Raw genomic sequence first — 127538 nt, 5'->3', positions numbered from 1 at the left:
CCAAATTAAAAGTGTAATAATGCGTCACATGGACGCCCATTTTTCCCCATTTCATACATGCAACAACACCTCCTCATCAGTAGCAACGGTAATATTCGGAACGTTCGTTTTTGTGAACCTTGTTTGCATATTCCACTCCCTGCACTGAAGCACGAACGAATTAGTTTATTGCTTTTCTTCGTCCGTCAGGTGCAATAGGTGTAAATGGCGTGACGATAACAAACTATTCCAACAGGCGCCACCATGAAGTCATCATCAAAGAATTAATGTTCAAACCATGCGACATTTCGTTTTAATTGCCTCTTCGTATCGAGGGTAGAAAAGAACCGCATTCGGATTGGAAAATACGCAGTAATAGATTCAGTTAGTTTTTGATTTTTCAGTTTTTTTTTCTCAATGAGGAACTCAAAATTTTACTATCTTCCCTTGGTCGACCTTACATAACTTCCATTTTTTCTCTTAGTTCTCGCAGGTATAAAGAAGTATGGTGCTCTTCTTTATGCCTGCGATGGCGATTTCATTCATTAAGGACCACCATTAAGGTCCGTAATTTGGAAGTTGATCCGCTGAGCGCGGAAAACAATCGATCGATGGTGTAATAACCCTGTTTAATTTTCCACACAGTCATTCAGTGTTGATGAACATAACACGGCGGTCGTGTAGATCAACAGGTACGAAAATAGATTTTGTAAGTACTTCACTAAAGCACCAGCCCAAGGCACAGGGCAAACATATCAGTCATAAGGAGAACCTTTTACGGCATTCCTATATATTAAAATCTATGTTCGGTTCGATCTGTTTGTATACGTCGCACCGTAGCACCTTCAACCGCCCATGTTAAATAAAAACAGACCGATTAATAGCCTAGGGCAGACTTTTTCCATACCAATAGTTATAGCATTATTTATTCGACCGGTCGTAAAGTTAGGAAAAATGCGATATATAAGATGTGTTCAAAAATTATCGCGACTTTTGAATTTCCGTGGGCTACGTATATCCGATTTTTGATTTGATTTGATTTTGTCTACTTCAAAAATAATTGATCACGAAGTTGTAATTTCAGTTTAGAAAAAAGGAAAAAACAGGTAATAGTCACAGGAGGTCAGATCTGAAGAATACTGTAGCCTTGCCATCATTAGTGTGATGTTTTGGCCAAAACTTCAAGCAGAAACCACGATGTGTTAGCAGGAGTGCAACAGCCAATTTTGGGTTCCCCACGAATCCGAGCGTTTGTGTCAGATTGCTTCGGTCAAATTGCGCATAAGTTACAGGAAGTATTCTTTATTGACTGTTCTATCCTTTGGCATCAACTCATGATACACCACGACCCTGCAATCGAAGCAAACTGTAGGCAAAACTGTTCACATTCGACCAAACTTGGCTTTTCGACGTTCACATCTTCTAGGCGCTCTGAAATATGTTTGAACCACCGATAAGCGCTGCTTTAAGCAAAAGCGCTGCTGCTGGTCTGAAAAACTTCACCATAAGCCACAGTCAACATTTCTATTGTATCTAATCTCTTAATTTCGTTTTTCACACAAAATTTGATAAAAATTCTTTGCCATCCATTTTTTGGTACAGAGAAAAATCGACGATGAGCTAAATCTTGTCCAAGCAAAACAGCTGAGAAAAATTGAATGATTACTCAAAATGGCCGAACTTAACCATACGTCAGTGACATGTGTAGCAACAAAAAAACAGATATACGTAGCCTGCGGAAATTCAAAAGTCGCGATACTTTTTGAACACACCTCGTATTCATACTCACGGATCCGTGAAAACACACAGCAAATATCATAAAACAAAAACCATTTTCTCTTGACACGCAAACAATGCCCATTAACGTTTCACAGAGGGCGAAAATGCTGAAGCATAAAATGCAATGAAAACATTGCAATCTGTGTAAAAAAATACGCTTTTTCCTCGGGTTCCAAGGCTTGGCCACAATGGCGAAGTGTCGAATTGTTGGAAATCTATTTACAAAATATTAATGAACTTCCTGCATAATTTAATCGGTGTTCGATGCAGTCGTCAGCCAGCCTGGCCAGTCTGGTCTTGTCTAGCATCACGGTACAGGGAATGCATGGAACGTTGCTGGTTTGGAAGGTATACGTATCCCACAAAACTTAAAAGTACCTTAAATCAACTGCTCACCTCGAAGCTAAACAGTCTTCACTAATCTTAAATCCACGATTGATCCGGTTTCCTGATTTGGCTCCTATACCTTGGCTCAGAAGTTGAACTGACCAGATCGTTATTTAACCACTCGATGCAACATCTCAATTCCTGCCTTTCGCATCCAGAATTTTGCACTTGAACCAATCCATTATCTTAACCCATTTGACCTCGGAACTATTTCAGAAACCCATCAAAACGTGGCGTAAGATATTTGCAGAGCAGCCACCACTCAACCACAACCGCCACACTAATTAATGCTCATTAATTTACGCTCGATGCTAGACCGACCATGCTAAGAACGCCACCGTCCCAAAAAGCCCCATCAGCCACTCTTCGCAGCACGGAAACGTTTGATAATGATTTTTAAAATCAATTTGCACGCTCTTTGAGCCCTGGCCGCGATTCCGCCTGGCTGCGCTGAGTTTCTTTCTCGAAGTCGGGAGCATTTGTCGAAAGCTCTTCATAATTTAATTAGACAATGTTCCCGACTTCAGATGAATAATGAGAACCGACTAGAGTGTCCATTCTTGGATACTTGTCCAGCTTTGGAAAAAGGGAAGCAAGAGGTTCCCAGTGCCACTTTACGAGACTTTCGTTAAATGTTAAGCATAATTTTGGAGCGATTTTCTTAGTTGGCTTGTTGTCAATAGAATGTTCCCCATTTCCCTACTATCCATTAGCTCCGTGTTCCAGTCGTGAAGAACACTAATCAACTATTGTGCTGGAGCGAACTTAACAATGTTATCTGAATGGAGTAACTCAATCACTAATTGCCAGGACCGTCCGTATTAATTGTGTTATGGTCCGGATCTAACCGATAGCGTTGAAATGGTCGTTAATTGAATATCTTGCAGAGACTGGCTAAAAGATCCTGTTGATTCAATTTTCCCCAAAATCACGATCCAAATCATTCGTTTGGAAGGTTCTAGTGGACCAAGAGAAATCACTTATCGCTCCGGAGAGCAATCAATCTTATTCTGGGGTTTTCAACATTTTGGCAGCCTCATTATTTAATTATGCTGCTCTTAGCGACACTTGCACTTAAGCGTTACGGTTACTTTGAAGTCTGGCTTTGCGTTCACGTGGCGCAGTTTTACTGAGCTTTTTTGGGGCCTGTGGTAGAGATAACGCACTTTTCAATTTTGTTATTAGAGTTTTCTTTATTTGAAATCTCAACCTTGCCAAATTTTACATATTTGTTGATACGTAGTTTGAGTTGTCATAACGTAGATTTAATCCAACATATTTTTGAGCTATTTGATAGGGTAAGCGACCAACGTACGCAGTTTGCTGCTAGTTTTGTTGAAGAGGCATCCGAAAAATTTAGCTTCTGAGCCGAACAAGCTGTTGTTCGGGAACAAGCTATTGAACGTTTCTTGGGTTTACGGTGGATATGTCTCGAGTGTAACAAAGTATTTACTCGCTGTACTTCAGAACAGTATTAATTTTAAACCGTTATTTATAATTTAGAGTCATTTTTAATTCGATTTCCTCGCTCACGGCTAGATGGCGCTGCTATCTCTTTATGAATCTTGCACGCAAATTCGATTACTCGGTCAAAATTGTATGCAATGGAATAGAGTTGTCAGAAACAGTGGTAGCGCGGGTTTAGGCAGAATGTCTAAACGATGTAAACAAACGCAAATACCGCACGATGGAGGTAAAAGCACAGTGTTTAATCGATTTGTAAATCCTTTTACCGATTATAAATCTTTTTTTCGCAGAATAAAATTAAAACCAACATACGGGAACTCTTCGAGTCGGCAGCGGAGCGTCGAACCTTTCTGAAGATGTGTGCTCCGATGGTGCGATACAGCAGGTAAGATGGACCAAAAGATGATGCTCGCCCCTCGGAGAATGAATCTAACATAAGTTTACGCTCCACCCAAGGCTCGAATTTCGCAATCTGGTTCGCTCGTTTGGCACTGACCTTGCGTTCACCAGCATGATTATGGCTGACTCGTTTTGTCGGAGCGAAAAGGCGCGTTTGAATGAATTCACAACCAACAAAGGTAGAGCCGGCATTCCAAAGCCTACGTAAGATAGTTACCAAAGTACCTTTTTAGACGACACCCCGCTGATAGCACAGTTCGCGGCGAACAACGCGATCGACTTTCTGTCCGCCACCGAAATGGTCTATCCGTAAGCAAGTAGCAAACCGCACCCATTCGGCGCATATCTAAAATATCTCCATATTCTCGCTATCTCCCGCAGATACGTCGACGGTGTCGATCTAAACTGTGGATGCCCGCAGCGTTGGGCGATGGCCGACGGTTACGGTAGTGCAATGCTCAAGACACCCGAACTAATTGCCGATCTGCTCGCCACGGTCCGACGCAACATGCCTAGCAGCTTCAGTGTTTCGGTGAAAGTGCGATTGCTCTCGAATCAAACGATCAAACACACGGTCGATATGTGCCGCCAGCTTGAGGCCACGGGGATCCACTTCCTGACCGTGCACGGACGAACGGCGGCCGAAAAAACGAACGTTCCCGTACACAAGGAGGCGATTCGGGAACTGAAACAGTCGCTCACGGTTCCGCTGGTAGCGAACGGTGATATTTTCACACTCGAGGACGCCCAGGAAATGCACCAACTGACCAGATGCGATGGTAAGGCGAATGGAAACTCGGAAAGTGTTGCGGAACAACCCGCTTCAATCTATTCATCACTCAATCTATGCTCATGTTGGACATTTGCGACGCCAACGAGTGCCCCGAACCGGATGGTTGCTCCGCTGGCTCACCGAGAGTGCTGATGTCCTGGTTGAGCTCCGTGATTGACTGCTGGTGTCCGTTGATCTTGCGGATTCCTTCCTTCAGATCGGATAGCACTTGAAAAAATTTACCCAACTCCGGAATGTCCTCCATGCTCCGACGTGGGTCCAACTCTTGCGGCAAGGTTTCAAGCTTCTTGATCGATTTTCCCAGATCGACACGGTTGTTGCCATCGCGCACCAAAACGAAATCTTGTGGCACCGTGTCCGTAGGGGTAGCTAGTGTGGTGGCCGCTCCGAGATGCTCGTCTAGATTTTCGAACGATATCGACGAAAGCACTTCGCGAGCGTTTACGAAAATGTTGTACGTATCGTCCAGCTGCATCCGTATGTCGTTGATCCGTTGCTGGATTAAGTCTTCGCCCGTACTATCGATTCCGGATTCTAGCAGCGAACGGGCCGAGGCCTCCTTGCCCGTTTCCCGGCTGGTGTCCATTTTTGCTACCCTTCGGGACACGGACTCAATGAACATTGTTTGCTCTGATCCACCGTTTTTAATGTCGCCATCGATAGACGGTGTGGTTGGTTTCCAGGGGCAACGCAAACACGCCGGTCGCAGTAGCAACAACAGTTTGTTAACCGAATCGAGTGTAACGAGGTTGTGTTTTAACCCCTCTCCATTCCAGGTGTGATGGCAGCCCGTGGCATACTCTCGAATCCGGCCCTGTTTTCCGGCAGCAAAAGCACACCGCCCGAGTGCGTGGCACGATGGCTGAACATTTGCGAGCAAGCCGACACCGACATGACGTTCCAGTGTATGCATCACCATTTTTCCTTCATGACCGAATCGTTGCTTGCCAAACGGGAACGGGTGGTGCTGAACAATCTGGGAAAGGACAAGAGTAAGGTGTACGATTTCATCCGGAAACACATACCCCTTCCCGAAGCAGCTCCCGGAGGAGGTACGTTCGAGTTCCCCTCCAAACTGTGCTGCACGTACAGCGAAGACAAGTTCCGAGCGCGAAGCCGCGAATCCCGGACGGCGCTGGATACCGAGCGCGCCGATGGCAACGAGAACTACAACCCGGATGCAACGGATGGTAGCTTCTTCCAAAGCAAACGTGAGGAACTGGGCCACCAGCCTCAGTTTGCAAGCGATGGGGCCGATTTTATGGACGGAGGTTGTATTCTGTTTGACGAATAAACAATTATTTGACCTGAAGCCTTCGAGGTTGCTGCGATTGCAAAAACGTCTGTACAATAAAGAAAGCGATCCGATTGGCATTTGACACTCGGTTTCATTCGCAGGTTCAGTAAAGAGCGCAAACGGAAAAAAACTTCGTCGGCCTTCATGAGTCTGCGACCCTGTTGCAATCGCTGGCCCAGAGCAGTAGACATTGAGTGTGATTTCGAAGTAGACGGGAACGGAAAAACGTTTTTGAGGTATAAATAGTGTAACTACGACAACTTTCTTTCATATTTATAGATTTCTTCTTTGGACCGCGTTTGAAACGTTGCTATTTTTCTGACCACCGCAAAGATGAGACTGCTGCTTTCGGAACAAAACCAAGATTTGTTTTGCTTTTAACCAGTTTAACCGCACACGCAAACACAACAACGATAGCGATCCGATAGAGCGTCACCTCGGTTGGTTTTTTTATTTTACTTTTTATTTAAACATTGGTTTTTCATCTTTTTTACTGCTGTTTCCATACATGTACATCGTCGGACACACGCAACACTCGTCCACACCCAATCGGGGAACGTTGTGATATTGTTGTTTATTGGTTTGCTGTTGTTGTTGTTGGACTTTTCTTCCTCCCGTTCGTCACCCGATTGCCATTGAGAGAGTGTATCGCAATCCTAACGATTTTCCGAATTCCCTTCACTCCAGAGCCATGCCACAAACTCTCTTTCTCTCTCGTTCTCTCTCTTTCTCTTTCTTTCTGTCTCTCTATGGCTCTGCCTTGCCACCACCAAAAAGGATACTCAACCAAAGGGGAGACACCACACACCGGGAGGGTAGCTGCTGTACGGTCAAAGATGTGAATGAAAAGAGTGTGTCTGTATGTGTGTGGGGTTGGGTGTGTTCGTGTACACTTTTCCGGTTTCCGGCCACGTGGGCACCCAGTGTTGGTGGTAAGTCGGGCCAGCGCCGGGCCATTTAGAGAGCGCTCCAGCGCTTTTCGATCCCCTCTTGTCGCTGGCTATCAAAAACCGGGAATACTAAGTGCTCTCGGTACCGTTTACGGCGCGCTTTACGTAGTAGTAGTAGAGTGTGTAACAACAGTGTAGCATCAAAAAACTGGGAAAAAGTTAGTATGCCGTTTGTATGCTTTGCTTCTCAATCTCGAACACAAAAACCAAGCGGAATATTTTGATTTAGCATCATGCGCTCGCTCTCTTTCTCTCTCTCTCTCTCTCTTCCTCTCTCTCTATATATGCACTTCTTCTTTGCGTTTGCGTTAAACACTTTGAGTTTTTGAGTATAGAGTTTTGTCTTAAGTTGCTTTCATGGTTCCATTGTTCGGGTTTCTATTCGTATGCCCCCGCCGGAGTATTATTGATTGTTGTAAAAGGGACAAACTAAGCACTGGCGTACGGGTTTTCCACTTTCCATCCTTTACGCTGCTGCTTCTCGCTTTAGCTGGTGCAGACTTCAATTATTACTTTTTGGTTTTCATCCTAGAAGGCTAGCAGGGCTCCTGTGGCGACTCCATGAGGAGCACGAGTGTCACGTGTGTGTTTGTGTGTGAAAGGATTAAGAACGGGTGCTATGAACGGGAGGGTGTAGCCTGACCTGACGACGGTAAGCGAAGTGTCGGGTCTCGTCGGAGAAAAACTCAACCTGTGGAAAGTGGAGTATCATGCCTTGCGTCCCGCCTTATTGTTTAACTATAGACAGTGCGCAAACACTACTATCGGGCTCTGCGTGTACAAACAACGTCTGCTTCGCCTGCGGCTCCTCGGCTTGACATTGCGCTCCTTTCCCCGTTCGCTTGCCGTTTAATTTAATTACACCGGTTGGACAGTTTTATTCATAACTTCTCTCTCGTTTTTTGTGTATGATCACCTATTAAAACTAATATGTAAATGTTTACATCATTACACTTATATGTGTTGTATATAAATATATCCATACTTATTACATGATATATAATCTAATCTATGTCTCCATTCTGAGTTCTTTTGCCCCTTCGTTCTCGGTCCCACTTCCTTCGCCCATTTCCTCTTCTCTCTCCCCCTTACTCACTCTCTCTCCTCTGTCTCTCCCGCTCTCGGTGCCTTTTCCGCATCTCGAGTGTTCTTCTTTGCTCCTTCATTCCCACGTTTCTTTTCTTTATTGTGTGGCTGCGTGTGGTTGTGTCTGTATGCTTTATAGTGTTTGCTGTAGTTGTTGTTGATTACGTTTCTTTCTTAGTTTTTTTGTTGCTTTAAATGTTCTACCATTTTCGGTCTTTTATACATAGATTATATGTTTTTTTTGCTTGCTTGCTTGCTTGCTTGCTGTTTTGCTTCATTTAGTACGTCTCTTGGTTGGTTTATGCTTATTTCGCACTCTGCAGAGGGCATTTCTCTTTAAACTTTGTTTTTTCTTCCAAATTTCATTTAATCTTTAATGCGTGTTCGGATCGGAAAAGAAAGAAAGGGTACAATCCCGACCGGGAGTGATCCCGTCGCGGCACGATGCAGAGAAACCCATACAGGAGAGGAGGACCAACAACGTCGGAGGGGTGGGGCCTGTTGAAACACTTCGCCGTGTATCGCCGGCGGACCCCCAACAACCACACCGAGGGAGACCCCCGTTCGTAGTAAACCTTAGCACTAAGAGAGCGTCGTGCGAACGAAAGCGAAGCATGTTGGCGGCTCGAAGCGATGTTATTGAGTATTGAGTAGAATGTTGGTTTGTTAAACGTTAGCCTCGGTGTACGATTGTTCAGCGCTGCTCAGCTACCTATGTGTATGGTGTGTGCACTGTGTGCCTGTGTGTATCGATGGAGGGGTTTTATATGTGTGGAAACCTCGTCCAGTTCTGACTGTGTAGCAGCAGTGACTGCCCCTAGTGTCGGCAGCTATCCATCCGCCCGTATCCGCCTCGCCAATGGCGCGACGGATGACGGTTGCACGTGTTGGGGATGGTGTGGTGGTGGTGGTGGTAGAACGGGGATTCAAATGACACACTATCGATAAGATTTGTTTGCTTTTTGTTCTGTTTTCTTTTGTTTCACTAACACCTATGTTTTTAACGCGCGTCGCAAAATCCTACAAAAATGGACGAATTTTCTTTGCCTAGGAATGCAATTTTCCGACCTCCCTACCTTCCTTCCTTCCGCCTGCCGGTTGCTGATGATCGGAGTGATTGTGGGTTGTGTTGTTGTTTCTCTTCCTCGTTCCCTTTTTTTTTCTTCTGCTATCCCTAGTTTGTTCTGTTGTGGCGTGTTCACCGGTTCACTCTTTCGTTTCCGTTCTGTTGCCACTGTCTGCGCGGCTGATCGCGGTTTTTCCTTGCAGACGAATGCAGGGTCGCGGGAAGCAAAAAACCGGGGGCTATAAAGAGAGAGAGAGGGCGCGAGAGTGCTGTCTAAAACTAGTATATCTTAGCCCTTCCGGAAGCCCGCTCTCTGGTGGCTTCCGGCAACCTGACAGGTGTGATCGGTTGGTTACTGGTGTCGTGTGGATGCGTGACTGTGTAAATGTGATTACGCTATGTTGATGGGAAGAAGCTCTCGTTTGTTTGTTTTATTTGGGGAAAGGATGGCACACCCACACACCACGGTGGTGGCTCGGAGTGGAGTGGTCCTGACGGTGCTTTGCGGGTCAGCCAAAGCCAAAGGGCCGCGTTTCCTATGTGTGCTGTGTGTTTGGTGATGTGTTTGGCTGAACTGACGCTGTTCGCTTTCCACTTGGTTGTTTGGTACACTTTTGTTCATTTGTAAATATATATATATATGTAGCGCAGCTGCGTGCTTCGTGCTTTCTTTTAATGTCCTCTTCCTGTTCTGCTTCCTTCGCTTTTTGTTATTGTTTTTTGTTCGTTAGGTAGGTATAAATATGAAATTTCATGAAAGCGTATAGCAGGTGTGTATTACAAAAAATATATGTATACAATACTTCAAATAGTTGTGTTTTGCTTTACTACGTGGCGTTGTGTCCTCCCTTGTTCCACGCCACGTGTTATCGGTTGTTGCGGTTGTTGCGGTTTGCTTGCTATTGTTTTCCACTGTTGCTGTTTCCATTGCAGGAGCCCGGCGGGGAGGGGGTCCTTCGCCGAGCCGGCCGCACCGTCGATCGTGGTGTGAAGCGAATATATAATGTTCTAATGTGGTTTCTGTTGTATATATACGTTTATTTATGCATGTATATTCTTACAAGCTTATCAAATGAGAAGTAGTGTTCGTGTGTGGGTGTGTTGGCTTCGTGTGTAAGCGTTGCTGCGCTGCGGTTGGCTTTTTTTTTATTATTTCGGCTGCTGCTTCGAATGCGACTGATCCTTAAACGGTTCGCTAGTGTACGCTAGAGCTCTGCGAGTGACCAACTTGCCTATAGAGAGCGGAGAGTTGTAGGAGAGTCGGCTGTAGCGCTGAACCCCCCGTGAGGTGTGTGTTTGTGTGTGGGAGTGTGTGTGGGGTCGACCGTAGAAAATTAATAACTATTTAGCTACTTAGCTATACAACTATCCCGTGTATCGTGTTCGAGTGTGTGCCATCGATCACACGCCTTCTGTCGCCGGACAGAACCGCGCTTTGCTATTGCTCTCAGGACTAGAGGATGCGTATTCAGAGAGAGAGAGAGAGAGTAAAAGAAACAGAGTATGCGTGTGTTTGTGTTTGTGTTTGTGTTCGCCTTATTGTTCCTTACTAACGAGAGCCTCTAACGTAGCAGCAGCACAAGAGTTTCGACTATACTTTTAGTGACTGTGACTTTCTTCATATTCTTTGGTAGCATCGCGCCCTACATTTTTCGCATGCTCGAGGACAGCCGCGAGATGCGTGAGACAAAACTGGGGGGAGGCGCGTTCTTAGATTACGACGAGACTCGAAGAGGAAAGGAAACAGAAAACGCAGCAGCGTAAGTAGCGGGTGCAGCGGTCTGTTACCAGCACCGGAATCGTAACGGGGTGCTGCGCAGGGTTCTGCCTTCCATGCCGCTACAAAATCACACTCTCATCAAAACACAAACAATTTTACAACTCACCTCACCGGTTCGGCTATCGTCTTCCGCCAGGACATGGACAGAAACACAAAAGGCTACACTTGGAACCAAATCACCATTCGGCGTCGTCAGCGCGCGCCTCTGCTTGTGTGGACCGATGGCTACTTAGATTTTAGTCATTACATTACGTTACTTAGATAACTGTGTGAGTTTGCGTGTGTCTGCTCGTTGTGTGCTGTTGCCACAAACGCGTCTCACGCGGCAGGATGCAAGCTCCACCAGCGCATCCTTTGATTGCCTCCATCCCACATGCACACTGATACTCAATTCTACGCTCCGTTCCGTTTTTAGTACAAGCAGAGTTTGTTTATACTCGCCTCGTCGGCGCGTTTTGGGGGGGGGGATACAAAAAATGGCCGTATTTAGCTGTCCGTTCGTTTGTCAAAATGTTTGCCACCCGCACGGGCTACTTCCTGGAACTTTGGTTGGTTGTGTTAGGTTTGTGGTACCGACCAGCCAGCCAGCCAGCCGTTTTTAGTACTTCCGTCTGCTTGTTCGCTCGGTTCGCCTACCGCTGACTTCTACTAATACGTGTTTTGTTTTGTCTTTTGCTGCCCCGCTGCTCTTGTCTCACTTACCAGGATCTTCACTGACCGGGCTGCGCTTCCCGGCTGCGCTTTAGCTTCGCACGTGTAACGACGTGACACTTTACTCCTTGATTTCGAAGTACTTGTAGGTCGGATTTTCGTACCCGTTGATCTGCATGTTCGCCACGTGTCGCTCTTCCGGGGTGACCGGTGCTCCGACAGCCTGCGGGACAGAATCGTAACTTGGTTATTGGACTGTCGTCACGGACGGACTGGCAGGTCAATCGTTCACCTGATCAACCTCGACAAAGCCTTGAGCGTGCGGCGATCGGGAGGCTTTCCACTTGGCCACGGCCACACCGACGAAGACGGCCGCCATCAGAGCGACACCGGCGAATCCTACCGTGAAGTAGACGTTCTTGCTGTCACGCGAGCTGTACACTTCACGCCGCACCGAGTAGCTCTGTCCGGGTGTGTAGAAGAGGGGGGATCATTAATTTCCATTCAAGCGCACTTCCTTGCGGCCTCGGCCTCGCATCGAACTTACCGGTTCACCGTGGCCAATATCGTGGGCGAGCACGTGCTGCATCTTTGGTTCCGCCTCCTGGTGGGCGACTGCTGCGGCTACCTCCTCCACGGCCCGCTGTACGGCTTCGTCGTCGACGGTCGGCAGTGCCGTCGGCTGTGGGCTTCTGTAACACAACCATCCCCACACCATTAATTAGTCATATGGAACAGATGACTCCTACCAGCCCCCACCCCGGGCTCGTCAATCGTTTGCCCATTATGGGGCGAAATCCCCGCACTTACGTGATGACCACATCCTCGCTGTAATCCTTCGTGGTGTCGGTCTCCTTTTGCACGTCCATGTCCGACTGTTTCTGAGTTTGCGGTTGCTCCGACAGCGACGGCTGCTGGGTTTGTATGGACTGCTGTTGCTGCGCTTGTTGCATCTGCTGCTGCTGTTGCTGTTGTTGCTGTTGCTGTTGTTGCTGCAGCTGCTGTTGCTGCTGTTGAGCCTGCTGCTGCTGCTGCTGCTGCTTGTAGGCGGCCTCCATTTTCTTCGCCTCCAGGCGCAGCTTCTCTTCGCGGATCTTCTCGCGCTCCTGCGCTCGCTGCTCCTTGCGCTGCTTCTCGGCCAACCGCTGGCGCTCCTTCTCGCTGACCTTACGCTCGATCTCGGCACGGTACTTGTCGAGGATGGTGGCCTCCGCTTCCTCGGTCATGGCCAGCATCGAACCGGGCGTTTCGTCCTTGGAGCGCAGCGCCTGGATGTAGTCGTCCATCAGCTGCGACAGCTTCACCGACAGCTCCGGGTAGCGCTTCAGCATCGCCATCGACTGGTTGACGGCCCGGTCAATGTCAACGAGCCGCTCCAGGGTACGGGGACGCTCGGAGGCCGCCGCCTCCAGCCCGCCGGTGCCGCCCGAGCCCAGCAGATGGCGATAGTGCGATAGGGCATGGGCACGATCCTTGTGCAGGGCACGTAGCAGCTTCTGCAAACACTTCTCCACGCGATGCGACTGGATGTAGTTGGTGCCGAGGTACCGAGAAAGAGGAAGCAAAAATCAATACTTGCCGGCCTGGCCACCCCCCGTTACTGTTTGCAGTCTGAAAAGTATGTCAGCAGCTACATCTTGCTATCCGCACCGAACGGTGCCCTGCAATCAGCCAAAAACAATCTCCGAAGATAATTAAACAATGGCAAAGTTTGCACACTCGCTCGGCGCAGCACGGCCACCGGGGCACGTGCCCGGGGAGCATGCGTAGCGAGAACGTGACCCATCCATCTGACCCGGATTCGATCCGGAAAGTTCGGCGGTGGTCCACACGTACAGGGACCGACAAAGTTCATTAAAATTTCGCCAAACGCCATTGCATCATATGTGACGATGCATCGGGCGACATGTGCATGGGGTCGCGGGCAAAAAAAGGACACTCCCCCCCACCCAACGTGTTCCGGCGACACGAAACACGACGGGGGAGGGCTTACGGAAAACTTCTACCCACCCATTAGCAGTCGGCGCTGTGGAAAATCCTCCACCATGCCACCACCGGTTGCCATTTTAATGGCGCGCCGAGAGGGCCGCAGATTATCGTTGGCGCGGAAAAAGTAATCATTTGTTTTACAATTAAAATTTCGTTTCTGTTTCTTCGAGTTTTAATTAAATCTGGTCAACACCGGCTCGGGTACCAAGTTTTGCAATCACAAGTGTCTCAGCTCTACACTTGGATTCTCCATATCTGTGAAAAGCATCATCTATTTATCTGCAATGCATGTAACGGACACTTTGCATAGGGCAAGGGAAAGCGTAATCGGATTGGCGACTTCTTTCAAAGCACTAGTTGCGAGTTTTGCGAAATGTTACAAGCGACACGGTTCAAGGGGCTTATGTATTCGCTTATTCGACCGTCTTGTAAGTGCACAAACTCGTCACTTGTCACTGAATTTGAGACCCTCTAATTGCGAGTGCTGCAAACAGTGAAACTTTTTGGACCGACTTTTTTCAGCAGCAAAGAGCCGGGAGCCTTAGCAATCAGTGTTGTGGCACTCAAAGCCCAAAAACGCCTGAAGGTATGCAAAGGGAAAAGACAGAAAACAGAGTCTGGTCGCCTGTTAATTTCTTTATGGCATTGTCTCTTAGCATTGAGACATGTTTTCAAACTTCATCAAAACTGGGACGGAACCGTTGGTGGTCCTGTGCGGTAATACTCACGCTCGGTGGCTGCTCGGTGAGGGCCTGCGTGTAGCACGTCATCGCCTCCCGTTTGCGCTGGTTGATGTGGGCGAGGACGCGCTGCTGGTGCATGGCCGCCAGCTGGTGCTTCTCGGAGTTGCCTTCCTCTTCCAGTGCCTGCACAGAAGTCTAAAATATTACACCAAAACCAGAACGGAGGCCACCATTGCGGGGGGCCCAGAGTTTAGTTACGAACGGGACCGTTAAACTCATGTCACCATTTTTTTTAAGTTGTTCTGTTTTTCTAAATCTGTGTGGATGTGCTACTATTTGGTCCGTCGGACGGAATGCACCACTACGAAACTAACACACCGCCTCATGTCTAGCACAAAGCACATGCCGAACAAACGAACGAACACTTCACGAAACAGGCAAAAAAAACACGGTGGCCGCGTACGTGCGAAATATTCCACCATCGAGCTCAGCGAGCACGACCGAATCGTTCGGATATGATCGCCATAATCGTTAGCTTTGGTTGCCGCTCGCGTTTTAGATTGGACGAAATCCGTGATGTGGATAAGGCTTTCGCGTAAAGCGAACCCAGGATGGACGATAAATTGGGCCCAAGCGTATAGCTAGAACTGCGGACAGCGCGCCAGTGAAGTATTCGTTTGTTTGCCAAACAGATTACTCTATCTACGGCTGTTGGCTCTATCGAAAGTGCACTACTCCGCGAATGTCGCATGCTCTCGTGTCCAAACTATCGCTTTTGAGTGACTCTCCGGAGGTCGAGGGATCGAGGGATCCGTGCCATCCCGGTCCGAATCTCCCAAAAGCGGTGCGACGTATGATCGAAGAAGAGAATGAAAAATCATGACATGGTTTTACTGGCAACTACACACCACAGTGTACAATCTACGCCGGACAATCTGCATCGGCCATCCGGGCATGCAACGGGGAAGATGATGGCCGACGGCAGCAAGTCCGACCGGGACGTAATCTGAACGAAAGCCAGCTTACCTGGAAACGGGCCGTCATACGCTGCTTGAACGTTTGCGCCGATTTCGGGTCGGCCAGCCGCATGTCCTGGTACTTCTCCTCCAGATCGGACCAGTCCTTCATGACGCGCGTCACCTTCTCGCGGTGGCTTTCCTCGAGCCGCTGCTGGGCTTCCTGAAATTCGGCGTGCAAATTCTACGAACAGTATATACTACGCCAACTCCGGGGCTCGCACATACCTTGAAGCTCTGGTGCTCGTTGCGCGGGTCGAAGTGCGTAAAGTACGGGTCCGGCGTCGGGATCGCGGTGATGGGTGTGGTTATCAGGTCGGCAGCCGACACCTTCTCGGTCGTACTGGGCAGCCCCCCACCGTACACGCCGCCGCCACCGATCGGACCACCGATGTCCTGTTTCTTCGAGTCCTTCAGCGGTGGCGGCGTTGTGAAGCTGTCCCAGGCCGCCGACCCAGTGTCGGCCGACCCGGCGTCCGACGGCTTATCGCTGCCACTGTCAAAGTCCTCCTCGGAATCGTACTCGTCGTCATCGCTCTCGATCGGCTCATCGCCCATCATCTCTTCGTCCTCCTCGTCGTCGATATCGTCGTCATCTTCCTCGTCCTCGGAGTTGTTGTCCGACGAGACCGAACCGTCGGACCCATCGTCAAGCGGTGGCAACATGTCGGTGTCCTGCGGCAGCACCGGCAGATCCGTCTTCTTCACCTTCATCGGCACTGCGGAGGTTAGAGCGAAGACAACATAATCTACGGTTAGTAACTGCGGTCTGCCAGGCACAGAAACCCCATTTTAAATCACGTGCCCAAATCACTATTTGAAGGAGCGGACTCCCGGAGAACGCGCTCCTAATTTAGAACCCAACCGAAGACCGACGACGATGATGCTACTGATGATGATGATGATGATGGGTTTCGATTAAGCGATAAAGTGTTGACCATTAATCAGTCACCCGCTCGTCATTAATCCCGCCCTCGGTGGGAGGCCGAGTACAGGAAGTCCTTCAGGTCCACAGGACCCAGACACCCAGCCATTGCTACACAATACTCATAAACACGAGGAATCCCACGGAACGGCGCGAAGAGGGTTCAATGTCTTTATAACCTTCCACCGCAGGTCCTGCCCTTTCCTAATGACCTTCCCAGCGGTGTCAGCGTCCGGTGAAAAAAAAAAATGACTGTGGATTGGCGCAAAATGGCGGACAAAGTGGCGCAAGTCAAAGAGCAAGAACCAAAAAAAAAAAACGAACAAATGTCAAGCCCATTAATCGTTTTCACCCGCCCCGGCCCGGAACCGGAACCGACCCACGCAGGGACAGGTCGTACGAAAATCGGTTGATTTTTTCTACCAAATGGCCTCGCACACACGTTTGGGACATTCGCCGGCCATCTATCGCCAATCGATTCGTTAGGCTTACGGCGGGGCGCACCGGAAGCGACCGAACCGTGGCACGGCCCGGGTTGCGGGTCATTCGGCTAGAAAATAGTTGACCAACTTGGGACACTTGCAGCACGTCGCGCGCTGCTGGTTCCGTGTAGTTGGTTGCCATAGGTTGGTCTTTTTTTTCGCTCGTCCTCCTTTGCAACTAAGCCGTGGCCTGGAGTGGTGGTCGTCCATTTTGTTTTCACGTTGCCAGAGCCGCTGGGTCGGAAAAGTGAACACACATTTGTTATTTATCCCTCTTTTATTGGCCAGAAAGTGTGGGTTTTTCCTTCCGGTAGCAGAGACTCGCTGACTGATAGCGCGAGTCGTTTTACGATCGCCAAACGGGGCCTCGAAGATGAAGGCCTCGGTAGCCGGGAGTGCTCATGCTCTTGCGTGGTGCTCAGAATTTTAGCCATCATCATTGGGCGTTTCTGGGCACGATCCAAAGAGCTCTGCCGAGTCCTCGCGCCGGCAAACGGTAAGGGCAATCGTTTCTCGATCGATTACCTACAGTGGAGGTCAAAAGTTTAGAATCACTGCCGTTCTGCAGTGAATCTTGCCGGATAGCAAAAATCAGAACTCTATAAACTCACTCGTATCTCAGAAAATCGGAATACGGCTTTTGAGGATTGTTTTCTAATTCATTTCTTTAAAGAAAAGAATTTTTTCACGGCAAGAAAAAAGCGTTATTGGATGTCACTTTCACGTTTTAATTCATCGTTAATTATCTTTTCTAAGAGCTTCTTTTACTCCACTACACTTAATTCAACATACACTTCAATTCGCATGCTCATTCTCTTAAAGCCATCACTAAGTTAAGTCGAATTCTTGTTTTGTTCTACGAATTTGTCCTTTATGGTATTGAAGCTGGAATAAATATTAGCCACGCAATGAATGTGAACTTTAGTAGCTCTAACAAGAACATGACCAAATAATATCGAAACTATCGAGTCAAATATTTGAATATTTTTCTCCGAACTCGGAAAAGTTTACACATTTTCTAACTCTTATGAGCATTTGCTCTCTGCTCAACACGTCAACAGATTCAGTGGTCTGAAAATTATGACCGTCACTGTATATTTGCCGGTGCATGCAGGATCTACATGATATCTGTTGTTTTTTGTTTGGCCCATCCACACCAGTCGGTTCGGGACCTCACCTAAGGCCAAAGTGCTTGGGGCTGGTCAAAAGAAACGGAGGACACATCCGCCGCTTTATGGATTTCCCGGTGTCTAACCATGGTATCCCTGCTGGTGGTGTGTTCGTTCGCGTGCCACAGTTTTACTGGCTGATGATAATGACCTCCCGCCGCGCGTTGATGTCGTGTGCCACAAACGACGGTGCTGCCCGCCGAGAGAGAGTTGAAAAACATTCGCCAGCAATCTGCCACCACAGAAATGGGAAAATGTCAAACTTTTACAACCGACCGTTTTTCCGATGTGTGTCTGTGGGTGTATGCTGTCATCAATGGCTCTCGTTAGTGGATATCGGTTTTTATTATCATTACACACCCGTTGGCGGTGCTGTGTTAATTTTTAGTGCCACAAAAAACCCGTGATGCCATTCTTTTCGACTTCCGACTTCTTCCGAAATGGTGGCCCCATCGCATTGATAAGAAATTAATAACCACCATTTGGTGCGCGATTCGGTAGAGTTTTCCTTTTTCGTTATCTGCACTTTTATGCTTTCCGTTCCGGTGCATCAGTCGGAGAATCGTAGTCGGCGAGTCCGCTGCCACTTTTCATTGCCCTGTCGTTCATTGCCAAATGAGGGAAATCCTGTTACCTACATGAACGAAGCACCCTTTCGAAGCTCCATCGGTCAGCTGGACGTTTTGAAGTCCTTACGCTGACACCGACAGCCCAACCGAGTGAAGGCCGCTCGGAATTTGCATCGACTGCAGGTTTGCAACTTGCACCGAACTGCGCCCACAGAGAGAGAGAGAGAGAGAGAGAGAGGGCGGCGTTGCGGTTGCGGGGTCGACCTGGGTTGTGCACAAAAACAATCACCAGCGGTCCCCATCCCGTCCGATGGGTGTTGCAGCACCGATCTGGTAAATCTGGAACTTCCGGTTTCCGGTAATGCTCACGACACGAAAACTCCATCCACTCCGGCGTTCTGGCGTTCTCGAAAGTTTTACTTCCTCGCCTCGGCGGTTTTCACTGCGGGGCCGCCGCCCGGGAAGCGAACGAAAGCCTTACCCACGGCAAGATTGACGGTTAACGAACCAACCCCGGCACGGGTGGAAGTTTTAGAGTTCGGCCACGGGAAAATAAAAAGCTTCGCATCGAAAGTACATAAATTGGCGGGGCACAGCACAGTACGCTGCCACATGAGTTTCTCCTTCGGCAAGCTCGGGTCGGAGTTGAGGGTCAACAAATATAAAAGAGTTACGTTCGAGCTTCACTTCGTTTGGAGCAAATGGCGCACCGCTGTAAAAGGAGCAAGTTGCACCGGTTCCATTACCGGCCCACCTCAAGGACCCTCGGGTGGAATTTTCCGGGCCCTGCTTTTCGCAGGGCTTCGGACAAAACTTCGTTTGATTTGCTACGCCGTCGTGGGGCGGGGGGCGAAAAAGAAAGACCCAACCACCGCAAACACGTAAGTCTTTCACTTCCGGTGCCCGGGAGTGTCCTTACGGTGAGCGCCCCGTACCCACTTCCGGGGATCTGGGGCCTCGTATTTTCACGCTCGTTTTTTTTTTCAAGGAAAACGCAAAGGTGAATGCGGCGGAAAATGGAAATGGGCGCGTGATAAAATCAATGCCATGCGTTCTCAACACAACTCCCAGCAACAAATCGGTCCGTTAGTGAGCGAAGCGTTGGAGGTCGCGGTTCGAACCGGAAACCGAGGGCGGCCGCGGTGGTGCCCCCGCTTTCGGGCACGATGTTCCCTTCGGAATTCCCAACGACGATGTGGACGAGATGATTTCCAAAGAAACGGTACATCGTTCCATGTGCCTACCGGAAGCCGTTGTTGCTGATTGACGTTTGTTTGGCGCTCAAATCAGGTGGCGTTTTGTTATTTACATTTAAGATTTGGTTCCATTCGATGACACCCGGCCCAAAGGGTTGTTCTATCCAAATATTTCAAATCACAAGTAATGAAGGTGTTTGTAAATTAATGAATGTTATTATTATTATTATCATGACAACTTTATGTTGTTACAGTCAATAGCGTAGACTGCAGCCAACTGAACTAGAGCGTTAATGGTCTAGAGCTTAACATACTGGTAACTCGTTAGACGGTAGTATCGACGTAGAGCCGATACCGAGAATCGCTTTCGGGGTGGTTCCTTTTTGCGAAGCGCCAACTCCACGGAAACTTATCGCAAACGAAGTCACGTGCGCTCCTGATTCCCGATGTCGCTGGTGACCAAATCGGATTGCAGATTGCTATCGGATCCGTTTTGTCGCGCTCCCCGGGAAACCCCAGATCTGGCGATCGAAGCTGCTCGTTAGTGCAGACCATTGAAGGCAACGGTGAACGCTCAGGTAAGGCTCGCTCCGATAAGTATGGCATTTGCTCCGGTGGTCACTGTTGAATGTTTAAAATTGGATTTCGCCCCCATTTAAGTTGTTCGAAACGATCCGTTTTTGACCCACGACGCAGAACTGAGCGCCGACAATAATTGAACCAGTCGTGTCGTGTCCTTCCGGGGTCCTTCTTTTTTCGCTTTCACCTGCTTTCCTACTTTCCGGATTACATTAGCGTCGTGTTGCGGTTGCCAAGGCATACCGGAGAAGCACCTTTTCCGGATGCGCGGTGCGTGGCGAAGTTCCAACGGGTGAGAACCGCCAGCACCAGCAGCAGAAGGGAAATGGCTTTCCGGCGTGGTCGTGCCCTGGCCCACGCCCTTGCATCCTGTCGATCGGATCGTCTATGAATTGAAGAGCATCTTTAAGACGTCCTGCAATCCCCCGGAACCACTGCCACTTCCCTCTAGAGAGAACCGGGGTCAGGGGCAAAAATTTATGGCATTAAATTACTGCACCAACCGACCACAAGGACCACAATCCTCGCTCCGAAAGTCTTTTCGATATGAGATATCGTGTCCTCGGGACCGAAGCCTCGGTCGCACACCACCACCGTCTCATTTCCGGAGGTCGACGCCCACCAACCCAACCCCTGCCCGGCCCCATTATCGACGAGGTGCACCGTAGTGTGTACATCCGAAGTTGTGGTAGTTTCAGGATATCAAACCCAGGAACCGTGGCCACGGAAATGGGTCTTCTTCGTGGGTCTCCGAGGCATGTTCTCTCTCTTTCTCTCTCTCTCTCCCCGTCTCTCTTTATAGTGCGCGCCTCCAGAAGACACCTGCGGACCCCCCGCGGGAACTCTTGCGTCATGAATTCTTAAGTATAAATGCACATCAATTCAGCGGAAGGCAACCCAACCTAACCGGTTCAACGGTAACAGGGGGCCTGATTCATGGCCCGTCGGGCCAAGGCCGTGTGCTGTGTGTCTGTGTGGATTACAACTTTCTACATTTCCACCAGTGCGCCCCCGTGTTTGCAAGGTTAAGACCATTAGGCACGGCCAGAAACTGTTCGGTTCGGTTGGCGCTTCAACGAAACCAGGCTTCGTCGCGGTTCTTGGGTGAATTTGGACGTTGTTTTTTTTTCGGTGGTCTTCTGAAAATGAAAAATGCCATAACCCTCCGCCAGCGAACCAACCTCCAAATCTCACATGAGCGTCGAACGACGCCTGGAAAATCTCGCTCGGTGCGTGATTTATGGGGGAAACTTAGATAACTTTTCCTGCATTTTCTTCGCCTTGTTTTGTCCGTTCCTCAAACACACTCTCTCTCCCTTTTCGCCGGCCGGCTCCCGGTACACATGTTGAAGTTTGAAATGTTACCCCAACACGTTCCGTCGTTCCTTTTTCGCGCGTGCTGAGTAATTCGTTTTGTGTAAACGTTAAAAAATCGCTCGTTGCCAAGTTGGGCGCGTTTAACGGCGTCACTGCCGGTGCCCGATATTAACAAGTAAATTGCTTCACGAAAAGTTCCCATCCGGTCGCAAAGCACACAAGCCCCAGGCCAGACGAGAGAGCTTTTCCCTGGCAATGGCAGAGAGCTAAGAATTAGTTTTTGCTCCGTTTTTTTTTTCTTTCCTTCGGTTCAGAAAACTTTCGAAGCCACCGAAAGCAGCAGCGACGATTTCTGGCGATAGTTACCGGATTGCGGCGCCCGATTGTGCCCGGGAATCTGGGAGAAACTTTTCTGATTGGAATTCAATATTGTGAGTGTCCACTTTTTTTTTTCTTCTATGATGTACTTGCCACAGAATGGCGAATGGCTCTGGCGAGATAGCCGGGAGCCAGAAGAGAACCGGCTTTACATGGACCTAGAGTGACTTATATCGATAACATCCTTCGTAAGTGGAAAACTTAAGCCGTCCATCAAAGGGCCAGAGAGCGACGAGCGTACGACTTGTGATCGCTTCTCGCGGGCGCCGGCGGCGTTCGAATTACTGTTTAGCAATCACAATCAATATGCAAATTTCGGGCGCCGGCGATGCCATTTTGCCGTAATTAAATTAACCCATTAAGAAGCCACAGCCGCAGCCAGTGTGCCGGTAAGCTGTCAAAGTACATCGACAACATAATTTGTATTCCAAATCTTTCTCCCCGTTCGCCGCCCGATCTGGAACCCTCATTAGTTGTTGCGGGGTCGGAAAACTCTTTCGGTGGTTTTGTGGCAAAACTCCGATCCCGGTGGAGGCGCCAGGTGGCTTAGGGATCTGCCTGCGGGCTGGGAGTGGAATTTAATGAAGAGTGCAAAATCGAACGAAACGCCAACGCCATCGCCATCACCAGTCCGTCAGCCGGTGAAGTGAGAAAAGTTCGGCACAGTAAGGTTTCCCTGAACACCGACACCGGGTAGGTGGCGATGTTTCGAGCTGTAGCAGCTGCGTGAAGGAAGCGTTCAGGAGCCAACGTTCTTTGCAAGCTCAGCATAAAAATATTTAAACCAAAAGGGTACCGCTCATTTTTTCGCTTGTTCTTTCTCACACCGGGGCGAGCAGGTGAGTCGCTGGAACTCGCCCTCGTCATGAATAAAAATCGATAGCCCGGCGCTTCTTCCCACAAGGGCGCGCAAGTTTTCTGGCACACTTTTCACCGCTTTTTTGTGTGTCTAAAAGGCACAGTGTAAAGGGTATTCGCGGTCCACCATCTTTCTTTCGAGCTTTTCACCATCACACACGGCTTGAATAATATGCAATAGCGTTCAATGGGCTGGTGGTTCGAGTTGACTTCACATTCTACTCAGGCAGTGGTGCGGCACCGGTGCTCAAGAGCCTCAATCCAGTCAGGCAAGTTCTGATGCCGCGGTACGAATCGGAGGACAGCGGAGAAGAGACCCTGAACCATCGCGCACTTCGACGAATGAAGTGGCGGTCGGTGTCTGTTGTGACCTAAAAATGTTCGTTAAAACGAGAGAAAGGAAGCGAAAAGGAGGTTGCCACCGGAGCCACCACCCCTGTCAGGGGCTGCTATTAAACCCCCTCTGCATACTATCTGCCATACTCCATATAGTGCCATAGTGTCATGAACGTCAGTTCCATCCATTTATTGAAAGCACCCAGCGCGCTATTCAGTGGCCGGCCTTTACCCTGGCTTTTTTCCTCTGGGCTGGGCTGGGGTTATGCTTTTTTTTCTTCCTTCCATTACTGGTTCCGAGGCAGAAGCTGTCCTGCATCGCGCCCCCGACACGGACGGCAGGCTTCTGTAAAGCGCCCTCACCCCCAGAGCGGAGATTGAGAAGCGCAAGGACACCCATACACAAAATAAGCCCGATGGCTTGTGGTTCCCCTTGCAGCCTTTTGCTCTGCTCTTCTTTTTCCACCAACCCATTGTGTCGGTGATCTTCAAACGTTTTGTCTGAATGAAACGCGGACGGTGAAGAACAGGAAGTGCCGAGCCGATACCGATACCGGCAATGAGCTCTGGTCCGAATCGATTTTCCATCCCACCCACTCTCGGTGGCCGGCCACGTGGTCGCGTCCCGTTGTCCGTTTTCATAATCCACTCGAGAAGCTCACACGCCGGTAGCTGGTATGGGCAGGGCGATGGTTCAGCACGGTGCTCAGTGGCAGTGATTACGATGATTTTGGGCCGTCGGCCAATTTATAGACGTTTGCCGTGAAACCGACTGTCGGCTGTTGGGACACGAGCAATTCGACGTGAGATAATCGTGTATGTGATGGTGCTGAACGAGATAAAACAGTGACCCTACGGTGAACTGCACCCGGAAAAGTATTGGAAGCGAAAGTCTAGTGAACCGGAAACGGTACAAAAATACGCCCGATCGGTCTCTGCTACTCCTGCGGAAATCCATTCCTATGACGTCAATCGGGCACGAGGAGCTCCAAACTTTCTAGGGAATCTTGTGCGCTCGATTGTGATTTGCTCGAACGAACTTTTCAATTGCGTCAAGCATAATATCGCCACGGGCTGATTTGCTCATTTGCTTATTGGCGCAAAAGTTTCTAGGTTCGGAATATTGATGACCTGTCGTCGTCGTCGTCGTCGCTCATCCTACGATGCCGACTCTGTCCGTTTATGCGGCCAGGTATCGTTATGCCGCTTCCTAAGAAATGAAGCTCTGTCATTGGCTGGTGCGGCCTTCTGGTGAGATACTCGGACGATTTCCATTCCGAAAGGCGGCTCATTTTATATGGCCTGGCCACCACCTACTTCATTAGGCAAATTTGGACGGCGTTACGAGGCTTGTTCGCTAATGGTTTGTTCGCTAAAACTAACACATTTCACGCCTTGCACATTTGGCAGGTTGTTTGTCTTCGATTAGGTCTGTCAGCATCGCACAGTTCAATGGAGTGTGCCGCTGCCGACGAGGAGTCGAGTCTCATCTAAAATCGCTAATAATCGATACACAAAAATAATTGGATCATAAATTACAAACATTTTCGCCATCGTAGAGACCATAATGAAAGGATCTCAACGTTCCGGGCAAGGGCTTTGATTAAAACCAATCAAACGTCATCCGGAAACGTTAAATACGTTCGCTCGGTTTTATGATCTACTCCATTAGTTTTATATTTTCTATTTTGTACCTTTTTTGTCGCAGATGCAGCATCAGTGGTGTGAAGTTTTCGCACACATTTAACTGAATAATAATTGAGTCAATCGGTGGCAGTCAAACGTTCAAAACGGCAGCGGGTTAGAAGTAATTGAAACGGTCACAAACAACAATATCTGTGCTTTTTCCGCTTTCCTGCGATTCATATCAACAACCTCATTCATTAATCAACTAACAAACGGGAATAGACAAAACACGTTAGCAAACGACTGACTGAATGCCGGGCAGGCGGCACCGGTAATTAAATCCACACAACGGCGGCTATGGAGTTTAGCTAAAGCTTTTTACAGCGCATAAGCCATTTGTGACCACCACTTATGGCGCGCTTATGGTTTGGGGTGCCTTTTGCATGGTTGCATTTCGGTGTGCATGCCCCCCGACCGACCGCCGAAACGTCCATGAAATCATGCGGCTGGCCGCGTTAACACACTAAGGACCCCGGCCCGCAGCTTGACCGGTGGCTGTTGTGTCCTTGTTTTTATTACTCAATTTAATGTACGTTAACGGGGTGGCCGGCACCCAGCAAAGTGCGTAATAATGCACCACCGACGACTGATGCTGCGCTATGCTGCGAGGTCAAGCGACACGATGCAACACAAAAACCGAACCCCGGCACAAAATGGTAATTAAAAACGATTTAAAAGCAACAAAATAATTTATCGCCACCGTTTTTTTTTCCGTCGACCCATTGTAGCCACTGCACAAGCATTGCGTGAAAACGTGGGTAATTTCGCATCCGAATCGGTGCACACGGCGAAAACATTTTTTTTTTGGTTCGCCTTTCGCTTTCGGGACTTCTGTGGGGGAATTCATTCATTTGTGTTTTCCTGGCTTTGCTTTGGAAACGAACAACCGGAATTAAATAAAATCAACTCCCGTCGTGGCCATTTTCACGCTCGGCTACCCGCGTAACCCTTGCGTTTTCACAACGCACCCACCCGAGAGGGCGAGCCATAATCTCCGTTCCACAGGGTGGCAACTGCAAAGCTGTTGCAGAAAAGTGGCTTGCGTTTGTGTCGAAAACTATGTCGAAAAGCACGAAGGCCGCGAGGCAAAAAATCACCGGCAACCACCGGATGTCGAATGTCGGACCGACGGCACAGCAAACGAAAGTCAACGAAAGAGCCTCTTGCGCCTTGGAGTTCCTTTTTTCCCCGCACACAATGCACACAACATGTTTCTTCTGCAGCAGCAAAACGGGTTTTGTGAGCAAAAGGGCAGGGTTGTGTGTGGTCGGTGCCATGTTCCCGGCAGGGCATGAAATGAATAAATCAAACACACCGACCGAGGAGGCCAAAACGAGAACGGACGCGTTACAATGGGGGACGAGAGAACCGGGGCGAAAAACAATTAATGGAAAACAAATGAAAGAATTGTTGCTCGCCTTGCGCCCGATGGTGAACGGATGTGGGACCAGAGAGCAACAGAAACAACATTTTGTCCAGTCCGATGCCAATCTCGCAAACGGCATGATTTAGAGCACGATCATGCACAGCATCGGCCGTGTTGTTTTATTTATTTCAACCTCCACAACCAACCCAACGGCTGCCGGATCGTCACCTCGCCCTCGGTGTCGGCGATATCCTGGGAGTCCCATTTTGGGGTGGCCAACCGATTTGTTACCGACAACCACCGAAGACTCTGTGGCTGTGGCGCCCTTTTGAAGAGGTCCTCTTGCTGGCTTGTCCGAACGGTGAGAGGTCCCTCGGGGGGGTTGCGTAAACAAAACGGTCCAATGGGCGGTAGGGCGGAAGAAAAGGATTTGGTCGGCCCCAAAAAGGGGAACTCTGCAGGTGTTGCTGTCGGACGGACGGACGGACGGTCGGACGAACGTAATGTGTCCCTCGAGCAAAGGCGGCCAATTTCAAGGCACATGGCGGTGCTACCGCCTTCGACTGACCGGACCAGATGGGTCAACACTACGCTGGCTCTCGGAGTCCCCTTTCGAGGTCCTCCGGGTTGATGTTTGTTCGGGTAAAGCGAAAAGATATGAGCTTTAAAAAAACGAAAATAAACCAGCCAGAGAAAATGAAATGAACTGGAAAAAAAGGCGGACGTCCAGTGGCCGGCAATTTTTATACACTGCACTCACACGCCATAAAACAAACAGCTCTGCGTTCGGCGGGCTATGTTTGAAGAGACAGAGGGAGGGTGTGTGACGGGGACAACAACGCGGGTGACGGGAGAGGGAGAGAGCGTTTGCTGATGACACATTCAATGTGCAATTATGTTCCATTTTGCATTCGAATTAATCATTCCACGTCAAGCGCTTCGCCCGATGGCGACAGGACTCGTGGTGCCGAGTGGTATGTTGCACGGAGGAGAAGCGGCCGACGGACGGGGGTGAGAGGGGCGCCAGAAACCCGCGTCTAGTTCGCAACGAGCGCGCCAAGTGCCAGGACCACCAAGTGGACCAAGATTATAAGGGTCCACACATCGGCACCGCACGGAATGTGCAACATAATGTTGGTGCGCATGCATCGCACACACCCGGCGCGGGGCGATGGGGAGAGAACCACGCCAGGCTACACGTCGGTCAACGTCGGTCGGTCGGCCGGTTGGTCGGTGTGGCCAGTGTTGTCTTGCTTCGATGAAACTGACCCCATTCTCTGGATCGCCCGTTCGGATGCGCTGTCGGCCGTGTGCTGTGTGTGCTTTATGCGAGGCTGCCACATCGCACATATCACCCCGTCGTGTGGGTCCCGTTTCAACGCGAGAGCCGAGCAGGGGTCGACCAGGCGAGTGATTGATGCTATTTATGCCTTCAACTACATCTGCGAGCTTTGCGAGCCAACGATGATAGGACGTTGTTGAGCTTCACCGAGCTCGAAACGCCTTTCGCTCGATATTCTCTCGGCACACACGCTCACTGACCGGTTGATGACATTCTGGCGTCACTCGGTGCGAGCTGAGTGATGGGTCGACAGATGCAAAAAATGGCTCCGGCTCTCAGCCAGTGCTTTAAGCGGCGCCATAATATACATCATTAATTCACGCCCGACGATTAGTGTGTGCCTAACGGTGCCTGCTGCAGCCTCATCCTCCGACGCATTCGGTTCTATCGAGACGGCTACTGGAACTGGTGAACGTTTCAAAATTAACCTGCTAGAGTTCTTCCAATAAATGGAACAAGGTGAGCGTAAGGTCACCAAGTCACTCCCTTGGCTTTGCACGGCGGCATAAATAGCGCTTTTCAGAATGAGCGCTCCAATTTTCCGTTCGCCCCAACTTTGGTGGCTCGCTTCGAATAATCCATTATTAATGTTTCATCTGTAATTCACTCCAATTGATAAGATGCAAATGATGATTCTCTTCCAATTCCAATGATTTAATTCAAATATTATTTCAAACGAGCGAAAACAGTGCGTTTTTTTGGATGGTATGCTCTCTTGTTATTTTGGCAAGCGTTCATTCTGCTAGAAAGGATAAAACACTTTTGTTACGTTTCGCTAAAATGTTTGGGTTTCATAAAAAGACGCTAAATCCGTTGCTCTCTATTAATATTTAAATACGATTTTTGGCAATCTTTTGTGGTTAAAAAGTTGCCACAAAAAGCGCCGTAGAGTCAGCCCCGAAAACCACTCAAGTCCTCAACCCACACTTCACAGTCCACCGATTTGCATCCACTTAGAGAGGAGTTTCAGCAAGAGTTGCATCTGCCACTTGCCACAGCTGTTATCGTAGCGGCCTGGACTTGACGGGCACCGCCGTAAATATCTTTTCCACTTTAATAACGTTGCCGGCCGTAAAAGCTGGCGAACGGTGCATTGGTGATGAACGTGGAGAGTTGGGTAAAAATCACCACAGTGCCACCGCTACAATCACTGGCTCTGATAAGGACTCCCCAGTTGAAGGCACGCACAGAACGAACGCTGCCGTCACCAGCAACGTGGAGTTTCCACGCGGAGTCTTGTTGGGATGGCGCAGAAAATTTATCGCAACATCTCCTGGAGGCCAACGGTGGAGCGTACACTTCGTCGGAGGCAATTTGTGAGCAATGATTTCATCAGAACGGCGCTTTTATTTCGCCATTACCATAGACAACGAGCTACTTAGTTTCGCGCGCCTTCCCGGAAAACGCCCATCGGCGGGAAGTTAATTCAATAGTTAAAAAGTAACGCGCTTCTTGTCCCGTGGGTTGCCACGACACGACACTCCCTCTCACTCGCTGGCCCGGATCCTGTCACAGAGCCGGTCTCCGTTTCATCTCCCTTCTCGCGGTGCCCGCGACTTTCGTTGGTCTAATTAAGGACGCGGCAGCCCACCAGAGTATCCTGTCTCCCTCTCTCTCTTTCGCTTTAAAGCAGTCCCAGTGGTCGCTCTTCCTCCAGCGGAAGGAAAGCACGGAAACGGTACAATTTGCTTCCAAATCCGCCCCGCGAACGGCGGAAAGCCTGATCATTAATAATATTAACTCCTCGGCGCTCCTTTCCTGTCGGCTCCGGTCCTCCGTTTGGCAAATTTGGCTCCCGAAACGCTGCGCTACACGAGACACCGCAGGCTTTTCGAAGCTAACAAACGGCGAAGGCAGCCAGCCAGCAGCTAGTCGGCCGACCCATCGATCCGGCACGAGGGCGGCCCACCAGAAGAAGCGACTTTTTGTCAGCAAGTCAGTCAACCGTTGGGTAGTGGCGGTTGCTAAAGTCCTTCCGCGAACCGGGCGAACCCGGGGTTTTGGCATTAAGCTGGCAGTAAGTGAAACTGCTCGGCAACTTTCGACGGCTTTTCTGGCGGCCTCACGAGGGCGATACACGGGTTGGTGTGCCTGTGATGTGTTGGATCCCCCTCGATCGATTGACAGATATCGCCGCAGCCGGACTCTTAAATGCGAACGTTAACCAATTAGAAGAAAGGAAAGCTCGGCCAGCCAGAAGCACGCTTTCCGCCGGTTCCACGGTACGGCGATGCGAAAGGAAGTCGGTTGACGGATTTTCACGTCCAATGACTTGGCAAAGGAGGGTACGTTATTAAATCCCTTAAGCCAGTCGTTGCTTCACCCTCAACGTCTGTCTGGAGTAGGAAAGCGTAGAATCTGCTTCATCTACTAGGTCGTTTAGTCTTGAAACGTTGTATACATTTTGTAGGTTGATTTAATAGAAACATTTCCAACAAAACGAAACGCAATCATATCATTAAGTTTAATGAAGTTTGCGGGTGCTAAACTGACTATCGCAAATGTTTCACACTTTCCACAAATGCATCTCTCGATATTGAGCTAGCCTAATGCTCAGAAGTCTGGGGATCCCAATTAGTTGTAGCGATTCAACATCACTACAAAATATACAAAAGGTGGTTTTAAAATGAGCACTAAATTCTCCAGTGCCGTACGGGATCCACTCTTTGCCAAAAGCACTGGTTGTTCTCGCTAAACTCTAGAGCCAGAACTACACAGCACGCTGATTGATAGTGCTCGCGGGATCATAGTTTCCATGTTGGGGGCCTTTTTGCAGTAAATTGTGGCTTTGTTGCGCCCGGAGCAAGGGTTGAAGTAACACAAAGATACCACACCACCGCCACATTTCATCTGTGGCCCCCAAAACGGTAGCTATTCGTTCCTGACGGGTTGTCTAAAAGTTTTCCCCCGAGAGACGGTTGCCGCTGTTTAATTAAACCAACAAACCGTCGAGGTTCTTTGTCGAATAGGAGCACAATTTATTGTTTGAGACGTTGAAAGGGCTACGGGAGTTAGGGATCGTACCAACCCAACGGAGGGATAGAAAAAAAACACTGCTACTAAGCACAAACTCTCAACACATAACCGTTATATTGTATTTTTTGTGTGTTCCTAACCTTCAAGATGTTGTGTGAAAGGAATGCTAATGTACGCTGGCCAAACTTTTTTGCCAGACCTCGGAAGGTCTTTCGGTCTAACCAACGGCAGATGTGAACGTAAGAGCCCCGCTATGCGACAAAAGAAAACGTACTCCCTTTTTGTTGAAAACGTTGTTATCCCGCACGTAAAATGAAACTTTCATTGACTTCCGTTTAGAATCTATGTCCGGTGCGTGTTTCGCATTGGTGCCAAGGGTTGCCCCTTGGTCCGTGGTCCCCGCTGAAACCAATCCAGACTGCTGACGTGTTGGAAGGCAAAAAAGGTCACAGTACACGGGAACCGATTTGAAGCAGGCGGCCAAAAAGGTTCCACTTAAAGAGTCGGACTGTTGGAGGGATTGAGAATATGTTTAGCTCAAACCGGCTGCGATATCGGACAAGGCTAGGCTACCAAATGTCCTGTTTTTCGGAAAAAGAACCTTCTCGCCACCACTATCAAGCTGGCACCCGTTATGTCATTATCTAATTCGAGAAACATATGACACTGGGCTAATGATGATGATGGCAGTAGTGCTGACATTTAGAGGACCCCGAAAGTGCATGCCGATCATTGTATAGGATCATTGAGTGTTCGAACCGACCTGTCCACAGGACGAAACCATGTAAGCGTTGGTTACCAGCGCTACGGGCAAGTTCTGAGAACGGTTTCCTCGAAACATCGTTCTGGTTCCGAGACTTCCGAGCGAAGGTTTGATTAGCGAGAAGTACTTCCGATGCCGACGCGTAACGTTTCGGTGTGCCCTTCGCCGGAAAGCTATTCTCGCACGTAAAAGGGACGTCCCTTCACCGGCAGCGCACGTGAGTGACACACGGAGCAAAACAATTTAGACGCTTTCCCAGAACGCCCAGCCCATCGGGCAGGTGTACATGGTTGACAGCCAAGCCGAAATCGGTTCGACATCTGTCATTCGGCTGCTGTTGGAGGGTGAGCTAAGGATCCGGCTAAACTGGGGGGGGGGGTTGCAAAGTTCGTTGAAAATTAATTTACGAAAGTGTGGATTTTCTTAATTCACCTGCATACCGGGAACTGTCGCGATTTGGGCTGGGGTCACGAACAGACTTTGGAGCCTGTAGTGTAGTTTGTGTTATGCCAATATTTCATAAAAAACATAACGGTGCCACATCTGAATCTCCGTAAAAATCGCATCATTGTAAGCGATGAACGATTATGGAGACGCCCGGTCAGTCTCGGCGTGCGATGGAGACGCCTGGTGCCCGGAGTTAGATTGATATAATTAAACGGAAGGAAACCCCATAAACGCGTTGTCAGTCAACCGTCAACACTACATGGCTCTTCTGTATCTCGTTGTCCTAGCCCCGAGGGTAATTCGAGCGCGTCGCATGACTTTCTTGATTTTTCCCCGCGCTAACGATGCTTGGAATAAATGTTCGATGACGCGACTCCGACTGCATCTGGTCACAGCATAAGCCATTGAGGCCAGGGTGGTCTGCGATCTAGCGACAACTAGACAGCCGTAAAGTGCTGAGCCGCTGCTGCCGAGCTGACGTGGTCGGTGGTTCATTATTCATGCCCACCGTCCGTCCGAGGTTTCCGTCTCGCTGATTGCAGGTGTTGCAAAGGGTGATAAAATATGCACGCCACCCTGGAATCGATAGCAGTGCTTACATCCGGTCGGGCGCACTAAACCGAGCCACCGGCCGAACCATTGTTATCGAACCATTGCACGTGGCAGCTCCAAGCGGTGGCCTATGCTTCTTATTTCGCGTAACCGAAACGGGTAATTGGGCTACGATTTGCGGCCACGCACACAGTGCCGGCTGTCGGTGGCAGCAACCGTTCGAACCGAACCCAAACCCGACCGTCAGCAAACTGTCACCAGCAACAGGATGATAAATGATAAATTGATCCCGCCACAATTGTTCGCCGAACTTGACATCGAAAATGGAGTTTAAAAAAACCGGCGTTCCCGTGGCCACTGGCACAGCAGCTGCTGGCGAAGGACGTCCCGCACAGTGAGTGTCCAACCCCACCAAAACTGGCTTCATTTTCTGTTCCGGCTTTTTCCACCACACCCCCCACCCAGGTCGGACATTCTGCCAACAATCTGCCTGCCGCTAATGATTGCAATGTTTCAAACCGAAACGAACGGGGCGTGTAATCCGCGTGCGGCCCTCCGACGCCCCGGCCCCCCCCCCCCCCGTGACACGCTTCATCATCGTTTTCGCGAACTTTTAACTCGGGGTCGGGTGGCTGGCATCCGAGCCCCGCACACACTTGAGTGCCGGGCGCAAGGTTCCGGTGTCCGCACTGGGGCGCTGTCAGAGCGAAAATTAATTGCTCAGCAGGACACTCGTTTCCATCGACACCCCCACCCCCTCCCCCACACACAATTTATCGTTTTCACCTCCTGCGACTGAAAGCGAGCTCCCAGGCCAGGCCAGGAGGTGCCTGGGGTCCCCCTGGGGAGCAACCGATTGCCGCCGCTCTTCAGCCAGGACCGGCTGGGCGATGGTGGACAGCCCCGAGCAGCACTCGGGCCGCCAATCGATCGCCATGACGGTGGCACCACGTGGGAAAGAAAGCAGATTTCCGATAAAATTAATGATGCTTTCGATTCGAAAATTACGAGCAATTAAACAGTGGCATCTGCCCTCGGGTTTCTGGTTTCTGCGGTCGGTGCGGCGCAGCCCCGCAATCTATCCTGCGGTGACCACGAACCGGACGGTTGATATGCGGTGAGGGGGGGAGGGGGGGGGGGGGGGGGGCTGGTGAAATAGATAGGATGGCGAAGAACCAGCCTCGATGCTGCGCGTGTCGCGATTAGATGTGATCTTTCGACGGCATCTTTACGGCGCGCGTTCGGCTGCCAAACGTCGTGAAGCGCCACGAGAAATTTAATCATCCAACTATTTATGCTAGCGACCCCGCACTCTGGCCACCGGCCCGGGGTGGGTTAATGAAATCATGAACCCGGCTAGCATAGCGCACACGGTGCACAGTGTACGGTTACACGGGCCCGCCTTAATGAGTTTCTGAATGGGGCCATAATTTTTTAACCGAGCGCCGGAATTGAATTGAGCCTGATTCGGTGTTCCACGGGGCGACGCACTGCCGACGACGAGCTGGAGTCTGGCGTCTTTTATGCTCCCGCCGAGAGAGAGGGTGCTCGAAAACCTCGCCTCATCGCGGCACACAATTACGAGGATCGAGTCGATTGGGGTCCTTTGTCAACATTACGCGACCGACGGATCGGGTCGGTCGGTCGGTCGGGAATTGTGTGGCTGGGCAAAAGGCTCGACGAGGCTCGACGAGGCGCGTGGCGTCCGCTCTGAAGCCGCTTCTCGAGAACTCAGTCGTAAAAATAGACCTGTTGCGCGGAAATGCGTCAGATTTTCTGTTAGTGCCTCCGTTGGCAAGTGGCAAAATGATTCACGCCCGGGCCACTTGACGACAGTTTGGTGAACAATCCTGCTCTTGTTACATTACAAATGAAGGAAGTTATTCTCGTGTTTCACCTCAACTTATGCTTTTACAGCACAAGCAAATATAGTTGAGTGTTAGATCTTGCTCCAATGATTCTTATGCATCATTCAGCATTTTATATTTTGGCAACATTTTGTGAATCCGGCGAACGAAAAACTCTTCAGTTAGTTGAAGGTTTGGATGTTGTTGAGCCATACTTCAATAGAAATGTCTCTTCATATAAGTATTCTCACTATAACCACTTCTCATTCGTTCAATTCATGTGAAATCCATGTTGCGGTCTTTTGGATATTTTTCATTGCCTTCATGTGACACATTCAACTGATTCGCGAGTTGTTACGTTTTTTATGTCATCTTTGTCCTGTTTACTTGCAGTTCAGTGTCCTCGAATTTTTCTCGAGATTTTCCGTCCGTCACGTCAAAATCACCACTTTTAAATCACTCAAAGCACGTTGTCTTTCCCAAGGCCAAGACTTTATCAGATGTCAAAACAAGGCAGTGTTGCCAATAAACCACTATGACGAGGGTTCAATTGACAGCTAGAGCTTTCGGTTAGCAAATCCCGGTTCTCTAATGGGTTTTTGCAACCATCGTGACCGTGTGTTGACTGACACCAGAAGGATATCGGGCTACGTTTTGATGAACTGCATCAAGCCCAAAATAGGAAGCAAAATGTGTGGTCTATTGACACAAAGGAAGGATATACTCGCAAGTCTCACATGTTCTCGGAAGACCTCGGTTCGTCCTTCAGTTATTACTTTTTCCTGGTAAACCATAAAATGTTCCTAGAGTGAAGTTTGTAGGGTCTTCACTGGAACTATATCAACTCCTGTTTAAACTCATTTTGAAATGTAACATGAAGTGCATGTTGTTCCACGGTACTTTTTGGCTCACCCTCGTACGTTTTCGTACGCACCACAAATCAACGGTCTCCGGCGTCACCCCGGACTGGATCGCTGGAAAGCATAAAATGTAGTTAACGGTCCGTGACATGTAGCGCTTCTTTGCAGCGTTAGTGACTCGGGGCCCAGCTCCGTCGCATGCTGACAGTTTCACGCGCGCTTGTCAGCTGGCCACTACCCTACGCGCAACGGGTATTCCCCCCGTTCGTTAGTGGTGCAGCAGAAATGCCGGCCTTTCGTGGACATCGATTGCATTCGCTCGGACCACCGTCAGGTCACAGGACCGATTGCTGAGTTGGCGTTCTTCCACGGCACTGAAAGTTGCCGTGGCGTCGTCCGAACCACCGAAGGACACTGACTGACTGAAGCCGCCACCAGTGCAACCCCGTCTGCGGTCGGCAACGTCAGAGTCAGCCGAAATCGTCCAACGGAGACAGGGTGACCCCAAGCGGCTCCTGATTCCGTCTGACCGGTGGACCGATGTGTGTGAGTAGATTAAACAACCGTCATCAATTTCAGAGCGCCCAGGGCGCTATCACTTCCGGCGAAATTTAATCTGCTACCGGTAGTGGAGCGTGGGGGGGTTGACGTGGCCGGTACCCCGCTCCCGGCTTCCTTCCTGGTGCGAAATCTTGCACATTTTTCGGTTCCGAGGCCGAGCGCCGAGTTTTTGGGTGACAAGATCGCCCCATTAGACGAAGGCGGCGTGTGGTACGCAAAGTGTGCGATTAACATTACTTAAACTCGTTTGCACCCACCAACCCACCCACCTTCGAATCGTGGCTCCCTACCGAATGACCTCTCTCTCTCTCTCTTGCGGAGGGAAGGACTCGGTGGTGTCCGGGTTGTCTCCGGAACTACCGCACCGCACAAACAACCGCCGGCGAGGGACGCCACGGAGAAACAGCTTTTCCAGAGATTTATTTGCATAATAATAACATTTAAATCGCACCCCGGAACACACCACCCACCGCTCCTGGGACCGCGACCCACGCCCCACCACCCTTGATAGACAAGACACCCCGAACTTGTCGCCTTTTGGCGGACGGAAAAGGAGCTTGCGAGGAGTGTAATGCCACAATCATGATGCTGACGCTGATGATGGTGATGGTGGATGGCGACAAGCACTCACACATACACTCACCCATACACCGTGGCAAGCGGGCCACCAGGGGGCGCTGGCTAACGATCGCTTATATGCAAAAGCGCCGCTTGCGCTCGCTCGAGTGGAAGGATCGTGAAGTAGTCCACACCGTGCTGGGACGCGCCCGGAGAGACCGAGGCATTTTAAATGATGTCGCTGCCACCCGGGCTGGCAACAACAATATTATGCAAATTTGATGCACTCTGCGCGGCGCAGAAAAAAAAACCGGGAGGCACTTTTCAAGAGACAATCCGCGGCGCGGATGCGGGTGGGTCAAAAGTTTTTCCAGCCCGGAGCGCAATCGCTGGCGGAAACGGACCCCAAAAGTGAGGGTGTCTGTGAGAGAGAGAGAGAGAGACGAGCCAACGAGAAAACTCATGGAGTGGCCCCCGAAATTGGTTTGCGTTCCTTGTTTGCTACCAAACAATCCGTCTTGTGGCTCTGTGGGTTGAGTTTTGGAGTTTTTCGTCGCCGTTCCCGGGACGAGAGGGAACGCGCTCCGTGTTTGTCTTTATTTTTCCGTCCCCACGACCGCGGTGGGGAACGGGCCAAGGGGCCATTGTGCTCGCCTGCGGAGTAGCGATTTTTCATTCCGCAACAGAAAAAAAGGACCTTCCACAAAAAGCCATCCGTTGGGGCCTGAAAGTTGTGACTCCGGTGGAACCACTTCCCCGTCCAAGGACCTTTCACGGCTGGCCAGCTGTGTGTGTTCGGAGCCCTTTCCAAAATTGCTTCCTTCCCCGGCGGGGTCGGCGGGGACAACTTTCCAACCCGAGTGCCCGATTCGTGGTGGTACCCGACCGATCGAGGCTAAAAGGACGCGAGACGATCCATATCAGGCGAATCTGTTCCGGATGTTTTCTGGCACTTTCCACCTCTGCCCCACACATCCGCGTGTCGGCGAATGTCCTGTGGCAATAATTTCATCATGCACCCGGCGGCGCCGGCGAACCGGAAAAGGACATCTTTCGCGATAGCACCCCGCGCGGTATAGAGGCGCGCAATTTGTTAGGATTTGCGTTATCGCGCGGAACAATGCGTCAGGGATGTGCGTTTGGGATGAAATGTGCCTTCGGGGTTTTTTTTTCTTTATTTTCGCTGTCCATTTTCCGGTTTTTATGGTTTTCCCCCGGCTGCCCGAAATGTGAAATGTGCGTGAGGACAATCGCATTCGCTGAAAGGCGGACGAGCGCCGAGCGCCGAGCGCGACGATGAAAAGGACCTACCCGTCAGCGGGCGGCGGACCCGTTTCAATGTGTGTGCTGTTGATCCCGGTACGTACCTTTGAAGTGCTTCGGACAGCAGACGAACTCGACGCCGGAGAAGAGCGAGATGCCGCAGGGCAGGAGCATGGCGAAGCTGCGCATCTGCATGTTGCGATCCTGGCAGGCGGCCGCCCCCGTCTGGTTCCACCTGATGAACGGCCAGCAGCGGGACGCGTTGTGGATGTGATCGAACAGGCAGCCTTCCGGGACGAGGAGCGCATCCGACTGGAACGGTCCCTCTGAAACGGCAGGGCGGCGAACAGTGAGCGAGGGGTGTTCGGAACGGTAAGATTAAAAGTGGCACCACCGTCGACCGACCCACCGACCAAACTGTTGGCCAGACGGGTTCGTGAGGCTCCGGCGGCTGTCGAACGTGTGTGAGTGGCTGCGTCATTTGGTTCATGAATATTTTTAAATACATTTTTAATTGCATATTAAATTCATGGGGCCCGCTTTTTTAACGGTAAGCCTCTCAACACACGTTTCCAGGTGCTCTGAATATGTCTACCTGCCGAGAAGATGATGGTTCGTTGGCGTACAATGTTGTGGTGGGACAAAAGATTCAACAAGGAAATTGTGGGCTTTGTGTGAGAGCCACCGAATGTTAGGTAGGCCGAAAAGTATTCCATTCCATTTTGAGGTCGATTTTGATTGCCACCATTTTGGGCAATTTTATTATCATCATCAAACTGATTGCAACACCATTGTCGGTGCGGTTTTTATTGTGTCATTTATTTTATCGATAAGCTCGAATCATTCTATCAACGTAAAACATTTTCATACAAACTGATCAAGATGACGCCTTCGTACGATTGATTATGCCATTACTCTCGTTACTCGGCGTCCACACTATGAGAAGCTTGGCAAAAATGTATGGCAGTCCAAGAAACTATCAATCTTTTGCTAGAGTGCCGTGAGCTGCTTTGAGTTGCTGTTGAGCTCCTTCTGGTCATGAAATATTTCACGCATATTTTCAAAGTGAACGTTAGAGCCAAATTTCGGCAAGTTTTTTTTGCTATCCAAAAACATGAATAGTTTTTCGACAGCGAATCAGACGTTGGCAAAAATGGTAATAGAAGGAGAAGGAAAGGAAACTGAAAAATCAGAGCAAAAACAAAGGAACTGTCATTTCACTCACTGGAGCTCACGGAATTTTTCGCGCAAAAGCTGCTAGTGTGGACGCTAGCATAGCAAAAAAAACTGTAGAAAAAACTCATAATGTAGACGAGGCGTTATAAACCAGTTTTCGACAGCTTTTTCATTGGTAGATCAATAAAATTCAATCATCTATCGTATCGATTGCTATGTACTTGATCAAGTTTGCTAATGTTTTTGAAAGGAATCAAATGCTTCAAATATCGGCCATAAAGTCGCTGAATGAAAGGTGCCAATGCAATCGATCGACCGTTGAAAAAGTCGCTACTTTCGGGTTGACCTAACCGTTTTATTCGGCACCGGCACTCTCACCCAGTGGCCATGCATTCAACGGGCAGCTGCAGCTCCGTTGTCATATCGGTGCAAAGCGGATTGTCGCTAAGCCTCGGCCAGCACCGTTAGGTCACCGTGTGAGCCGATTGTAGACTCGTTGACCCGAAGCCGGGCCTTGCACAACACGCAGCCACCTCAAATCGCGGCTATCCATTACCAAGTCGACCAGGCCAGTCAGTTGCCCCGAACAGTGATTAGCCACCGTTGCGAAGCCCAAAAAACAGGAGAAAACATAAAACGGTGCACAAAAATCAATCGTTCGCCGTTCGTTATCGCCTCTGGCGAACCGGTGCCGGACGATGGTGTGAATCGGTGGCCCCGAGCGACAGATGGTGCGTCGTATGTCGAACTCCAATGCAAGTGCCGCGCATAGGACACGCATACGGTAAGTCGGACGGAAGCGGACGAACGATCGAGCGCCACCTTCTTTTCGTCGGCCATCTCTCGTCAACGACATTTGCTCTCATCAGCGATCCAGGCGGCTTCCGGGTGACCGTCATCCGTCACCCGGGCACGAGAGAGGTTAGTTCGTTTGAATGTTTGCAAAATTAATTTCACACGTTTAAAATCCAATTATGAGCCACGGTGGTGGTGGCGGCGGCGGCGATGCATTCCCGCGGTCGGAGCAACAGTTCCGCAGGACGATCCATACAAAAACGCCGGGGTTTGTTTTTGGTCTGAAGTGTATTTAATACAAAATGTATGCGCAAGTGTGCGTTAATGACACAATCGCGTAATGAGACCGTTACAGATGCACTCAGTCCTGGTAGCGATCGGATGGAGCGGTCGGCGCCAGGCCAGGCGACTCAGATTATGATGTTTCGAGTGTGATTTTCGACGCTAATATGTTTATGGGATTATGATTTCCAATTAGCGAACAACGGCCACCCATTACGGTTTTCCATGTTTCTCGATAAAACACCACTCCTGAATTTTAATCCGCCCCAGGGAAATTACAAAATCATTGCCGCGGTTAGGGCTGTACAAATCATTTGCTGATGGCTATGTCAATAAAACGGTTTGAATACAAAAAAGGGCTCTAATTAAATTAGCCTCCGGATAGGACGGCTTCCATTAAAATACCGTCCCATACCATTCGAGCCATCGCCACATTTGTAAGTGGCACGAATTAGCCGGAAAAGAACGCTCTAATGTACCCGGTGGAATCGTAGCATGGAACAATGTTAAAATGTTGTAAATTTAACTCTCACTCCCACCACAACGCGTACGCGTGGGGCGGTTTCTACAATTTATTCGAAATAAAATATCCTTCTTCGCATCTGGTGGCTGGCCCCCACGACCAGAACACAAGGTGTGTACCAAGGTGCCACCGTCGGGAAACTCCCGCAGTACATTTTTCTCGGATCACTAATTTAATATCGCACGCCAAGCGTATCTCGTCATGAGGCGCCCGGCAGCTTCCGGCCACCGTCTTCCATTCGAACACTTTAGAGCGCCGCTCGAAATCGTTGAAAGCAAACGAATTAATGTCCCAACGGTAGCGCGTTTGGTCGCGAGGGCGTGCCCTATTCGGTAACACGATATTTACAGTCCTTGCGCGATGCCTTCTCGGGAACAGGAAAACGTTAAAGGCCGGCACGGAAAGGACACTCTCAAGACAGCGTTGAAATCGTCTTCGCAGCGGCAGGAGGGTGGCCAAGAGCAAATCAAAGTTTTCGAAACGATAAGAACGGGGCCACCGGAGAGCGACCGAGCCCCGTTTTGTCGGGTGCTGGGTCGCGTTTTTCACGATCAGAGGGCAAGATAAATTGAATTTAATTTTAAATGTGTTTCTCTTTTACCGGTGACCAGAGGAAGGTCAGTCGTCACAAAGTCGGATCGGATTGGGTGTGTTGGGCCCAAAATGCAGTCCCATTTGAACAGGGAGCAACGGCGGAGGCTCATCGCAAAAGGATAAGGGTCGGTCGGGATCCCGGGTTTATCTGCATAAATCGTCGGCTGTTGCTGTTGATTGCGCAGGTACTTACCGAGACAGCGGAACGGTTTAATCCATCGCTGGGCCCCTTTGCACTTGGCTGCGTTCAGTGCACCGAGCCGGCACCAGCCACCGATCTTCTGGTAGTGCGATGATTCCACGATGTTCGTAATGTCCCGTCCCGGGTAAACCTTGAAGGAAAAACACCAGAAGCAAGTGGGAGGCAAAATCAACAAACGGACGATAAGAATGAGCTCAATTAAGTTGCACCCTTTTGCATCCCCCGGGTGCCAGTGGGTTGTGCGAGGGCGCTAGAGTTGATTAATTAATTCTATATTGTGCATAGCAGCCCCGGCGGGGCAGTCCTTCGAGCGAGTTCTTCGAGATACCATCGGTGGCCCTTGGACAGACGTTTCAATCAGGGTTGGGAACGGCGAGGAGCAGTCCGGTGCTTCGGACAAGAATAATGTTTGGAGAGTAATTTACTCTTAATTGATCTGTTTTGTTTCAAGTTGTTCGAGTCGAGCAGCGAAGCATCCTTGACGCTCACGATCAATTTTCGAGCAGCTTCAAAACACTTTCGAACCACACACCCGCACACAGGAAGACAATTTTTTACTACAAGTGAAGACTCAAACAATGGCAATCGGTGTTACTTCCGGTGTCTATTGTGCCCTGGGTCCACCTGGTGGGTGCGTGATAACGGGTGCCGCGTGTAACGTCGTTGCGATTATAAAATTTCACGCCACTTTTCACTTTAATTCAAATTGAATCAGCCGCTTGGCAGCTTACCGTCCTGAAGCATGCTTCACCATTGCTACGCGAGGCTGTGCCGAGCGCGATAAAGTCGAGGCGTGATTTTGGAGTTGCCACTTCGCAATGGTGTTTTTCTTGCTGTCTCTTGTCAAGATAATGTTCCGCCCGGGGATGGGGCACGTGGCGAGATATGGTTAAACTGTGGCCGGCTACCGTTGGCCAACGCTAAGCGGCTTTAACTTGTCATAGAACAGTGAACCGTTAATGTTAATATGGTAGTTCATTTAGCTATAAGGTAGCGAAACACAGGGTTTACGGAACACAGCCTTTTTGCTGGTTGCCAGTTAGTAGAACATACAATTTAAGTGAAATCCTACATATAAGTAATTAAAAAAAAGTGAAACCGGAAAAGGGTGGTTCACGCTCAGTTGGAGGCCAATTGTCTTTGGCTTTGTAAAAAGGATTTGCTGTCTCATATTTTTGGGCCAGCAACTTTTGCGAACATTGGTTTGAAAAATTTACCAAAAGTTCTAGACATGTTTTTGTGCGCTTATGTAATGATGTTCTATACTTCCTTGGGTTTTAAAAGTATTATGTTGAAAATATTCCAATAATTTCACAACAATTAGTTTTCTTGTTAGCTCTAAAGTGTTCATAGAAGTTTGCTTCAAAACCCTCACTAAGCGGCCGCCATCTGGTGCGAGAAGCTCATGATAAAGGAGCTAAGGAGGGCCCCTGAGACGTTCCAGTTCCGGCATTTGGCCAGTATCACACATCGTCAAACAGCTAAAGACGCGCAAATACGCACGGCCAGTAATCGGCAGCTTCTTCACGTGTAACCGCCGCGCAGTAGAAATTAAAACCGGAACCAAGCTACGCCGCGTAACGTCGGCGGCTGGTTCCGATTGTTGCCCTGCCCGCCGAGATTGGGCGCGGGATTTATGCTAATGAGCAATTATAATTAGAGAATCACAATTTGCCACCAGGCATACCCAGTGGTCGGGGTGCTTTCTTTGGCCCGTGTTTTCTTTCTGCGCTTCAGTGGGCCCAAATGGTCCGACCCGATTCGGTGCACACCTGCGAGAGAGATATCCCGCCAGTCAGGTGTGCAGCTTCACCGTTTGCATCTCAGTCTCGAAGATGGAATCCAAGATGGAAACGCCGCCCAAACTCTGACGGAACGGATACCGGTCCTAGAGCACACCTTTTTGCCTTTTTTCGTTACTTTGACTGCATCGGAATGGGCTGAGTCCTCGCTGATGGCGAGGAGGCCTTCCCGGAAACGGGGAAACGTGCTAATGAGGTTTAGCATAAACGTAATGCTTTTACGCGGCTGGAATCCGGCTCCGTCTGTGCCCTGAGGGGCCAGCGTTCAGTTGGCTTACATTCTGGCACTAAAAGTTTACTGTGGACCTGTAATTAAGGTGTGTGTTTGTGTGTCGCTAGGTTAAAGGGACTTTAAATTCCGAAGCACGGCTGCCAAGTCTGACCGGCGAGAGCATAATTTAATGCAACACCGAAGGGTTGCACCCAGATTCGTCGGGTTGTGGCAATTACAGTTAATGGGTGACGGTTCGCCACTACTACAGAAGAGCCCCTCAAGCCTCTCAGTAAAACAACGAAATTGTCCAAACTCCACCAGGTAATGGCGAATACTTGCCAGTACCATAACACCATAATAGAGCAAATAATTGGATATATCGTTAGGAGAAGTGCCACTCCGGAAAGGAGACTCCCCGCTGCTATTTTCAATCGTAAAAATATCAAAGTCATTCGATTTGTTCGTTAGCCACACATTCCTCGCGGAAGTTCGTCGATAAATTAACATCGGTTCGCGGTGCCACCTGGCTTTTGCAAATGATTCGCGCGTTAGCAAACACCACAAGCGAATTTTCTTCGCTCTATCATTGGTCGGCATCGCGCTGCGGGTGTTATGTTGCCGCTCCCACTCGGTCCGATGCGTTCGACGAGCAGAGTTCAGCGGGAACGACACAGACACATACACACTGAAAGGCGTTTGATTATGTATGAACCTCGAGCTCTCGAGAGCGCAGCACTTACGTGTCGCTCGGTCGGTCCCGGAACGGTGTACATAAATAAACATCCGCTTCCTTAATCAACGATTGTTCGGGCTCGATCTGCTCGACGACGGGGCCGCCTCGACACACTGTCGATGATGTCGATTCACCGCGAGTGGCGCGGTTCCGTCCAACCGAACCGAAGAAGCCGGAATATGACAAATTTCCGGCCGATACCGGCTGCTGGCAACGGCACCCCCGTAATAGTCATTCAAAGCCTTGATGAATATGTTGCGAAACATGTGGCGGGGCGCCATCGGAAGATTCATAATCATGCCCACCCTGGCAGAACGGTGGCAAGCCGAGCGAGCGAGGGCGAGAAAAACTAATCTTGCTGGTGAATAATTTCCTGTGCAAGCATGTTGCATAATCTATGCTCAACGATTGGCAGCCAAAGAGAAGGCAAAAGGCAACCGAAAAGCAAAAAAAAACGCAGTGCTTTGTTAGCCCCGACATCGACAGGTGATTGAACTTGCTGTGTGGGTGCTGGTGCTGTTGGCGCATTTGGATAAGAACCCCACCCTGGTCGCAATGAGGTCCTTCTTCTTGTATGCTCTGTCGGTGTTGCTCCGTTCTTATCGAAATCTTATTTTTTCGTCTCTGCTGTTGAGTTGCACAAAGTTGTAGATAGACAGTGCACGTTATCTTCGACGCCCAACGGCAATCCCGTTACTTGTGGGATGTGTCTGCCAAGGAGATAATAATGGCCTCGGGAAACAATCCAATCTTCCTGATGCAAGGATTGGACCGTTGCTGTCACTGTGATAATGTCTAAGTAATTGCAAACAGAGCTTTCTGAATTTGTCAAACAACTGCTACGGCTCGTCGAGATAAAGTTTTACTCTGTCCGAGTGCAAAGCCGCTCCTTGAACTACAAACGTGGCTTTCTGCGTCATGATGGCATAAACTCAACACTGCACAGGAAGTTTATGACCATTTCAACTATGGCCCAGATTTACAGAAGCAGCTGCTCGTTCATCAGGCGGATTGCAAAAGGCAGCTCAATACCAAAAATAGCCTCTTACACTCTGTTAGTAACAGTCAATGGGTTCTACACTGGCCTCATGAATAAACAATCGAAAACCTACAACAACAAAAGCTGTTTCCTTAGGCAAAGGTATGCAAACACGTGCAACTTCCAGTTGCCTCTAATTGACCTGGTATCTGAAAGGAATGTTCAAAAAACGAGACCTCAGGGCACACAGCACACACCGGTCCTCCCTGTGCCCTGGCCGATATCCGGTCAATACTGGCCCCAAACCAAACACCAAATTGTAGCACTGCAAAGCGGCACACAATATGTAGCCATTTAATACGTATCGAACGGAACTCTCCGGAGGAAAGCCCCGGTTGTTGATACAAAGCGGACACAGGACGATAGGAAATGAAATTGTGCCCGCTCCCAGGATCGGCCCCTGGATGGGTCAAAGATGGTATCACGTGTCGAGTGTTCGGGGTAATCGAGGCCACTTTAGGACGCTGCTCCATCGTTTAGCTTCTCGGCGAGACCACCGTTTGAGGATTGGGCTTGATTCGGGAACGATCCCGTTGGGCTATCGTCTTGCAATTTTTAAGCCCCCGGAAAGCCGCCTGAAAAGAGCTCAATCGTTCCGCCTCCCCGGTGGCTAGCTAAATTTGGTCCAATCAAGCCGGGAACGGGATTCCAGGATGCGGTTTCCAGGGTCCTCCAGAGAGAGAGAGTGAGTGTCAATTTTCACCGGGCAGCAGTGCAGACCATGAAAGCCTTTAAAGCCATAAATCCGATGCGAATCTGATTAATTTATTGTTTTATGATAAACAGCGCACCAAAACACACATACGAACACCCGGCTACCGATCTCCGTTACCGCCGGCTTCGTGCCGGCCCCATGCCTGGCACTGATCCAGTGGGTTTTTGGGGCAACGCTATTGGAGTTATTATTTCCGCGCTCGAAGGCCCGGGTGGAAAACATTCTGCGTGTGGGTTTCCGGGCCCCAGAGGGAGCCACTGGGCCACGAAGGCTTACACATAACCATTAGTGTGTGCGTCCGATGCGGACCAGTTTACGGTCGGTGAGCCTTTGATCCAGCCCCCTGCCTGGCCTGAGGCACTTCAGCCGGACCCAAGCGGACACAGCGAGGCTTCTATTTTTGGATCATTCGGTTCTTGGGGCACACATAAATATAAATAAATAAAGGGGCGCAGCACCGCCGAGGTACACACGAGGCGCACCAGGTTTATGGTTTTATGTAATGTGCTGCAGTATTTTGCGGCAAATTTACGCAAAAATAATACCCTCCAAAAAGCGCGCACACACTTTTCAGTAATCGGGGCCATGCAGTTTGGTGTAATTTCGCTACCGAACCGGTTATTCCGCGCGGCCGCGGAGCAGCGGTGCCCAATTATGTGTCGGAGTGTGGAGTGTCCTTTATGCCAAAATAGCCCACACTTTGGCGGGGCGCGGGAGTCGAAAGCAAATTTGTTGAAAGTATTTTCAGCCCCCTCCACAGTAGTTGGGTCAGTGACGCAATGGCAATTGATATTTGCGCGCGCGAGGAGATTAATATGTTTGCATATTTGTATGGAATGCATTTAAAAGTGATAAACGGTTCGACGGTGTACCTCGTTGCGCAATGCCCGCGTTGAAATCATGCCAAATTACTGGGCGCGTCCGGATCATTTGATGTTTGGAGGGAAAAACTGAAGAAACTATAGTGCTTCGTTTGAACGACGTGCTTTGGCTGACGGTATGCGAAAGGCAAACCGTTTTTCGCGATATGCTCTTCTTTGTTCGTTTTTCGTTCGTTCGACATTTGAAATGTGAAACTGTACGCGACAAACCTTTATCGATGCAAATACGGGATTTGTGTTGAACAAAACACCGTTGAGGATGCTCAATTGAAATTACTGTTAATGAAACGGATACCCGTAGCTGCTACATTATCGGAGCTTATCGGAAAAAGTCCAATTTCAAAACCAGAACTATGGACGAAGGCAATTAATTGAGAGTTCCTGAATCGCTCCAAATTTTGAATCTCGTTTCCATAGTTATAAAAAAACCTTCATCACTTCGATGGTCCCCGAAAGCTATCCCGATTTCAATCGTTTCCACTTCCCACAGGTGATTCGAGTCCGGAGACTAGCAGAGGTATAAATTTCGGAAACGGAAGGTAGTATAAATTATGCCAACCACGGGCCAGCCAGTATCACAGCCAGACAGTCGGGGACCTCCGCCAGACTCGGGGCATCATTCTGCTCGGAATCGGAAAATCTATGGCCAAACACCGGAACGAGCTGGGCAATATAGGGAGGCAATGGTTACGTTCCGTCAGCCGGAACGCGTAATATCGAAAATCCGGCCCGGGATGGGCGGTCCCGAGTCAGCGAGAGTTTAAGTTTATTAGAATTCAACAATGATTTATTTACCCACACTTACCACAGCGCGCGTGCGATCAACCGAGTCGTAGGGACCTGCTGCGCAGGGACCACCGGTGAACGGTGCGCGGTTGTGGCCGTGTCGATCGTAGATTATGCGCGTTTATTTTGCGGCATGATATCAAGCGCCCCCCGCACTGATTCCATCCTCGGTCCAGCCCCGACCCGACCGGTAGCATGTTTTCTCGTACTGTTTATGTTTCGCACTTTGATGTTTTCCTGCCCATTTACGGTGTCGGGCCATTGTGGAGGTTAGAAAATTAATATCACCAGCCCACCACGATGGGTCAGCAGGTTGTAACACGGCTGACAACTCGGCCCGCTCCAGCACGATGCTTGGTAAGTAATAAATCATTAAACTAACCATTGCGGTCGATCGTGTGGGGGGTTGGTCCGTTCGCTAACAATCGCACCTTCAGCGTTCTTAATCTAATCGCTGGAACCGACGCTTGACCGAACAACACAAACCGGACCACAACTTCTTGCTACCATCCCGACGAAGGATCCTTGCTCCCAGGTCGAGTAATCAGTTGTTGATTGCCGGATGACTACGATGAGCGGCTAGCCTTCGGGTTGCTAGCCCATCAGGCTCTTCCTTTATCTGGCCCTTGCAGGACATCCGATACTGTTCACGCAACCAGAGTACCGGTGCCGGAACTAGAGGATGATAGAGGGCACCACCGGATGTCTGTTGGCTAATGTATCAATATCGCTGGTAGGCCTCCCTTTGTGCCTGCAAGTCGGTTGGACACCTTCCGCACGGCGAGGCGTGCGAGAGAGTATCATGAATTCATCGCAAGATTTATGTACACGAACGATGGGGGTACAGCCGCCCTGAAGGGTCAAGGAAACTACGGGTGGAGTGATCTTCCGCAATGAAATTAGACAACGGCAGAGAGCTTATCGGACTGCGTAATTGAACGATGCTGATGCGAAGCTGCACCATCTTGCAGCAAAACTTCTCTGGCAGGAAATAACAAATCTTCCGAAAGCCCGGCAGACTCCAGCAGGGAAGTTGCAAAATGTTGATGCGATAATGCCGAGAACTCCCGGTCGGTGCAATGTTTCAGCATTACATCAGTGCCGCGGTTAATTGATTGGAGCGCCGCGTTGCTTTCTATCGCAGAAATTGAATCCTGTACACAAACTAATGCGCCAGACTTTGTATCCTTACAGTCGATCCCGAAGTCGATTTCGTCGCGAAGCTTAGAAAAACGTAGAGCTGGGTGGGGTGACAACCAGCCCGATTCGAGCCCGGCTGACTGGCAGCGACCTACGCCAAAAGCGCCTCAGGAGCCGCGTCCTGGAAGCTCGTTTAAAACAGCTTACACGTTGTCAGCAGGGTGGCTCAAAATAGATCAGAGCCAAACGAGTCGCTGCCTATTGAGCCATTTGTTCCTATCGATCAGGATTTAGCAATCGAGCAGGGATTTTCCTGCCGCCTTGATTGACGTGTTCTCCGACCGGTAGGCGTATTGGGGGTCCAACCGAACCCGGAGAGTTCGTCAAAATGGTGAGTCGAGGATCGAAAGGATTTTATCTACTTTACGTAACCTTCATTATTGGTCTCCTACATTCGGTTGCCGCCCATCTGTCTGTCCTCATTTAGCTAACGCAAGGTTGAGTACATGACGGTAGGCCAACGATAGTGAGGGGACAAGTTGTTTAACGAACTCACCGAACATTCCTCTTCCCCTTAGTTAATTCGTTGTTCAAATTTGCATTTATTTTTTCGCCGTTCCGCCGATCGATAATCGTTCCACCATTGGTCAGCCCCGATCAGTGTGCATTCGAGTGCAAAGTCTGCGGTAAATATGCAGCGCCTCAAATTTCATTCGACCAACTTCATCGACCACTAACCATCGAGATTTCACAACCACTTCGACGGCAGAACCTCGGCTCTCGGTGAAATTCAGCCACGAGTTCCGCAAACCGCAAAACTATAAAAGCACTCTCGGCGGCGGCCCTCCACAACCGTGGCGAGGCGTGGACCACGGATTAGGGGTTTCCGGCGGGGGCCGTGGCCACCCCTACCCCGCAGTATCGAACGACACCACCGGTCGAATACTAATGAGTGCCCAAATTATTTACAAACCCGCCATCGGTCACCTAGCCGGCGGGTGGATCGGCCTCCAGACGTTGGAGACTCCTGTGGAGACCGAGGAGAACGAGGCGTTCTGCAGCATACGGTGCCGGTGCTGGTGCTGCCCGAAAAATGGTGGTCCGTGTTAGAACATTTCGCCCGCGCACACGGCGGCGCATTCTAATCATATTCGCACCGGTGTGTATGCATATAATTGTATGCAAATTGGAACTATTCATCTGGCCTCGGCCGCGGGTGTTGCAGAAAACTCATTTCGAATTCATACACCGCACGGCACGGCTCGAGTTCTCGTGTCCGCGCCCCAAGTGTGTTTGTATGTGTGTCTGATCTGACATTGATTATCGACCCAACAAAAAACATGAGAATGTCATTTACAGCTGATGAGTTGATGAAGTTTAGCGCGGCTTCATGGATCCACTTCACTGTCGATCCGCTGGACTCGTCGATGGCAGCACTGCGGCCATCAGCTCGGTCTGTTTCGGACACGCTTTCCTAGTTCGCTCTTATGCTCCTTTCACCCCCCCAAGCTGATTCGTACTGATGGTCTTTCCATTACGCTTTATTGATCTTGAGGGTCCATCAGTCAAGGAAGGCTAAGGTAAAGCTAGTCGAATGCGAAGGTTAACAACTTGGACATTGCCCCAAATTATTTCGTGCACTCTGCATTCTCATCACTGCCTAATTAGAGGGTCGTGGCATCGAAATGGCAACAATTTGACGACTGGCTGCATCCGTTCGGCCAGCCAGAACCGCTCCGGAAATGGGTTATTAAATTTTGAATCCACCGAATGAGTTGTGCGATAGATCCACGCCTGCTAATCTAATTTCACACCTCCGACACCGGAAGGGTCAGCTAGTGCGCCCAAAACGCCCGCCGAACCCCGGCCAAAATGCATAATTGATTGCGCTCCCTCACATGACCCCCACCCCCCCCGGCGGAGGCCGACGGCTCCGTAAGTGTCACTAATTGAATTTTGATGCTCCGATGGTTTTTAAAGGCCAATTTGAATGGAATCAAATGGTTTTTAATGTGCATAACGCCTGACCCTAGACCAGAGGCCTCAACACTAGGGTTAGGCGATGTTTCTTACAAGATGTCTGCTTTATGGAGATTGAGTTATGGCATTCGGGGTTCATTGACGCCCATGCGTGGTTGGAGGGTAGTAAAATGATGTAAAGGATCTGCTGTTACTAGCGGTCCACTGAAGCGAGAACCATGAAAAGCATATGCCCGAAGAATGTATGCTGGTGTTGTGCCGGCAATAGAATTACTTCGCTTCGAATCAGCATTCCATTCGCACCGCAAACTAAGTTTGTCCCTGCTGAAGAGAGCCTCCGGAAGCCTCGTGAAAGCCTTGTGATCCAGAGAGGTCTCCAAAACCTTCTGTCATATTTTTACCTTTCAAGTACGCACCCGCAGCTGGACTCAGCAGTTTTGGGCACTGTCACCGCTTGAAACCCGTGTGGCTGTGACGTGGTACTTTTCGTGGCCCCATCAACGTGGTTGAACCGTGTCGGTCGGGAACGGTCGACCCAAAAGCTCTTGTAATCTGATTTGACTGCAGAGAAGTATCCGCTTTGACAGCACAAAATGTTGTTTGTGAGCGAAGGCGAACCGCGTCACACGAGAGTCACTGCGACCGGCTCTGGACCTTCCTTCCGCCGGAGACATCGGGAAGCGAAGCGCGTTTTGTCGTGTAATGGTTTTAATGGAAAACCTTCCGGTACCGCCGACGGAAGATGGCCTTCCGGTCGGCAACGTTCCACACGATGGAGTGTCCTGATCCTGAGAGGGCCCCACCACTAGGGAAGCAGCGGACCCCGGTCCGTTTGGGTCCGTAGGTCTTGATGTCTGTTTCCATTATTACAACGTCGAGCCCACGGAGGCCCAGGTCCGTATCGCCCCCGGGTTCGTGGTCCGGGCGATTCCAGCGCCTAAGTGGAAATAAATTGAGTTTGACAAATTAAATTTCATTAAACGCGTACTCCGTATCCCCGGACCCGGGGCTCAGCTAGCTAGTTGACTCTACCGGGCTGACCTAAAACGGGAACCGTGCGTCAACGCCACTGCTCGTACTAAACGGACAATTAGCCAGGAACAACAACGCGATCGATTGCCGCGCTTATTGATCGTAACAGAAAATGGCATTCCTTCGGCGCGACAGAGATTACGCCTGAACTACGGCGACATCGGGGATTAGTGAGACGGGCACTTGGGCAAACCTTATCGGACACACCGTGTAGCAGCTTTTTACAAGCATTACGCAATGCTCATTTGCGTTTTAATGGGTCGCCAGGATCCAGCTCCACACCGAAGCAACTGAAGTGCAAAGCAAGCGAAGTGAGCAAACACCGGCTTTCGATTACTTCCTGCTTTGCGCCGCCCTTTTTCGCCGGCGACCTGCCTGACAGACGTCTGACGGGGTCTTTATTTGTGAAGGTGCACTCTTTAATCACCGCGGGGCGCGCTTGTTGTGCTTCTTGGGCCACCGGAACGGGTTGGCTCGTCGGGTGGGTAGCCGGCAGAGCCACACGGCTGAAGTGCCTGGCGTGTGTTTACCATATTGTCTGGCCCTCGCCCGGTGATTATCCGGGTAGATATGCAAATATTGACACCCTATTGAAACGTGAAACCATCAAACCGGCGAAAGGTGCCTGTGACAGATCGCTGTCAGGAGATTCACACTCCGGGCTTCGGGTGTGTTTATGGTGTCCATGGCGTCAGCTTTGATAGCCCCGTCGACCGGTGGCTTAACAGCTCTACCGGCTGTTAATGTCCACTTGAGTAAGCGTCACAAAGTCCGCGTTGTAGGACCCACCACGGTTGGTACCATTTTTCTTATCTAAACAGTAGTAAGAGATTGGGCGTAGTGTCGCCGGAAACCCGTTTGATGGTTTCGATGTTTTGCGACTCGTTTTCCGCTCACTTTGCCTCCTGTCAATCGCAGGGCTTTCGGGCCAATAATTTACTCCCACGGTGCCCGCCTCGCAGGCGGTAGGATTATTTGTGGACATGGGCAGCGGGCAGCCCAGCCGGGGGATCCAATTTCAAACAAAAAGCTGAGGCAATCAATCTCGCGCGTACGTCGGGCGTCGAAGTCGAATTACCAGACCCCGCGCTATGGGGAACACCGGGGGCACGCGGTTCCAGGTGCCGCCGGAAGCGGAAATGGATGCACCCAACCGTGCCAGATTGCGCTCTACACCGCGTTTACCGCCATTGACGAGGGGCAATTGCGCGCTGGAATTGAAACAGTATTCCAATTTCCTGGCCAAGCCGTCACCGTGTGTGCCATGGAGTGTCCCTCCAGCAGCCGAGCGTAGCGAGCGAAATTTCATTTCACGCTGCGTCAATCAGCTGCCACGTGGAATGTGAAAAGTTGGGAAAAAAAGGAACCCGCGCCGTGTGGTCCGCGAGCACCGCGAACCGACGGCGTAGTTGCTTGGTTGACAATAACGTCCCGCCTGCCTGCCTGCCTGCCTGCCTGGCTGCCTGCGAGGACCATTCCATTCATTTGTGACAGGCCGCTAAAAGCGTCATCCGAGCCCGGATCTTCGAAGTGATGATGACTCTGGTAGGACTTTCTCACGACGTGATGTTTGCGCGCCGCGTTAGTCGCAACCCTTCACCGCGGGCCAACGCCAAGGAGTTTATCTCGTTTTCACCAGCTGCACACAGTAATATATATGAGCACCTCAGCTCAGGGATGCCAAGTTTGACGTAGCAAACCGCCCGGTGCCGGGGATGCGCGACTAGGCTAAGTAATCTCAATCACAACCCCATTCCGGCAGTGGGCGCCGCGTAGCAGACCCCCTGTTGAATATGGAACTGGACTTGAAACCTCGGCTCCGCTTTACACGGTCAACGTGATGGGCAACCGGCGAGAGCTCATCCATGTAAGCAAACATTCATTTGAAATGCAAAATTCGACCGTGTGATGTGTTAATTTACTTCACTTCCGCATCACCCGACGATGGCAAGCCGGAAAGTCCAACATAGCAGACCCGGCGAGTGGTGCCCCCTGTCCCCTCCCCGGGGGTCCCACAGCTGTCCCTTTTCGGGCAAACAACCCTCGGACCGACCGCCGGTGCGCGTTTGATATCGCCAACACCGGGCCAAACCGGTTCGGGTCGGCTGATGTGATAAAGCTCGACGCGAGGATGTGTCCACTGGCTGAGGCTGATCATGAGATGAGACTACACACGCCCCGGCGAACACCTATACCGAGCTAAGGCTACCGAGGCTCTCAATTAAATTCTCGTTACAGAGCGGATATGTAGGTTTGTTTTGGGCAATGCCAAACTGCTGCGCAATACGGTTGCTCCGAAGAACCATCCGTCCAAAGTAATGACGGTACGACGGGGGGCAACTGGTCCGTAATTCGGACAGGCTGCTCATCGCAGGTGCCGGGACTAACTGCCGGGAGGGGTTAGTGATTGCACTCATAACCGGGAAAGTTAATTATCGTTCCATGGGTGAGTTGTCGAGGAAAGTTTTGACGAATGTTTTGCGGACGGATCACCGAAAGCTGTACACATACGAAATAATGTTTCGGGTCCTAAGGTTTCTGCCGTTGGTCTACCCCCGTTAATGGGTAATGATTTCATTTAACAATGACAGTTCCAGATTTGGCGGTAACCTCGGGGACGATATTCTGCGGTGCGCTTTTCAACTGCCCAAAGAAGTGGTGGTAACATTCCGAGTGCTGCCAGATCGTAAAGCAACCCTACGGAATTCATCAATTGGGTGAGACCTTTACTTTTGGTTAATACCTTTAAAATTCAGTCCCCTCAATTGACGCGTTTTTCATACTAATGTTGACGGCTCTTACAGCAAGGACGAAACGACAAACTACGAGAAAAGTTTGTCGACAGTCCTCAACATTTCATTTGAAGGTTTGCCAATATCCTAATTGCGATATCGTTTCAAGAACGTTTCTGTTATCAATGCTGGGATATCAAACATTCGGTTGGGTGTTTTCTACTTTATTCAAATTACTGCTGATACTCATAAATGATGAAGAAATTTATCTTTGGTAGAACTGTAAGCGTTTACTATTTTTTAATTTATACTGAAAAGAGATGCAAGTCTTCGCTGCTTGTCTTCGTTCTTGTATTATCGCAGAAAACCTTTAAACTTATTTCTGAATTTCTATTGCCCTTGATTCCATGCTTCCACCGTTGAAGATAGCACCGTGAAGCACCATAGTTGAAGATAGCACCGTGGCACGCGAACAGCGTCCAATTACTCGAGCCCATCCACTAATCGGACAAAAAGCAGACGACTTTTTGCCGCTACGTTATCGGCAAAAGGCAAGGACCTGCTCACAAAAGATTCGCCCTAATTCAGTGCTTCTCCACTGCGTGGCGTGAGGATGCCGGCCCACAACCGGGGCAACAATTGACGTGGAAGGTTGATAAGCGCTTTTTAAACCCCGGCTAGGCACCGAACCCGGGCTCGATCTTGATGATGATCCCGCTTCGGAACCGCCACGGGCCGGCAATGTTTTATTTGTTCGAACGAGCTCATGACGAGGCCTGGCTCGAACCCTCCAAACTCCTTCGTTCCCATTTCGCTACTATCTGGCGTATCTGGCGACAACATTAAAACCGACCCGGCGCAAGCGCTACGGAACGGGCCCCTCCGGCCAGTGGCTATGTTGGCAAAGTTAAGCAGACCAGCGGCGAGGCACTGCGCTTCATCATGCCGGTGGTCTGCGGTCTACGAGGCGCAATATTTTGTGCCTTGTTTGCTGTCTCCCTCTCGCTCACGCGCTCTCTTGCTTGCTGGCTCTCGGCTCAACCCGAAATTGTTTATCACACAATCAAATACCGAAACGCAAAGGATGCTGCGTCTTGGGTCGTCGCTCGCTGGGAAGGGCCGACCTCGACTTTATTGTCACTAGAGTGTAATATCTGGGCGATATTACAATAAACTCAATGGCCACCCGAGTATCGCGATGGTAGAATGCAGTGGAACCTCGATCCTCGACTGTGATGTACTCATAGACACTTTGACGTTTCGCAGCAGAGGGTGAACTTTAACCTTCTTTTAATAAAATACCGCTCAGCTGTCGGTTGGGGCAGAGCGAGAGTCCAGCCAGCCACCAAAACGACCCCTGCGTCGATGCAAAGGTTTACAACTACAAAATTGGTCGAATCAGAACAACTTTCCGCTCGGTGACGTACGCTGGAACCAGATCCGGTGCCAAGTCTCGGTCTCGCTACCGACGCCTCGCTTGCTTCCTCTCTGGAAGCCGTACCTAGTGGCGGGGCGAATGTAGGGCCCTGAGTCCTTGCGGCCCACCGAGAGCGGCGCAGCAAGGCGCTGTGTACTTGAGGTTTGAGTTATTATTATGCATGCCAAAAATCCGTGGGGTTTCATTTCTTTGCCACGCTGCCGGAGCGGGAGGCTCGAAGAATGAAATATAATGGCATTTTGTCGCATGATGCGAGGCAGCCGGGCGGAGGTCCTGCACCAGTGCGCTGGGGCCCCTGGAGTGGAAATCCCGTTTTGCAATGAAAATTCAATGCGCAGAGCCGAGACCGAAGGAGGAACAAATTTATCCGCAGTTATTTTCGGAGCCAGGCTCGGGGAAGCCGCTCGACCGACGACGACGACGAGAGGTCCTTCTGGGACCACAGATCTGCGCCGAGCTCTGTAGTGGTGTCTCGCGTAGGGTCGCGGCCCGATCGACTGGCGACGATAAAACATGGCCGCGGTCGTGGTTGCTTTTCTGGGTGTATGTGTGGTGCTTTGTCCTGTTTCATAATTTAGTCGGTCTTTGCCCGGTCAGCCCAGGGATCCAGGTCCGCGTGGACTAAACATCCGGCGCGACTGTGGCGACTTTTCTTTTTTATTGCTTTACCAATGGAGGTCGGTGGCGGCCGTCTTTCGCTTCAATTCGGAGTTATGATGTCCTCGGTGTTCCGGTTGAGCGAGAGGCACTCGAATGGGTATGCAATAAACGGGAACCCGGGCCCTCGAACCGTCGTCCTGCGTCGGTAATTGTGCTCCGGGCACACTAAACACCACACGCCGCACGCCGTTGACTGGCCGGCCGGGCGTTCGTTTGCGGCTTACACATTGGGGTGTAATTTATTACAATGCGTACTTTGCATACTGCAACATCTATCCTTTTACGCGTCGGAAGACCCCACGATGAACTGCGGTGTACGCCCTTGCTGGGTGATGATGGTGAGTGCAATATTTCGTCTAACCAATTTGCCCCATGAGTTGCTCAAGAGTTTCGCTGCGCTCAGTTGCTTATTGGTTTTGTCGGAATGTGCAATTGAGAAACATAATTCAATGGTGCGTGAAAATCTCCTGAAAGTAGGATGATCGGAAACTATTCTATCAGAAACGCTAAACAGGTTCTCGAATCGTGAGATGTGCTCGGTTGTCGAGAAAGTTGCAGTAGAGCATACCGGACCAAAGTTAAAGTTAAACTTTTTGTAGTTTCTGTATATTGTTGAGTGTGATAAATTTCGAAAGGAAAAGAGAAAATTGAGGCGCCTAAAGGTATGCAATTTAATTACAAATACAACCTTAGTACTGCTGTGTTCTCCTGTTAGTGGAACAGTAACTATTTTTATAAAATTTTGATTACACAACACATATTCCTTCTCGTGCATCCTGACTATATGAGACTTGGTAACTATTTTACAATTTACTAGAAACATTGTGTGACCTTCTCCAAGGGCCTTCGTAATTTTTGCTTGCCATTCGCGTTAGTGAGAGCGATGGCGTAAGCCTACACATTTGTTATGCTGATTCGGCCATCAAACTAAACAACCGAAATATGTATTACTTCTTCTGCAGCGCGCAGCCCGGGGACGCAGCTTCTTCGTGTGGCCTCTCTTGGCAACACACGACCACGCTAGGCGTGTCTGTGCTGGTGACTCGGTATTTTTCCGCTATCGACAGATTTTCATCCATTTTCAATAATGGCACTTGAGCCAACGCTGTGCCGAGCCTCGTCAGTGACCCGGAGTCCTGGCGGATGGGCGTGACTCGTGGTACCGTTACGTGCTTAGGAGGAGCCAGCCCAGCATTACGTCACAAGCGACATACGGTGGCGACGATTGGCACATCTCTTCCCCAGAGCGCTGTGGTAACAACGTCACTGGGGTTCTGTGTTCTCTGCCCGATTCCACGAAAGCCGAGAGCGAAGCGTAAATAACAATCAATTCCAATACACAATCGTCCAGAAAGTTACCGAGAGAGAGCGCGTGGGTTTAATTGCTTCTTGCCCAGGAAGTTTTGCGCCTCCGCCGGGAAGCGGCGGACCCCGGAAAGTCTCCGAAGAGACCCAAAAACTTTCGACATTACCGCCGTTATTGTGGATGGTTTTCGGTCTCTCGAGCGTGCCAAAGTTTCCGCTATCTGTGTGCGCGGGAAACAAATCATGCCCACCATGTGTTTGTGGGGAGGGGCCGGAGCCTCCCGTCAGTTCCAGTCATTGTCCCTTTTCCGCGGGGCCTGAAAATATGTGTTTCTTTTGAAATTAAATAAAGGAATGTGGCCCGTGCACAGGTCGCCCCGGAGGTGTCTTGGCGGTAATCTTGTGCTCGAACCGTGTGTGCCAGGTAGGCAGCATTAGGCGGGCACGGGGAAAAGGGGGCCCACCACACCTCAGCGCCACCTTAATGTACTTTTAGGCAAATATGTCCCACACTGTTTGCCAACGAGGGCCTACCGTATCTTAAGATTTCAGCACCAAAGGACCTGCGCTTCTTCTTCGCGCTTCACTACCTTGGAACAATCGGGGCCAGCAACACCACGCTTGGCCCGCAGGATGCAGGCATTTCTTTTCCGTCCCCGAGAGAGAGAGAGAGAGAGAGAGAGAGGGCCAGGTCAGCCGAGAAACATAGTCGTACGCGAGGGCAGAAGAGCCAACCCCGGCTAGCCCCCGCAAGACTGCGTACGGCCATTATGGAGGCATCGTTTGTTTGCTGCTCCAGAAGAATCAGCTCCCGGGTGCTCCACGACGCTCGTTCTCCTGGCGATGTTTATGTGCACTTTCGGGACTTTTGTCCTGCGATGCTGCTGGTAGTGGCTCACCGTTCTCGACTCCTTTTATCATTCGCACAGATGCTGGCGTCTTCCTTCGGTCGGCCAGAACAGGAACAAGGTAGCTGAGCGCCAGGTGGCGTGTGCCAGGCGTGGCCGTGGGGGTGTTTGCTCAAAGACGGTGTTACTTGTGCTGCAACCGACCGGTGCTACCCTTGATTGGGGTGTGAACTCGGCCCGGTTTTTATCCCACCTTCCCGAGGCGTCTGCATTGAACCGAAACGAAAATCCCGGTCCTCGCCGACGGGATGGAATGGATACTCTTGCAGGTCCAGGTCCAGTGTCTTTCTTCGGTTCGGTCCGGTTTTTGAAACCGAACAAAGCGCAAAACGGGAAACCCGGACTTCCGCAAGATGGTCCTCCGGGCGGGAGTGTGTTGACAGTTGAGAAATGCACAAACGATAGCAGAAGGTCACGCTGCACCACACCCGTTTACAATGGCTTTCGGGTAGAGAGAGAGAGAGAGAGACACACAAGGTGACAACCGTCTTCGCGGTGCACTAGTTTTTCGCAAAATAAAAGAAAACCCTCACAGGATCCGCCCGGCCGAAGTTGGGAAGTGTGGCGGGCGCGTTGTTTGATGTGAAAAATTGGAATGTTCGCGAGGCACACAGGAAGAGCGGGCGCATCCGGACGCGAACGCCATTGCTGGTCTTGATAGTACAAAATTCTTGCCTCCTTTCTTAACGCACCGACTGTGGCGACGACCATCGACTTCACCGTGTCGATCGCCTGGCAACCAGATTTTGAGAAACGCGAACACACCCGAAGCGCGTTCACCAGATGGCGCCCGGGCGGTATCCTCGATTCCGTAGAAAGAGGCGAGGACTTCGCCGTGCAAGAATGCAAAATAATGCTGCACCACCCCAGGAGGAACCGGTGCGAGAAAATGAAGTACAAACAAAACGAAACAAGTTGAAAAATGGCGAAGCGAAAAACACCGGAAAAAAGAAGGCCAAGACAAGACGTAGAAAACGAGAAACGAATTTTTCCATTCCCGGGCTATCCCGGGTAGGTTCCTTCGGAGCACACTTTTGGCTCGTGACTGGCAACACTGTCTCGCTAGCCTCCACCAGCGCCGGCTTGCAGTCATTATGCTTATGCAGCCCCAAACGGTGCCCTCCGTGTGCACTCTGGCCACTGTCAGATGTTTGCACGGATTCGCTGCCTGCACAGGAGCGGTGGCGGAGGGCACAATGTATTGCAAATAATAGATGGCGAAGCGAAAAATTCCACGCCATGGAGGGACCGAAATAAAGATTGGAAATACCTTTCCTTCCATTCGGCACCGCGGAGAAGCCATCTGCAATCATAGTACCAGAGCATTCCTTCGGCGAACCGGGAACTCCGGGACCCATTTTATGCTCATTTTTTAAACCGTGACTCCTGGTGCGCTACCCCTTCCCGCAAGCAATTAAGGGACAGAACCCCAGGGGCCGAAGAATCCTTTCCGGGGAAAAAAAATGATGCAGCCCGGGGGTCACAGATGAATCGTTCAATGAGGTGGGGCTCCTGCAAAAAGGCGCAACCCGGGGGGTGGTGCTATTCAAAAATTTGGCCGTCCCGCGGGAGATACCACCGATGGTGGTGTTATTTATTTGATTGCTCAATTGAGTTGTCCGCCAGTTTTTTTATATTTTTGCGGCCCACAAAACGGGCTCCCCTTTTATCGATGGCGCGCTGCAATTAGACGGCGATTGTTGGGCACTCCGTGGTGAATTAAGGGCCAGGGCCTGGGGCTCTGGCATAGTCAATAAAAGTCAATACAATCTTCCATTGTGGTAAGCAAACGAATGGAACATGAGAAGGGCTTTGAATGTAGTCAGTTTTTGAATAATGTTATCGTCTAATACTATCTAGCAGCGATCCGATTGTTGAACTTCCGAATCGATCTGTTCTAATGCGAAAACATTAAAACATTGTTCTGTTTTAAACATTCATTTTGCTTTAGAAAACTTCCCATTCAACGAATTCCAGTACCACGTTCGTAATCGACACAAGCATAACAATCGATTAAACTTTAATCAATGGGCTTTAAATTCACCCGATTGCATTCTATTGAACCATTGCGACTGGTTAGATACAATTGCGATTCAATGTATCCCAGGTGGTGTTGATAGGATTACCCACAATTGGCAGACGCTCCCGGATGGCAAGGCTGCCATCTTACTTCGGTCCGCCGCTTTGACTGGAAACGATTTCTCCAGTCTGCAACTGCAGCATGAAAGATAATTGACATTTATGATATCTGCAACATGTAATTCATTACTGGACACCACCGGACGGACTCTCGGAGTGGACCCCGGACTCGAAATTAGAACATTGCGAAAGGAATCCGTACGCCATTCGAATGGGCTCTCACGGAGACACCCGTGCCCCAATGGAATTATAAGAATTATATTCCTGGCTACACGACCGAACAACGAACGAGTTGCAGCTGGACATTAAAATACGAGCCAAACGAGCGATCCGATGTGACCAATAACGGACCAGCAGCTCCAGGTAGCATCGGAGTGAAAAAAGCGGTACAGAGAGTTGCTGGTCCGGGAATCCATTTTCCATTTAACTACCATCCGCCCTTTAACGTTGACTACCTTTGTAACCTAATAATCACACCGCATCACACACGGCCAGATGATACACCGTTGGTCAGCCATTTCGGACCGTCCGCAGTGGACCCGGAGCCCCGGGTCGGTTGCAGTTGAATGGTAAATTGAAAAATCTAATTACTCCCCTGCTGTAATGCTATCAGCGACGCAAGTTTGCTATCGGGTCCACCAGAGCTCGGGAGCCCATGGTATGTGTTGCGCCGGAGGCACCGATCCCACCACGGTGAAGCATCGCAGGAGCACCGGAAAGGAAAAAGGGGAGCTTTGGAGTTCAAAACTCGCCGCAACGGAAGCTGAGCGATTTCGCCATCGTGCAGACGAAACAATTCCCGCAAGGCATATTCGAAAAGCGTTTGCAATGCGTTGACATTGGTAAACAATCTGGAATCGTCACATTGTTGCCTCGGTTGGACCGGAATTCCCGGCACAGGGCTCTGGTCTCCACTGGTGACGGGCGCATGCCCTTGTTCGGGGTTAAGTACTGTTCAGAGCAACCCCGTACCCGTAATTGCCGAAGGACGTCATCGTAATCTGTTGTACGCTGGATGTTAGTAGCCGGGGCCAGTAGTGTGGGCACTCCAAATTCCTGGACGGAATAGTTCAAAGACCGGTGGCCAATGTTGGAACGCACGAACGGCATCCAATATCATTGATTAGTGGATTCCACACTGTCGTCGTGTTAACTGCTGCTGGCGCCCAACGTCAGGGACGTGAGATATCAAACAGCGGGCTAAAGTAGAGTCGTTGGAACTAATCGTTCCCAATCGCCACCAACACTCGCGCAGTCTTTTGTTGTACACACAGCACACTCACCTTCTTGCAGTAGTCCAGCAGATCCATCTTGTCGCGAAGGCAGGTCGAGCCGGGCACCTTCACGCTCAGGTCCGTAGTCCATCGGCCCTCCTCGGACAGGTACTGCGGGTGATATGTCTGGCCGGCTTCGCACAGCACCGAGATCTGTGGTTCCCATCGTGGTGAGGCCGCCTGCGGATGAAACAAATGGATGGCGCACGCCGGTAAGTACAGGAAGTGGCTGGAGTAAACGACTCATTAACGCAACGGGCGGCCGATGATTTTTGGACGCAAACACGACCGTAGGCCGCACTCCGGATTCATTAAACATGCAATAGGATGAATCCACATTATGTTACCGCGACTTGCCGACCGAAGCTGATCCGTTCTCGGCGAGGGCGAACTTGAGGAGTGGGACTAGAGATTAATTGAACGCAAATATTGACCCGGACCGGGCGGTCGTCCCTAATCGCTCTATGATCGATTTAGAACCAGTAAGTAAGTTGTGGGCCACCGAGGAGCAGGTGAGTCTCACCGCCCGGTTCCCCCAATTGTTCCACCAGGGCTCGTAATGGCCTGTAATGATTGACATCGTTCGCTATTCCGCAGGTCATCACGTCGCCACCACGCGGCGTTTGGCTGACACGTTCGCTGTTTGGTCTTAAACTCCAAAACCGTCCTCCAGAATGGCAAACGAGAGCCCATGATTAATGGTCACTAATTATTTGTCTGACGGCCCTGCACGCATTGACAAGGGTCCCGAAAATGTCACAAAATGGCGAATGACAGAACCGTCAAACAGTCGCGCAATAACTCTCCAACGAGCGGCGACCCAGGGTAAAAAAAACAAGAAACAGGACAATCTAGAAACAGCTCGCAGCTGAGTTTGCTGAGGCCAGCTCCAGTGCCGCCGAGGCCAGCAACTAATCTTCTTGAGTGAGAAAACTCAGCAGCCAGAACGCCAGCCAGCCAGCCAGCCAGCCAGCCAGCAGCAATGGCCATCGTGCCGTCATCCCGGCTCTATCCGCCACCCGTCGGTGACTTTTAATTCTGTAATGGCATGTTTGCATGTTTTTCGGAATTATTTTGCGGAATACCCTAGCGGAGCGGAGTGCTCGACTGGCCCGGTAACTATCGGACTGCCGGAGTCTTGAGGGGTTTGGCTGTTTCTTGTCAAACAACATGGCTGACTGTGCTCGGACGTCGACGGCTGCCGGTGGGTTTTTTGTGGGTCACCAGCACCACACCAATTGCAACCGATCGCGTTTCCCGTTTCAATGTTTCGCCATTACGGTAATGCCAGATGCTCATCATTGTGATTATTTAATTTGGCGAATGGCACCCGGAATGCAGCATCAGCGAAAGTAATACGCAAAAGTAAACTGAAATGGTTGCCAAGTGGTCACGGAACGTTGAGTCCTGGCAATACTTCTACAAATACAGTTGACTCGTTATGTTTCGCTTTTATAAATGTTTGAGTCACGATACTTTTTATTTGAGTAACTTATCGCTAATGTATATTGAAGAATTAATAGAAATAAGCGATGAAGATCATATTTACTTGTGTTATTCCGCATATTTCTGAAAAACAACATAAATAAAATAATTGGTTTGCTAGATGAATTTTGCAGGAAGTAACCAAACAATGTTCAAGCTCAGAAGAGATAAGGCCGCATAGTTAAATTTATTTTGTTAAATTACTACGACATTAATTGGGATAGTTAAGGCTTTTTAGGTCTGCTATTATTCTAAGATTGCGTTCATACCGAAGAACACTTGAAAAACTAATTCAAACGTGAGACACCTTGGAAATACCAACTTTAAAACAATACCGAATTTCAAGCACCTGCAGCTGTCATTCGACAAAACCATAGCGCTTTACAATAACGGAAAATTTATTTAAAAGTGCTTTCATTTTATTATCAAAGAGGCCGGAAAGTTGAACGTTTAGCCCATATTTTGAACATTTTATAAAAGGATCCAAAACTAAAATAAAAACCTAATGGGTTATAAAAGGATAACCCACGAATACCACACACCGAATAACCCTCATTTTTGCTGTTTGTTAGGTTACTTTTTTAATTTTAATTCTGAGATCAATAGTGAGGATAAATCATAAACACTGCAATCGATAGTCAACCGAACCCCGTTCGACATGGCCCGTTGTTGCGCCATTTATTATGCTCACTGCGAAAGGTTCCGGCACAATAGTTAACTGCTTCAAGCCCACCTTCGCAGGGCTCGGTTTGAATGTGCCCTTCAGAGCACGGGGCCATTCTAAAAATATGAAACCCCCCACTTGAACTGTGATGACTGTGCCTAGACACGTGTAGGACGCTGAAATCCATGGGGAATGAAGTCTTGACATTTTTTAATTAAAACTCTTCCCATTCTGCGAGCGCAACTGTGGAACGACGCCCCGGATAGATTACCCGGCCCGGAAGGTCCTTGGAGAGTTAACTTCGGCACGGGACGGAACACTCGTCGAAAGTACTCGTCGTCTCGTGGGCTCCGAAGAGTGACGACACCGGCACCGGGGGGAAGACTTTTCACAGCGTACGAATAAGGGCGACAGATAACTCACACTCGAGCCCGGCGAGATCATGGTCTCACGAGAGCGAATGCGGATATGAATGCCTGTAACATTTTGAACCTCACGGGATACCACATTCTACCTTGCCCGGGGCGCTGCAGAGTGTGTGGGCTTTGAGCCTGAGCCTCGATATCTCCCCGTCCGGGTCCGGGTGGCACCCGTCTGCCAATCGTCGTCTCAAGTCGGATCCGGGTCCATAATAGTTACGGGTTTGTGCAAAAGTCGTATCGCTTACGCAAAACGGGATCGGTGTCCTACATTCCAAACAGGCCGTCGTCCGCCGTAGCAAGTGTTGAGGCGGACACCTCCCGGATCCGGTCCAAAGTGGGAGAAGTATTTTCAGAAAACTGTGTTACATAAAAGCGGGGCCCACAGCCAATGATTGGTCCATTCTAGGGCTCCCACAACCCAAACCCCTCTCGCCAATTGTGTACATCATAATTCGTGTGCCCTGCTCCGTCGCCTGGGAACAAGACGAAGGTCCCGTCGGCTGTCGTCGGAACGGAAAGGGGTCACCGTAAGCCGCCCGAAACTCCCACCATTTTCCAATATGCTGGACGGAGAGAGCGAAATGTAGGATCCGTTCCCATTGCTTCTGGCTGCGGTAGGGTAGGTGTTATCCTTAGCCCCGCTCCGGATGTTCCCCCTGGCCAGCACCCTTTCCGGGTGCCAAAAGGATTACTCATGGCGTGTGTGCCATTTATAACAGGATGGGCTGGTGGGGACGATGACGTAGAGAGCAAGGATGAAAAAGGTGATTTTTTGACGTGAGCAGAAGAATGAAACGCAAGCGGAAACCGGAAATCACTCACGCAACGCGTCACTGTCGGTGGCGCAAGTTACGCCACGGCCCACAAACTCCCGTGCGGTTTCAGGAACAAGTCCGACAACAAGAAAAGCAAGTAAATGCGAGAGGATAAAGGATGAAAGGATCCGTGTGCGTTTTTTCGGGAGAAACGCTTCATCTGCCCGCCGCTGTGTGCGTGCACGCGTATGTGTATGTGCGTATTTACACGCCACGAGTGGCACACTGTTGACGGGTTTCCCGCACGCGCCCTTCCGGTTGCCCTTCCGCGGTGAAACTCCGGCGGTTGTTGAAGACCCGGCTGGCTTGATGCGAAGAAAAGTGATCATTTTCTACTCAGCTGGGCCCCACACGTTAAGGACCTTTGGGGTGGGCGGCTGTCCTCGAATGTCACCCCCGGCCGCTGGCGAAAGAAACAAATCTCTTTCTTCGCCGCTTTCATGTGTGCCGCTCTCTCTCTCTCTCTCTCTCACACACTCTTGGCAGGCAAATGGTGCTTTGGAGGGAATTTTTCACGTTCAAACAATTTCCCCGGAATAAATCGAAAAGTGAAGCCCACCGGCGGCGGCGGATCGGTGGACCTGATTGATGTGGGAAGAAATGGAATCGATTCACGGTCGTCCGGATGGCCTGGTGGGGGGGCGTAGGCCGGAAGCCGGTGTCGTGGTGTGTGGCTCTTGTGGCCACCACCTGCCGAGTGCCGACTGAAATCGTGTCCACAAGGTACGCGAGGTCCTGCGTTGGTGGGTCTGCAGTTTATGCTGCGGCTCGTTGCTTTCTTTGCGTTTGTATGTTATTGGCGACAATATTTACGTATTAGCCGCTCGTGTAGCACACCCACACCGAAGGCAGGAGAGTGTGACTTTGAGTGGCTTCTTTACATACGAGCGCGCTGTGCTCTGCAAACGTGGCGATCGATCGTCCGCAGACGTTCGTGGCAGAGGTTGTAAATTCAGAGTCACCAGAGCGTCACCATTTGTGTGGTTCCCAAAACCAATTGATTTCTGTGCGTTGGCGTCAACCGCAAACGTAAGCAGGTTATTATTATTATCTTCAATTTTCGGAGCAATTTATGAGCGTCAGTGCCGGCACATCCTTTTCCTCGCCGGGGCTTGTCTTCTGGGGTCCGTCGTAATTGGTATTAGGTAACGCCGAAAGTTACGAAATTTACTTGAACTGTTTCAATGTACATATTGTTAGAACGCACTTTATATTGATACTGACCAAAGAAATCTCTCACATGTTTACTTTCGCTGTTAAATTCAGCAATAAGGACAACAGACAACAGAGCATTGTCTATGACCTTAAGACGTTTCCATTCTCCTCACGGCCCATGACCGAACTGAACGGGACGTTATCAATCTAGTGAAGAAAAACTGCGCAAGTACCTTCAATAGGCCACTTCCCGGAGACATCGCTCGCGGATGCCGCTGTTTGGACCAACGGCACACCATAATATGCCAGTGCCTACAGTGCGTGACGTAAATATCGATTATCGGCAACGGTCTCCATTAAAATCGCATTCGTATCCGACTCACGCCGTGCGATGCCTGATGACGACGGCGATGACGCTTATGGAAATCCTAATGACCAGCCGTCAACGATGATCGTTTAGGCTTACGGTGGTGCTTGATGCGCGTCGTGCGGGTTCTGGGCGGTTCTGTTTTCTGTGAGTCGATGGCCACGGCCACTCCAGTCCGCACGAGCACGAGATCCACAGTAAGCCAGTGGGCAGGTTCAGTTGGGTTTGAAAAATTAGCCGGTCCGCGTACGGCGTCGTGATCCACGGGTCTTTTTGTGACATTATGCTTGGCTAATGGTTCGTGAAGCGTGAACGTTGGTAAAAAGCACTGGCTCCTTAATGGGGCAAGTGTGTGTGGATCGGACGGACATTACTGTTCCAACGATATAGCCCCACCGGGAACGATAGAGCGAGCGTTCTATTATGGTTCTTCTTGGTAGTTGGTATATTCATTTTTTTTTCCTTTTTGCTTCGAAAGAGAGAAAGACTGACAGAGGAAATTAATTGAATCTCTGACACTGTGCCTGCAATGTCACTCGGGGGTCACGGGGGGCCAAAGGCCGGATCGGACCGTCCTTTGATTGAATTCTTTCGGATGACCACCGCGCGCCTACGGCCATCGTGTATCCTGGATACCTTGAGAGGTGCCAGCAGAATCCCTGCAGTCCACTCGGCTGGAATGTCGTTTGTGCGGGATTGTGTCCAATTCTTGGGCGTTTTGATCCAAAAAAATGCTCCAACTTGAAAGAGGACTCCGGGAGACACTTGCCAACAGTTGCGGCACGGAACAGTTTAAAAAGCGGGTTATTGTTTGAGTTTGCCTAGTTCCTTGACTCGGAATATGTTTTTCGGTATTTGTCGAGAATATTATGCAAAGGGCCAAAGCTAGAGGCCGTTGGGGAGATCCCCGGCCCCCCATCAAGCGTATCTAGGCTAGCAGGACTCCGTCGCACACCGAAGGAGTCATCTTGAGCACACAATCATTACGAACCCGACGGATATGCTCGATGTTCGCGTTTCACTCTCCTGGGATCCGCCGATGGTACTCGGCGAAAGACATTCCACATCCCGGGGCACGTTTCGGGGCGGCCCAGGATTCGAACACACACCACAGTGGATCGAGTGCCGAAGTTTGGCAGCATACGCCGCCCGTTTGTATGCAAATGCCGTGGCCCTTGGCTGGGCGGCGAAAGCGAGTGAACTTTACGACCAATCGGCAATGAAACGGAGTAAGTGTCAGAAATGGGCCCACATCCGATGCTCCTACACCGCGCCGGCTGGTACGTACTTTCCTCCGCAGGCTTAGCATCCCATTGCGGATCCCCTTTTGTGGAGGTAATTTCGTTTAGCCATAATATGAAATGGTGTCTTGATATTAAGCTTTTCTGCCTCTTCTCTAGCTCCCTGGCGTCGTCCCTGGCGTTGGATCCTCACACGCATTTGCAATTAGTTTTCACAGCCCGTCTGACAGCCAGCGGCGCAAGATTGCGTTTTGGTTCCGCGCGCAATGAAAGCGCGTAATATCCCCGCGCAGCCATTTCGAGTTCCGGCCCTCGGGGACGATAGTTTTGGGGGATCCCATAATAGTGTCCCTTCGGCAGGGAAACCCCTTCCGTAACCACACTCGCCTACGATAAGGTCGCGGTGCCGCGCTGTCACGTGATAGAAGGAAACCCATGCGGCTGATAACTCCCGAGGCGGAATAATAAAGAACATTAAAGCGCTCGGCTCGGGCTCGGAATGGAAGAAATTCATACCGCCACATAACGGTGCCGGAACGTTACGAAGATATCGTGTGCCCAAGGCGCGCGCAGGTTCCGAGAAGAGGTTTATTATACAGCACATACCGATAGAGAGACTGTCTAGAACCTAGCGGCAGGACGCACAGTGAAAGGTCGGTTGCCAGGAAATGTTTGTCCCAGGTTTCGATTTCACGCTCCGATATGCCGAGCCGAGGGTACCGGCGCGATTCGGAGGGTCCTTAAAGCCTGCCCGTGCTTCTTAATTGGGAGAACCTGGCAGGTTCAGTCCGGGTGTCGGAGGAGACCGCCCGAGTCTTAAAGTTTTTGGTGGAAATTTGCCGAAAATACATCAAAACGAAACGATACGTTCCGTTTGATCTCCCGAATAGCGAAGCCAATTTATTTGGCACTCTCTCTCTCTCTCTCTCGCTCGCTTGTATTAAATTGGCTTATGGTTCGAAGAATTCTTATCGTTTTCGGTCCCGTTCCCGGTGATCCATTTAGCGGAGAGCTAATAAATGAGCAAATTTCTTTCGGCGAATTCTTCGGAGAGTGTGGCGTAAAGTTAGACGCCTCACTCGGCTTGTTTCCTCGTTGAGGTTCTGCCAAAAGCAATTTGCGAATGCGTATCAAAACCAATTTATGCACAAGCGCGCCACAATAGTGGCCTTAATTTAGAACATCATTAATGGCTCGAAATAAGAAATATTTTCTTTCTTTTGAGTGCTCCGCGTCCCCGTTTCCGAAACGGGGCCATGTCCTTGAGGCACCCTTTTTTACCCTTGTCCAGAAGCCACTCTGAACAACTCCGTCTATTGTGCTCCACTGGGGTACCTTAACTCCAATTCGAAGCCACCGCCGGAGCCGGTGACAAAATGCTTTCTTCGGGGACGCGTTTAACACACGGGTCGCCCGCTCTTTCAGGTCCCCAGGTGTCCCACCGGCAGACGAAAGTTTCATCAAAGATAACATTAAGAGAATGATGATGGCTATTTATATTTTCATTACAACTTTGTCACAACGTGAGGCCGAGCCGAGTGCAGTGTTTGCGCGTGGAAGCGGATACAGCGGCGCTTTTGGCTTCAGCGCTCTACTGGGAAAACCCTCGAAGCCCGCGGTTAAGTAACCCAAGAAGTTGGTCCTTTTTCGGCCAGTTCCCGCTGCGCCCGGCGCTGATGTAGTTGTATCGTCTCGGGTCTCGGGGTCTTAAGGATATTTTTTGCTAAGCTGCAAATGACCCACGGGCGACTTTGGCGGCTCGCGGTGAGAAACGGAAAAGCCCCGCGTCTGAGGGTCCCGTTTTCTTCGCCGATCAAGATTGCGTGGTTGTAAAACAAACGGAAAAATTGCTACGCATTTCCTTGGGTCACGTTTCTTTCTGGTCTTTTTTGTGGCCTTTGGTCGAGTGTCCGATCCGAACTGAATTATGAAGATCAGCGGGGTGGAAACTTTTGCTTCCCTTAATCCAGAGCTCCCATAAACACGCATCAGTTCGGTGCGAGATGTTCGCCCTTTTTAGGTGGGAACGAAGTGGAGTGACCGGTTGGATCACAAACACACTAGCAGGCAGGCCCTAGGCAATTTGCATTCTGCTTTAGCGGTCCTTTCCGGTCCGGTTTTTCCTTCGCTTTTAGCTTCTCTCCCGTGAGTCCTTTCCGTGAGCGCTCGCTATCACGTGACAGATTTTAATTTATTCAAAGGGACAGTTTTTCTTGGCGATAAAATTTGTGGCGCCCAGCCCACCGAGCAAGCAGGGGCGGTACCATCGGAAAACGGAAGTGACCGCGAGGAGGTCGCAAAATGGTGTGTTCTTCGGTCGTGTACCACGCGCCCGTATTTTCGTCATTATCGCACAACATTAACGCGCGCCAGCAACGCGAACGCTACACCCTTGCGATGGCTTCGCGAAAATCCAGGACTACAACACCAGCAAGGACCCACCGGGCAACCCGTCGTCGAACCCGCCGAACATTTGACAATACTTTCTCATCGAGCGAACAACCACAAAAAATACAGTCGACCAAACGAAGGAAAGAAAAATGTGTAGAAATATAGAAATTACAAAAAGCTGCGGCAACATTGCCGGAGGGTCGGTTGTCAAATGACTTCCGTTTTACAAACGGCCGAAACGTGGGGCTGGCCCGTTATCGCCTGTGAGTGCCCCGACCGTCCAGGACACCCTTCGGGACCTTTCCCCCGTGTGGCGGGCGGGCGCTGTTTCGGTAGCCCTTCTTTTCGGGCCAAAAAGGATACCCTTTTTGCCACAACACCAAGTTTTACAGCAACTTTGTCTCGTTTTTTTTTGTATACCTTAATTTTTCCTCTCGGGGTTTCGCTTTTGACGAACCGAACCTTCCCAGGAATCATTGATTTTTCATTATCAACTCTCGTTCATCGCGTCTTATCGAGCCGATGGTGTGGACACTACATTGCTACAGCCGAGGTTGCAACGGTATTCACCCCAGCCAGCAAGGTTTGCTGACTTAATTCTTTATTCATCATCCCCGTGGCCAAAAGTGGAGCCCAGGGTTTGAGGAGTTTTGTAATTTAATTTTGCGCTTCTCCGATGAGCGTTTCATTTGCATCCTTTCCACCCTTTTCCATGCTTTTCATTTGCTAGTCCTCCAATTTTATTATTAGATTGTGGTTACATTTTTACTGAAACCATTCCATTGGCCTCTAAATTATGATATTATTCAGGTTCACCTAATACTAAACGTCTCAATCGAAAATCATCATACCATTCCCTGAAAAAACCTCCCGTAGGCCAGTTCTAATGTGGTGGCCGTTGAACACGCACGTCCTTAATCGTCTTTCTTTTGCCCAACGTGCTCCAAAACATTCTCGCAAACGGATCCAACAGAATCAATTTTGGCAAACGCATTTCAACCGATTTACTGATACCGGTGGTGCTGGCCTCCGATCGCTGTCTAAAGCCGACAGTGGAATGCTGGAAGCTTTCGGTGGTCGAAATTATTTAACATTCTGCCGGCCGCCTTGTTACATAACTCTCGGGTTTTAGGGGTGCGGCAAACGGCTCCCAAAGCCCAGCCCGGCCCGGCCCGAAAGCTGAATGCTAAAGCCTCGTCTTACAATTCTTAGTGGTGGTGCTGCTGTCCATGGAAAGCACTTTTTGCGGACGAGCGACACACCGCCTCCGCCGCCGCCAGCACATGGTCGGTGGCCCGACCTTGCCGTATGACTCACGCTGCATATTAAAATCCTTCGTCACCCCAAAAATGCGAAGGCTCCGTGGCCGCGCAGGAGGAGAACCTAAACCGTGCGAACCGTGCCGTGGGGTGAAACTTTCTTCGAAACACAGCGAAGAGGGTGCCCGTGTCAGTTGTGGGCAAAGTTCTGGGCCAGCTGCCCGGTGGCGAAGAAGCATAAATTCTTTTTGCGCAGGGCCATCGGCGGCAAGTGGTGTGCCGTTGTCGATGGTGTGGGTGAACGTTGTGTATCCGTGTCGGTCTTCCGGGGCGCACTTGGGTATGTGTGCGTGTCCCCATGGTGGCCAAAAAAATAAACAAGCGACTGGGTGCCGCTGTCCGGTTGCGGGTGTGTAGCGGTTAGGGGCGGCCTGTAAACATACACCCCCCGGGCGAGTGCCAAGGTGTGACTGGAGGTATGCGGCAAGGGGGAGATCCTTCCAGGCAGCGGAACCGACGAAGATAATTTGCTTCGGTATCGATTTTTCCATTTCAGTTCACCGTACGCATCGACAGGCAGTTTAGGGGTTAACGCTGATGGCCCGGGAAACTCCCCTAGAGGTATGCTGCACACAGGCACACAATTTTTTACCTCAAACTCTGGACGTCGAAAACTCAAGAACGTTTGTGATAAATAGAATTGTTTGGCGCAATTATGGAGTGTTTTTATAACAAAATCCCGTTTCTATATCAAAAATAAACTTGCCATTTTTTGAAATAAACTCGGCGAACACAAATTTTGATTGATAAAAATTGATTCATTCGGGGAACATTGCACACCATGGATGTTTCAGATGAACAATATCTTGAACATACCAGTGGAAGTAAAATATTTAAACCAGAATTACTGTTTATTCGTTTCATCACGTTAATAGAGACCCATTTCTTCCTGTCAACATTGAACATAACCTGAAATCATAATGCAAAACATCTGAACATCAAATGGCAAAAATACGACCCTCACTACTTTTTAACCGACCCAGTACAACTCTTCCTTTAGGTGACTGCCGAGAATTCCGAGAGGTCAGAAGCAACGTTCGGCGACCCGAGTCTTCCTACGGATTGATCGGTTCCTGCCGACGGCGACCACTGAAAAGGTTTCCGTCGGCGTAATTCGATCCTGCTAAGCGTACCATAAGTGTGATGTCCTGCATAAAGTGGAAAACAATTGCATGTCTACCTCGGTATTTACGTGGGGTACACCACCGTCCGTCCCTGCCGGCATATGGCGGTGGGCGACTGAATAAAAACTAAGTTGACATTTCAACTTTTGCATGCAGTTTGAAATACGAGACGTCCCCCGCGAAAGACGGATTGGGACAGCAAACCGAACCGTTTCTAGAGTGGACGAACAAAGGGTAACAAAGTGCAAGTCCATCCGGCGACGGGAAGAAGCCTTTTTCCTGAAGCTCAAATTTTGCACAATACAAGGGTAGTTACTGCCTTAATTTACGATACCGCCACGGAGGGAAGCTATTTTTACCCCCATGTTGAAGTCGGCGCAGGCACAAAGAAAGGAACGATACTCTTAGGTGGTGCAATCTTAAGATCCTGACGGGTGTACCTACCTGAATCTGATGCGCGGAGCAGAGCACCACTAGGGCACAGGCGAGCGCCACCGGCCAAATCGATACCATTCTGAACACTCGACTTCGACTTCTGACTTCAGCAGAACCTTTCAGTTTTATCCAACGATGTTTCCGCGGCTTGCGGCAGAAATCCTTGCAACGGTCACTATGATTCACTCTCAGTTCACGCACGCACACACATGCACACGACGAGCGAACAGTGCATACGATGCAACACGAGTGCAAACGTAGCAGACCGCGAAAGTCGTCTTGCTCGTGACGGTACGCCTTTTAACACTTGTTTAACTTACTTCAGCTAAAGTGGATGGATTTACAGTCAGTGAAAAAGGGGGGTTAGTATATCCTTTCCGTCCAGAATCTCGTGAGGATCCTGACCAGTGACCAGTTACACGTGTGTCGGTCGTGAAACTACGTCGTTTTGTCGTGGCATCCTGCGTTTACACTAACATCGCCGCCTTTGAAATGCCGCATTCCCGTTGGTGGAGCTATGCTCTGTGCTCCTGGTAAGAACAGAATAAAACACAACAGATTCTGTGTGCTTCTCTTTTTTTTTACGTCAATTCTTTCACCAACGTTATGCAAACCCACCCCAAAAAGGTGACAGTGAAGTGTCACAGTAGCCCATAAAACATCAACAGAATCGTTGGTGGGACGAGCAAAAGCACGATCTATCGGATGGATTGCAAATCCATGGACTAAATCTACTGTAGGATTTGGGGATCCGAACGTCCTTCCGAACCCAAAATAAATAGTGCAATGAAGCGTAACAGCGATGCCCGGGAGGGGGCCAGCATACGGCCACATCTCGCTGCACATCACGCTCGGTGCCGATGGCCTGGATCATGGAAGCGTTGAAATTGCAAAAATGGCACCCGATTCGATCACCGAACCCAAATCGAATGTAATCCAATATCTTAATCCCACCTTAATGGTGCACAATTCCGTTTTTTGTTTCCACGGCCTCGGCGCACATACCGCCCTTACCGCAGGCTCCGCAGTAATGGTGATTTAGGTTTCCTCTTCCTTTTTTTTTGCTCTCGTTCCCCAGATTCCCCCGGCTTTCGACGTGCCGCTGGCTAAATCGATAAAAATTACATCCACCTATTGGCCCGCTTCGTACAGGCGATTCTGCTTCGGGTGTGGATGTGTGCACAAAAACAATCCTTAAGCGCCGGATGGTGTCCGCCGCACCGGACTCGGCACATTCCGGGGTGGGGGCACCACGATTTGGGTCGATTGATATTAAATCCTTTCATGCCGTTATCCTTGGCGGGGGCACCGAATAACCTGACTATCCCCCCAATGCACACTGCTGTGTCCTTACGTCCTTTCGCGCGCGCTCTCTTTCACTCTTCGTTCTGGTTCGGCGCTCTCTCTCTCTCTCACGCACGCACACAAACACGCACGCTGTCTCTCTCTCTCTCGTGTTCGTTCCCTCTCTCAACTGCTGCGCATATACTCGCCACACGTTCGTAGCATAGACACGTATTTCGTACGCCAGGTTCCTTTGCGCACGGAGTCAGCGGCTTACAAACGCACGCACACCAACACATGTACGCCAGCGTGCACACATTCGCGTATGAGAGCACGCAAATACACACAAGCACACGATGGCGCAATGGCGCCGAGGAGTAGTAGCAGCACCAGTACTTTCCGACGATGATTCATGCAGCGCCAATCGATTTGTGTACTAAGAATGGCCGCACTACGGCGTTCTAACGTGGAACGCATTGTTTCGCCTGCACAAACAGAGGCTCTGTTCGAGCCAACCGCCACCAAACATCGCTAATGTCAAGTTGAGAACACTTTTGCGCGTGTATGTGTGCTGTTGTTGTCCGTCCCCAAAGGTGACTTGATTTTGGGACGACTCAGATTCGACCCGATAACTCCTGAGGCTCTCCTCTGCTGCTACTAAATCAAACACCACACTCCGCGGGATTGCCACACTATCGCGGGCCACTCCGGACCGGGTGCATTTATGCATTCTTCGCACGAATGGGGCCTCCTTACCCAGGAAAGCCAAGCCCCCACCACTAGTGGGGCCACGTTTTGCGAACTTCCAAGTCTTCTGGTCGCTGCACGCAATTCACGACGCAATCACACGCCTCTGCACCGTCTATCCGAGGGAAAGCTCTCTACCACCACGACCTGGTGCACACAGTGGCCAAAGGGGAGATGCTTCGAGAAAGTGATACCTGCGCTGGAGCCGACGACCACCACCTGCTGGGGAGCTATTTCCGATCTTGACTGCGTACGGCACGGAATCGAAACTGTCGCCGAACGGCGAAAACGGGATTTCTTCGGGATTCTGCTCGCGGCTCGCGGCCACTCGATTTTGTAGAGCGAGAAGCAACGGTAAGAATGCGGCGAGAGAATGCGTCAACGGAGATGCGTCCGTGGGTGAGAGAGAGAGAGAGAGGAGAATGAAAGAGGTACGAACGGAGAGCGACGGAGAGCGAGAGACTTCGCCGAAAGCGCCGATGACCGTACACGCCAAACGGGGACAGACTGAGACCACCGTCGGGCGCTCGGCTGAGGTGAAAGTGTAAACCGGACCGGCCATTGGGGGCTGCTCTCCCGCCGTGTGTCGGCAGCACAACAAAGGTGTAATCATTGATCCGCTGCGGAGGACTCTGGTGGAGAACGGGCGGACAGCGTGGAACCGCACCCGAGTCGGCGGATGTGGCGATTCCATTTACAGTCTTATGAATTAATTTGAAAGTCGCTCTATTTATTTCTATTTTATGATCTCTGCCGTTGTTTAGTACTTCCACAAAGCTCAACATTATCATGGCTCGGTCCCTGTAACATAATGACTCTGTTTAAATTTTAAGAACATCGTCTTGAAACTATCGTCTATGATAAGAATTCTTCGACAGGCCCAATAATCTTATGATAGCCCAAAAATATGGCTTATTGTAACGCCGCAAGGATATTAATTTTCGTTAGAGTTGTTTCCTTTTTTTTACTTTCTAGCATCTTGAGCAATGTTTGGTACATCGTCTCACTCGGGTGGTGGAAATCCTGTGGCAATGGGAAATGCTGATGATGAGTCACAGACCCACGGCCCGGAGCATCGGAGAACTTGGTTTGCGAGAGGCTCCGAAGGAAGAATCGAGAGAAGAATTCCCTCACCAAACAGAGAGAGAGTGAGAGAGCGAGAGAGGCTATCGCCTTTCACAAGGAGCGCAAGGATGGCAAGAGCATAGAGCATGAAATTTCGAAACTCCAGCATAAGGACATGCGCACGGGCGTCGGTTGCGTTATGGCGATTCCATTTTATTTCCATGTGCTCTACGCCGCTCTCGGGTTCGGGTTTTTCCTTGTTTCCCAGGAGCGCCCTCTCGCTGGTTTCCCCGGCTATGCCGGAAAAGTCCATCGACGTTTTCGTCCCCGTTTTCCCATTTGTGCTTTTCGTTTTCTTCCTGTGCCCAAACGGAGCACTTCCGTTGGTCTTCGTTGCCATCGGCCCATCGCCACGGTGCGGAGAATTCGCCGACGCCGACCAATGCGGCCGTCAGGATACGATTATGATAAGCTTTAGCGCGTGGCTTCGCATCGGAACTGGACTCGAACGCTCGCTGGCATATGGAATATGCGTGCGAGCCGTTCGGTTCGCTTCCTGCGAAACCGGATGAAGCCATCTCCCGAGGGGTGTTTTGGTGTGGAAACTTTTGCCTCAAGTCCAACACAATGGCCGTCGTTTGGGGAGCAGAAAGGAACCGTACAAATAGCGCTGAAACCCGCGGTCTTATCTGAACCCGCTAGATGGGACTGCTTGTCTAGCTATAAAAGACTCTGGTAGACCGTAAAACAGCACAGTTCTCGTTGTTTCTGGACTCGCTCGCTCTGGAGCTAGCGGACCCGATGAGAGTCGCCAAAGCATCGGGCAAATATCGATATAACACTACACACTGCAAGCCCCACTGACGTCGTCCTCGCCCCGTGGTCGATCGTGCACGGAATACGGAATGTCGATGTCGAAACGTCCGTGGGGCTCGCCGGCGGAACTAGAAAAAGGGGTGGGCATGGCCCACTGGCGAACGTTGGGGCGAGCTTAATGTGGCGAAGCTACGGCAATACTACCCCAGGGCGCTTATGCCGTATTGAAAGGATTTGTCAGGAAATTGAACCCAACAGACAACCTCCAGCGGCCCTGGTCACCGGGGCCACCGGAGTGGTGGTTTGCAGTAAATAAAACCGAACGCCTTTATGGTCACCCGAGCCTCGACGTCATGTATCGATTCCCGTGCCGTGCCACGACCTTCGGATCCGTTCGAACCCGTCCTGTTTGATTCGGTTGGTTTGTTGTAGCCAACAAACAAATCGCCCATTTGCCTGTGGCAAGGACTCGCCGAGGACGGGCGGCGATCCGACCCGCGCCCGAGAAGTAACTTAATTTAAACTTCAGCTGATACCCACGGTGGTGGGATTTGGGTATCGGCAACCCGAATGGCGAAGAAGTCATCCCGACACAATCCGGTCAGGAGCCAGCACAACACCCGGAAACGAACAAACGGTGTCGCCGTGTATCGCCCCTAGGCTGCGGCCTGCCCCCGGAAGGAGCAAGGAAAATGCTAATGTAGCCTCGGCTATAATTATAACACGCTCCTCGCAAGGCGATTGGGTCGATGGGGCGCCGTTGGAATACGAAATGTACTCCCGGAACTATCCCGACAGGCCGCTCCGGCGTTAACCTCCGACCGTGGGCTTTCGCTTTTTCTACTGTTTGGCTACCTAACTAATGGTTTTGAGAAGGACAATAATTACTCCAACAATGCGCACGTTACATTTACTCGAACAGGGCATAATTATGTCGAATCATGTTATCGGAGAAGGAGATTTTGTACCCTGTGACTGGCAGCTTTGATTTGGAGCTCCGCGACCTATTTAGGTTGACTGGCATCGGTTCTAATCTTAATTAGGTTCTGTTCCAAAGCTGGAAACCGAAAGGAGGATTTGGCCTTGAGCAATATTTGCTGTAGTTCATTTCAGAAATTTCAAATCCACTTCTAACCCTGCCACCGTCCGACGTGTAGTTACCGATCTGCAAAGTGTAAATTACAATTTGGTCCGAATAATACAAAATTTTCTGTTGTTAATACTAGTCCACCAATTAGAGGGACACATCTGTTGTTGGTACAATTTTTTTCCAAAAGCTATAGAATGTAGTTTAATCAGATATTTCAAATGGTTTTCTTTAGTCGGTTCCACCATATAATATTATTTTGTTTGTTATAGCTTCTCTTTAGAGAAAATAGTTTAAGAAAAACACTGGTCAATGTAAAAGTTAAAAAATGTAGACCGATTTCAGATCAACAACATATTGACGTAAACAACAATTCACTGATTCAAATAAAAATGTTTCTTTGAAATAGGTCGATAAACGAAGTCGTGAATTTGTGGTCGGAAACTAATCGTCCGTATTCGAAATCAAACTCGGATGAGCCTCGTGTGGTGTGTATAAATTCGGCAACAAACATCTTTTGAAACAATGCAACCCCATATATTTAAGGAATAAGAAACAAAAAAAAACGTTATAAAACGTTTTCCCCAACTTAGAGCTAGTACGAGTCTTAAACCAGACTAGACAACCCGTACATACCTTCCGCTACTGGCAACGTTTCGACATGTTCCACAAATCATGCCATGTCTCTTTAGAGATTGCTTTTTTCTCTTCCAGCCACTTCGTCGTCCAGACGCTAGCACTGTGATCGATCGCCACACAGTCCGCAACCATCCCGACGCCAAGACCAGCCAGTACCGTACACAAAACCTGCCAAATCATAACTCCCAGACCAGACCGGTAGCAGGAAGCTTAGCAGAAGCTAGGCGGGAAGTAGACATAAAGCACGTTGATGGCTTTTTACGCAAAAGGATACACAGACACAGAGCGAAAGCGTGACAGAGGAATAGACTGTTGTTTGCCTTGTCGTTTGAGTCAGTTATTAACTTGACGATAGCTTTCCACAGACCCACACGGAGTCTGGGTTTCGCAGTTGGAAAACTTTGCGGAGCGTCGCTCGAAGCTCAATTTATTAGCGATTTTGTTGGCCGACCCAGCAACGGTGCCCGTCCGTGAATTCGAATTCGCCATTTTTATTGTACTTTGTGGGAGCAAAGTTCCGAATGAGCGAACCTCAAGTGTGGCAATCAACTTGGGTGTTTCGAGTAACTTTTTGAGCCACTCTCGAGGACCAGGCGCAACATGTCGTCAGTCCAAGTGCGAAAACCCAGCCACATGCTGGGAAAGCGAAAAGCAAAAACCGTCTAACAACTCTCAGCCATGCATGCCATTTGGCCTCTTACGACTGGGTGTGCGCTTTGATGCGTTCAAGGTGAAGTGTAAAACATCCTGGAGCCAGCTCCCAGATTTTGAAGCACGCATCCAGCCCCGTTACAGGTTTAATTAACAAAAGTCACGCCAAGTGCTTGTGTGGCGGCGTTAGTTAACCTTCACGACGACGACGAGGTGTCCGGTTCTGCGGAGTCACGTAAATCTGTTTTTATTTTTATTTTGTGAACTAATGTTGTTCCTTGTATTTCGCCCTGTTTCTAGGTCTTCTGATTTCCTGTTTAAAACTTCGCACAACAAAATACAAGAAACAAACATGAAGAAAGACTCAGTACGTTTGTCAGTTTGGAGCATACTTTTCGGCCAATAGTCAACATGATTCAATCGACCTACTCCAGTTACATATCCTTGTATTCTGATGCCGGGAGTACCAAGCTATAGATTCATTGTCTTCCGGACGATCCTCGTCAGGACACCACGGCCACCATTGGCGGGGCAAAACCCGGAACCTCTGATGCTGACAATTGCCGGGAGCATAAATTGGGTTCGGAACTTCCCGCGGGTGTCCACCAGCACCACCACCTATCGAAGAGTCTGCTCCGAGTCCCCATACATATGTGTCGTTGACCGAGCATCGTCGCTCGATGCCCATCTTGCGCCAGCCTGCGGTGGTACTTTCAGCAACATGAAAAGATAGTTATCTTCGTCACGCTGCGAGCATATTTCATCGGAAGGAAAATGTCTTGGAGCGACCCGTCGTCGCCACCATCGTCGACATGTCTTCTGCGACCTCGACGGCCAGTGCACAGGGACAGAGATAGAGAACTTTCCGTTGCCGTTGTTCTGTGCTCCGAAAGGGGTTCACTCGAACTGTCGACGATGGTTGAGTTGCACCAACGGAATGGAATGGAACCATCGGAGCGGTTCGCTATGCAGTTCCGTCCGGCATCTTCGGGCGTTTCAGATGTCTGCCCTATAAAAGTGGTGTGTCTTGACCACTCAGCCGGGTATTTCCGGGTCCAAACGCGGTCCCAGCTTCCGGGTGTCGCCATCGCCGGGCGGGACAGCGAGCGTACGCAATAATGGGACACAAATACGGGTTCACGCTCGCCGTCATCCTAATTGCCGCCGTGATACGTGCTGGCATTTCGCTTTTATTTCATTTCATCCAGACTTTAGTCCACCCTATCGCTCTCTCTCTCTCTCGCTCTTTCTCGCTGCCTGGCGGGCAGCGAGATGGGGTCGCCGCGAGAGTTCGATTCGATTTGCGAGTCCATTTGGTGTCCTGATGTCTGCCCCGGGACTGAACACACCGGGGCTGGACTATTTTATGTTTCGGATTTTTAATTCAATTTTCTAATGGAAAACCAGGCCCAGCCGAGACCTGGCGTTTCGTCCATTTCGTGCGTTGGCCCACGAGGCCCGCATCTCGGGGCTCGTGACACGGTTCCCAGTTCCCGCAGAACGGGGCCAGCAATGTGCAATATGGCGCTGGAATTGCTTCGATAACGATGGAATTGGGCGTTTTTATTTGCAACGTGCCCTCTTGCGTTCCGGCAGCGCGATAACGGTATTATGTGCGCTCGAACTTAATCTTCTCTATTTATGGGCCGAGCGATGCTCCCGCCGGGTGATGCTCTAAATAATGTTCTAATGAAATAAGGATGGCTTTTCCGAATCTTTTCGAGCTGCGAAACAAACAAATGGAACTAATAAAATTCTGTATAACAGTGGAAAAGGTGATGAAAAATTAAGAGAATAACTTTGAAATGTTTTAAAAAGTGAGAGCATCAAGAGAAACAACGCTACTAGTTTGTGTACCTCGAGCCGCTTGAAAAGAACCCCAAACATGACGCGGTTGGTTTGTTTTTGCAAAAGTTTTTTTGTTTCTTTATTTGGAATTTGTATCTTACTATAAGCAAGGAATTGTTAGAAAATATGTTAATAAACAATCAAATTGTATTAGCTTCTATCAACTGGTTTTGCTAAGTGCATAACATTTTTACATATCCTAGCTTACAATGATGCTGACGCTTGATGATGATGCCGGGTTTCGTACACCGTTTTTTTCGTGGCTGATGCTACGTGGCTACATGGTAAGAGGCTGTGAGGATATTCGGTAATAATGTTGCTCAACGCTTGTATTACTTTTACTCTTGATCCGGGACCCTCGGCCCGCTGGTATGTCCCCCGTTTGTTCTACGTGCATATGTACGTGTTCGTTTAAGGTAGGTTGTTGGGTGGTAGGTAGGTAGGTAGGTAGGACTGTTAGGTAGGTTTCGTATGCGATTAATGATATTTATACGTGATGCTCTCGACAATGTGGTGCGCGAGTGTGGTGACTGTATATGTTTTGTATTATATCGTAACGATAGTTGTTATTGATTTGTGTTTACGTTTATAATAGTTGTTTGTTAGTAGATTATTCATTGTGTCCACTGTCCTTCCTTTCCTCCTTTCAGCGGCTTTCCGTATGTATATGTTTGTATGTTTCTGTGCGCATGAATGGAAAACAACAAGTCTTTTAATAGTTTGTTCACCCGTGTCGAGGCCGCCCAACAAACGTACATGTACATCGAATCCAAAAAACAATCATAATACTTAACGAACGAATCTCGTCTTTTTCGCTTCCTACTTGTTTCTACTCTCGATCGGATTTTGTTTGGCGTTTGTATTGTTTCCTCCTTCTTTTTATTGTTTACCGCGTAAAACTGCCTAATCTGGAAAAACCATTCTACTCGGAACGGAAAAACACCTGGAACCACCTAGTGTTCGACAGGAACGAACTTAGAACGTGGAACGCAGATAAAGGTCTCAGTTTGAATACTTTTAGAACGAACCGGTGTGACCGGAAGTGGCGCCAGTGGCACAACACTCCTAAAATCGATCGATTGATTGAATGATTGGTGGGGAAATTGTGTGTGTTTGTGTATGGGTGTGTGTGTTGGTTGGGAAATAGACAGACAGCGAAAGAGATACAGAGAGCGTGAGAGACAGACAGAGAGAGAGAGAGAGAGAGAGACAGCGGTTCGGAACCGGAACGGGAATCGAAAACGGAACGGACGGACCTTCCGCCTCAGAGACGCGCCTAGAGACGATAACTTTGTATAGAGCTATATGACGACAATACATTTGCGATTTTTTGTTTTGTTTTGGATACACACAGTGACGACTCGATTTTAGGAATAGAAATATAGTCGAGATTTAGAGATTAGGGTTTTAGCTTTGCTTGATTTACATGACCTCTCTCACTTTCTGTGTTCCATTAATTCTGTTTTTTTTTTCTTCTGTGGGTCTCTGCAAACCGCTGGCCCAGTGCTGTGGGTCCCTTACTCACTACAATTAGTGCATCCATTCCTTTCCTGTATCTGCTCTTCATGCGAAGATTGCCTTCCACGTTCTGCTTGATAAGATTACGTTTCATATTAGTTGGATAGAGTGTGCTTTGTCATTTTTTTTTGTTTGCTTTTCACCTTCCTTTTTGCACGAATAGTTATAACGAATTATTATTTGTTCGGTCCACGCAACACTGACAAGTTTGTTTTTTTGTTTTCTTTTGTTTGTCTTATTTGTTTAACTTTTGCCATTTTAACCCTGAGCTGCAATCTCCTGCCGTGCCTCCGACTTTAGCTTGACGAACTCCTTCGCGATCTCGTCGTTATTTCGCTGCGACAGGATACGCAGGATGGTCCAGCCCGTCTCGTCCATATAGATGCGCTTCTGCAGCGGTAGCCAGCAGGCGAAGGAACTTTGCTGTAATTTCGCATCGCGTCAACAAAGCAGAACAAAAATGGCGATTAGTTTCAGACCGGTGCTTCCCGCAGCCCTTGGCCACGCCAGGAGCAGATGGGTTAGATTTTTTTTAACTGATTCATTTGCCCAGCCCCATCTAGTATCTAAGCTAATCTTCATCACATCCGTTCGTCACACACTCGCACACATTCACACAGAACTCATGACGCGCTGGAACGTTGACCTGAAATGATACAACTTCTATGTTCAATGCAACACCGTACGACAAATTGCCGAGGTGTGGTTCGATAACGTATTCGTAACCATTATCTGTTGGTCACGAATGATCTACAGACACCCTACTTCCCTCAGGAGAACCGATTTCATCCTTCCGAGATGACCTTCGTGTCCGTTGGTTAGGCATGCCGAACAATTTAACTTCTTTACAGAAGCTTCACTGCCTGCGAAAGAAGTGCGCTGCGTTAGCAATTACTGACTAACCGAAATGAAAAACTGTTTCTTACTGCGAATTAATTCTCGTTAACGTGCTTTTGGGGCAACGATATTTGTTGCTCTCCCCGGCTATGACCTGTGTGGATATGCCCATGTTGAAAAATCGATCGATTAGAGCTCTCCCAGCTCATGCGCAATTGAAGCGTTGGAAAAAAGCTTCAATTCTCTCGTTGTTTTGATGTTGTTTGGAATGTCGTTTGTGTCTTTTCAGCGTTCATTGGAAAGGAACCATTTCCGATCTTCAGAAGGAATGTTTGGCGATAAACGTAACCTCCAACAAGAAACATCATTCATAAACTACTCAGTGCTAGTGTTTACAGTTTCACTTAAATTAAATTAACTCAAAGAAATAAAATCTGTCGGATATTTTCATTACTTTCTGGATTGAGTAAATTAAAAATTTCTTTTAAAATTGGTACACAATCGGCATTTGAACAGTTAATTTAAACACAAGTAACGGCCACCTCAAATTTTCACCTTTGAAATATTTCATCTGTCAAGGTACGATTATGCTCTATACCGTTTTGACCGGGCACCTAGCGTCAAATTTGTTTGTGTTTTGATCATATGTTTGCTGTCATCTGTCATTCTGAGAAGTCATTCCGGCCAAATCAGTTCAAGTTTCTGGTGGTTGTTGGTGAAACTTATATAATTTTGTGACTGTAAGTTTAATTTATTGTTTACCGAAAGGGTTGGGCATTCTAAAATTTGCTTCTCATCCTTCAGCAATGATTCGAAACGTGAGCAGGAAGGCAAGCACGGTTCCGGTTCTTCTCGGCGCTGCTGCTGTGGCCAGTGCCGATTCGAAGAAACTGCCGGCCACCGAAAACAAATTGGTTTGCAAACCATCCGATTTGCCAATGTATCGTCCGCTGACACAGAAAATTGCTTGTGAGTGTCAGCACAAGAAGGAAGACAAAACGACCGGTCCAATCGAGGAGAGTTTCCGGGCGGTGCGCATCCAAATGCAGGAAGCCTCTAAGGTAGTCACCGATCAGAAAAAGCAACTAGTCAACCTTTACGAGGATGGAAAGAAACAAACAAAATGTACGTAATCCGTTCGGGCCCTTAGCACCACCATCAAGCACTAACCTTTTATCTCGGTAAATCCCTTTTTGCAGTCATCCACGATTATCTGAACCAGGAGGATAACACGATGCCCCGAGTCGGTGCGATTGCCATCGGTGGTCTGGCGGGTTTGATTTTCGGGCTTCGCGGAGGCTTCTTCAAGCGGGTGATTTACACCTCGATCGGCGCCGGTGGTGTTGCCTCCGTGTGCTACCCGCAGGAGGCCGAAATGTACGCCCAGCATGGACTGGTCGAGGCGAAAAAGTATGCAACGATTGGCTACAACTTCGTGTACGGCGTCAAACCCGGCGACAAGCAGCTGGAACTGCCCAAGATTCCGACGAACCTGGGTGATCTGAAGGACAGTGTTTCCGGACTGGCAAAATCGGCGTACGACGCAGTATTCCCGGAGAAAAAGTAAACTAATGGTAGCGTTTTGTGGTGAACGGCGTAACGTGACAAAATTGTTATCGTTTCCATCGTTAATGTGAAATACAATACCGGTACATCGTAGACGAAGCCACCGCGTTTTACTTACTCTTGCAAATTTTGATAACAGTTCTTCTGGCGTAGGCCAACGGCAACCTAACTTAAATACCGTTGAAAATGTGCTCAATCCAATCTGAACGAAAACTTCAAATAAACCATCGCATAAATTAGGACAAATTATGTTCCCATTCTCTTATGTTAAAATTTAAGCCGCATTCAAATACTTCGCTTGATAACTAACTAATAAGTAAATTGAGGAATTCAACAGGACAACATAGCCAAATCTGCGCCTGAAGGTAGCTAAAACCGGCCATCAATTCTAATTCTAATTTAAATTCAAATATTTCCATGTTTGAATTCCGTAGGGAGGACACATTTATTCAGACAATCAGAACCGTCGTTGGGCGATCACCTGCCTTTGGGCATTTCGGATAATGATGTTTTCGGATAGTAAAACTGTTCGAAATACGCACGTGGCCCTAACGCAGGAGTTTGTGTTTTAAACTGATGACTAGGAATGTTTTCTTTATTTCGTGGCTTTCGGTTTACACTATGTCTTCGTATTTTTATTCAAATGCGAAAGCACTGCCTTTTCTCTCGCATCTCAGCAAAGCTGGCATAAAATAAAAAAAGAATCGTTTCTCCCATTTTTATCCTTCAAATCCCTTCGCTAATATTTCCTACGCTAGCTACACTGTTCGTCGACCGACATCTGTTCATCTCATTTAACTGTAAGCGATATATTTCCTGCCTGGTATTTATTGTTTTCCGTTCCCGTGTTGTTTCGTGTGTTTGTTTCGATACTCTTGCGCCTCTTCTCTACTGCGCTGTGGACGTTCGGCCCCCTCTGGTGGGGTTTGATTCTGTACGTTACTGATTCCATTTTTCTACGGTCACCTTCACGCTTTAGGGACGGGACGCATAAATTCACCTCTGCACAATTCTTTGGACGATTTATTTGTTTGCTGTCGCGCGCAGTAACACTGCCAAAAGACCCAACTGCCCAGCATCGGAACGTTCCGCTGAGCTTGCCGCCGCCGCCGCCGGCACTAGTTCAGATGCTCGAAATAGTTTATCACCTGGCGGTTCTCGACGTCCCGGATCGCGACCGCCTGTGAGCCGCACTGCAGTTTCGTGGATTTGGCTCCCGGGACCACCGTCAGCTGATGCAGTTCGATCTGTAAAATGAACCGATAACTTCCAACCGAAACTTTTGGCCCTCGTTCTGAGCCAGCCGTAAACCCTGGGCGAGACTTACATCGTGTCCCACCTCGACGAGCGGATACTGCGGCAGCTCGATCGAGCCCTTCGCCAGGACGAACGAGTTGATCCACTGGCAGTCGGCGTAGACCGTCACAAAGCCCCCGCCGTTCCGTCCGCTGCAACCGTCATAAATTATCAATTAGCGAGACCGAGACCATTTCCCCCGAGTGGTACCAGCGGAGAGCGGCGGTCGTCATCTGTCTTACCTTAGCGCTAACGAGTGCCAGTCCCCGTCGAACAGGGCCGCTTCCGGTACGGGCAGCATCTCGGAGAGGCCGTACTTCTCCTGGATCACCCGCAGCCCGCCGTGACCATCTGTCACGAAATTTATCGACAAACTTGGGCCCGTCGTTAGCTTCGAGCGCAGCGACAGGATATTGTTATTGCTTCCGGCAGCCGCCGGTGGCGAGTCCGCCGTGGGCTCCAGCTCCGGTGCCGGTGGAGCGGAATGGGTTGGACGCTGCTCAAGCCGGTGGTCACGAGTGGGGTCCGGTTCCGTGCGGCGTCCGTGGCCAGGATGAAGTTCATCGAAGTTCGGTTTTGGCCGCAGGTTCGGAGGTTTGTCAAAGATAAATGAAGATAAATAAACGGAATGGATGAAAAGTTCGAACCATGTGCGAAACTTTGGGTCGGTCCACACGCCAGAGTGGACAAATTCATTATTTAAACCCAAAGAGAAGCTCTTTCGTCTACACTGGTTTCGGATGGATTTTGAACCAAAGGTTTAGACAAAATCAAGAATCAACTTTACGATCCCCAACTGTGGAGTATTTATAAAAATAGTTTGTTTTATTACAATTTTATTATAGCTAACATATAGTATAGTTATTATATTGGCAACCGTTGTTTCTTTTAATAAAATGAATTTCTTATGAATCGCATATGTGAATAGACGCTACGCTATCTATACGCATCACGATCGATGTGGAACCAAACACTAATCATCCAATCACCATTCTCATTAGTTCCCGGAAACCGAAATCAGGCGCAACGGTCACCAACAGTAACGTTGTTAATGAAACGAACTTCCCAGAACCACACAATCGTGAATTAGGACCGGGTGAACCACAAGCACGGCCCATAATGGGTCCAGAGAGTGGAAACTTTTTACTTTACTTTTCGGCTCGATTCCCGATCCGGTGATTGGTTTTCTTGGCATCAAATCAATGCCAGCGCCGCAGCCACCGTTCGTTCGTATTCGGTTCTGTTCCGGAGCCGCCGGCCACAGTTTTCTCCTACAGTGGTGGTTCCGAGTGGATAGTTCATGGTGAATTTCAATTTTCTGTACCAAACTCTCCAATTTATCACTCGAACGGGCTCCATATGTAACGTGCGCTCGGTGCCTCGATGCCGGGAGTTGCTACGAGAAAAGCCATGCCATACCCTCGGAGAACATCTTCGTTAGCGAAACAATGCAAATGCGGGCGATTGATACATAGACGTTCCCACCGAAACGATACATTTGCTGTGGGACAAGTTCCTGCCCGAAGCATGTAGTGCATTGTTCGGCACATTTTATTGCCAGTTCTGCTCAGAAAACAGCATAAATATTTATCTTTCCTCACGCGCCGAGCTCCCGCATATGCTGTCGAGAAGGGGATCCTCTCGGTTCGCTGCTCGAGATCGAGAAGTGCAACCAAGTCGAACGATGTTTAGCTGGTTTGTGTGCAGCAAACAATTGACCAATAGTGCCGCTTCAAGGCAAATAGAGCTGAGCTACAGTTTGCTGAAAGCAAAAGAACAGCGATCTGCGAGCGCAGTTCGCAATAAAACTCCGGCTCCGGTGCTCCGGTTCCGCTGGGTATTGATTTTGGTTACAGAGATTGCTGCTGATATGTTTGAGTTGAGAAGACAATGTTTGCCCGACCCGGCGCACATGCCTCCCGGTAGGTTCGTAGAGTCAAACAATGGCAGTTGAGCAACTTATTTGGAGAGGTTTTCGAACTCAGCTACCGGAGAAGCTACTAAATAATGTTACAACCGTTCAAATTTTACCTTACTCCGAAAGCTGACCATCAGCGTAAAGTTTTGCTCGAGCTGGTTGATCTCGTAGTTGATCCGCTCGTCGAAGCTCGCGTCCCAGTTTCTCCAGTGGTAGTCGGGTTTAAGTGCTGTCAGCAAATCGACAGTGCCTGAAATGGGTGTTGAGACGCATAAAATAAGTTTCCCTTTGACCTGTGCCATTGATGATGATGACCCAACACGGGGCACTGCGTTTAAACGCCTTCGGCAAAGATAGTTTATGGCCATTGCTGTTTGGTCAAACTACAGAGCTGAAAACAATTCCATTTTTCGGGGCGTGTGAATCGAAACACTTAGACACAAACTCTGTGCGATGAAGCGTCACAAAAGTAAGAGCAGAATGTTGCCGACCGAAAAGACGTACGACCCTCGTTCGGGAGGGCCACTTCAGAAACTTTCCGTCCGTCCATCGCACATTGTCGCGTCGGGCCGACATTTATCGTCCTGGCAAGCTTCCGGCCGATGGAGCCAAAGAGCTCGCAAATAGTTACGGTGGTCCTCTAGCCGTCATCTGCAGGCCACATTACCACCCGGCAGTTGGCAAAGAAAAAAAAAGTATGTTGTCATAAAATCATAACAGCACCACCATTCTCGTTGGCCTGCTTGCAGGTCGGCGGCACCAGGAATGGCACCGTGGCGCGTTTGATGAGATTGCGTTGCCGTTGCTTTCCCGTGATCCACCGGCGGCCCATTCATGTTGACAACCGGACTTTTATGCGAAGTTATGACACAAACCGTACACAGTTCGCAAAACAACAACCCCGAGACGCTGGTGGTCTGCCTTTTTATGCGTTTCACCATCATCAAACGGCGAACCGGGGCTTCTTACCTGCGCAGTCGAACAGGTTGCAGCTCCGTTGCTCGATGTTGTGCCCCTCGCAGGAAGCACCCTCCGGGTCGTCACGAGGAAAGCTATTGTTTTGCCGGGCTGCACTCTTGCCGGGCGACGCCAGAGGTGTCGGTGCAGCCGTCGGAAAATCCATTACGCGTTTTCCGTCCCACCCGTGGGTAGATGGTTTGTTCTTCTTCGGTTTCGATTTCGCCTTTCTTTTCGACGTCACGCCACTCGCGGTCGGTGACGGGTCGCGATCGGTCGACCGGATGGAGGCGCCTGGTTGGTGGTAAAAGGTGACTGGCTGCGTACGTGTCGGCGACGCAGACGGACCGCGCTGTTCACCGATCGAAGACGTTGGCACCCCTGCGGCGGCGGCGGCGGTGGTGGCCGTTACGTACCCTTTCGCTGGCTGCTGCTGGCGTGCTCGCGCGTTCACGCCACGTGACGGGTTGCGAGACCGATGAGCAACGTTCCCGGTGGTAGCGGCTGCGGCGTCCGCGGGGAACTGCAAACAGTGGCGAAACCTTTGTTGTACGCCCTTGCCGCAAGCCACACTGCAGCCGGTGTAGTCACTCCACTCGCTCCACCCTGTGCCGGGAAACGCGAGAGTAAAGGTTAACAACGTAAAAGGCTGCGCCGACGGGCCGAAAAGGGCTAAACAAACGCGGCGTTCGGCGAAGATGGGTTTGCGATATGCTTTTCCTTTGTTTCCTCGCCACCCCATCATTCTGGCTCGGTTTTGTTCTTTTAATTTACATTCGAGATTACAGAGGATGCGTGAGTCAACAGTGCTCCGTTGTGGCGAACGTGCCCCGGCGAGACCGCCACGAATGCTAAGTAATTGAAGACCCCATCTTGGGCTGTCATTGTTGTTTAGTTTTGTGATTTACCACCATTGTCACAGATCTCGTCGCTAAAAAGACGTCTTATTTGCCGAGACATTACTATGGAAGGCGTTGCTCACGCAAACCGACGGGCACCATCGGGATGAAATCATTCCGTTCGGCGTACCGAAAGTGAATAGAAAAGCCAAAAGCCCGGTGCGAGGGATATTTATATTCAGCGTGCGTTACTGAAAATGGTTCTAGTCGCGGCCTCGCGTTCTTGGCGTTGACAAAATTGAATTAAGCACACAACCTTGAATGTCGCATCCTATTTAAATGAGCCATGTAAATTCAAACCACTTGAAAGTAGCAGCTGTTGTGAGGAAGTGGATTTTGTTTAAGGTATGTGCAAGAATATTTAGAATATAATGCCCTTGATTGAAGCATTTAAAAATTTGTTTCCATTCGTCCTCACTTTGAACATCATTTTAGCATTTTGGAAAACATTTTGAAATTATCAAAGTGCGTTAATGCGGAGTTGATCCCATAAGTTTTAGAGTTAAGTGCATTTAAAAATTCTGACGATATTTTAGTAACTTCAAGCAATTATATCAAACTGAGTCAAAAATAACTTACTTTTACTGTTTATTGTTGTTGCATTATGTAAGATAAAAGTATAAAATGTTGAATAAAAGTTTGATTCAAGAACAACTTGGTTCTACGAAAGTACACCCTCCTTCGGAACTACTTAGCGAAAGCTCCCGGTAAGCCGACTTCATCTTGGATAATTCCATAGTCAAACAGTGTGGAAGTAGCATCGACGAGCTACCGACGGGCAACAGTTGTCGAATCGGGACGCCAGAACGCGAACGACCTTCAGTTTTAATTGCTGGGTTCTTTCAATTAGAAAGAAGTCTCTTCATTTCTTAAAGTACGCCCTCCCAGAGGTCGAGTGCTTCCCCCCGCACGGGTCGAGCGGCTATGCTCTTGTAACAGTTCTCCAGCATTCTTCCATTTAATTGAACCTCAAAGCCCACCCCACCAGCTCGAGGGAGGCTCGTCTTTCCGACCACGTACCGTGCCCCGATCGAAGTGAAAAAGGGATAATTTCCTACTTACCGAGCGCTTGCCAGAGGGCATCCTCGAGCCTCGAGCTCCACCGTAGCAGTCCCACGTACGGGTCGACCCGCAGCTCCGTTTCCCCCGGGTCGCCGACGAGCCGCCCGAAGACGATTACTGTAACCGGCAGTATCTCGTTTAGCGTGCGGCTAATCTGGCCGGCCTCGGTGTCGGGCCGGGTGTCTTCCGTGGCGTCCTGAACCGTCCGCCGGCTGGCGGGTAAATTAACACGTCCGTTTGCAAACGAGGGCCACCCTCTGTGGCTGGCAGAGAAGCTATCATCCGCAGGATTGCCTTCAAGGTTGTGTGCATCATTTGGCTTGAAGGAATCATCCTCCACCGCCGTGCGTTCGGCCATCGCTCCAGTGGCGGGTTCTTCGAGGACGTTCTTCGATGAGTGGTTTCCCACAGTCGTCGTTCTCGTTGTCGGAGGTAGCGACCCAGCCGGAACTGGCTGCGTACTTACCGACGGGTCTCGCCGACGCCTCCGACGAGCCGCTGTGCAGTTTAATCTTGCGGTGCTGCGGTTCATGCTGCGGATGCTCTGTTTTGGCGATGGTTTTGCGTAAGGCGGTTCACCGGTGCGTACGAGGATGTTACCTAACGACGTGGGCCGGGCCGCTGTTGGTTGGGGCGAGTACTCCGCACTGCCATTGCTGTGGACGTATTCGAGCGAACAAAGTCGGTGTGTAGTTAGTTGCGAAGTTTATTCCGCGTGGCGGCATTGCATGTTTTTTTTGCAGGTTGTGAGCGCTAATGGCCACCGAAACCAATTTGCAATCCTCCAAACGCACCAATAACTACAAGTGGATCGACATTCTCTTCCTGCCAACACACTTTCCTTGCTCATGGCCTTGCCCAAACGCCCAAACAAATTTGATGCGGATCGATTGCAGGGTCCGGAGTGCTCTCGACAGCGTAATCGAAATCGAGTCGAACGAGTGGATTACCCACCCAATTTAAATTTCGTTCAATTGCTTCCGCCAGCTCAACCCGGCCAGTCGGGGAAATTAAATTTTCGATTGGATTTCGCACCGCATTATGATGGTGGCCGATTATTATCGGTTCAGGCTTTAAATCAACAGCGTAGATGATGTTGACTTGTGGCCGATCGGGGGTTCATCATCGATATGTTGCGACAAGGCTAACGTTTCCGAGTTTATGCTCGTCGTCAAAAGGAAGTCAGGAACAGATTATGGCACATTGGCCGGAATTGATGTAAAGCATTATTTGTAGTTTCGCATAACAGTTTTACTGGAAAAAACTGGAGAGCATTATAATTTTGAAATAGCCATTTGATAGCCGTTCGTTCGTTCGTTTGGTTTATTTGTCGGAAAACGGGTGTTCGTTTCATGTGTGAAAATGTGTACCACCGGCGCCTTTTTCTCGGAATTGCAATTACCTTCCCTTCGCCGACACCAATGACAGATCTGTTGATTCGTTGTCGGTTATGGATAATCAAACGATTTGCAATTGAATGTTCGGTCGGTGTTCAATCATCAAACAAAGTGTTTGATTTTATTTCACAACCACGGTAGGGTTCATTGAATATTATCATGAAATTTGAGACCATGCATACATTTCTAAACAAAAGCGAACCGTTCTATAACTTGTTTTTTTCCTTAGCTTTCATTATTTTAAAATATATCATTTCAAACGATTCATGAAGCCATTGGCATTGGCTTCCGTACAGCACAGGAGCCAAATATCAATAACCAGATCCTTTCTTACGAGGCACCCATCAGAGCCAGAATTGACACATGCACTCGGCTGTAATTATGCTTGTGAACTAGTGCCCGTTTTACATCACCGAGGTCGCGTCTCGCTTCGGCAGCTTTCCGCTCATTTATTCATTAAAATCTGGTGGCGCCGAGACGGAACACCTGGAGTCCTTGAGCATGTTTCACCTTGGCACTATCGCCGCTAAGTGCCAAAGAATGGTTGTTAACCGACGGAAAATTCAATTATCGTCTAGCGAGTCTCCTGCCGTTCGTTAAAGTCAGTCCAGTGAACGGAACCTCGCTCGGTTCCGTGTCGCTGCGTTCGAGCCAGGCTAGGCACCGTTGGTAGCATTTGAAAACAACCGGACCGGAACCAGCCACCCACGCGACAGGACACCGACGGGCTAGCTGCGGCATGGGAACAGCCAGTAGTCAGGAGTGGAGCCACACATCTCCATTTCGTGTGTCGGCATTGCGATGTCAAGGAGGGCCACACCAACGTCCAGGAAAGGGTTCGATTCCACGGTACGTTTGGTTTGAAATTTATCTAGTCGAAAATCTAGTTAAATGTTTCGGGAATTAATTGAATATCAATTGCACCGGAGATTTATTGTTCTGGCATGAGCTCGCTTTGGACAGCACCGTAGGGCTTCGGTAACGGGTCAGGACAAGACCAGGGCCAACTTCGAGCGCAGCAGTGAATGAACGACATGCCCTACTTTAAACTGTGTGCGACCAACCTGCAGCGGACCCGCCGCATGATCGCCGGGGTTGATGTTCCCAAATTATGCGACTAATTTTAGTTCGTGTTTGAACTAATCCTAAATTATGTTTAAGCTTTTTATTATATTATCTCAAGGAAAATAGATTAAGATCAAAACTGTACTAATAGTTGAACAGTTTTAAGCAATGCAATATAGGTTCATTGAACATTTTTTATCAACAACGTTCTAAAGGATTGTGTCGTTGAAAAGCAATAAAGTTTTAATATTTAGTCATGTTCTAAAACAATTAAGTATTGTATTCTAATTACATATCAAAAGAAAAAAGTGAAGTGAATCAAGGGAATAAACTTTTTGTAAAATACAATCTTTTGACAGAAAAAAAGTAAATAACGAATAAACTGCACAAAAGAAGGCTCTCTTTTCTCATCAGTAAATTAAATTCAAATTATGCTACTGCTGCCTGTCCCCACAGAGCCAATCGTTCTACGAAAAGTAAAAGCTTCTCCGGGCAGCCGGATCTTCAACGAAGTGTTTATTGCGTACCAAACGGGAAGCCTCACAACGGAGTCCTTTCCGGAAGGGAACCGGGCAAAACCGGGCACCAAAGGGCCGACACTAGGCACCGGAAGCGAAGCGAGCAAAGCGGGACAAGGGAAGCAAAAAACTTCCCAGACAGTCCGGTCCGATGGGTCGAGCCATAACAAACGATTCGTCGCTCCGTCGAGCGTTGCGTGGAGACGGTTTCGTAACGTAGTTCCACGGCTACCACAAGGCTCGCAGCATCCCTGCGGCCCTTATTAGCATAACCACAACGAGCTGGCTCGGTCGGTTGGCACGGAGAAAGGCAAACACCTTTCCATCCGCATCACAATCGACGTGAATTAAGCAATTTCGCTCGGGCAAATATGAAACACCAACCAACATGAAATTGGTTGCCCTTTTAGGAGTGGCCTGGCCTTGGTAGTTTGTGTCCTGCAACATGTCCTCCGGAGCGTGATCCAGCCTGGACCTTGAAATGAAGAATACCACAACGAAATGCGTTGAAACGGGCTTCGTGTGCATCACCTCGTGATGGGCCACTTTACTCAACCCCTGCCCGCTGTGGCAGTGATGGATGTTCCACGGTCCGACCCGTGAGCCCGCTTAACCCTGGTCCGAACATGACCGCAGCGAACGAACGACCCGTCGCCAGTGGCACCAAATGTTCATTTTCACTTCTCCACCTTTTTGCAGCCGACAAACGCGAAACTGAAAGTAGTGCGAACGCCGCAACGAATCGCAAAACAATCCGCGCGAATCCGGGCGATGATAAATGGCCCGATTCATTTGCATCAACTTTTCCGCGCTCCCGGTTGGCAAGCGTTCCGTTCCGCCGAGGTGAGCATGGTGAACATCGGAATCGGAAACACTTGTAACTTCCACCGATCGGCGCCGGCGTGGAAAAAGGATGAAACGTAAAAAAACTGGAAAATTAACGATGGAATGCGGTTTTTCGCTCCCATTCGTTCTTCAGATAGAAAATTCCGTCAGCAATCCCAAGAGGACGAAGAAACTGCACATAGAAAAAGGTCCGGCCGAATGCAAAAACCGCATCGAGCAGAGTAAAAGTATGTTCTTATTTCATCACCGTCCTGGGCGAGTTTTTGAGTTGTGTGCTACCGCGGTGTGTGCTTCGCGGAACCAAAGCGTGAAATTGGTTTCAAAAAAAGTTATTTCGCGTTACCCGTCGTGGCCAAGGTTTTCTTACATTATTTCTTCCACCGGAACACTATTGCATTTTTCATCACCAACGACTACACTACGACGAGCCATTCCGGCCGTTGAATCGTTTCTTTCTCTCCCGAACAGCATGCTTATGGTAATTAAATTGCATACCTTACGACCTCTCGGTCCCCGGCATCGGCGACGATGGCTTATGTAACAATCAGCCCCAGTGACCCAACGGGAAGCGTTCTTATCTGGAACGACTCTCGGTGCAACGGTACAGTTGACAAATGTTGAGACAAATGAAAATGTCTCCGCAGAGTATTTTTTGCTCATTATAATTGGTCGTTCGGTCCGGTTTCTGTTTCTGGGTGTGTAAGTTACGACATAACATCAACGGAACATCTGTTTCATTAAAATAAAACTTTTTAACCTTTTTAAAAATGTGTACCTGTACATTTTCTACGATAAACAATGTCGCATGTTTTCTGGCTGATTCTTGTTTAGAGAGTTCAGAAAATTCAAGCATCAGTTGTTTAGCGGTAGAATTGTACGCATCATAAGCTATCGAGCAATGTTGAAACTAATAACGAATCATCAAAAAGTTAGTTATTTGTGAAGACCTATTGGAGTTTGCGTGAAGTTGAGTCCTGAACCAAAAACGCCTGAATGTATGCAACAAGCTATTGCAGATCGATCGGTCGGTGCGATCTACTGATTTACTTATTCTACCAAAGTTGATAAACTGTAACTTTTCGTACTATTCGATGGAAATTCCCGGCAACAATACACAAGAACTGCAAAACAAGAGCGCAATGAGCAATTTATATCATTCTTATTTCACTTCTCAGAATCTACGCAACCGAGCAGACTAAAAATTACGATTGGCCAAAGTGAACTCTATTTTAAGAAAATATAACTGAAATCGTCAAACTTGAAGTCGATTTATTACCGCCTTTTCCCCACAGTGCGCCGGTACTAGAATAATCTACGATCGCTAGTTATTAATGGAGTTCTCGGAAAGTTTCAATCAAAACGTGCCTCTGGCCAATCAGGCACTTCTAAATGAGTCCAAACATCTCTGTCACCAAATGTCCCGCGCTGGCTCGCACATTTTTGTCCCTTTCTTCCAAAGTCAAACTCCTTCAAGAGCGATTTTGGAATCCACAATTACTGGCGGAATGTGTTCGGTAGCATCGAGCAGTGGTTCACCTCACTCACAGCCGGTGCCGAGCATTGTTAGTCGCCCCGCAAACCCGCCAAACCTACCTCCAAATGATGAAATAATGCTTCCAACTGTTCAGCTGCAACTGTTTGAAAAGTTCATTTCCTTTGTAGACGGTACCGGGCTCGAGGCGCACGATAAAATCGGACGCCGTTGATGATGCTGATGATGATGCTTTCCACCGCGGTTGATGATGCTGACGGTGTGCTGCCTCGGCCGTCGCCTCGGAGCGGTTCAACACACCGGCCTCCCGCAGGTTGTTCCCGTGGCCAGCGAACGCTTTGAATATCACATCACTTCGCGTCACGAGCTGTGACAGCTTCAACGTGCCACTGTCATCCACTGGCTCCGTGCCGTCGTCCTTGCCGTCGCTTGGCAACGGAGGTTCTTCGCAGGGTACACCAACTTCTTCACCGATGGCTACTTGGAGTAGGCTGTAGTCCTGTACCCGCAGCTCGATGGCATCGGTGCCGGTGCGCGGAACACCGATGAGAAGCCATGCTCCCAGAAGGACGATTGGCAGGATACCCACGGCGCCACCACGCCGTTCCATTGGCCACCGGAACCCTTTGCCACTCAAAAAATGTAGTCCTTCGTGCGTTCTTCGTTCAGTTCGTACGGCGCCGTCACCACCGGGCTTCGTCACGATTAGCGCAACACTGTGCGGCCGCGACCGCTGCGTGGCCATTTGCACGTCGTTTCGGTTGCTTTCGATACTGCGCGCCATCACAACCACCCCATCGCTCGACACTTGGCACCGGCTTCTCACTTAAAAGAATCCTTTTTGGCGAAGGTACGCGAAAGAAACGAGAAAAAGAAATGCAAAGTGCAATAAATTTCACTTATTCGCGCACACCCGCACACACTCCTGCAGTTGGCACCTGCCCGTGTCCTAGAATCCTTTCAGTGGCGCCACCGGAACACTCCGGTTTCGCCGGATGCTTTTTACAACTTCACCGGCACTTCAGCAGCAGCAGCAGCAGAAGAAGAAAAAAGTAGCACACTATTTTTGGTACGGGAATAATGTCACGAATTTCGGTGCCGAACGTCTTAAGTGCCCGTGGCCTGCGGTGTGACCTGAGACGAGCGCGCCCGTAATCAACCGACTCCGACGGGCCGTAGGGGTTCGGCCTGAAAATGCAAATCCTTGCCAAGGTACGTCGGGCCCTCACTTGGCGGTGCTTCTGTTTCGCGCATTTTTTCCCTCCAACTGTTGACCACCTAGGAACGTGAAGTCGCCGACAGAGACGTCATGGGGACGTTTTATTTCGCAACGCAATGTGGTTCCCTCTTTTTCTTGATCGTTTTCGGGGTTCGCCTAATGCGACTATTTATGACCGTGGCCATAATGCCGTAAAAAAGAAAAAACTTCCAAAAAGATAAATGGAAACCCTGTCTTCGAATAAAACCAGAGCCCACCGGGCCAGCCGTGGGAAGATGAGATGAAATAAATTTATAAACCGAGTGCCACCACCAAGATCGCCATTCCGGGTCTGTGGTTTGAGGTCGAGCAGCAAGAAGCGCAGATCAGCACGCGCATGACAACTGGTTTAGGTGTTTTTCCACCATCGAAAAAGTGCCCTCCAAAGTGTCCAAATGTGATAAGGATATGGGACAATGCCGGGCGGAGAAGTGAAACGGAATCAAATTATTGTACTCTGGTTTCGAAGAAAGCTTTCGGTTTAATTGAAATTGCTTCTCCGCTGCAGGCGGTGTTGGTGGAGAGTGTGGATTCGTTGGGATTTGGAGAGTGGTTCTTGAGTGGAATTATTTATGGTAACGGAACAGGGCAGGCCAGATGTTGCTGTTGGCAGTCCCTCTGGGCTGGTTTATAGTTTCCGTACTCCATCATAGAGTTTGGGAAAGCTGCTTCTGCTGCTACTCAATTACATTCCAATTCTATGGGGGACAAACTGGGTACAATAATTGGTAATATTTTCGCAAGACCACACTTTGCCCACATCCCCAAACTTTAATGACAAATTTCATTTTACTTTTAATATTGTCCACGGCACTACAGGAAAACCAATTTTAGTTTCATTTCCTGAACAATTTGATGTTCTGAGCCTTAAGATTTATTTCGTTTCGTTTACTATTTCGTTCAACACTATTTCGTTCAAACACTATTTCGTTTTAAAATTGAAACTATGTGTACAGTTTCGCCTATCAGATCATTATCCCCAAGGGAATTATATGCAAACTTTCTCTGATTAAAAAGAAAATATTTGGGAGCCTTTCCAATAGTTCTTCAAAAACCATCCCTTAAGTCGGATCGGTTCGGCGTACAAAAACCCATCTCAGAGACCGCCTATTCATGTTTGATGTACAGCAATTAAGCCTCGTTGAAATTGCTAAAGCAACCGGTCCGGGTTCCAGCGGAACATTAGAGTGGCGAACTTCAAAGCGGTTTTTGGGGACACATTCCGAAACAAATGCTTTCCCGTCGAGGCAAACTTTGTGACCCTTCTGGTGGATCCCAAATCACCGGCGGTCCAGTTTGTTGCCAATAAATAACGGGCGTGATAAGCGAACGACGAAACGGTCTTCGTTATCGACAGGGGGTTATTTTTTCGCTTCGCATGAATATTTCATAACTTCAATGAGACCCTATCGTCCATAATGCGTACCGTGCCGGCTGGGCACCCGGAATCCGCACTCCGGTATGCCGTAAAACCGGAACACTAAACACTGGCCGACAAATCTTGGCAGCGATGAGATGAGAGTAAACATATCCCTCCCGGACCCCTCCAATCCAGCGCCCCGACCCGATACGTCCTGGCGATTTGGGCCACAAACATGAAAGGTTGTAGTGGCGGAACATTCGGTGGGTCATAAATATTGCATGGCGCATGGCGTGCGCGGCGTCCAATGCTCGGCGGCACAAATGGCCACTCACAGATTGGGGTTGGTTACGCGAGCGCATATGTTCCGCGGCACTCCGACCAATCGCTGGTCGGCAGGGCGCAAGTGTTGGGGCAGAAAAGTTGCGCCGTTCGGAAGCTCCACCTCGGAGCGTACCCCCAAAAGTCTCTGGAGATCCTTCGCGATCCACCATCAGGTGTGTATGAGGCGGGCGCCGCTTGGCAAGGGGTCGATTTAGAAAGGGCTGGAGCCTTTTTTCCAACATTCTGCAGATACGGATCGGGTAGAATGAACCGACGCTGGCCAGCGTTGGAGATCCCGGCGGCCAGATTGGGTGACACATGCGGGCAATAAATAATGCTGTGTATGATACGCGGGCCACGGCGATAGGGGCTGAAAATACAGTAATCGGGCGACAAAGACGACAACGGTATTGACCTCAGACCGGCACCAGCGTGCCGGAATGGAGCGAGTGAAAAAATTAAATGGAAAACTAACAGCTGCTGTTCCCTATTTCCAAGCACAGAACTGCAAAATCCGCCATCGGAATGGGTCGCGGAATTAAAAAGCATTTTTATCTTACCGCTGTCCTTCGCTCGGGACTATCCGTGCTAAGCACACCTTGTTTTTAAGGATGTTTTTTTATCTATTCCGGGGCCTCTTTTAACAGGTTTGTTTTGATCCTGATAGGCTGCGTGGGTATCCTTTAAGGGCATATTTGTTTCGTATTTATTTGCGAATTCTTTTCCAACGAATCGATCTCCACTTAACTTGTTTACGCAATCGACACAAAGTGGACTCGTAGCTCATTGGCATGTTAAACAGTTTATAAATATTTGTTCGATGCATAGCAATAGGTCTGGAGTGGTCTAAACGGAAATGGCAATATAAAAGGAGAGCATACCCAGCAAGGCATCGCTATTTCGCTTACTGCCTACGTTCAGGCGGATTAGAGAATCTTGAGCAAAAGGTGTGCAATAAACGTCCAGTTTTACTTCTGGCTTTAACGCTTCTTCTGCTAAATTTAGTAACAACATTTGACTTAAATAAGACACGCCATGCAGAAACATTGTTTCTCTTACGCTCAATTCAACAAAGTCCTTCAACGACGAAATTCTTCAAAGCAACTTAAGAGTGTACGGGAAATTTATTTCGCAATAATTGATACTTTTCATTAGGAGCAAAATCCTAAAAGTGGCAATTACTACTTCTATCGTGACCGTTGCAAGTGGCATCCTCGACAATCACCTGCACCTGAAAGGCGCACTGGTAAGCTGCACCTTCGCGGTGTCATCGCGAAAACTAATAGCTTCCTTATCTCACCGTTTATGCCGTCCTCCACAAGAATGCACCCCGAAACCCAGGTCTGGGTGCTTTGTCAACGTACCCCCCGCCTAATGTCGCTGGCGGATGCTTTTAAAATTAATTAACAAAATAATGTGCCTTTCGCTTCGCGAACCGCGGCCACCACCGTACCGCGGGCGGGCATAAGGCAGAAGCAGATCCGCTTGGCGAAACAAACCGGTTTGCACTTTCAATCAGCATCGTTTCAGTGGACCGGGCACCTCGGGAGCAGCACGGATCACTTCGAGCGCATAACGCGAAGCATAAGCAATTGCAAACACGGTGTTGGCTTGCATTGCACATCCCACAAAAGCGGGGCTCCAGAAGGCCGCCAGAGTAGGTCTAACTTTCCGAGCCCGGGGAGCTTCGTGCACTGAATCGCCGAAAGCGTGCGAGAAGCGAAGAAACGGATGAGCCCCTGCAAGTTCCCGGAAAGCCATAAAAAGAGGGCCTGCGGTGGAGTTCAACTGCTTTACGTGTGCGGTGAGTGTGACACTCCTGCGTGGCTCGTCACAAAATTGTCATCATTCGCATACATGAATGCAAAGATTCATTTCTCGCACCGTGCACCCGAGGTCGGCAGTAAAGTCGGCGCGATAGACACCGAAGCATTATGTTTGCTGGGGAGAAATTAATCCCACTCTCGGGACGGCGGAGCAGTGGCAAGCTTCAGCATCAGCAAATGAAAACCGCGGCGGGTCGCCCTCGCCTGCTGAATAATCATGGCCAAGATTATCTTCTCTGCGGGAAGATCTGCGTGGCACGGGGATTAATGTTTTACATGCGGCCAACGGAAGAAAGCAGCACGCCAACGGACGACAAATCGTCGCGCGCTTTGCTTTGCTTTGCTGTGGCCACACAAGCATACATCAATTAAATTTATTCGAAAGCGCGCCGCTTGAAAAGCCATCAGTTTTAAATGATGTTGCAGCATTCATCATGCATTAAACTGTGTTCATTAGCATGCGACTCTGTACCATGCGAATTAAGCGATTTATTCAAACGAATGTTTTTGAACTTGTTTGCCAAACACACAGCTCGGTCTGTGCCCAGAGAAGTAAACAGAGTGTTTGTTTTGGTTTTGGGAATCGTATTCTAACTTAAAAGCATTCGCTGGAAAATTATACTGATGAGTCTCTTTTAATCAAGGAGTGATCACAAACTTTTCAACGACCCATCAAGCGAAAGCGATTGAAAAGTTTGAAACGTTTGACGCTTTCAATGGCCATCCTTCCAAAGCCTTCGGCCCGATGCTTCGATGGTGAACGAGAGTGATTAAAACCTCGCCCCGGAATCGACCCGAAATCTCATCTCGGCCCCGGCAAGGATCGAAGTTAAGCGATAGCATAAATAAAGGCTAATCACCGTGGCCCTGTACCGTGGGGTGTTCCGTCCCGATCGCCGTGTTGATCCTTACAATTCCGTCCCGGATTCGTGCCGGTGGCCAGCGGACCAGCAAAAAGGGATTTGTTTTATGAATTAGAACGTAGAACTTTCTGTCGCCAATATTTCCCGGCCTGGCTGGCTCAGCGAAAGTGTGAAAACGGTCGCGGCGGTCGCGGCGGGCTAGCAGCTATTTGAATTTAAAGTTTCCGTCGAACACTTAATGAAGAGCAAATTCAATTTACATTCCGTACATTTTGCCAGCCCTCCTTTTATGGATGGACGTGCCGCAAACGGTGACGACGTCCCGGATGTGGCGGAGCGGGAAAGTGCTTAGCTATTTTTTCACCCTCACTTGTTAGAGCTTCCGGTTGAAGCATTCTTCCCACTACGAGGATTTCCAGGGCTTCGACCATGTCAATGATGAGCAGCGCATTGTAGAGGAGAAAGAAAAAACCGAAGGCCCGTACGGATAGTGTTTCGCTCGCTTCGGGCGCGCTGTGAGCAGAATTTCCATTGCAAATGAGGCTGCTACGTGGCTGTGGCGTGGCTCGAGATTTTGTATGTCCTTCAGGCGGCGTACGGGTCCGGACGGCGGCAGATTCATGATTCCGAATTGGTTCTATTTGATCTCGCTTGACGCGGGAGAAACGAAGGACGAAAACCGGAAACAATATATAAAAGGCTGGCCGGAAAAAAGGGGTTTGACGAAATTCGGTCCCCACATCCTGCTCATCATTATCACCATCGTCGCCAGTGCCGTCAGTGAGCTGATTGTCATCATCATCATCATCATCGTTCGCCGTTCGTTGTGGGGCCGATTGATAACTTTCCACCTTCTTCACCTCACCCCACCAGTACAAACATCAATTAAGCAACCGTTCTGACGGGAGGGTCCTTTTTTTCGGGCAACCGGAAATGGGTCTGAAGAGGCCTTTTAATTCAACACACCGTTTGAGGGGCTGCTTTTTTCGGATAGGCAAAGTTTCCCGGCCGGGATCCCGGTCGTGGGACCTTAACCTTCATTAGTCTTTTAACAAGCGGACTGACGTGTGCTAATGAAAGTCACCGGGTCGTGGTGTCTGTGTTCAGATATTCTCAGTAGAGTGCTGTTACTGTTCGAACCAACGCGTTGCCGGTGTCATTGATATCCCCAACAAAATGTGGGACACAAGATGGTAAAATATTCAATTTTGAATTAAAGCACAAACACTTTCCAGGGGGTAGTAAATCATCTACTTTCGCACATTCAAACCTTGACATCATTTTTACATTAATTTGCTAGAAAAGGGATGATAAACTCATGACGTTGTTCGGTGTTGTTGCAAAATTGCCTTTCAAAACGGTGTGTTAAAAACCCTTTGGAAACCCCTGGCCTTGTTTATTTCTTGCTATAAAAATGTGATTATTCCTAGAGCATACGTAGAAAGAAGGGTCCACACTAAACCCTAAGCTCACAGAACGGACCACCTAATCCAATTGTTCCGCCAAATACCGGCTTATGATAATACTTTGATTGAATGACACGCACGGTAACTGGGAAACTTATTAAGCTAGGCTAAGCTTATTCCGCCGGGTGGTGTGCTTGGCTTGCGTGGCAGAAAGATCAAACAAGTTGTTTGATCCGTCCGACAAGCCGCTTTGAAATTACTTTTTTTCGGGACATTTTGGGGAACCCAACACCATACGTGAACATGACAAGCATCGGCGGTGTTCCGTAACGTAATTTGATTTTTGTTTGTTCCAAAAGTCGATTGAGCCGACTCTCGCAACAAGAAGCGCGAACTTTGGAGGAAAAAGTCAATTAAAGCACTGGAGGTAGGTTGAATAATTAATGTGTTTTCACATATTTTTTGTGTCAAATTCGGAGAAGCGCTTAAACGCAAGATTGTGTTAAGTCCAGAAATAAGTACCGTAGGCTTTAAGCATCGCATGACTCATCTTGTACCATATCGCAGAGCGTGAGGAGCACTAAAGGACGACGCCTGGCGAGGGGCAATTTTAGCGAAATACCATCCATAATCACCCGGAATCGTGTGAGTACACGAAGGTGCCCTGTCAGAGTGTGACATTTTTCCAATTACTGTCGGATGTCTGGAGCAGCGTGTGGCTGGCAAACTGAAGCTCTACACACTGTCAGTGGCTTTTCCGATAAACCGCTGCCATATCCCACTGATCACACGTCTTCCGTATCCGGTTCCGGGTGGTTCGCCACCAAAAAAAATGAAACGGAAATAAAACACCATCACCAGCAACACGCAACGCGCACGGCGAGGACAAACACTCTAGCTGTCGTAGAGTGCAAATGGATTTAGTGGCAGCAACGGCCTCGGTTTGCACGTACTCCACTCGTGGAGTTTGGTTTCGTCACACCGCATCAACACTCGAACGGAAGAATCAAACGAACCAGTGACCACCACTTCCGCCACTCGAGCGGACCTGCTTTAAGACACTCCCTCTTCGAACAGATCGAGTAACGCTTTTTCTGTACATATTTGAAAATCACAGTCACTCCAAAATGTCCCAAAAGTCTTACTCACGAATGACACGATTGGTTAACTTCGATGTTTACTTTGTTTATTACCACCACGCTTAGCGTTGCACCATATTTTCGATGGAGGCGCGCCAACCACTTCTTGGGAAGGAACCGATTGGCACGACGCGTTGCTTGGTACTGCGGCTCGTGGCCGACTACGCACCGTTCTATATAGCAACCGAATCCAGCACCGTGATGCTGTCGAGATGAGCTCGAGCATACTGAGTACTGAGAGAAAGCCCGAGAGCCGCCGATAGTGAGATGCTGTGAGCTGCGAGGATTCTCACCCGAGCCGTCTCGGCTCGGCTCGGCCATCGACTTCGGATTGGGACGATAAACAAAGGCACGAAACGTTGAATCACGTGCTATGCTCTGGTTATGCTCTCGCCATCATTGGCCACCTGCGGCTCCCCACCTAGGGGCCGCCAATCGCCCTCCTTCCGTACTTGGTTGGCACAGCAAGTTTGAGCGCAAAATTTTGCTTCTCTTTTCTGTTTCGGGAACGAAGACCAGCGTCCAAACGTTGCATAGCGACCACCGAATTCCTCGCATAGCAACGAAACGGCTCCGCACGCGCCTGGAACGAAGCGGGGACGCCCGAAACGGCTGTCGCTCGTTAGCCTCTTGCTGGCTTCCGTCCGTCCCGGTTGTGATCAACCTCATCAGCGCCACGCTGGCGACGTTCAGCTCTTTTGTCTACCGTCGCAGGGATGCAATGCGGGATACGGATCCTGGAGACGAACGCAAAAAACTCGCGTCTCGCGAGATTCATAGCTATGCCTCGGTGGACACATGTTTTGAGGCGACCCGCTCCACGCGCTACTAACTCATATCACCGGTTGTTAGTGGCAACCGGTGATGCCAGGGTATTGTTTTCGGTTCGTTTTCGACCGCGCACCAAAATGGTCGCTTAAACAGGACGCGATATACTCGGAGGTGGTCTTTGTGTGTGCCAACGAAAGTCCCACGAAACATGCTCCACGAAGCCGTTGTGAAGGGTGTAAGGCCAAAGTGTTTAAGTTATACTTTTTAAGAAGAGCATGCTGGACGCAGCACTCGATCATATCGAACTTTTAGTGAATAACTAGGCGTCTCCATCGAATAACATTTACTTTTCGATATTTAAATATTTTACAATTCCTGCCGGAACCGTTGGAGGTGAGCATTGCAGTAGGAAACAATGTTTGGGCAAATTACAAATAGCAAATACAGACAAGTACACGGTTCCTTAAGATGGTTGCTCCACAAACAATTGAATCATTTATTTATAAATTGCTCAACTCCACCACTAATCCTGTGCTTAACTCCTGGTACTGTGCACCTTTCTTTCCCTACATGGATCTGCATCCGACACGGTGGTTCATTAACGTTCGTCTTCCACGTGCATCCCGAACGGCTCCTGATAACTGTTACACTTTATTGATTTACCGATGACGCATACGGCAGAATCGATTCTTCACAACACGGGGCCTACAGCGAATGCCACAAACACACCACCACTCGAGCCAAATCGAGCCATTTGTACCTAGGTCCGCCCGGGCTTGGTCATGGCTTTGCAGCCATCAGGCCGCGCCTAGGACGAGGGATTTGGCCGTCATCTTCAGGGTATAAATCCTTCCACGCGCAGGCAGCAAAGGCAGCAGCAGTCGACAGCATCCCGGTCGGCCCACTCCAGGTCGATGGCGTCATGGGCTCCCTTCATCACCCAGAGCTCCAGGCCGTAGTACACTGCGCCCGTTCAACGGGAGGTGTCCGGTTTCGGCGCGGATGATGAAGTTAAATCGGAGGTAAATATCGTTGGTAAATAGAAGGGTAACAATGAGGCGGGCATTATGTGCCTAAGAAGGGCTGCACTCCTTCCTGCCGCTTCTAGGTTACCGTCGAGTGTTGCAAAATTAGTGTTGGCGATTAGAGGTTAATCGTAGCTTTAAGCATGCAGCATCTCGGAGGTTGTTTATGGTTGCTTCACTGTTTAGACACTTCCTACCTTAGGCATGCGGCATTGTTTCGAGAACGTTGGAATGATGGATTGACCTACCGCAAAACAGGATCAACACAAGGGCCCATACCGAGAACGGCACGTAATTTGCATCTCCGCTTCGGAATGTGTTCCACACAGTCAGCCACAAATAGAAGCAGAACATGAATCGAATCCACAGGTATGCCATGTACGCTTTCAGCAACGTCAGCTTCCACTGTGAAGCAAATCGGTATGAGAGTTATTATTAAGGGTAGGCCAAAACGTCCCCGTTGGCCCAAGGCTCTTACCATTGCGACAGCCCCCAGCATCAGCAGCGACATGAAGCAATCCAGCGCACTTGCGGTGACCAGAGCTGTGTAGGTGACTGCAAATATAGAGAATGCTCCCCCGTTTGTCTCCGTCAATAAAGTCAATAGAAAAACCGAATGCTAAACACTCACTAACATTGCACGATTCTTCTTCCGCCTCGGATCCGGATCCTCCGTCGGTGCCACAATCAGCCTTGCCGATCAACCTGCTTATGCCACCGGCGTTCAGAATGGCGATGTACGCGAGGTACATGTGGCAGAGGGCATAAAACCAGCACAACACCTTATATGTCACAGCGGAACACATTTTACAGCCACCAACTTACTGTCGCGCCGTTTCGGTGTCGAGCTCAAATCGCGCTAACCCGTTGGAAGTCAAACACTTCAAACTCTTCAGACCACCGGACGGGCACTGCGTGGCGTGCTCAATGCGGGCAGCAGCTCAATCCAACCCTGCACCATATGGTATCGGTCCGCCAGCGCCTTGGAATCGTCCGCCCGACCACATTAGCGTGAACTACGAGACACATTTCTTGGGGCCGGATGTTGTTTATGCGATTACCGCGCGCAACATGAAAATGGCCATCCCCCAAGGGGGGTTGCGCTGAAGGAGGACCGATTTGGGAATTTGGTAAATCAACGCGTATTAAGAATTGTGTAAACAGCACCAAGCAAGCAAACAATGGACGGGTTGTTCGCTGGATTGGCAACTCGCAGCCTAGCGGTGGTTGTTTTGGGGGCGATAAATCGATCGTGACTGATGGCAGGTTCGATGACGCTCTTGTGAACCCAATCCAGCTTTCTATCTGTTTTCCGGATCAACACATTCAAAACGGATGGCTTTATTTGCATTGGACAGCATCGTAAATTGTCTTTCAAAAAGGTTTTTTAAATGTGAACTAACAAGGGCCGGTGGAACTGCAGTTATGATCCTGACAGTGCCACGGATTGAGTGCACAACTTTCAGTTGTTCCTTAGTATGGCTCTGTGCATTGAAGAATGTTGATAAGAAACCTCCAGATCCTTTTCGTTTTTTTGATGGATTCAATTGTGCTACAGTGTGTTTCGTTATCGATGCACTTTTTCATTTGGTTATAAAACAAGATTAGCTAAATATTTTTCGATGCTTGAACTTTTATTTGAAAGGTTAATTCCTTAAATTTTTTAATGTAAAACAATTTTGGTAAAATGTTCGCTGCAATTGACTTGGCAGTAGCTCATTCGGTCGACCTATTTTTGAGTACATTTTCGATTGTATCTGGTCCTATTTCGTCAATAGCGACTTGAATTTGGGTCTTAAGGTTATCAATAGCTGTTGGTATGTTCGCATAACATAAATTTTGATTGTGGCTGTCACTGTATGGCACGTAGCGCCGTCCTGTTCAAAGCAAACGCCGTCCAAGTTCACAGCTTCAATTTCACCGAAAAACAAATTAGCCAAAATCCGCACCAAAAAGTCACTCGTTGTAGGTGCATTGGCTTCTCTTGCACGATCTGTGGGTTTTCCGAACCACAATACTGCTTATTATCATGGCCACATAAGTGGAAATGATTTTCAATGAAATGTGCTTTTGACGAATGATTTGGCGACCTAACACTTTGGAAATAAATTTTTATTTCTGCAACCAGAATTATATTTTATACACAAATGTCATGAATAAACCCATTTCAAACAAATGTTCAACCATTGAAAAATATTCAGCCGTTTATTTTTTATAACCAAATGAAATTATGCATCGTTAATGAAACACCCTGTATTTTAATAAAAATAACAGTCCCAATTTCTTATTTCGAGAAGTTGGCACTGGAACCCCAACTGGAATTCCTATTGGAATACATCCAATGTAATTTTCCAATGTATTGAATTGAGTTTATAGCTAGCTTCGGTTTACCCAAGTAGCCTCTGAGGACAAGTTAAGGTCGTTAATGGAATCTTTTCATTTTGGTAGCGATACCACTTCTACATATTAAGCTTGTCCGCGCAATGGCGTTCGAATGGCGGACCTTCGCATCCTGCAACCATCCATTTTTACTTTTACATAATCGATTGATTGAACAACGCCAATCCGAAGCACCGGGCAATGCTCGGCAAACTCGACAATCTCATTTACGATGGCAACTGAAACAATGTTTTTGTAATGACGCCGGGTGGTAACCTTTTCCGAACCGCAGGAACCCGGGGAAGACAAAATGAACCACCGGCAGTCGAACAATTTAAACCATTTCCTTCGCCCGGTGGTTTCCGCCGAGAGGAAACGGAGTCTGCCGGCTCCGCCCGACTTCCGCTCTACTAGAGTCCTCGTACCCGGCTCGTCTCCGTTGGGGCTGTTTTACTGCATTCCGGCATGCAGGGCATAGGGCTGTGTCCAGGTCTAGGCGGTTGCTGCAATATTGCAAAACCCCTAAACCGCTACAATAAGCAATAACGACTTAACAATCTTTACCCTATGCCATCCGTTCGCAATCGCCCGCCACCGCATTCCGATGGCAAGCGGCAGGCAGGCTGGCTGGCTGGCGGCGAAAGCGTGGGCCCCTTGCCCCGTGTCACTTGTCTCGCCACTGACATGACGTTTGGGAGCGAGACACAGACACAGTCTTGATCGCCTTCTATCCAGCACCTTAAAGCGCTCCCCACACGAGGGCAATTCGAGAAAGCGATGCCGGCAACGTGTTTGACAGTGGCTGATGCTGGCAGGATCCAGTGGCGGCGCAGCATAAAAACAATTTCCCTCTGCCGGATGCCGTCACATTTCCGCCCTAGCCCGGCGCTGGGTACAGCTGATCAGGATGGACGAGGTCTGGCTCGTTGCCAACCGACACCCGGCGGCCGGAATAACGATGGTAAAACCGTTTTATTACCTTTTCTTCCAGCCCGAGGCCCGGGGGCGGAATCAGCTTCCTAATTGTGGGGCCACCCGGCCCGGGGAGGGGTGAGCTTCCTTGGGACTGTGTCTGAGGTCGGAAAACCCTGATTTGGGAACCCGAAGAGCGAACACGGGCGGACGGAACTCCGACGTGCCGAATCATAATGCAATTCGATTTTCATCCTTTGCCATAATCTTTACCATAAAAAGGCACACAAAAAACGAACCAACTCCCCGGCGGGTGCAGAGGACGGATTTTTCCATCCGTTTGTTTTTCCGAGCAACTCATGTGAGTGGTGGACTTGGGAAAATGTCGGAAAACAAGTGTGACGACTAATAAATTATGGCCGCTTTCTGCAAGTAGCACTTGCGCTTCGTTAACTCGCCTTCGAGGAATGAATAATGGTTCGTGTTATGAAAAGTTTCGCCGAAAAACATTGGAATGTTTTTGTGTGGGAAAACGAATGTATGTGCCTTCCGGTGCACTGCAAATGGTTAGTGAAGCTTTTCGCATTCGTTTGTCGAGTTTGAGTGAGTGAGTGAAAAACAAGGAAAAATTATTGCTTCTAGTCTGCCAATCAATCTTTGCTGTCTCGAAGGCGTCTGGCACGAAGAGTACTTTCGGAGTCGCCGATTGACACTCAACCGGTAGAGCGTGAACAGTGACCCCCCGAACAATGGTGATGACCGTTTCTTTCTTTGCCTTATTTTCAGTGACCGCCACAGGTGGTCGTATGCGTTGGCTGCAAAAGGATGATGATGAAAACAACAGCCAGGTTCTTTGGAAACATAAATATTACTTTTCGTTTCGTTTACTACTTGGTCAAAGGACAGAGCGATAAATACACCGGATTGAGGGGGATAATAATATTAATAATAGCAGCAATAATAATAATAATAATCGCACAAATAATAATAATAATAATAATCAGCTATTAACAGGGGCATCCTTCTGGCGCGATAGTTAACAATAGGGTCGGCGATATGTAGCATAGCGACCCGTTTTTGCATGCGAAGGAAACGGTTTCCTATTCCTAGTACCAATAAGTTTAGTATTAGCTTAGTTTGCGCAATGGAACGAGCCCTTCCTAATGGCCAAACGCAGCCAGTACACGCGCCTGACCATCTGGCCACCGAGTTATGTACAAATTGCTAGGCGCGATCGTTAGTGCCATTCGTTCCCGGTACCGATATCGATGCTTTGCTATGCCTGAGTATACAAACGTATATTTAAATATATTTACCTCCCATACGGTTCATTTAAAGTGCCCACTTTCCCTACCGGCAACACTCTACAGCGCCTATTTACAGAAGCTAACTTTTCGCTAAAAGGTTCCGGGCAAGAAGTGCATTGATTGTGGTTCACGGCGGCTTTCCGCCACCTTTAACTTTCTTTACTTTCGTATTGCTTGTAGGCGATGGGTTAAGTGAATATACAAAAAACGTACCATCATTGGCAGTGCTGCGTTATCGCGTACCTTGTCGACTTTCTTATTACATTCTGAATATCGTCCAGTTCTTTGCTCTACTTCTTATCGCTTCCTTCTTGTACAGTTCCCTCGTTCCGTTTTCTCCTTTCTCGCCGAGCTCTTTCCCTTGTTTCGCTTTTCTCCTTTTTTTCGGCGGCTTTCTTCTGCGCGTCGGATCGCCTTATAGGTCGCGGCTCGGTATGTACATATTGTTTGCTATAAATTTTCGCATGCACACACTTACTCACACTCAGGAACACGTATTGCCGTTGTTGTTTTTGTTTAAAGCCAGCAATGGTTGGTTATCTTCTACAGCCATTTTCACGGTTCTTTTTTTTCTGGCACACACTCGCACACACTCTTACAAACGCACTGCTTCCTGACGGTGGTTATCACAGGACGGTTTCCATGATCCACGGTACAAACTTCGATATTCGCGTGCAGACACCGGGCAGGTTCGCTTCGGCGCACCCGATGCCCCAGGAGATGATGCCGGCCAGAAAGTAGTGGCCGTCCTTACCTTTCACCTGCAAGAAAAGCAGTTCCGGAGAGCAGATCGTAACAATGAGCGTAAGGAGCGTTCGGGTTTATGCTTTCGACAGCGATTTAAGCGCTTGGCGCCTGGTAACACTCACCTGCAGAGGGCCACCGGAGTCGCCCTGGCACGAATCCTGCCCGCCGGTGTCGTGGCCAGCGCAGAGGAAAATGTCCGGAATAAACTCGTGGCGGCCGGCGCGCAGGAACATCGATTTGCACCGGTCGTTGCTCACTATCGGCACGGACACCTAGTGGCGGTGGGAAAAGAGCAAAGAACGAGAAAACGGTGAGTGGGAAATAATGGGCGGCCGAATGGTTTTTCCATGAATAATAAGCAGCCTCCATAATTCATGCAAGGTTGGGTGGGACCGGCTATGATTCATGGAAAGCCGCGCGCACCGAAGCCGGCAGCAGCGACAGCGTGGAGAACCGGGCCACGGGCTAACGAGAAAATGAATGAAGCTACCAACTGTTCCGAACGGCGAAATAAATATTCCTTCACGCGCCCACCGCCGCACCACTCGGAAGCCGGAATTCAACAGGCTTTCCGGTGGGCAGAGGAAGCGCCGGGCATCAGAATGCAATTTCATGGTAAATAAAATATGGTTTTTGATTTAAACGATTGATGGCGGGACAAAATTTATTTCAAGCAAACGGCAGTAATTAGGGTAACTTTGCCACAAATGTTGGATCTTCTGTGACAATCGTAGAATTTTACGCTAACTTCAGTTTGGAATTTTGGTTGGGTTCCTTTGGTTATCGTTTTCCCTTTTAAGGAACATCAAAGGGGTGGCTCTCGCGAAATGACCAAACCTAAACTATTACAGACCATTTAGTTACCAATGAACCGCCGAACCGACCGAAAGCGGTTAGCGGTCAACATGGAGGCGCATGGTGCTTCATCATCTGGCAAATTTGCGAAACGCCCGGTCGGTCGTTAATGGGGGTCGCACAAACCGCAACTAATCTACTTCAGTGTGAATAAATGCTTCACTTTATCATTGCTCTTGGGGTTGCTAAGCTTAAGCATTGTCCGTATTTCGGTGAATATTTGATAAGTGCTATCCCTAAATTGTAAGCATTATCTGGTTCCATGAAGCTGAGCTGAGCTAGCAGACGTTACAAATACATTCTCATGCTGTAAGACGTGAATATAAAGACGTATAAATTAACGAACATATCAAAAGTTTCGTTAATTTGAATGATATTAATATTTTAAAAAGGTAAAATTTATTCTCATTATGTCAAAACAATATCAAATGAATTTTTAAAATCGTAATTTGAACCAAACGAAAGGCTCATATTGTTTGCGTCTTCAAAGTAATTGCATTAAGATTCGACGAGTGGCTTTCGTTTGCAACCAAATTATGCCAGAACATTGTATTGCAAACGAGCACGCCTCTGTTTTCGACTCATTAAATTTAGATCCGATTATCAGATTATGTTCTTAGATCGCATTCCGCAACCGAACCGGATCTCAGATACCATCTGTGGCGCTTAAACCGACTGAGCAAATAAAAATCGGACGGCACACAGAGATATCAAATTAGCAGCACGAGAAAGCAAATAAAGACCCCTGCTAACACCCGTGGGCAAGGGCTAAGCTGAACGGATTATTCAGATCTTCTTCCCGAGCCAGGTGTCGCTTTCGACAGGCCGACAGCCACCCTCGGTCCATCATGATGAAGCTGAACCCGGATCACATCGTATCCATCTCGTGCTCATCAAACCGGTCGCAGGCCGCACGGATTTAATCCGCATCTGCTCCGGCATCCCGACCTAAGGCCCGGCTTCTAGGTGGCCGAATGGCAAAAGTTTTGGCAACCCAACGCAACGTGAGCATCAACCACCTGTCTGTTGCGCGAAAAAGCGAAAGCATCGTGCCAGTCGGCCAAGAGCGGCTGGCTTTGAAAGATGACAAATGGAGGCTCATTTATATGGTGCTGCTGGCGAGGTAGGGCCCCAGCGAGCGCGGAGGCAGATTGAGCTAGAAGGATACCGTTTTACTCACGGACGTCGGAAAAGTTGCATCTTTTCACTCAGACTGGAAGCACTTTCCCCGCCTAGTAGTCGGTTTCTGTGCTCCGTCGTCGAGGGCTCTTAAAAGCCCGAACGGGCCAGCGGTGCTTGTCGAACACGGCGTACAGGGACACTGGCTGACATAATGGAGAACCCACCGGGACGCTCGGGCTCGACAGCATCAAGCTTACATTAACGATTTCACGATACGCGCCGATATCGTTGACGTCAATTTCATCGGGCAGGCATTTCTTTGGTGGCGGAAGAAAAGGTTCCACGAAGATTGATTGCCTTCAGATGGCTGAACAATTAGATGCAAGCCGTCCGACCGGAGACGGAGCCAGATTCGATGCGTTACGAACGGATGTGCTGTATGACGGGCCAGGGCCAGCTTCGGCGAAAGCAGGATAACGAACCAATTTTCCCTACGTTGTTTTTTATTCTTTTCTGCCTGCGTTCAATTGCCCCAAAAAGAACTCGTTGGGACTCGCCTACGGCTGAGTAGTTTGTCATAACCGCAAACACACAAAAGTCGATTGAACAATGGTCGTTCTATTGAATTCGAAGTCAAGGTGCTGACGTGGGTGTGAGCTATGATAGCTTTTGATGGACAGGACAACGAGGCCTGGCAGTTCTCGGTGGCGGATGCGAAATGAGATATAAATTAAATAATGTACTAATCAAAGTCAGACGCTTTGTTCCGCGGTGGAAAATGGAGGGAAAATTTCCAATTACGCCGAAATGATTCCGTGTTTTGTGAGGTCCCAGTGGCCCCGTGTACGGATAGTTAGGCACCTGCGTTCCGTTGGTGGTTTCGCTGTTAATGGTTTTTCTGCGCTGCTGTTCTGAGAACGAAGCCATCACCATTTCAGCGACCGGAACAATTTTCGTTTTTGAGGAATATGATTTCCCAAATCCCAACGGCCCGAATCGACCGCAATTCTTCGGAACACGTCGAATGAAATGAATCGCTTTTTTCATTATCATTACCACCCAGTGCAACATAATGCTGGGGTATAACGTGCCATTACGAGAGGCTGTCAATTCGGCCCGTGGGATTTATGCGGCACCTCTAGAAACACAGAACTTCGATAAAAAAAGAAACGCGTTGGTGGGGTGTATTATTTCAATATTGGTAGCCGCAACACCCCCGAGGGTCTTTTTAGGAAGACGATCAACTTGACTTTTCAACTCCTGCCGCGTTGGGTTTTGTGTTCTACCGAAATTTACTTTTGTTTTGCGCTTACGTTAGCGTTCGTGTGATGTAGCTCCCAATCTTGGGCCTAGGGAAACGAATCGTATTCTAGAGAAAACAACTCTTAAAATGGTACGGTTTCCGATCGATGTTGCGAACAGTGGATACGTTATAAAGTAGGATCGAAAATTGAAACGTTAGGTTTCTTGCAAGTCTGATCAGAGAAGTGACGTCATGTATAAAATTAGCTTAGTAAGAGCTTCATCCTTCTCCGATTTTGAATCGCATGTTTGAAACTTTAAAACCGATTTACTACAGTAGTTCAGAGTTAGTAAAAGGTGTAATAAAAAAAGCAAATTAAACAAAAAGTAAGGGATACAAATGAAAAATAAAAGAATAATAAACAACAAATATTTTCATATGTTCTGAATTGGGAAATTGTTTTAACATAGGAAAAAAGAAAGTAAAGAAAGATTTATTGTACTAAAGAGTAACAAAAAGATATAAATGTATTTCTTTAAAGAATAATAAATCCTTCTTTTCCAAAAACTAGCATTTTGACTCAGCGTTCAAATTCAAGCCACACTCGGAAAGCGATACCATTTTGTCCTGCCAGTCCGTCTTGCCATCCGGTTGATCCGGTGATGCTTGTGGAAAATGATGCTTTCTGTTGGTTCACAAAAATCAATAAGCGCACAACTGTGTTGCATTCGCACACGCAGACGGTGCGCACACAGAGAAAGAAAATAACATCAGCCAATAAGTAGCTCAAGTCACACATCCTTCTTCTGGCTTCTGACTCCCGCTGGCTTTCTGCCGGCCCGCTCAATCCCATTCACACGTCGTAGTAACATTTGTGCCCTCGGGAGCTTACGGACCAATCCCGGATTCTGTTATTCTTTCGCCACCGAACACCACCGCGGATGCATCCTCGCCGCTGTCGATAGGAATTTGGTGAGATTTGGTGGAGCCTTCGTCGAACTTTCCTGACCGCAAGAAAAATGTCCACTTCCTGATGTGACTACACGACACAGCGAGGCCCTCGAACGCGTTGGTGTGATGTCTATTTGAAAAATATTTTCGATTTCGCTCCCGTCGTCCCGGTGTCGTGGCCCGCAGGGCATCCGAACCAGGATATAAGCCGCCTCTGTGTGTGGCACGACATCGGTAACGAGTTTAGTGTGTGGGAAAATTGCGGAAAATCACGGACGCAAGAAGAAGGCATCGGCAAAGATGGAAGATAAATAGGACGAAAAATTCATACCACCCCACGTCGATAGCCGCCAGTCGAGCGGGAAAATCCCGAGCCCCGTGGGCGACCGGGGAGATGCAAACATTTTTCCAATCCACTTGCGGTTTGCAGCGTGACGTCGCGATGTGACGATGTTCTTCGGCGCTCAATCGATTCGCCGTGCACGTGATAATATCTGTTTCAGCGCCCGGTTTGTGCGGTTTTTGAGGCACTTTTAAGTCCTCGTTTGACAAGTTCCACCATCTCGGACCCTGCTCTGTACCTGCCCTACGGCAACTAGGAGTCGTATTCCGGCGTTTACATGAAAAGCGCTCACGTCCTACGTCAACTTGCTGCGGTTTACTTTCGTTTCATATCCGATATATTTATAGTTATGACGTGACAAACCCGCCACCAAGTTGACTTCCTCTTTGCGGCTTTCAGTGCCATTCAAAGAACTTCTCCCAAATAGCCTTTCATCAGGTACGGGGCCGCTCTGCAGTCGCGATCCGAGGCAAATGCGGAATAAACTCGAATCGGTTCCACGTCGATGATGGCGGCGAGCAGAGATAAACTCCATCGCCAAGCTCCCGCGCATCGTCACTTCACTTTTATCGTCATAATTCTTCGCGTTCGCTATCAGCCGCGCCGCTGGAATGGCGGCACTTATCGGATAAACGTGACGAAGCAAACCATTAAATAAAGGCACATAAATGCCTTATCCCTAACGACATCTTGGGCTGCGATCAGAAAAGGCAGGACAATTTCCGGTTGGAGCGATGCGGCGCCAGTGCCAGTGGCGCATCCCCGGCGCAGAAGTTTCTGCCATCCATTTTAACGCCCTAGCGTCTTCGCGAGTCCCAACTTAATTTATGAATAAATCTATTATTCGCTCTAATTATCGTACCGCACCGTGCGCATTACCGTGGCCGGGACTTAACCGAGGCGAAACATCGCTTATCTCGTTCGCATGTCGTCCACCCGGAGAAGGGAGCAGAAGACTCTGTCATAAAACAGGGCCCGATACTCGCCCGCTACGCTAGTGGGTGCTTTAAAATGTTGGCCTCCGTCACACGCGACGACCATCGCCAAGATGGTAATCCTCCTGGATTATGGTTTTCCTCGGTTTCGCCCCATTCGCCGCCATTCGACAGTTCATTTCCACGCGACCTTTCGCGGATAGGTAGAGGGAGCTAACTCCAGAGAAGGGCCAGAAAAAAAACCCGAATGCCGAGCAGAAACCGCAATCAGAGAGACATTGGACCGCCGTTAATGGCCCATCACCGCCGTCGTGGCCGTTTGCAGTGTTTTATTGAAGCAGAAACCCGGTCAGCAAAGCAAAGGGACGCAAAGTGTTGACAGGTTGGAAATTGTCGTGGCTTCGTCGGTGGAAAATTTTCGGTTGCAAAAGAAAAAACGACGGCATTGAAATCAGTGCGCTCAATAATCCCCTTCAGCGAGACACGGCCGAGGCCTTTTATCGATTGTCACTGTTGTTTTTTTGTTGTTTTTTTACTTATCTCGCTACATTAAACGATGCCGGAAGCCCCTTTATGGCACGGAAATCAATAAAGTTTTGTTCCTTCTTCAATTTTTTCAACTTTCAACTGTCTTTTAATTACTTTGCCTCCCATCGGTGGGGTAATAACATTTGTTTAACATTAGCACCAACAGCCGACATAACTTCACGCAAAAGGCACCGAAGTACTTCAAACAAACTTAAATATTCAGGCCACAGACCATTCTACCTTTTTTGCGCTCGCGTCATTGTCGACAGGATGATGATGATGATGGTGATGAAGCCACACGAGAAAAGTTTTCCGGTGCTTTTGTCGGTGCTCATTGTGCTCGATTAACTCCTTCATATCGCCGAAGACAAATGACTTGCGCCGTGAGGTCATGAATTTTCGCGCCTTACATTTTCCACATATTTCCAGAGCCAGCACAAAGAAGGTCAAAGAAAACGGTTGGTCGGTCGGTCGGTGAAGCAATAGAACTTTTGTCTTCTGCACCGTCATTCCGGTGCCGGGTGAGCGTTTGGTGGTCGCCGAGCCGACGAGCTTTCTGCCACTAATTGAGAAAAACAATTTATTTATTCGCATTGAAAGGCGACCCCAACGGGCGACGATGGATATGCAGCCGGCGATGAGTTCTTTCCAACTTTTTCCTTTGCATTCTACCTCGAACCATGACCCTCGCGTTTGTTCTTAAACCATAAAACGTAAGCGATCTATCTTTCTCTCGCCCTCTCCCTCTTTCTCTCTCGGACTCGGTTCGGTTCACCGGAAATGTGGTAGAGAGAAAGGATAGATTGCAATGCATTCCCGGTCCCACTCAGGAATGTTTTACACAGGAGCCAAAGATGAAAAGACGTTCTCGAAATGATTTTCTCAACTCATTCCTTCGCCGGCCGATCGTCGGCTGCCGATAGCACCACCGACGGCAGCATCGCGACCATCAGGCCATCGCCTTTTACAAGACGCTGGAAGGAAAATGGGACAACGAAGGCGCCTAGCGTTGCTTCGCTGCCAACTACGGAATGCCTTTCGAGCGCCATATCTCAAACTCGCCCCGAGGACCCCGGTGGCTGCTGCAGGAATCCTAACTCCATTCTTTTGCGGCAACCCTGGTGGGTGCCGGTTCTTGCCAAATGCTCGCGAACGCAGCCCGATCGCCGCGGGAAGAACTAAAGTATGCACGGTGGAATGTAGAGGCAAATGGCAAAGTCTTCGGATCGCCGCAAATGCGTCGTACGCCGAGCAGCGTGGACTTTGTAGGTATCATTTTTAAATTGTTCCTCTTGCATCCACAATCGACTGAGCCGTTTAAGGCCGCGGTCGGCGAAGCTCTGCACTAGAAGGATCACAACCTTTCACCGTTACGTGACGTGCACTTTCTCTTGATGTCCTTTTAAAGGAAGAAACTTAGTGAAAGAGTCTGAATGGGTGGTTGTTTGAACCAACTCATATACGAAGAAAAATGATAACACCTTTTAAAATGTTCAAACAAGACTTGTAAGTTCCCTGAACTACTTCTTACGGATTATAGCAAATCAATTCTACTTCTACTAGAATGATAGGACTCAACCAGACGGTGCTCAGGGCTAAAGCAAAATAAATAGGATGAGATTCATTTTTTAATAGTTTAGCGAAGAAGCTGGATCCAAGTTCTCTTCGAATCCTTCGTTTCATTAAAGAACCGTTCCTCCTTGAGGTAGAACTCATCGGGCGCTTATCACTGCTCGATTACCTACACTCATGATGCCGGGATCTGTTTCACCGGAATGTGCACGGAGCGCTGCACTTTTACCCGATTTACCGATTCTTCTTTCCGCGAAACTAATCAATTAACACCACTTCACGAGATTTACGGAAGTTGCTCTCCGACACGACGCCCCACCAGCTCCGCCACCACCAACAGCTCCCTCGCACATTCCCCACGTAGCCGCGCGGGAGAAAGTTGAAAGTTATTTCAAAAGTTCCGCGAGTGCCAAAGAAAATAACTCGCCGCAGTGAGAAAAGACTTCTGGGGGGGGGGGGCGGGAAACTCGTTTTCTTGCCACTTTCCATCAGGGCGCCGCGGGCCATTTAGGGGTTTTTCGGCCAAAGCAAAGCACGTTGCAATCCATCGTCGTCTCACCGACGAAAGCCGGCTTTGCCGAGGCCAGAACAGTTCCAGAACAATGATTCAGCCAGGCAAATGGGTTAAATGGAAGAGAACCGTTTCAGACCGCCGTCTCTCTTTCTCTTTCCATCAAATGGTTAATCCGTGGGGTACGCCAGCAACGCAATCACGATCGCCGGAAGCCCTTTTCAAAGTAGAAGAAAAAACAGGTTTTAAAACCCCGAACTAATGGCCGTCGGGAAACTCAACAGTCCGCGGCGAACGGAGAAAACAGGACAAAATCTCCAAAGAAAAACAAAAACACGGAGAGAGAGTTTGGGCACGAAACGGATAAAGCCCGGTTCTGTCAATTTCATCAAACACCAATCGGACCATTTTTAGTCTGAGAGTACTTTAAGAAGCTTGGAGTCTGAACAAAATGTTACTAGCTCTAGTATTGTTCAATATTTATTTCTGTTGGCCAACATCCTTCTTTGTTTTTGCTGTATGTTATTTTGTCACAATAAATCTCTACTGCACAGTTTAAAGCGATCGCAAACAAACAATTGAACCAATAGAACCGGTTTAATGTAGTTTGTTTCTCCTTTGGGAGCAGCTCGACTAAAAAGTTGTGCACTCGAAACTCCGACCAAGTATCGTAAATATTCAATCATCTTCTTCAGTTGCACAACTTCACCAACAAACTCACCGGGCGACGTGCCCCGCAATGTTGTGTTCGAAGCGAACTAACAAAACGAAAAACTTTCGACGGTTGACGTTCCATTTTACCACTGGCTTGGCTTTTCGTTTTCCGTCCAGCCATCGTTTGGGAGCGAATGGAGGAGCGAAAAAAAAAACAAGGAATCACGGACCGGACCAGGCTTCACGAATTTTGCACCGCACTCCTTTTCCGTGGCACAAGAATCAATAGCCTGGTGTGTGCGCCCGGCGAGAGTGTTCGACGGCCGGCGCTGGTGTCCTTTTTCTTGATTTAGGTCAAACAGCTATTGGATCACGTTTAGCAAACATCTCCAATTGCCGAGCGCCGAGTTCCGTGGCCACCGGGCCCGGGGAGAGACGCGCAACATCAATTCGTCCTCCGGATGGCCAGCATCCTTTCGGAGGCATCGTTTACATCCCCGTGGCCCGGCATGCGCCCGCTGCTGCTTAACTTCTTCGGCAGGAGGCGAAGCAGCCCTTTGCTGCAGACCCTGGGTTCACCTGCCACATCCGAGGAAGTTCGCCACCGAACGAGAGCAAACGCCACGCTAACTTTGCTTGATTCGTGTTCGAGATAAGCACAAATCACGGCTTTGCCAAAGTTACTTTCTTTGCCGCGCGTTCCGTTTCTTAGACACTCGGCTTGGGTCTCGGTTCGCAATCAGTGGCCGCTGCCAAGTGGCACGATGGCCTGGCCCGGTCGAAATCATACACGGAGTTGGAAATCGAATCCATTCCCGACAGCGTAACGAACCGAAATGGGGACCGGCCAAGCCGGGGTTATTTCATCACCGACTCAATTTCTGCCCCGACGTGATGATGTTATCGTGTCGGAACCGATGGAGGTGCTTTAATACATACAAACGAGGAGGACAGCGAGCTTTCAACAGCCAAAGGTTCCGGAAGGAGCAAAAATTCGTACGAAAAATTCGAAACATGATGCGAAACCCGGAAAAGGAAGGAAGGTAACGCACAAAAGTTAGGCATTCTCCGCTCGTACGAGTTTAATTAATTCCTACGGGCGGTGCGGGCATTTGTTGGGTTGTGGGTGGAACTTCGAAACTCTGGAACCTTTACTTTTGCTCCCAAGCGGGAGAATAGGTGAGATACGTCTGCAAAGAATACGCGTCTGTCAATTCGTTCAACGCATGAACAAACAATGTGCATAAAAACACACAAGAAATAAAGAAAAATGTATAAACATAAAGATACATAATAGATAAATTGGTTTAAGGACACTTGCACTACAATGAAACCAGTTAAAAAGTTCACAAGACTTACGTCTTACCAATTATAATAGACCAACGAAGAAAGAAACGTAGCAAGACTCCCGTCATAGCATCATATATCAAACTGTCAAAGAAATAATTGGGCCCTCGTCGGGAACCAAGGGACCGAAAATCGGGGATAAGAAAACACTCGGAAAAACAAGTGGCTTCTTCGTTGTCGTGTAACTCTTATCATGTCCTTTTTCAGGGATGTCAAATCAGCCGGTCAAACGAGTAAAACCATAAAACGACTTCAATTCGTAGTCTCATAAATGCTAAATGAGTGTGCGCCTTACGTAAAATATAATAACTTCATTTTGCTTTAGTAACTTTTTCTCATTGTCACTTTTTGGTGAGGTTATGCTCCCCCTTTTCTATGTGACCTTGGCTTTGGCATCCTCCATAAAATGCGTTGGCCATTAGTCCTGTAGCCTTTATTGTGCAACGTGCATCCTTTTGTGGTGCATTTTTATTTTGCTTCCTTTGCGTTACAGTTAATTAAAACTCGCCACACCTTCACCGGGTCAACAACTCCCGGAAAGCAAGCAAACGGCAACTCCAAAGTAAAGGCGACTCGAAAAGTAAATGAGAAAACGGTCCATAATTAAGATACCGCCGGGTGCCGTACTTTAAACCGCAACCGAACAAAGGAATGTGCGGGAAGACCGTTTCATTCCTTCGACAGACCGGCTTCGTGTGGGCTTCCTCCGGAGGTCCTTGCACGTGCAATACCGTTAGTCGGTGCCCCACGCCCGGTGGAGGTTGCTGCTCTGTAGCTCTGGAATTGAGTGGAGCCTTTTGCGCGATGGAATCCACGGACGCCGTGTCTTTGCAGCGCTCCATTGGTCTTCCCACTTGACACACATTCGAGCGTTATGGGGAAGGTAGTGAACATCGAGTGGTTTCGGTGGCTAATGTATCACTTTCAAGAAAGAATCTTTCATTCTACGTGAGCCGTTCGCCAATTAGCCCTCGTCGAGAAAGGGTGGTGACCCTAGGGGATATTTAAGTATTAAGTCCAAACTCTGGTACGTCACATGTCATGCCATGTCATATGCCATATAAAGAGTAGAAAAGGACCGTATGCCGTCTAAACCGCTTACGGCCAATCTAGGGCAACCGAGAGAGAACTTTTGTCAGCGAATTTGGTGACCTGCGATAAAGCTGGAACACCCGGCGAACTCACCGTGACCGTGGTGGTCCAGTATGCATGTGGCATACCAGAACGCCACAGTGCACAGTCGTGGTCCATTAGGCTCACTCAATTTGCTTCATCACTGACCCTTCCGGGGCTCGGCATTATTTCGCAATTCTGCAATTACGGATTGTTCCGCAAACCCACAAAGGCCACAATGCAATTCAATAACAAAATTTTAGGCTCCCTCCGCCGAAAGCGGACCGGACCGACCTACCTCCTGCAGGACGGACGGCAGTGTGCCGCCTTCGCTGAGCCGTCCCCAGCCGGTGACGGTGGCGTTCTCACCGATCAGCAGGTCGTCCGTCGCCGGCAGACAGATGGGGCTGATGTGGGGCGCAAAGACGAGCGGCTGCTCCAGCTTCACGAGCGCCAGGTCGAACTCGTACGTGAAGAAGTTGTACTTCGGATGGACCACCTTCCGGGCGACGCCCCGCTCGATGTACGGTAGCTGCTCCTGGACGTGCGAGAAATCGTACTCGCCGACCCGTATCCGAATCTGTGACGTTAGCAGGCTGCAGCCCAAGTCGACAAGTGGCCCGAGGAAAAAGGAACCGAAACGAACCATAATTAGTAAACACGAACGGAGGCTGCCCACGGCCCACGGGGGTTGCTTACTCGTCGACACAGTGGCCCGCCGTCGCGATCCAGTTATCGTTTATGACAGCTCCGCCGCACCGGTGGGTGCTCGAGAAGCCGAAAAAAGACGTCCGCCGGACCGACACCTGCCATGGCCAGCGCCCGAACGGCGCATTCTTGCCGCCGACTATTCGCGTCTCCGGCCGACCCATCGTCTGCACACCGCAGTCTGTAATAAGAGTGACGTTAGTTAATCGGAACCCGACGGACGGACGAACCATTTCCCCCTTACCAGCGTTTCTTGCCGCGGAAATCGTTGACCGGCCCGGGGCCGTCGTGTAGGACGAAATGGACGGCGATACTTCGTCGACGTCAATCACAGATGGGTCGGACACCGCGCCGGGCGTGCGACTTGTTGAGCTGCTCGAACCGGAAGTCGTGGAGCTCGCCGTCGTAGTCGTGCTGGTGGTGGTGCTCGTGGTGGTCGTGGTGCTGGAAGAGGTTGTTGTTGTTGTGGTGGTGGGCCTCGGGGTGGTCGTCGTCGTCGTAGTGCTGGTGCTTTGCTTTGTCGGTTTGGCCTAAAATGGAATTGAAGATGAACCTATTTCTATGCACATTTGTCTGCGGATATCCAATTTGATTAGTCGCTATGCTAATAGACACGTTCCTAACTATTGAGAACAATTCAAGGATATTGTTAAGCTAATATTAAACCGTATTTACTATTTGTTTCAACATATTAAATAATACAAACAATAAAACGAACGCTAAGATTAGTTGGTGTATAACTTGAAGTAAGTGAACAAACAAATAAAATGAATGAATAGTAAAATCGATCGATTATGTTCGATGTTCGATCATACGAACTGATGCCTAACAAACATTAAAATTGATTATTTGAATTTGCCAAATGTTTAGTGGTTGGAAAAATGTGTCTAGGTTTCCACAAACTCATGTGAAGTCCCTATCGCGAGACCAGCGAGTGTCTCGAATACAAAGTGTCCTGTCGCACGTAATTAGCCTCCGATACGCACCGATGGTTTTGGTTTCAGTGCGGTGCTTTGAATGTTGTTCGTGATGGACAGGATCGGTTTCTTGGACGGTTTGTTTGGCTTGGGCGGCTTCGTCCGTGTGATGAAGCTTGGCTCCGTCGTCGCCTGCCAGTGGGTGGTGAAGATCCCTGCGAAGAGTGCAAACACTAATGAGTTTGAACACATACAGACGCCAGGCGCGCGCCGCAAAATGAGCCGCCACTTACCGGTTGCGACACTGGCCGCCATCTCCTGGTCCGGGACTGTGGCTCCCGCTGCTGCCACTGACTGCTGCTGCACCAGCGTCGATAAGGTAGAATGTTTATTTACAGTGCCTTCTGTTGGCTTTTGACTAAATTGATTGCTGCCGGTGACGAAAGCGCCACCACTACTAACGCTACTGGAACTACTAAGGCCGCCACTGCTGCTCGGTTTGTGGTGGTGATACGTGTGCTGATGTTGGTGGGGATACGACTGCTGGTGGTGGTGGTTGTGCGACGGTCGTATCACCAGCGTCCCACTTCCGTTTGGTCGGTAGATGGTCGTATAGCCGTTACTACTAACGAATGTACTGTTTCGGGACACCGGACCACATTAACCATGGAACGAAGAGGGGGAAATAAGCGGGGCGAACAGGTTAGTCGTGTCGAAGGTCACCCGATGCCGATGGGGCCGCATGGTCATTCATCTTACCTTGGCTTCGGTGGTTTATACTTGCCGCCGCCGGCGCTGGGCGCCGAGGGCTTCGGCCGGTAGGTCAGCATCTGCTGGTAGTTCTGAGGTATCACATTTTCGGTCAGATTGTGCGAGCAGCAGGACCCGAACATGAACTGGTCCATGCACATGCCCACGTGCTGGCCCTCGGATTTGATGCATTCCCAGACGAACATGCACGTGCCCTCGTTGCCGTTCACCGAGCAGGGCTTCGGATTGATCTTGTAGTTGTGACTAGAACCCGAGGCCGCCGCCGCCAGCCCTGCCACCGGTACCGTGTACTGCTCAGCGATCCAACAGCAGACCGTTAACAGTAGAATCGATGCCTTCCATCGACTCCACATGGTGGAGATTTTTAGATCTGCAAAGAGAAACCGGAGGGGGCTCAGTTTGGTGATCACGGTCCGCGCATTGATCAACATTCGAAACGCGCTCGAGACGCTGAACAAACATTTTCTCCCACTTGTCGCCATGTCGAGTCAACAAGTTGCGTAACGTGGCCTGTTTTCCACCCGATTTGTGTCCCTTTCCCGGATGCGATGACCCCAAGCCCGAAATAGAACAAACGGCGCATGAATATTTAAAATTTGTTTACCGGAAAGCGGCCCTTTCAGCTAATAAATGTGAGGGATTCTGAAAATTTCTGCAAAAGAAAACTGTTTTCAAAGGACAACAAGTGTCTGCGTTGTGACTAAGTGACACAATCAACTAATCGTAGATTTTTAAGCCGTAAATACACCAAATTAAAAACATTCGCCAGTTGCCAAATCTATGAAGGGTGCCAAGTATGTGATGGGTCGCATCCGCATCTTGGCAGTGCATTTTTGAATGACCCGTTTGGCTGGTTATTAGTAGAATTCTATTTTTACCCATATGCCCCTAAGTCGTGACTAAGGGAGTGTTTTCGAAAGTATAAAGTGGATTCTGTACATTGAATCATCACTGTGGGTGAGACTTGGGTCTATTACTATGATCCTGAATCAAAACAAGTGCCTAAAGAGTAATGGGAACCTGGTTCTTCGGTTTCGAAACAAGTTCGTCTAGAAATTGCCCAAAAAAGATTTGGCAACAGTTTTGTGGGATGCGAATGAAATTTTTTTAGCGGACTTGCAAACTGGTAAAATAATAAATTTTGATTATTTATGAAACATTTTGGACCTACGGAATGTGGAAATTCGTGAAAAAAGACCCGGTTTAAAGAAGAAAAACATTCTGTTTCATCAGGGCCATGAACCCTGTCACAAGAGCATTTTAAAAATGACAAAAAATCATTAATTAAAGTTAAAATTGTTGGAGTATAAGCCGCATTCACTAAATTTGGCCTCTGACAACTTCCATCTGTTTTCAGACCAAAAAATGTCATGCGCGAAAGCGTTTTTTTTTTCAAATGATGAAGGCATAACAGTTGCGGAAGCGTATTTTGAAGCCCTTTCAGATTATCATTCTGGTTTTTTGGCAACATTACCTTGTTTGGACATCAGGTAAATGATTTCAGGTCGAAAAAAAATATTTCGGTTTGCAACCCATCTTTGAAAGGTTTATACCATGTCAACGTTTGTGCCTGAAAATGACGTTTCGCTGGGATTATTATTTTTCTGCTGCCTCTTGAAGAAAACTGCTTCGGAACCGCACCAAAGGCTTGTCGGGACTTGTTTATAGAAGATCACAGTGCTTTCAGAGGTTTGAAAAAAATTGAAAATAGCGATTTTGGCTTAACAAAGAAAGAGCATCGGAGGACGCCCAAAAAGGACTTTCTGTTGTCACCAGAAAGTGGTGACAAGCTCCTAAGCCCTGATGAAAACTTTAATTCGGATCGCTACTGACAACAAATGATCCATTTGATCGAGAAACGACCAAAATGCCGTTTTTAGTAGTCCCGAATGGAGGCGCCTGGTGCTCCATGGCCTGAGTACTCCATGGCCTGGTGCAAAACTGGTTTGGGATACATTACAATACCTTTCATCTCATCTCATCTCAACAGATATCAATTGCAGATTAATAAATTGCAGAAATT

At 49.2% G+C, this 127538-nt stretch overlaps 5 protein-coding genes across 5 annotated transcripts; 2 read left to right on the top strand and 3 right to left on the bottom strand.

Annotated features, from left to right (window-relative positions):
- Positions 1–3813: 3813 nt before the first annotated feature.
- On the top strand, positions 3814–6107 carry LOC131210489 (tRNA-dihydrouridine(20a/20b) synthase [NAD(P)+]-like). The gene is made up of 6 exons (XM_058203746.1): positions 3814–3838; positions 3903–3997; positions 4069–4190; positions 4245–4320; positions 4393–4790; positions 5581–6107. The coding sequence occupies exons 1-6, from the start codon at positions 3833–3835 to the stop codon at positions 6096–6098; spliced, it is 1215 nt and encodes a 404-aa protein (XP_058059729.1). The 5' UTR covers positions 3814–3832; the 3' UTR covers positions 6099–6107.
- A 4126-nt stretch (positions 6108–10233) lies between these two features.
- LOC131208249 (amyloid-beta-like protein) lies at positions 10234–73236 on the bottom strand. The gene is made up of 11 exons (XM_058200902.1): positions 73130–73236; positions 61712–61882; positions 40916–41054; positions 37457–37678; positions 15551–16041; positions 15333–15506; positions 14352–14501; positions 12445–13157; positions 12182–12326; positions 11927–12097; positions 10234–11857 (listed from the first exon to the last, which is right to left on the bottom strand). The coding sequence occupies exons 1-11, from the start codon at positions 73196–73198 to the stop codon at positions 11756–11758; spliced, it is 2547 nt and encodes an 848-aa protein (XP_058056885.1). The 5' UTR covers positions 73199–73236; the 3' UTR covers positions 10234–11755.
- Positions 73237–84284: 11048 nt separating this feature from the next.
- On the top strand, positions 84285–85277 carry LOC131209951 (MICOS complex subunit MIC27). Its single transcript, XM_058203125.1, has 3 exons — positions 84285–84352; positions 84417–84737; positions 84812–85277. Exons 2-3 carry the CDS (start codon positions 84419–84421, stop codon positions 85177–85179), a joined length of 687 nt encoding a protein of 228 aa, XP_058059108.1. The 5' UTR covers positions 84285–84352; positions 84417–84418; the 3' UTR covers positions 85180–85277.
- Positions 85278–86064: 787 nt separating this feature from the next.
- Positions 86065–97238, bottom strand: LOC131207316 (uncharacterized). The gene is made up of 8 exons (XM_058199928.1): positions 96730–97238; positions 91777–91966; positions 91311–91506; positions 89362–89955; positions 88506–88642; positions 86717–86970; positions 86506–86626; positions 86065–86425 (listed from the first exon to the last, which is right to left on the bottom strand). Exons 1-8 carry the CDS (start codon positions 97236–97238, stop codon positions 86297–86299), a joined length of 2130 nt encoding a protein of 709 aa, XP_058055911.1. The 3' UTR covers positions 86065–86296.
- A 14586-nt stretch (positions 97239–111824) lies between these two features.
- Positions 111825–125997, bottom strand: LOC131207315 (serine proteinase stubble). Its single transcript, XM_058199927.1, has 9 exons — positions 125988–125997; positions 125504–125885; positions 125038–125381; positions 124814–124959; positions 124072–124357; positions 123819–124008; positions 123418–123715; positions 112068–112217; positions 111825–111959 (listed from the first exon to the last, which is right to left on the bottom strand). Exons 1-9 carry the CDS (start codon positions 125995–125997, stop codon positions 111825–111827), a joined length of 1941 nt encoding a protein of 646 aa, XP_058055910.1.
- Positions 125998–127538: the final 1541 nt, after the last annotated feature.

Source organism: Anopheles bellator, chromosome 2 (assembly GCF_943735745.2).
Source record: "Anopheles bellator chromosome 2, idAnoBellAS_SP24_06.2, whole genome shotgun sequence".
Classification (NCBI taxonomy): domain Eukaryota; kingdom Metazoa; phylum Arthropoda; class Insecta; order Diptera; family Culicidae; genus Anopheles; species Anopheles bellator.
The sequence above is the reverse complement of the archived record's forward strand: the minus strand, read 5'-3'. Positions and strand labels throughout refer to the sequence as shown.

Bases quoted from the DNA above. Each gene is read 5' to 3' on its own strand.
- LOC131210489 (XM_058203746.1), top strand. The intron at 3,998-4,068 runs GTAAGATGGACC...GCTCCACCCAAG, and splicing joins CCGATGGTGCGATACAGCAG to GCTCGAATTTCGCAATCTGG. The intron at 4,191-4,244 runs GTAGAGCCGGCA...GTACCTTTTTAG, and splicing joins TGAATTCACAACCAACAAAG to ACGACACCCCGCTGATAGCA.
- LOC131208249 (XM_058200902.1), bottom strand. From the start codon at position 73,198: ATGGTATCGATTTGGCCGGTGGCGCTCGCCTGTGCCCTAGTGGTGCTC. The intron at 37,679-40,915 runs GTAAGTACCTGC...CTGCCGTTTCAG, and splicing joins TAAACCGTTCCGCTGTCTCG to AGGGACCGTTCCAGTCGGAT. The intron at 11,858-11,926 runs GTGAACGATTGA...TCTGTCCCGCAG, and splicing joins GCTTTGTCGAGGTTGATCAG to GCTGTCGGAGCACCGGTCAC.
- LOC131209951 (XM_058203125.1), top strand. From the start codon at position 84,419: ATGATTCGAAACGTGAGCAGGAAGGCAAGCACGGTTCCGGTTCTTCTC. The intron at 84,738-84,811 runs GTACGTAATCCG...CCCTTTTTGCAG, and splicing joins TGGAAAGAAACAAACAAAAT to TCATCCACGATTATCTGAAC.
- LOC131207316 (XM_058199928.1), bottom strand. From the start codon at position 97,238: ATGGAACGGCGTGGTGGCGCCGTGGGTATCCTGCCAATCGTCCTTCTG. The intron at 91,967-96,729 runs GTAGGTTTGGCG...ATACGTCCACAG, and splicing joins CATTATTTCATCATTTGGAG to CAATGGCAGTGCGGAGTACT. The intron at 89,956-91,310 runs GTAAGTAGGAAA...TTCCCGGCACAG, and splicing joins TGCCCTCTGGCAAGCGCTCG to GGTGGAGCGAGTGGAGTGAC.
- LOC131207315 (XM_058199927.1), bottom strand. The intron at 125,382-125,503 runs GTAAGATGAATG...GTCCCGAAACAG, and splicing joins TATAAACCACCGAAGCCAAG to TACATTCGTTAGTAGTAACG. The intron at 112,218-123,417 runs GTAGGTCGGTCC...CACCGCCACTAG, and splicing joins TGCCGTCCGTCCTGCAGGAG to GTGTCCGTGCCGATAGTGAG.